We start from the raw sequence: 144,179 nt of genomic DNA, 5'->3' as shown, positions 1-144,179 counted from the left end.
CATTCCTAAATGGATGAAAAAGTGACACATGTTCCATAATCAACTCACACATATTCAAATTACATTTCAAGGTACCTCTACTTCAAATCACATTATAATAGAATTTAATGAAGCAACCATCAACTGCTTGTGTAAATTACAATGAAAAGCATTTTACGCTAAGTTTTCGGCATTTACAGCTGCCCCATTGCTGTTGATTATTGTATATTCACTCCAATGAGAAAACTGTTTAGTTATCAACAAAGCACATCTTAACATGACATTTTATGGTAGATTCATCCAAAATCACCTCATAATAGGATTTGTGGATTTTCAGGAGGGAACTGAGTTTTCTGGTCAGATACAGATTGGGGTCCAGTCCTAAATGGATGAAAAAGGGACAGATGTTCCATAATCAACTCAAAACATATTCAAATTACATTTCCAGGTACCTCTACTTGAAATCACATTATAATAGGATTTACTGAAGCAACCATCAACTACAATGAAAAGCATTTTACGCTTGGTTTTCGGTATTTACTGCTGCTTTCATTGCTGTTTATCATTGTATATTCACTCCAATGAGAAAACTGTTTAGTTATCAGCAGAGCACATCTCAACATGACATTTTATGGCAGATTCATTCAAAATCACCTTAAAATAGGATTTGTGGATTTTCAGGAGGGAACTGAGTTTTCTGGTCAAATACAGATTGGGGTCCAGTACTAAATGGATGAAAAAGTGACACATGTTCCATAATCAACTCACACATGTTCAAATTACATTTCAAGGTACCTCTACTTCAAATCACATTATAATAGAATTTAATGAAGCAACCATCAACTGCTTGTGTAAATTACAATGAAAAGCATTTTACGCTAGGTTTTTGGCATTTACAGTTGCCCCATTGCTGTTGATTATTGTATATTCACTCCAATGAGAAAACTGTTTAGTAATTAACAAAGCACATTTTAACATGACATTTTATGGTAGATTCATTCAAAATCACCTTATAATAGGATTTGTGGATTTTCAGGAGGGAACTGAGTTTTCTGGACGGATACAGATTGGGTCCAGTCCTAAATGGATAAAAAAGTGACAGATGTTCAATAATCAACTCAAAACATATTGAAATTACATTTCCAGGTACCTCTACTTGAAATCACATTATAAAAGGATTTACTGAAGCAACCATCAACTACAATGAAGAGCATTTTGTGCTTGGTTTTCAGCATTTACAGCTGCTTTCATTGCTGTTGATTATTGTATATTCACTCCAATGTGAAAACTGTTTAGTTATCAGCAGAGCACATCTACACATGACATTTTATGGCAGATTCATTCAAAATCACCTTATAATAGGATTTGTGGATTTTCAGGAGGGAACTGAGTTTTCTGGTGAGATACAGATTGGGGTCCAGTCCTAAATGGATGAAAAAGTGACAGATGTTCCATAATCAACTTACACATATTCAAATTACATTTCAAGGTACCTCTACTTCAAATCTCATTATAATAGAATTTAATGAAGCAACCATCAACTGCTTGTGTAAATATACAATGAAAAGCATTTTATGCTAGATTTTCGGCATTTACAGTTGCCCCATTGCTGTTGATTATTGTATATTCACTCCAATAAGAAAACTGTTTAGTTATTAACAAAGCACATCTTAACATGACATTTTATGGTAGATTCATTCAGAATCACCTTATAATAGGATTTGTGGATTTTCAGCAGGGAACTGAGTTTTCTGGACGGATAAAGATTGGGGTCCAGTCCTAAATGGATGAAAAAGGGACAGATGTTCCATAATCGACTCAAAACATATTCAAATTACATTTCCAGGTACCTCTACTTGAAATCACATTATAATAGGATTTACTGAAGCAACCATCAACTACAATGAAAAGCATTTTACGCTTGGTTTTCGGCATTTACAGCTGCTTTCATTGCTGTTGATTATTGTATATTCACTCCAATGAGAAACTGTTCAGTTATCAGCAGAGCACATCTTCACATGACATTTTATGGTAGATTCATTCAAAATCACCTTATAATAGGATTTGTGGATTTTCAGGAGGGAACTGAGTTTAATGGTCAAATACAGATTGGGGTCCAGTCCTAAATGGATGAAAAAGTGACACATGTTCCATAATCAACTCACACATATTCAAATTACATTTCAAGGTACCTCTACTTCAGATCACATTATAATAGAATTTACTGAAGCAACCATCAACTACAATGAAAAGCATTTTACGCTTGGTTTTCAGCATTTACTGCTGCTTTCATTGCTGTTTATCATTGTATATTCACTCCAATGAGAAACTGTTCAGTTATCAGCAGAGCACATCTTCACATGACATTTTATGGTAGATTCATTCAAAATCACCTTATAATAGGATTTGTGGATTTTCAGGAGGGAACTGAGTTTAATGGTCAAATACAGATTGGGGTCCAGTCCTAAATGGATGAAAAAGTGACAGATGTTCCATAATCAACTCAAAACATATTCAAATTACATTTCAAGGTACCTCTACTTGAAATCACATTATAATAAGATTGAATGAAGCAACCATCAACTGCTTGTGTAAATTACAATGAAAAGCATTTTACGCTAGGTTTTTGGCATTTACAGTTGCCCCATTGCTGTTGATTATTGTAAACTCACTCCAATGAGAAAACTGTTTAGTTATTAACAAAGCACATCTTAACATGACATTTTATGGTAGATTCATTCAAAATCACCTTATAATAGGATTTGTGGATTTTCAGGAGGGAACTGAGTTTTCTGGTCAGATACAGATTGGGGTCCAGTCCTAAATGGATGAAAAAGGGACAGATGTTCCATAATCAACTCAAAACATATTCAAATTACATTTCCAGGTTCCTCTACTTGAAATCACATTAAAATAGGATTTACTGAAGCAACCATCAACTACAATGAAAAGCACTTTACGCTTGGTTTTCGGTATTTACTGCTGCTTTCATTGCTGTTTATCATTGTATATTCACTCCAATGAGAAAACTGTTCAGTTATCAGCAGAGCACATCTCAACATGACATTTTATGGCAGATTCATTCAAAATCACCTTAAAATAGGATTTGTGGATTTTCAGGAGGGAACTGAGTTTTCTGGTCAAATACAGATTGGGGTCCAGTCCTAAATGGATGAAAAAGTGACAGATGTTCCATAATCAACTCAAAACATATTCAAATTACATTTCAAGGTACCTCTACTTGAAATCACATTATGATAGGATTGAATGAAGCAACCATCAACTGCTTGTGTAAATTACAATGAAAAGCATTTTACGCTAGGTTTTTGGCATTTACAGTTGCCCCATTGCTGTTGATTATTGTAAACTCACTCCAATGAGAAAACTGTTTAGTTATCAACAAAGCACATCTTAACATGACATTTTATGGTAGATTCATTCAAAATCACCTTATAATACGATTTGTGGATTTTCAGGAGGGAACTGAGTTTTCTGGTCAGATACAGATTGGGGTCCAGTCCTAAATGGATGAAAAAGGGACAGATGTTCCATAATCAACTCAAAACATATTCAAATTACATTTCCAGGTACCTCTACTTGAAATCACATTATAATAGGATTTACTGAAGCAACAATCAACTACAATGAAAAGCATTTTACGGCTGGTTTTAGGGATTTACAGCTGCTTTCATTGCTGCTTATCATTGTATATTCACTCCAATGAGAAAACTGTTTAGTTATCAGTAGGGCACATCTCAACATGACATTTTATGGCAGATTCATTCAAAATCACCTTATAATAGGATTTGTGGATTTTCAGGCGGGAACTGAGTTTTCTGGTCAAATACAGATTGGGGTCCAGTCCTAAATGGATGAAAAAGTGACACATGTTCCATAATCAACTCACACATATTCAAATTACATTTCAAGGTACCTCTACTTCAAATCACATTATAATAGGATTTCATGAAGCAACCATCAACTACAATGAAAAGCATTTTACGCTTGGTTTTTGGCATTTACTGCTGCTTTCATTGCAGTTTATCATTGTATATTCACTCCAATGAGAAAACTGTTTAGTTATCAACAAAGCACATCTTAACATGACATTTTATGGCAGATTCATTCAAAATCACCTTATAATAGGATTTGTGGATTTTCGGGAGGGAACTGAGTTTTCTGGTGAGATACAGATTGGGGTCCATTCCTAAATGGATGAAAAAGTGACACATGTTCCATAATCAACTCACACATATTCAAATTAAATTTCAAGGTACCTCTACTTCAAATCACATTATAATAGAATTTAATGAAGCAACCATCAACTGCTTGTGTAAATTACAATGAAAAGCATTTTACGCTAAGTTTTCGGCATTTACAGCTGCCCCATTGCTGTTGATTATTGTATATTCACTCCAATGAGAAAACTGTTTAGTTATCAACAAAGCACATCTTAACATGACATTTTATGGTAGATTCATCCAAAATCACCTCATAATAGGATTTGTGGATTTTCAGGAGGGAACTGAGTTTTCTGGTCAGATACAGATTGGGGTCCAGTCCTAAATGGATGAAAAAGGGACAGATGTTCCATAATCAACTCAAAACATATTCAAATTACATTTCCAGGTACCTCTACTTGAAATCACATTATAATAGGATTTACTGAAGCAACCATCAACTACAATGAAAAGCATTTTACGCTTGGTTTTCGGTATTTACAGCTGCTTTCATTGCTGTTTATCATTGTATATTCACTCCAATGAGAAAACTGTTTAGTTATCAGCAGAGCACATCTCAACATGACATTTTATGGCAGATTCATTCAAAATCACCTTAAAATAGGATTTGTGGATTTTCAGGAGGGAACTGAGTTTTCTGGTCAAATACAGATTGGGGTCCAGTACTAAATGGATGAAAAAGTGACACATGTTCCATAATCAACTCACACATGTTCAAATTACATTTCAAGGTACCTCTACTTCAAATCACATTATAATAGAATTTAATGAAGCAACCATCAACTGCTTGTGTAAATTACAATGAAAAGCATTTTACGCTAGGTTTTTGGCATTTACAGTTGCCCCATTGCTGTTGATTATTGTATATTCACTCCAATGAGAAAACTGTTTAGTAATTAACAAAGCACATTTTAACATGACATTTTATGGTAGATTCATTCAAAATCACCTTATCATAGGATTTGTGGATTTCAGGAGGGAACTGAGTTTTCTGGTCAAATACAGATTGGGGTCCAGTCCTAAATGGATGAAAAGGTGACAGATGTTCAATAATCAACTCAAAACATATTGAAATTACATTTCAAGGTACCTCTACTTGAAATCACATTATAATAGGATTTACTGAAGCAACCATCAACTACAATGAAAAGCATTTTGTGCTTGGTTTTCAGCATTTACAGCTGCTTTCATTGCTGTTGATTATTGTATATTCACTCCAATGAGAAAACTGTTTAGTTATCAACAAAGCACATCTTAACATGACATTTTATGGCAGATTCATTCAAAATCACCTTATAATAGGATTTGTGGATTTTCAGGAGGGAACTGAGTTTTCTGGTGAGATACAGATTGGGGTCCAGTCCTAAATGGAAAAAAAAGTGACAGATATTCCATAATCAACTTACACATATTCAAATTACATTTCAAGGTACCTCTACTTCAAATCTCATTATAATAGAATTTAATGAAGCAACCATCAACTGCTTGTGTAAATATACAATGAAAAGCATTTTATGCTAGGTTTTCGGCATTTACAGTTGCCCCATTGCTGTTGATTATTGTATATTCACTCCAATGAGAAAACAATTTAGTTATTAACAAAGCACATCTTAACATGACATTTTATGGTAGATTCATTCAAAATCACCTTATAATAGGATTTGTGGATTTTCAGGAGGGAACTGAGTTTTCTGGTCAAATACAGATTGGGGTCCAGTCCTAAATGGATGAAAAAGGGACAGATGTTCCATAATCGACTCAAAACATATTCAAATTACATTTCCAGGTACCTCTACTTGAAATCACATTATAATAGGATTTACTGAAGCAACCATCAACTACAATGAAAAGCATTTTACGCTTGGTTTTCGGCATTTACAGCTGCTTTCATTGCTGTTGATTATTGTATATTCACTCCAATGAGAAACTGTTCAGTTATCAGCATAGCACATCTTCACATGACATTTTATGGTAGATTCATTCAAAATCACCTTATAATAGGATTTGTGGATTTTCAGGAGGGAACTGAGTTTTCTGGTCAAATACAGATTGGGGTCCAGTCCTAAATGGATGAAAAAGTGACACATGTTCCATAATCAACTCACACATATTCAAATTACATTTCAAGGTACCTCTACTTCAGATCACATTATAATAGAATTTACTGAAGCAACCATCAACTACAATGAAAAGCATTTTTCGCTTGGTTTTCGGCATTTACTGCTGCTTTCATTGCTGTTTATCATTGTATATTCACTCCAATGAGAAAACTGTTTAGTTATCAGCAGAGCACATCTTCACATGACATTTTATGGTAGATTCATTCAAAATCACCTCATAATAGGATTTGTGGATTTCAGGAGGGAACTGAGTTTTCTGGTCAAATACAGATTGGGGTCCAGTCCTAAATGGATGAAAAAGTGCCACATGTTCCATAATCAACTCAAAACATATTCAAATAACATTTCAAGGTACCTCTACTTGAAATCACATTATAATAGGATTGAATGAAGCAACCATCAACTGCTTGTGTAAATTACAATGAAAAGCATTTTATGCGAGGTTTTCGGCATTTACAGTTGCCCCATTGCTGTTGATTATTGTATATTCACTCCAATGAGAAAACTGTTTAGTTATCAACAAAGCACATCTTAACATGACATTTTATGGTAGATTCATCCAAAATCACCTTATAATAGGATTTGTGGATTTTCAGGAGGGAACTGAGTTTTCTGGTCCGATACAGATTGGGGTCCAGTCCTAAATGGATGAAAAAGTGACAGATGTTCCATAATCAACTCAAAACATATTCAAATTACATTTCAAGGTACCTCTACTTGAAATCACATTATAATAGGATTTACTGAAGCAACCATCAACTACAATGAAAAGCATTCTACGCTTGGTTTTCGGCATTTACTGCTGCTTTCATTGCTGTTTATCATTGTATATTCACTCCAATGAGAAAACTGTTTAGTTATCAGCAGAGCACATCTTCACATGACATTTTATGGTAGATTCATTCAAAATCACCTTATAATAGGATTTGTGGATTTCAGGAGGGAACTGAGTTTTCTGGTCAAATACAGATTGGGGTCCAGTCCTAAATGGATGAAAAAGTGACAGATGTTCCATAATCAACTCAAAACATATTCAAATTACATTTCCAGGTACCTCTACTTGAAATCACATTATAATAGGATTTACTGAAGCAACCATCAACTACAATGAAAAGCATTTTACGCTTGGTTTTCAGCATTTACTGCTGCTTTCATTGCTGTTTATCATTGTATATTCACTCCAATGAGAAAACTGTTCAGTTATCAGCAGAGCACATCTTCACATGACATTTTATGGTAGATTCATTCAAAATCACCTTATAATAGGATTTGTGGATTTCAGGAGGGAACTGAGTTTTCTGGTCAAATACAGATTGGGGTCCAGTCCTAAATGGGTGAAAAAGTGACAGATATTCCATAATCAACTCAAAATATATTCAAATTACATTTCAAAGTACATCTACTTCAAATCTCATTATAATAGAATTTAATGAAGCAACCATCAACTGCTTGTGTAAATATACAATGAAAAGCATTTTATGCTAGGTTTTCGGCATTTACAGTTGCCCCATTGCTGTTGATTATTGTATATTCACTCCAATGAGAAAACTGTTTAGTTATTAACAAAGCACATCTTAACATGACATTTTATGGTAGATTCATTCAAAATCACCTTATAATAGGATTTGTGGATTTTCAGGAGGGAACTGAGTTTTCTGGTCAAATACAGATTGGGGTCCAGTCCTAAATGGATGAAAAAGTGACAGATGTTCCATAATCAACTCAAAACATATTGAAATTACATTTCCAGGTACCTCTACTTGAAATCAAATTATAATAGGATTTACTGAAGCAACCATCAACTACAATGAAAAGCATTTTACGCTTGGTTTTCCGCATTTACAGCTGCTTTCAATGCTGTTTATCATTGTATATTCACTCCAATGAGAAAACTGTGCAGTTATCAACAAAGCACATCTTTGCATGACATTTTATGGTAGATTCATTCATAATCACCTCATAAAAGGATTTGTGGATTTTCAGGAGGCTATGACGGACACAGATTGGGGTCCAGTCCTGAATGGATGAAAAAGTGACACATGTTCCATAATCAACTCAAAACATAATCAAATTACATTTCAAGGTACCTCTACTCGAAATCACATTATAATTGGATTTACTGAAGCAACCATCAACTACAATGAAAAGCATTTTACGATAGGTTTTTAGCATTTACAGCTGCCCCATTGCTGTTGATTATTGTATATTCACTCCAACGAGAAAACTGTTAAGATATCAACAAAGCACATCTTAACATGACATTTTATGGTAGATTCATTCAAAATCACCTTATAATAGCATTTGTGGATTTTCAGGAGGGAACTGAGTTTTCTGGTCAAATACAGATTGGGGTCCAGTCCTAAATGGATGAAAAAGTGACAGATGTTCCATAATCAACACAAAACATATTCAAATTACATTTCCAGGTACCTCTACTTGAAATCACATTATAATAGGATTTACTGAAGCAACCATCAACTACAATGAAAAGCATTTTACGCTTGGTTTTCGGCATTTACAGCTGCTTTCATTGCTGTTTATCATTGTATATTCACTCCAATGAGAAAACTGTTTAGTTATCAGCAGAGCATATCTTCACATGACATTTTATGGTAGATTCATTCAAAATCACCTTATAATAGCATTTGTGGATTTTCAGGAGGGAACTGAGTTTTCTGGTCAAATACAGATTGGGGTCCAGTCCTAAATGGATGAAAAAGTGACAGATGTTCCATAATCAACACAAAACATATTCAAATTACATTTCCAGGTACCTCTACTTGAAATCACATTATAATAGGATTTACTGAAGCAACCATCAACTACAATGAAAAGCATTTTACGCTTGGTTTTCGGCATTTACAGCTGCTTTCATTGCTGTTTATCATTGTATATTCACTCCAATGAGAAAACTGTTTAGTTATCAGCAGAGCATATCTTCACATGACATTTTATGGTAGATTCATTCAAAATCACCTTATATTAGGATTTGTGGATTTTCAGGAGGGAACTGAGTTTTCTGGTCAGATACAGATTGGGGTCCAGTCCTAAATGGATGAAAAAGTGACAGATGTTCAATAATCAACTCAAAACATATTCAAATTACATTTCAAGGTACCTCTACTTGAAATCACATTATAATAGGATTTACTGAAGCAACCATCAACTACAATGAAAAGCATTTTAAGCTAGGTTGTCGGCATTTACAGTTGCCGCATTGCTGTTGATTATTGTATATTCACTCCAATGAGAAAACTGTTTAGTTATCAACAAAGCACATCTTAACATGACCTTTTATGGTAGATTCATTCAAAATCACCTTATAATAGGATTGGTGGATTTTCAGGAGGGAACTGAGTTTTCTGGTCAGATACAGATTGGGGTCCAGTCCTAAATGGATGAAAAAGTGACAGATGTTCCATAATCAACTCAAAACATATTCAAATTACATTTCAAGGTACCTCTACTTGAAATCGCATTATGATAGGATTGAATGAAGCAACCATCAACTGCTTGTGTAAATTACAATGAAAAGCATTTTACGCTAGGTTTTTGGCATTTACAGTTGCCCCATTGCTGTTGATTATTGTAAACTCACTCCAATGAGAAAACTGTTTAGTTATCAACAAAGCACATCTTAACATGACATTTTATGGTAGATTCATTCAAAATCACCTTATAATACGATTTGTGGATTTTCAGGAGGGAACTGAGTTTTCTGGTCAGATACAGATTGGGGTCCAGTCCTAAATGGATGAAAAAGGGACAGATGTTCCATAATCAACTCAAAACATATTCAAATTACATTTCCAGGTACCTCTACTTGAAATCACATTATAATAGGATTTACTGAAGCAACAATCAACTACAATGAAAAGCATTTTACGGCTGGTTTTAGGGATTTACAGCTGCTTTCATTGCTGCTTATCATTGTATATTCACTCCAATGAGAAAACTGTTTAGTTATCAGTAGGGCACATCTCAACATGACATTTTATGGCAGATTCATTCAAAATCACCTTATAATAGGATTTGTGGATTTTCAGGCGGGAACTGAGTTTTCTGGTCAAATACAGATTGGGGTCCAGTCCTAAATGGATGAAAAAGTGACACATGTTCCATAATCAACTCACACATATTCAAATTACATTTCAAGGTACCTCTACTTCAAATCACATTATAATAGGATTTCATGAAGCAACCATCAACTACAATGAAAAGCATTTTACGCTTGGTTTTTGGCATTTACTGCTGCTTTCATTGCAGTTTATCATTGTATATTCACTCCAATGAGAAAACTGTTTAGTTATCAACAAAGCACATCTTAACATGACATTTTATGGCAGATTCATTCAAAATCACCTTATAATAGGATTTGTGGATTTTCGGGAGGGAACTGAGTTTTCTGGTGAGATACAGATTGGGGTCCATTCCTAAATGGATGAAAAAGTGACACATGTTCCATAATCAACTCACACATATTCAAATTAAATTTCAAGGTACCTCTACTTCAAATCACATTATAATAGAATTTAATGAAGCAACCATCAACTGCTTGTGTAAATTACAATGAAAAGCATTTTACGCTAAGTTTTCGGCATTTACAGCTGCCCCATTGCTGTTGATTATTGTATATTCACTCCAATGAGAAAACTGTTTAGTTATCAACAAAGCACATCTTAACATGACATTTTATGGTAGATTCATCCAAAATCACCTCATAATAGGATTTGTGGATTTTCAGGAGGGAACTGAGTTTTCTGGTCAGATACAGATTGGGGTCCAGTCCTAAATGGATGAAAAAGGGACAGATGTTCCATAATCAACTCAAAACATATTCAAATTACATTTCCAGGTACCTCTACTTGAAATCACATTATAATAGGATTTACTGAAGCAACCATCAACTACAATGAAAAGCATTTTACGCTTGGTTTTCGGTATTTACTGCTGCTTTCATTGCTGTTTATCATTGTATATTCACTCCAATGAGAAAACTGTTTAGTTATCAGCAGAGCACATCTCAACATGACATTTTATGGCAGATTCATTCAAAATCACCTTAAAATAGGATTTGTGGATTTTCAGGAGGGAACTGAGTTTTCTGGTCAAATACAGATTGGGGTCCAGTACTAAATGGATGAAAAAGTGACACATGTTCCATAATCAACTCACACATGTTCAAATTACATTTCAAGGTACCTCTACTTCAAATCACATTATAATAGAATTTAATGAAGCAACCATCAACTGCTTGTGTAAATTACAATGAAAAGCATTTTACGCTAGGTTTTTGGCATTTACAGTTGCCCCATTGCTGTTGATTATTGTATATTCACTCCAATGAGAAAACTGTTTAGTAATTAACAAAGCACATTTTAACATGACATTTTATGGTAGATTCATTCAAAATCACCTTATCATAGGATTTGTGGATTTCAGGAGGGAACTGAGTTTTCTGGTCAAATACAGATTGGGGTCCAGTCCTAAATGGATGAAAAGGTGACAGATGTTCAATAATCAACTCAAAACATATTGAAATTACATTTCAAGGTACCTCTACTTGAAATCACATTATAATAGGATTTACTGAAGCAACCATCAACTACAATGAAAAGCATTTTGTGCTTGGTTTTCAGCATTTACAGCTGCTTTCATTGCTGTTGATTATTGTATATTCACTCCAATGAGAAAACTGTTTAGTTATCAACAAAGCACATCTTAACATGACATTTTATGGCAGATTCATTCAAAATCACCTTATAATAGGATTTGTGGATTTTCAGGAGGGAACTGAGTTTTCTGGTGAGATACAGATTGGGGTCCAGTCCTAAATGGAAAAAAAAGTGACAGATATTCCATAATCAACTTACACATATTCAAATTACATTTCAAGGTACCTCTACTTCAAATCTCATTATAATAGAATTTAATGAAGCAACCATCAACTGCTTGTGTAAATATACAATGAAAAGCATTTTATGCTAGGTTTTCGGCATTTACAGTTGCCCCATTGCTGTTGATTATTGTATATTCACTCCAATGAGAAAACAATTTAGTTATTAACAAAGCACATCTTAACATGACATTTTATGGTAGATTCATTCAAAATCACCTTATAATAGGATTTGTGGATTTTCAGGAGGGAACTGAGTTTTCTGGTCAAATACAGATTGGGGTCCAGTCCTAAATGGATGAAAAAGGGACAGATGTTCCATAATCGACTCAAAACATATTCAAATTACATTTCCAGGTACCTCTACTTGAAATCACATTATAATAGGATTTACTGAAGCAACCATCAACTACAATGAAAAGCATTTTACGCTTGGTTTTCGGCATTTACAGCTGCTTTCATTGCTGTTGATTATTGTATATTCACTCCAATGAGAAACTGTTCAGTTATCAGCATAGCACATCTTCACATGACATTTTATGGTAGATTCATTCAAAATCACCTTATAATAGGATTTGTGGATTTTCAGGAGGGAACTGAGTTTTCTGGTCAAATACAGATTGGGGTCCAGTCCTAAATGGATGAAAAAGTGACACATGTTCCATAATCAACTCACACATATTCAAATTACATTTCAAGGTACCTCTACTTCAGATCACATTATAATAGAATTTACTGAAGCAACCATCAACTACAATGAAAAGCATTTTTCGCTTGGTTTTCGGCATTTACTGCTGCTTTCATTGCTGTTTATCATTGTATATTCACTCCAATGAGAAAACTGTTTAGTTATCAGCAGAGCACATCTTCACATGACATTTTATGGTAGATTCATTCAAAATCACCTCATAATAGGATTTGTGGATTTCAGGAGGGAACTGAGTTTTCTGGTCAAATACAGATTGGGGTCCAGTCCTAAATGGATGAAAAAGTGCCACATGTTCCATAATCAACTCAAAACATATTCAAATAACATTTCAAGGTACCTCTACTTGAAATCACATTATAATAGGATTGAATGAAGCAACCATCAACTGCTTGTGTAAATTACAATGAAAAGCATTTTATGCGAGGTTTTCGGCATTTACAGTTGCCCCATTGCTGTTGATTATTGTATATTCACTCCAATGAGAAAACTGTTTAGTTATCAACAAAGCACATCTTAACATGACATTTTATGGTAGATTCATCCAAAATCACCTTATAATAGGATTTGTGGATTTTCAGGAGGGAACTGAGTTTTCTGGTCCGATACAGATTGGGGTCCAGTCCTAAATGGATGAAACAGTGACAGATGTTCCATAATCAACTCAAAACATATTCAAATTACATTTCAAGGTACCTCTACTTGAAATCACATTATAATAGGATTTACTGAAGCAACCATCAACTACAATGAAAAGCATTCTACGCTTGGTTTTCGGCATTTACTGCTGCTTTCATTGCTGTTTATCATTGTATATTCACTCCAATGAGAAAACTGTTTAGTTATCAGCAGAGCACATCTTCACATGACATTTTATGGTAGATTCATTCAAAATCACCTTATAATAGGATTTGTGGATTTCAGGAGGGAACTGAGTTTTCTGGTCAAATACAGATTGGGGTCCAGTCCTAAATGGATGAAAAAGTGACAGATGTTCCATAATCAACTCAAAACATATTCAAATTACATTTCCAGGTACCTCTACTTGAAATCACATTATAATAGGATTTACTGAAGCAACCATCAACTACAATGAAAAGCATTTTACGCTTGGTTTTCAGCATTTACTGCTGCTTTCATTGCTGTTTATCATTGTATATTCACTCCAATGAGAAAACTGTTCAGTTATCAGCAGAGCACATCTTCACATGACATTTTATGGTAGATTCATTCAAAATCACCTTATAATAGGATTTGTGGATTTCAGGAGGGAACTGAGTTTTCTGGTCAAATACAGATTGGGGTCCAGTCCTAAATGGGTGAAAAAGTGACAGATATTCCATAATCAACTCAAAATATATTCAAATTACATTTCAAAGTACATCTACTTCAAATCTCATTATAATAGAATTTAATGAAGCAACCATCAACTGCTTGTGTAAATATACAATGAAAAGCATTTTATGCTAGGTTTTCGGCATTTACAGTTGCCCCATTGCTGTTGATTATTGTATATTCACTCCAATGAGAAAACTGTTTAGTTATTAACAAAGCACATCTTAACATGACATTTTATGGTAGATTCATTCAAAATCACCTTATAATAGGATTTGTGGATTTTCAGGAGGGAACTGAGTTTTCTGGTCAAATACAGATTGGGGTCCAGTCCTAAATGGATGAAAAAGTGACAGATGTTCCATAATCAACTCAAAACATATTGAAATTACATTTCCAGGTACCTCTACTTGAAATCAAATTATAATAGGATTTACTGAAGCAACCATCAACTACAATGAAAAGCATTTTACGCTTGGTTTTCGGCATTTACAGCTGCTTTCAATGCTGTTTATCATTGTATATTCACTCCAATGAGAAAACTGTGCAGTTATCAACAAAGCACATCTTTGCATGACATTTTATGGTAGATTCATTCATAATCACCTCATAAAAGGATTTGTGGATTTTCAGGAGGCTATGACGGACACAGATTGGGGTCCAGTCCTGAATGGATGAAAAAGTGACACATGTTCCATAATCAACTCAAAACATAATCAAATTACATTTCAAGGTACCTCTACTCGAAATCACATTATAATTGGATTTACTGAAGCAACCATCAACTACAATGAAAAGCATTTTACGATAGGTTTTTAGCATTTACAGCTGCCCCATTGCTGTTGATTATTGTATATTCACTCCAACGAGAAAACTGTTAAGATATCAACAAAGCACATCTTAACATGACATTTTATGGTAGATTCATTCAAAATCACCTTATAATAGCATTTGTGGATTTTCAGGAGGGAACTGAGTTTTCTGGTCAAATACAGATTGGGGTCCAGTCCTAAATGGATGAAAAAGTGACAGATGTTCCATAATCAACACAAAACATATTCAAATTACATTTCCAGGTACCTCTACTTGAAATCACATTATAATAGGATTTACTGAAGCAACCATCAACTACAATGAAAAGCATTTTACGCTTGGTTTTCGGCATTTACAGCTGCTTTCATTGCTGTTTATCATTGTATATTCACTCCAATGAGAAAACTGTTTAGTTATCAGCAGAGCATATCTTCACATGACATTTTATGGTAGATTCATTCAAAATCACCTTATAATAGCATTTGTGGATTTTCAGGAGGGAACTGAGTTTTCTGGTCAAATACAGATTGGGGTCCAGTCCTAAATGGATGAAAAAGTGACAGATGTTCCATAATCAACACAAAACATATTCAAATTACATTTCCAGGTACCTCTACTTGAAATCACATTATAATAGGATTTACTGAAGCAACCATCAACTACAATGAAAAGCATTTTACGCTTGGTTTTCGGCATTTACAGCTGCTTTCATTGCTGTTTATCATTGTATATTCACTCCAATGAGAAAACTGTTAAGTTATCAGCAGAGCATATCTTCACATGACATTTTATGGTAGATTCATTCAAAATCACCTTATATTAGGATTTGTGGATTTTCAGGAGGGAACTGAGTTTTCTGGTCAGATACAGATTGGGGTCCAGTCCTAAATGGATGAAAAAGTGACAGATGTTCAATAATCAACTCAAAACATATTCAAATTACATTTCAAGGTACCTCTACTTGAAATCACATTATAATAGGATTTACTGAAGCAACCATCAACTACAATGAAAAGCATTTTAAGCTAGGTTGTCGGCATTTACAGTTGCCGCATTGCTGTTGATTATTGTATATTCACTCCAATGAGAAAACTGTTTAGTTATCAACAAAGCACATCTTAACATGACCTTTTATGGTAGATTCATTCAAAATCACCTTATAATAGGATTGGTGGATTTTCAGGAGGGAACTGAGTTTTCTGGTCAGATACAGATTGGGGTCCAGTCCTAAATGGATGAAAAAGTGACAGATGTTCCATAATCAACACAAAACATATTCAAATTACATTTCCAGGTACCTCTACTTGAAATTACATTATAATAGGATTTACTGAAGCAACCATCAACTACAATGAAAAGCATTTTACGCTTGGTTTTCGGCATTTACAGCTGCTTTCATTGCTGTTTATCATTGTATATTCACTCCAATGAGAAAACTGTTTAGTTATCAGCAGAGCATATCTTCACATGACATTTTATGGTAGATTCATTCAAAATCACCTTATATTAGGATTTTTGGATTTTCAGGAGGGAACTGAGTTTTCTGGTCAGATACAGATTGGGGTCCAGTCCTAAATGGATGAAAAAGTGACAGATGTTCAATAATCAACTCAAAACATATTCAAATTACATTTCAAGGTACCTCTACTTGAAATCACATTATAATAGGATTTACTGAAGCAACCATCAACTACAATGAAAAGCATTTTAAGCTAGGTTGTCGGCATTTACAGTTGCCGCATTGCTGTTGATTATTGTATATTCACTCCAATGAGAAAACTGTTTAGTTATCAACAAAGCACATCTTAACATGACATTTTATGGTAGATTCATTCAAAATCATTTTATAATAGGATTGGTGGATTTTCAGGAGGGAACTGAGTTTTCTGGTCAGATACAGATTGGGTTCCAGTCCTAAATGGATGAAAAAGTGACAGATGTTCCATTATCAACACCAAACATATTCAAGTTACATTTCCAGGTACCTCTACTTGAAATCACATTATAATAGGATTTAATGAAGCAACCATCAACTACAATGAAAAGCATTTTACACTTGGTTTTCGGCATTTACAGCTGCTTTCATTGCTGTTTATCATTGTATATTCACTCCAATGAGAAAACTGTTTAGTTATCAGCAGAGCACATCTTCACATGTCATTTTATGGTAGATTCATTCAAAATCACCTTATAATAGGATTGGTGGATTTTCAGGAGGGAACTGAGTTTTCTGGTCAGATACAGATTGGGGTCCAGTCCTAAATGGATGAAAAAGTGACAGATGTTCAATAATCAACTCAAAACATATTCAAATTACATTTCAAGGTACCTCTACTTGAAATCACATTATAATAGGATTTAATGAAGCAACCATCAACTGCTTGTGTAAATTACAATGAAAAGCATATTACGCTAGGTTTTGGCATTTACAGTTGCCCCATTGCTGTTGATTATTGTATATTCACTCCAATGAGAAAACTGTTTAGTTATCAACAAAGCACATCTTAACATGACATTTTATGGTAGATTCATTCAAAATCACCTTATAATAGGATTGGTGGATTTTCAGGAGGGAACTGAGTTTTCTGGTCGGATACAGATTGGGGTCCAGTCCTAAATGGATGAAAAAGTGACAGATGTTCAATAAAAAGTGACAGATGTTCAATAATCAAGTCAAAACATATTCAAATTACATTTCAAGGTACCTCTACTTGAAATCACATTATAATAGGATTTAATGAAGCAACCATCAACTACAATGAAAAGCATTTTACGCTAGGTTTTCGGCATTTACAGCTGCTTTCATTGCTGTTTATCATTGTATATTCACTCCAATGAGAAAACGGTTTAGTTATCAGCAGAGCACATCTTCACATGACATTTTATGGTAGATTCATTCAAAATCACCTTATAATAGGATTTGTGGATTTTCAGGAGGGAACTGAGTTTTCTGGTCCGATACAGATAGGGGTCCAGTCCTAAATGGATGAAAAAGTGACAGATGTTCAATAATCAACTCAAAACATATTCAAATTACATTTCCAGGTACCTCTACTTGAAATCACATTATAACAGGATTTAATGAAGCAACCATCAACTGCTTGTGTAAATTACAATGAAAAGCATTTTACGCTAGGTTTTCATCATTTACAGCTGCCCCATTGCTGTTGATTATTGTATATTCACTCCAATGATAAAACTGTTTAGTTATCAACAAAGCACATCTTAACATGACATTTTATGGTAGATTCATTCAAAATCACCTTATAATAGGATTGGTGGATTTTCAGGAGGCAACTGAGTTTTCTGGTCGGATACAGATTGGGGTCCAGTCCTAAATGGATGAAAAAGTGACAGATGTTCCATAATCAACACAACATATTCAAATTACATTTCCAGGTACCTCTACTTGAAATCACATTATAATAGGATTTACTGAAGCAACCATCAACTACAATGAAAAGCATTTTAAGCTAGGTTGTCGGCATTTACAGTTGCCGCATTGCTGTTGATTATTGTATATTCACTCCAATGAGAAAACTGTTTAGTTATCAACAAAGCACATCTTAACATGACCTTTTATGGTAGATTCATTCAAAATCACCTTATAATAGGATTGGTGGATTTTCAGGAGGGAACTGAGTTTTCTGGTCAGATACAGATTGGGGTCCAGTCCTAAATGGATGAAAAAGTGACAGATGTTCCATAATCAACACAAAACATATTCAAATTACATTTCCAGGTACCTCTACTTGAAATCACATTATAATAGGATTTACTGAAGCAACCATCAACTACAATGAAAAGCATTTTACGCTTGGTTTTCGGCATTTACAGCTGCTTTCATTGCTGTTTATCATTGTATATTCACTCCAATGAGAAAACTGTTTAGTTATCAGCAGAGCATATCTTCACATGACATTTTATGGTAGATTCATTCAAAATCACCTTATATTAGGATTTTTGGATTTTCAGGAGGGAACTGAGTTTTCTGGTCAGATACAGATTGGGGTCCAGTCCTAAATGGATGAAAAAGTGACAGATGTTCAATAATCAACTCAAAACATATTCAAATTACATTTCAAGGTACCTCTACTTGAAATCACATTATAATAGGATTTACTGAAGCAACCATCAACTACAATGAAAAGCATTTTAAGCTAGGTTGTCGGCATTTACAGTTGCCGCATTGCTGTTGATTATTGTATATTCACTCCAATGAGAAAACTGTTTAGTTATCAACAAAGCACATCTTAACATGACATTTTATGGTAGATTCATTCAAAATCACTTTATAATAGGATTGGTGGATTTTCAGGAGGGAACTGAGTTTTCTGGTCAGATACAGATTGGGTTCCAGTCCTAAATGGATGAAAAAGTGACAGATGTTCCATTATCAACACCAAACATATTCAAGTTACATTTCCAGGTACCTCTACTTGAAATCACATTATAATAGGATTTAATGAAGCAACCATCAACTACAATGAAAAGCATTTTACACTTGGTTTTCGGCATTTACAGCTGCTTTCATTGCTGTTTATCATTGTATATTCACTCCAATGAGAAAACTGTTTAGTTATCAGCAGAGCACATCTTCACATGTCATTTTATGGTAGATTCATTCAAAATCACCTTATAATAGGATTGGTGGATTTTCAGGAGGGAACTGAGTTTTCTGGTCAGATACAGATTGGGGTCCAGTCCTAAATGGATGAAAAAGTGACAGATGTTCAATAATCAACTCAAAACATATTCAAATTACATTTCAAGGTACCTCTACTTGAAATCACATTATAATAGGATTTAATGAAGCAACCATCAACTGCTTGTGTAAATTACAATGAAAAGCATATTACGCTAGGTTTTGGCATTTACAGTTGCCCCATTGCTGTTGATTATTGTATATTCACTCCAATGAGAAAACTGTTTAGTTATCAACAAAGCACATCTTAACATGACATTTTATGGTAGATTCATTCAAAATCACCTTATAATAGGATTGGTGGATTTTCAGGAGGGAACTGAGTTTTCTGGTCGGATACAGATTGGGGTCCAGTCCTAAATGGATGAAAAAGTGACAGATGTTCAATAAAAAGTGACAGATGTTCAATAATCAAGTCAAAACATATTCAAATTACATTTCAAGGTACCTCTACTTGAAATCACATTATAATAGGATTTAATGAAGCAACCATCAACTACAATGAAAAGCATTTTACGCTAGGTTTTCGGCATTTACAGCTGCTTTCATTGCTGTTTATCATTGTATATTCACTCCAATGAGAAAACGGTTTAGTTATCAGCAGAGCACATCTTCACATGACATTTTATGGTAGATTCATTCAAAATCACCTTATAATAGGATTTGTGGATTTTCAGGAGGGAACTGAGTTTTCTGGTCAGATACAGATAGGGGTCCAGTCCTAAATGGATGAAAAAGTGACAGATGTTCAATAATCAACTCAAAACATATTCAAATTACATTTCCAGGTACCTCTACTTGAAATCACATTATAACAGGATTTAATGAAGCAACCATCAACTGCTTGTGTAAATTACAATGAAAAGCATTTTACGCTAGGTTTTCATCATTTACAGCTGCCCCATTGCTGTTGATTATTGTATATTCACTCCAATGATAAAACTGTTTAGTTATCAACAAAGCACATCTTAACATGACATTTTATGGTAGATTCATTCAAAATCACCTTATAATAGGATTGGTGGATTTTCAGGAGGCAACTGAGTTTTCTGGTCGGATACAGATTGGGGTCCAGTCCTAAATGGATGAAAAAGTGACAGATGTTCCATAATCAACACAACATATTCAAATTACATTTCCAGGTACCTCTACTTGAAATCACATTATAATAGGATTTACTGAAGCAACCATCAACTACAATGAAAAGCATTTTACGCTTGGTTTTCGGCATTTACAGCTGCCCCATTGCTGTTGATTATTGTATATTCACTCCAATGAGAAAACTGTTTAGTTATCAGCAGAGCATATCTTCACATGACATTTTATGGTAGATTCATTCAAAATCACCTTATAATAGGATTGGTGGATTTTCAGGAGGCAACTGAGTTTTCTGGTCGGATACAGATTGGGGTCCAGTCCTAAATGGATGAAAAAGTGACAGATGTTCCATAATCAACACAACGTATTCAAATTACATTTCCAGGTACCTCTACTTGAAATCACATTATAATAGGATTTACTGAAGCAACCATCAACTACAATGAAAAGCATTTTACGCTTGGTTGTCGGCATTTACAGCTGCCCCATTGCTGTTGATTATTGTATATTCACTCCAATGAGAAAACTGTTTAGTTATCAGCAGAGCATATCTTCACATGACATTTTATGGTAGATTCATTCAAAATCACCTTATATTAGGATTTGTGGATTTTCAGGAGGGAAATGAGTTTTCTGGTCAGATACAGATTGGGGTCCAGTCCTAAATGGATGAAAAAGTGACAGATGTTCAATAATCAACTCAAAACATATTCAAATTACATTTCAAGGTACCTCTACTTGAAATCACATTATAACAGGATTTAATGAAGCAACCATCAACTGCTTGTGTAAATTACAATGAAAAGCATTTTACGCTAGGTTTTCGGCATTTACAGCTGCTTTCATTGCTGTTTATCATTGTATATTCACTCCAATGAGAAAACGGTTTAGTTATCAGCAGAGCACATCTTCACATGACATTTTATGGTAGATTCATTCAAAATCACCTTATAATAGGATTTGTGGATTTTCAGGAGGGAACTGAGTTTTCTGGTCAGATACAGATTGGGGTCCAGTCCTAAATGGATGAAAAAGTGACAGATGTTCAATAATCAACTCAAAACATATTCAAATTACATTTCCAGGTACCTCTACTTGAAATCACATTATAACAGGATTTAATGAAGCAACCATCAACTGCTTGTGTAAATTACAATGAAAAGCATTTTACGCTAGGTTTTCATCATTTACAGCTGCCCCATTGCTGTTGATTATTGTATATTCACTCCAATGATAAAACTGTTTAGTTATCAACAAAGCACATCTTAACATGACATTTTATGGTAGATTCATTCAAAATCACCTTATAATAGGATTGGTGGATTTTCAGGAGGCAACTGAGTTTTCTGGTCGGATACAGATTGGGGTCCAGTCCTAAATGGATGAAAAAGTGACAGATGTTCCATAATCAACACAACATATTCAAATTACATTTCCAGGTACCTCTACTTGAAATCACATTATAATAGGATTTACTGAAGCAACCATCAACTACAATGAAAAGCATTTTACGCTTGGTTTTCGGCATTTACAGCTGTCCCATTGCTGTTGATTATTGTATATTCACTCCAATGAGAAAGTGTTTAGATATCAACAAAGCACATCTTCATTTTATGGTAGATTCATTCAAAATCACCTTATAATAGGATTTGTGGATTTTCAGGAAGGGAACTGAGCTTTCTGGTCGGATACAGATTTGGGTCGAGTCCTAAATGGATGAAAAAGTGACACATGTTTTATAATCATCTCATGTGTGTGTTTGTGTGTGTGTGTGTGTGTGTGTGTGTGTGTGTGTGTGTGTGTGTGTGTGTGTGTGCGCGTACCTACCTGTCCCATTCTGTTCGCTGCTCGAAGAGGCGGGGCTGTTGCAATCTGTCTGCAGTAAGGATGTACGTGCAAACACGATGATGTCGGCACACTTGCAGCTGCTAAACAGGGTGGACGGAGTGCAAAAGCCATAACTTAGCTGTCTGTGATGAGGCCATCTTCTTCTTTCCATATGCGCCGCTGTAAATACGAATGCATTACCGAAGACAGAAGCGATACTGTTAAACTGCCTTACCGATGAGCCAACTTAAGGAAAACCATACTTCTCTTGATGACATCCAGTTCAAAATGGTTCTCCAGTCGACCATCCAATCACGTAAGTTCTGTGAGGGGGGGGGGGGAGGAGTATGTGCGAAACATGTACTACTACTACGTGTAAATAGCGAATAAAAAATTGTTATTTGTAGATATAACGACTACAAGGTAAATGTTAATTGTTAAGCCAGTTTTCAGCATTTTTGAATCGCATTACTATGTAATTACTATGCAAGCTATTTCGAGTCTTAATGGGCTCGACCAAATTCCTCATTTGGTATAGCCCGACCTGGTCACACCATTTGTTGCCGTGTTGTCCATTTGCAGCCATTTTACCGTCTGACTGTGTGCACCATTGGATTGTTTTTTGTGGTACGTGTGATTGAGGATTATCAGATTCAAGGGCCTGTTCATCAGGTAAGATGCAATGTTGGCTATCTAGTATGATAGTGTGACTACATAATGCTTGATGTGAAGTGTATATGCGAGTGAGTGTCTATCTATGGGAAGATTTAAAATGCTTGAAGGGTTTTAACTGCAAAACCCGCGAAATGTGTGAATATGCTGAGAAAAACCCTGAAAGATGAAGCCTGTGTGTGCTTTATGTATGTGTATGTGAAGTAATGTGAGTGTGAGTGTCTGTGCTGTCTGTTGCCTGCAAGATTTAAAATGCTTGAAGTGTTTTAACTGCAAAAACCTATGAAATGGGTGAAAATTATGAAAAAAACCCAGAAAGATCAAAGCCTGTCTGTGTGTGCGTGTACGTGAAGTAATGTGAGTGTGAGTGTCTGTGCTGTCTGTTGCCTGAAAGATTTGAATTGCTTTAAGTGACTCAAAGATTCTGCTGTAAAACCATAAAAGTGTTTAAATGCTTGAAATGCTTAACAAAAACCCCTGAAAGAATGGAGCATGTAGGTCTGACAATGTGTGAATGATTTCTGTCCCTAAATGAGATAAACTCGCAAGCAGTTTGATTGACAGCTCAAGTCCTTTGAAGCTGTGACAAAAGGACAACAGTTGTCCAGAAAAAAAACAAAGAAAGATCAAAGCCTGTGTTCAAGGGTGTGTGTGTGCAGGAGAGGCAGGATAACCCTTGAATGGATTCTCTGTCTCTGTCTGAAAGTAGGAAGAAGTTAGAAGGCACATGAAGTGCCTGAAGAAAATGAAAAAAGATTTGAATGGGTTTTAATGAAAAATTTTCAGCTGGAAAATAATGAATATTTCAGAAAATATCAGAGAAATATCAGCCTTTCCAAATCCCACCACACCATTGCAGGTGATTTTATATACAGATGAAATATATTGATGGTTAATAATACTTTAGGAAACATAGACCCCAAGTTTAGGTTAAAGCTTGCTGCAATCAGACTTTTTGCTTTAGTAAAAGCTAAGGATATTGATGAGTGTGGTGTTGATGTTGTGTTACAAACAATTGATTGTGACTTACAGTTGCTGTATAATGGTGTCCAAATCCAAACAAAGAATGGTGAAATTAATTTATTTGGTGCTGTAGTTTCAGTATGGAGTGACACAACATAAGCTTGCTGTATTCAAGGAAGGTGTTGTTTTTTACAGTTACATTGTGAATGTAATATGTCACTGAAAGGACAATGGAAAAATACACGAGACAGCGAGAAAGGGCCAGCACAGACTTCTTGAAATCTGTCCTCAAAACCACATATGGAATTTATAAAAGAAGCAGGTTGGTTGATTATCCAGACTTTGAGGGCTTGCACCCATGGAAATTAAACACCTTGTCCTCTGATGGAGTTAGATAGTTCAATTCAGTTTTGTTGAGCAGTATAGAGAAAAATATATATGTTCAGTTTGTTTTGTTTTGGACTGTTTTGGATTGAGATAGTTCAAACACGTTTTGATCCTGATTTATCTGTGGAATGTGTAGTAAGACTGCAAAAAATGATTGAAAAGCATTCAAGCTACTCTTTCCTGAGAATAATGTAATTGCTAAGCAACATTGCTTAGCAATGAGCTGCATCTCCCTGCTCAAATCCTTTCTCTGTGCCCTTTGGTAAGGCATATGTGCATGAGATTTGAGTCAGAGCATAGGTCATCAAAATTGAACTTCAAAAATGTCAGTAAGTCACTGTTTGGACCAACTTTTTGAATGTTGTCAAAATGAAGTGGGCACTGAGCATCCCATTTTTACCCATGAGAAGAAATTGGGTCCTGTCCCTGAAGTTCCTTTATCTACCTTTGTTGAACGCACTTATTGTAAGTCGCTTTGGATAAAAGCGTCTGCTAAATGACCGTAATGTAATGTAATGTAAGTGATAAATATGGAGTACATTACAGCAAAGATAATGTGTTTGGGGGGGATTGATGCATACAACATGTAATGACAGTAAAGTGGCTTATTCTAGCAAGATGTGTTATGTACTTTGCAGGATGCTTAAATTGCTTAAAAGCTGAATTCATCATTTGAACTGACTGACACAGAGGCTGCTGTGTATAAGCAGGTCAAAGAAAACTGGTGGATGTGAATGTAACCGACTAACTAGTTTCCTTTCTCGGGGGTGGGGGGGGAGGACTCTGTATTCCGACTTAGAAAGTGGATCATTGCTCCACTTTCATCCATCTTTGACAACCACGAAGTGAAGAAGGGGGAGGAGCTCATCCTGGACATGGCCAGGTTTGTCCCCAGCCTAAAACTGTGTAAAGATGTGTGAGTTTTCTAAAGGGGATTCTAAGTGAAGTTTTTGTTGTTGTAACCTGCCAGGTTTGTCTTTTTCCACGCTTTCTTCAATACCAATACTAAAAAAAGCCACTACCGACATCCCAGAGACAGGAAGGAAACTTTGTTTACTACTGGATAATCAAACCAGAACTGTCCTCGTCAGTTCTTCCTTTGGGTAAGAGCTCTGATCTAACCTGCTTCTTATTATTAATGCAGCGTGTGAACGATGACATTGAAAGGCCATGCTAGTAGACACGTCCTAGTCTTCACTCTGAACACTGAATAATAGATGCATATTAAGATGCATATTAATTCCAACCATATGTACAGTTTAATCACAGTCTGGGCACTAACATAGGCCTGAAAACCTTTCTTTTTAAACAAGGATTTTTTTAACACACTGTGTCATAGTTCGCTTGTTTTAAAACCTGTCGCTTGTTTTAAAACCTGTTTTAATTTTGCTGTACTCTGTAGCACTTTGGGATTGTTTTTAACTATGAAAAGTGCTCTTCAAATCAAATGTATTATTATTATTATTATTATTAATGTGAGTTTGTGCTGTGACTCATTGATTTGTGCCTCTTGCAGACTCCTCCTATCCATGCACCACATGCCACTTACACAGGACTCTGCTGAATCTGAGGCCTAATGGCCAAAGACTGGTGCTGGGTGTGACAGCTGACAGTACAATGTGGATCTACCACAAGGTCCAGTATGCTCAACTCTTTGCTTAGCCAGTCGAAGCATGTCCAGAGCACTCAACCCTTCGGCCTAGAGCAGAGACTAGGATGGGAAAGGTAGGTAAACACACACACACACACACACACACACACACACACAGAGCTGAACAGAGTCACCAATGTTAATCATCGTACATCTGTGTCACTCCTCTCAGCATGCTGGAATCGGTGGCAAGTCTAAAGAAGAAGACAAAGAAAGGCCCGGCTGCAGAGAGCAGCACTTTGCAAGCAGCTCTTCCTGTTGGAATGTTAATTCATCTCTCTAAGGTGGAGCATGTTCTGCTCTTCAGCAGCACTTCACACAAAGTGATGCTCATTTGATGAGTTTATAGTGATGGAGCTGGCATAACACCGGAACCATGTGTTCTTGTATATAATGTACATTGAAGTTCCTACCACTGCTATGAGAACCAGATCAATCAGCAGAGTCCTGGTTGGAATGAACAACAACAACTCACTAAACCAGGCATGTTTGGGATGAAGGCCCCTGAAGAGCTGGTGGACATCGAGAAGGACCTCAAAACCTCTGTGGATAAAGCGCAGGAGAAGAAGGCCAAGAAGAAAAAGAAGAAACAAGGTGAAACTGCACTTATTTAAGAGTTTGGACCAAATATTCACGGGAACCCAAAGTAAATATACGAAAATACAGATACAGAACTTAAAGTTAAATGAGTAGTGCAAGGATATATGAAATGCAAGTTTTTACAGTATATAAAGTACAAGGTTTTTTTACAGTATGTGCAGTAAAACAAAGATAAACAAAGTGAAAAGTGCATTCATCAGTGCAGTGGTGAGTTCATTCCGGGAGGGGTTGGGTGTGTGCAAGGGGGTGGGGGATGGGGTCTGGCGAGTATGTGTGAATGTTTGTGAAGGAGAGTGGGGTGACGGAGGGCAGAGTTCAGCAGGGAGACTGCTGTGGGGAAGAAACTGTTCCTGAACCTGGTGGTTCTTGTACAGAGACTCCTGTAGTGCCTCCTAGAGGGCAGGAGGGCAAACAGTCTGTTTGCCGGATAGCAGGAGTCTTTCTTTATTTTGGTAGCTCTCCTGAGACAACGCTTCCTGAAGGTGGTCTGAAGAGCAGGAAGGAAGTGAGGCGCCAGCCATGCGTTGGGTGGTTTTCACCACTTTCTGCAGCGCCTTCCGGTCAGCTACAGAGCAGTTCCCGTACCAAACTGTAATGCAGTTGGTCAGGATGCTCTCAACGGTGCAGCAGTAGAAGTTCACCAGGATCTCTGAAGATAGGCCGTTGCTGTGATGCCGATCTGCAAGTTTGGTGATCAGCTCAGAGGGGATGGCAGTGTCAAATGCTGAACTGAAGTCTATGAACAGCATTCTTGCATATGTGTCCTGATTGTCCAGATGGCACTCTGTTAGGACCTGTTCACTCCGTCCTAACAGAGTGCAGCGCTATGGAGACTGCATCTTCTGTGCTCCTGTTCTCGCAATAAGCAAATTGTTGGGGGTCCAGGTTGGGGGGAAGACAGGATTGGAGATGTGCCAGAACCAGCTGCTCCAAGCACTTGGTGATGGTGGGGGTGAGTGCTACCGGGCGGTAGTCATTCAGACAGGTAGGGGAGGATTTTTGGGGAGCAGGTACAATGGAGGTGGACTTAAAGCAGGTTGGAACAACAGCATGGGCCAAGGACAGGTTGAATAAGTCCGACAGCTCCCCAGCACATGCTCTGAGTACACGTCCAGGGGTGCCATCGGGGCCTGCAGCTTTGTGCGCTGCTCTGACATCCGTGAGGCAGAGTGATAGGGGTTGGTAGTCAGTGGTCAGCTCTGCTTGGTTGCAGGCTGTAGGTTGTCCCTCTCAAAACAAGCGTAGAAGTTGTTCAACTCGTTGAGAAAGGAGATATCAGAGGAGGGGGGCGCTGATCCCTGGATGCCTTGCCACACAAGGGGGTTGGAGTTTGAGAAGTACTCCTCAACCTTCAGCTTGCAGCAGGGCTTGGCTTCCTTGACGCCCCGCTTCAGGTCAGGCCTGGCTGTACTGTAGGCTCGTGTATCTCCCGATCTGAAGGCGATGTTGCGGGCCTTCAGCAGGAGACAGACATTCCTGTTCATCCAGGGCTGTTAGGGCACATGGTGATCCACTTCTGGGTGGTAAACATATGGTATATATGGTGGTGGATATGTGGTCCAGTACAGAGCTCTCAATATCAGTGTGGGAGTGACAGGTTGCCTGGGTGGAAAACATATTCCAGTGTGTGTGCCTGAACCGGTACTGCAACACATCTGTCCCCTCAGGCCACACTTTTATTGTCTTTACTGTGGGTTTCACACATTGGATGAGTGGTGAATACTTGGGGGAGAGAAAAGTAGCAAGGTGGTCTGTTTGTCCTATGTGGGGGAGGGGTTTAGCCTTGTAGGCTCCAACCAAATTGGTGTAAACATGGTCCAGTGTCTTGTTTACTCTAGTGTGGCAGGAAACATGTTGATGAAATCTGGGGAGGACTGCACTACCACACAACCTTGTTTTTCACTAGACTTCTTAGGAAATTCCCAATGTTTACTATTGTTGTACATGAAGAAGACTTTGTTGAAGAGGAACCACTTGTTTTTCCCGTTTCTGATCCGTTGAACAAAGTTGCGTGTCAATGTTAGAACTTTAGAAAAAAGAAAATAGAAATGGAAAATATGAAGGCATGTTGTTTTTATCTAGAGGTTTGTGGTACGAGTTTGCCACCTGGTGGTTGGACATGGCATTACATGAATGCGGTTTTATTTTTCAAAATCCGTTGGAATGATTAAAGTCCCCTGCTTACAAGCTGACATCAAAAGCAGGAAACATGTTGATGAAATCTGGGGAGGACTGCACAACCACACAACCTTGTTTTTCACTGGACTTCTTAGGAAATTCCTAATGTTTACTATTGTTGTACATGAAGAAGACTTTGTTTGAAGAGGAACCACTTGTTTTTCCCGTTTCTGATCCGTTGAACAAAGTTGCGTGTCAATGTAAGAACTTTAAAAAAAAAAGAAAATAGAAATGGAAAATATGAAGGCATGTTGTTTTTATGTAGAGGCTTTTCTGGTACGAGTTTGCCACCTGGTGGTTGGACATGGCATTACATGAATGCGGTTTTATTTTTCAAAATCCGTTGGAATGATTAAAGTCCCCTGCATACAAGCCGACATCGAAAGCTTTTCATCCTAATTTACTCAAGCAGGTACAGGTTACTTCGGACAGGAGGTGATTTCAAGGAGGTCTTCCAAAAAATGTCATTTAATTTGTTCTGAATTGATAATGGAACATTTTTTCCTTTTTACAATCATTTAGGACTGTCCAGTCCAGACTTCCCAATCTGTGTCTGCTCAAAGAGCTCAGTTCGAGTCCACATGATGATGTGGACAGCAACTGACTGGCATTCCCTCCTGAAAATCCACAAATCATACTATGAGGTGATTTTGAATGAATCTACCATAAAATGTTATTTTAAGATGTACTTTGTTGATAACATAACGGTTTAAACATGTAGCTGTACATATATTGAGAAACAGCGATTACAGCAGCTGGAAACGTCAAATACGGCTGTAACATGCTTTGTATTGTTATTTACACAAACAGTGACGTGGTTGTTTCATGGAAATGGAAATGGCAAAAAGGCATGTTGTTTGTATCTAGAGGTTTCTGGTACAAGTTTGCCACCTGGTGGTTGGACATGGCATTACATGAATGCGGTTTTATTTTTCAAAAACGTCACCAAATAAACAAAGTGGGTTTGGCATGGCGTGGTTGTTTCAGTAAGTCATATTATAATGTGATTTCTAGCATGGCTATCTTGAAATGTAGTTTGAAAATGTTTTGAGTTGATAATCGATCAGTTTTCACTTTTTCATTCATTCAGGGCTGGAGAACAACACTACTCAATCTGTGCCTGCCTAAACTGCTGTACTCCTGGCCAAGTAAACAAAGTTGCTTTATTCCCTCCTGTAGGTCAACAAATCCTATAATAAGGTGATTTTGAATGAATCTACCATAAAATGTCATGTTAAGATGTGCTTTGTTGATAACTGAACAGTTTTCTTATGTGAGTGAATATACAATAATAAACAGCAATGACAGAAGCTGGAAATGCTGACCACCTGGCGTTAAATGCTTTTTATTGTAATTTACAGAAGCAGTTGATGGTTGCTTTAGTAAATCCTATTATAATGTGATTTCAAGTGGAGATACCTTGAAATGTGACGTGTTTTGAATTGATTATGGAACATGTGTCTCTTTTTCATCCATTTAGGATTGACCCCAATCTGTGTCTGCAATAGCCTCCTGAAAATCCACAAATCCACCTCAAAATTATGAGGTGATTTTGAATGAATCTGCATTACATTACATTACATTACAGTCATTTAGCAGACGCTTTCATCCAAAGCGACTTGCAATAAGTGCGTTCAACAAAGATAGATAAAAGCACTTCAGGTCACAAGAAATCGTGAGCGTATTTCCTTCCAAAACCAACAGCTAAGAGCAACATAAGAACAACATAACTAGAGCTGGAGTAAAAGTGCAATAAATTAGGTACCATGATGAATGAGAAAAAAGGACAAATTAGAAAGGACAGATTAGAAAACAAAGTGAATCAGAAGAGCTAGGACAGAATAGGTGATGTCCTAGACCCTAACTCTAACAGGGCGGATCCGGGTAGTGTTTCCTGAAGAGATGAGTTTTCAGCCTGCGGCGAAAGATGGACAGCGACACCGCTGTCCTGACATCAGTCGGGAGATCATTCCACCACTGAGGTGCCAGAACAGTGAAAAGCCGTGACCGCGTCGATCGCAAGCAGGGGCCGCTGAGCGCCGGGGCAGCCAGCCGCCTGGAGGCAGAAGAGCGAAGTGGTCGGCCGGCGGTGTAGGGCTTGACCGTAGCCTGGAGGTATGAAGGAGCTGTTCCTTTCACTGCCCTGTAGGCTAGCACCAGAGTCTTAAACTGGATGCGAGCAGCTACAGGGAGAAAGGGAAAGTGGAAACAGATCGATTATCAACTCAAAACATCTTCAAACTACATTTGAAGATAGCTGCTTGCTTGAAATCACATTATAATATGACTTACTTAAACAGCTACGCCACTGTTTGTGTAAATAACAATGAAAAGCATGTTTACAGTCGTTTTTGACGTTTCTAGCTGCTACAATCGCTTTTCTCAATGTAAGTACAGCTACTGTTATGTTATCAACAAAGTACATCTTTAAACGATATTTTATGGTAGATTCATTCAAAATCAACTTATAATAGGATTTGTGGACCTACAGGAGTGAATAGAGCCACTTTGTTTTTTTGGCCAGGAGCACAGCAGTTAAAGAAGGCACATATCAAGTAGTGTTGCTGTTCAGCCTTGAATGAATGAAAAAGTGAAAACTGATCGATTATCAACTCAAAACATTTTCAAACTTCATTGCAAGATAGCCCTGCTTGAAATCACATTATAATATGACTTACTTAAACAGCCACGCCACTGTTTGTGTAAATAACAATGAAAAGCATGTTTACAGTCGTTTTTGAGGTTTCTAGCTGCGACAATCGCTTTTTCATAAAGTATGTACAGCTACTGTTATGTTATCAATAAATAACATCCTAAACGACATTTTATGGTAGATTCATTCAAAATCAACTTATAATAAGATTTGTGGACCTACAGGAGTGAATAAAACCACTTTGTTTATTTGGCCAAGAGCACAGCAGTTTAAGCAGGCACAGATTGAGTAGTGTTGCTGTTCGATCCTGAATGAATGAAAAAGTGAAAACTGATCGATTATCAACTCAAAACATTTTCAAACTACATTTGAAGATAGCCCTGCTTGAAATCACATTATAACATGACTAACTGAAACAACCACGCCACTGTTTGTGTAAATAACAATGAAAAGCATGTTACAGTCGTTTTTGACGTTTTCAGATGCTGCACTCGCTGTTTCTCAATGTATGTACAGCTACTTTTAAGTTATCAACAAAGTACATCTTTAAACGATATTTTATGGTAGATTCATTCAAAATCACCTTAGATAGGATTTGTGGACCTACAGGAGTGAATAAAGCCACTTTGTTTTTTTGGCCAGGAGCACAGCAGTTTAGGCAGGCACAGATTGAGTAGTGTTGTGCTCCAGCCCTGAATGAATAAAAAAATGAAAACTGATCGATTATCAACTCAAAACATGTTCAAACTTCATTGCAAGATAGCCCTGCTTGAAATCACATTATAATATGACTTACTTAAACAGCTACGCCACTGTTTGTGTAAATAACAATGAAAAGCATGTTTACATTCGTTTTTGACGTTTCTAGCTGCTACACTCGCTTTTCTCAATGTAAGTACAGCTACTGTTATGTTATCAATAAATAACATCCTAAACGACATTTTATGGTAGATTCATTCAAAATCAACTTATAATAAGATTTGTGGACCTACAGGAGTGAATAAAACCACTTTGTTTATTTGGCCAAGAGCACAGCAGTTTAAGCAGGCACAGATTGAGTAGTGTTGCTGTTCAGCCCTGAATGAATGAAAAAGTGAAAACTGATCGATTGTCAACTCAAAACATTTTCAAACTTCATTGCAAGATAGCCCTGCTTGAAATCACATTATAATATGACTTACTTAAACAGCTACGCCACTGTTTGTGTAAATAACAATGAAAAGCATGTTTACATTCGTTTTTGACGTTTCTAGCTGCTACACTCGCTTTTCTCAATGTAAGTACAGCTACTGTTATGTTATCAATAAAGTACATCCTAAACGACATTTTATGGTAGATTCATTCAAAATCAACTTATAATAGTATTTGTGGACCTACAGGAGTGAATAGAGCCACTTTGTTTTTTTGGCCAGGAGCACAGCAGTTAAAGAAGGCACAGATCAAGTAGTGTTGCTGTTCAGCCTTGAATGAATGAAAAAGTAAAAAAAAACTGATCGATTATCAACTCAAAACATTTTCAAACTTCATTGCAAGATAGCCCTGCTTGAAATCACATTATAATATGACTTACTTAAACAGCCACGCCACTGTTTGTGTAAATAACAATGAAAAGCATGTTTACAGTCGTTTTTGACGTTTCTAGCTGCGACAATCGCTTTTTCATAATGTATGTACAGCTACTGTTATGTTATCAATAAATAACATCCTAAACGACATTTTATGGTAGATTCATTCAAAATCAACTTATAATAAGATTTGTGGACCTACAGGAGTGAATAAAACCACTTTGTTTATTTGGCCAAGAGCACAGCAGTTTAAGCAGGCACAGATTGAGTAGTGTTGCTGTTCAGCCCTGAATGAATGAAAAAGTGAAAACTGATCGATTATCAACTCAAAACATTTTCAAACTTCATTGCAAGATAGCCCTGCTTGAAATCACATTATAATATGACTTACTTAAACAGCCACGCCACTGTTTGTGTAAATAACAATGAAAAACATGTTAACAGTCGTTTTTGACGTTTCTAGCTGCTACAATCGCTTTTTCATAATGTATGTACAGCTACTGTTATGTTATCAATAAAGTACATCCTAAACGACATTTTATGGTAGATTCATTCAAAAACAACTTATAATAGGAATCGTGGACCTACAGGAGTGAATAAAGCCACTTTGTCTATTTGGCCAGCAGCACAGCAGTCCAAGCAGGCACAGATTGAGTAGTGTTGCTGTTCAGCCCTGAATGAATGAAAAAGTGAAAACTGATCGATTATCAACTCAAAACATTTTCAAACTACATTTCAAGATAGCCCTGCTTGAAATCACATTATAATAAGACTTACTTAAACAGCCACGCCACTGTTTGTGTAAATAACAATGAAAAGCATGTTACAGTCGTTTTTGACGTTTTCAGATGCTGCAATCGCTGTTTCTCAATGTATGTACAGCTACTGTTAAGTTATCAACAAAGTACATCTTTAAACGATATTTTATGGTAGATTCATTCAAAATCACCTTAGATAGGATTTGTGGACCTACAGGAGTGAATAAAGCCACTTTGTTTATTTGGCCAGGAGCACAGCAGTTTAGGCAGGCACAGATTGAGTAGTGTTGTGCTCCAGCCCTGAATGAATGAAAAAGTGAAAACTGATCGATTATCAACTCAAAACATTTTCAAACTTCATTGCAAGATAGCCCTGCTTGAAATCACATTATAATATGACTTACTTAAACAGCTACGCCACTGTTTGTGTAAATAACAATGAAAAGCATGTTTACATTCGTTTTTGACGTTTCTAGCTGCTACACTCGCTTTTCTCAATGTAAGTACAGCTACTGTTATGTTATCAATAAAGTACATCCTAAACGACATTTTATGGTAGATTCATTCAAAATGAACTTATAATAGGATTTGTGGACCTACAGGTGTGAATAGAGCCACTTTGTTTTTTTGGCCAGGAGCACAGCAGTTTAAGCAGGCACAGATTGAGTAGTGTTGCTGTTCAGCCCTGAATGAATGAAAAAGTGAAAACTGATCGATTATCAACTCAAAACATTTTCAAACTTCATTGCAAGATAGCCCTGCTTGAAATCACATTATAATATGACTTACTTAAACAGCCACGCCACTGTTTGTGTAAATAACAATGAAAAGCATGTTTACAGTCGTTTTTGACGTTTCTAGCTGCTACAATCGCTTTTTCATAATGTATGTACAGCTACTGTTATGTTATCAATAAATAACATCCTAAACGACATTTTATGGTAGATTCATTCAAAATCAACTTATAATAAGATTTGTGGACCTACAGGAGTGCATAAAGCCACTTTGTATTTTTGGCCAGGAGCACAGCAGTTTAAGAAGGCACAGATTGAGTAGTGTTGCTGTTCAGTCCTGAATGAATGAAAAAGTGAAAACTGATCGATTATCAACTCTTAACATCTTCAAACTACATTTGAAGATAGCCCTGCTTGAAATCACATTATAATATGACTAACTGAAACAACCACGCCACTGTTTGTGTAAATAACAATGAAAAGCATGTTACAGTCGTTTTTGACGTTTTCAGATGCTGCAATCGCTGTTTCTCAATGTATGTACAGCTACTGTTAAGTTATCAACAAAGTACATCTTTAAACGATATTTTATGGTAGATTCATTCAAAATCAACTTATAATAAGATTTGTGGACCTACAGGAGTGAATAAAACCACTTTGTTTATTTGGCGAAGAGCACAGCAGTTAAGCAGGCACAGATTGAGTAGTGTTGCTGTTCAGCCCTGAATGAATGAAAAAGTGAAAACTGATCGATTGTCAACTCAAAACATTTTCAAACTTCATTGCAAGATAGCCCTGCTTGAAATCACATTATAATATGACTTACTTAAACAGCCACGCCACTGTTTGTGTAAATAACAATGAAAAACATGTTTACAGTTGTTTTTGACGTTTCTAGCTGCTACAATCGCTTTTCTCAATGTAAGTACAGCTACTGTTATGTTATCAATAAAGTACATCCTAAACGACATTTTATGGTAGATTCATTCAAAAACAACTTATAATAGGAATCGTGGACCTACAGGAGTGAATAAAGCCACTTTGTCTATTTGGCCAGCAGCACAGCAGTCCAAGCAGGCACAGATTGAGTAGTGTTGCTGTTCAGCCCTGAATGAATGAAAAAGTGAAAACTGATCGATTATCAACTCAAAACATTTTCAAACTACATTTCAAGATAGCCCTGCTTGAAATCACATTATAATATGACTTACTTAAACAGCCACGCCACTGTTTGTGTAAATAACAATGAAAAGCATGTTACAGTCGTTTTTGACGTTTTCAGATGCTGCAATCGCTGTTTCTCAATGTATGTACAGCTACTGTTAAGTTATCAACAAAGTACATCTTTAAACGATATTTTATGGTAGATTCATTCAAAATCACCTTAGATAGGATTTGTGGACCTACAGGAGTGAATAAAGCCACTTTGTTTTTTTGGCCAGGAGCACAGCAGTTTAGGCAGGCACAGATTGAGTAGTGTTGTGCTCCAGCCCTGAATGAATGAAAAAGTGAAATCTGATCGATTATCAACTCAAAACATTTTCAAACTTCATTGCAAGATAGCCCTGCTTGAAATCACATTATAATATGACTTACTTAAACAGCTACGCCACTGTTTGTGTAAATAACAATGAAAAGCATGTTTACAGTCGTTTTTGACGTTTCTAGCTGCTACAATCGCTTTTTCATAATGTATGTACAGCTACTGTTATGTTATCAATAAAGTACATCCTGAACGACATTTTATGGTAGATTCATTTAAAATCACCTTAGATAGGATTTGTGGACCTACAGGAGGGAATAAAGCCACTTTGTTTACTTGGCCAGGAGCACAGCAGTTTAAGCAGGCACAGTTTGAGTAGTGTTGCTGTTCAGCCCTGAATGAATGAAAAAGTGAAAACTGATCGATTATCAACTCAAAACATTTTCAAACTTCATTGCAAGATAGCCCTGCTTGAAATCACATTATAATATGACTTACTTAAACAGCTACGCCACTGTTTGTGTAAATAACAATGAAAAGCATGTTTACATTCGTTTTTGACGTTTCTAGCTGCTACACTCGCTTTTCTCAATGTATGTACAGCTACTGTTATGTTATCAATAAAGTACATCCTAAACGACATTTTATGGTAGATTCATTCAAAATCAACTTATAATAGGATTTGTGGACCTACAGGTGTGAATAGAGCCACTTTGTTTTTTTGGCCAGGAGCACAGCAGTTAAAGAAGGCACAGATTGAGTAGTGTTGCTGTTCAGCCCTGAATGAATGAAAAAGTGAAAACTGATCGATTATCAACTCAAAACATTTTCAAACTACATTTCAAGATAGCCCTGCTTGAAATCACATTATAATATGACTTACTTAAACAGCCACGCCACTGTTTGTGTAAATAACAATGAAAAGCATGTTACAGTCGTTTTTGACGTTTTCAGATGCTGCAATCGCTGTTTCTCAATGTATGTACAGCTACTGTTAAGTTATCAACAAAGTACATCTTTAAACGATATTTTATGGTAGATTCATTCAAAATCACCTTAAAATAGGATTTGTGGACCTACAGGAGTGAATAAAGCCACTTTGTTTATTTGGCCAGCAGCACAGCAGCACAGCAGTCCAAGCAGGCACAGATTGAGTAGTGTTGCTCTCCAGCCCTGAATGAATGAAAAAGTGAAAACTGATCGATTATCAACTCAAAACATTTTCAAACTTCATTGCAAGATAGCCCTGCTTGAAATCACATTATAATATGACTTACTTAAACAGCCACGCCACTGTTTGTGTAAATAACAATGAAAGCATGTTTACAGTCGTTTTTGACGTTTCTAGCTGCTACAATCGCTTTTTCATAATGTATGTACAGCTACTGTTATGTTATCAATAAAGTACATCCTAAACGACATTTTATGGTAGATTCATTTAAAATCACCTTAGATAGGATTTGTGGACCTACAGGAGGGAATAAAGCCACTTTGTTTACTTGGCCAGGAGCACAGCAGTTTAAGCAGGCACAGTTTGAGTAGTGTTGCTGTTCAGCCCTGAATGAATGAAAAAGTGAAAACTGATCGATTATCAACTCAAAACATTTTCAAACTTCATTGCAAGATAGCCCTGCTTGAAATCACATTATAATATGACTTACTTAAACAGCTACGCCACTGTTTGTGTAAATAACAATGAAAAGCATGTTTACATTCGTTTTTGACGTTTCTAGCTGCTACACTCGCTTTTCTCAATGTAAGTACAGCTACTGTTATGTTATCAATAAAGTACATCCTAAACGACATTTTATGGTAGATTAATTCAAAATCAACTTATAATAGGATTTGTGGACCTACAGGAGTGAATAAAGCCACTTTGTTTATTTGGCCAGCAGCACAGCAGCACAGCAGTTTAAGCAGGCACAGATTGAGTAGTGTTGTTCTCCAGCCCTGAATGAATGAAAAAGTGAAAACTGATCGATTATCAACTCAAAACATTTTCAAACTACATTTCAAGATAGCCCTGCTTGAAATCACATTATAATATGACTTACTTTAACAGCCACGCCACTGTTTGTGTAAATAACAATGAAAAGCATGTTACAGTCGTTTTTGACGTTTTCAGATGCTGCAATCGCTGTTTCTCAATGCATGTATGTTTAATGTTTAAACTGTTAAGTTATCAACAAAGTACATCTTTAAACGACATTTATTGTAGATTAATTCAAAATCACCTTATAATAGGATTTGTGGACCTACAGGAGTGAATAAAGCAACTTTGTTTATTTGGCCAGCAGCACAGCAGTCCAAGCAGGCACAGATTGAGTAGTGTTGCTGTTCAGCCCTGAATGAATGAAAAAGTGAAAACTGATCGATTATCAACTCAAAACATTTTCAAACTACATTTCAAGATAGCCCTGCTTGAAATCACATTATAATATGACTAACTGAAACCACCACGCCACTGTTTGTGTAAATAACAATGAATAGCATGTTTACAGTCGTTTTTGACGTTTCTAGCTGCTACAATCGCTTTTCTCAATGTATGTACAGCTACTGTTATGTTATCAATAAAGTACATCCTAAACGACATTTTATGGTAGATTAATTCAAAATCACCTTAGATAGGATTTGTGGACCTACAGGAGTGAATAAAGCCACTTTGTTTATTTGGCCAGGAGCACACAGCAGTTTAAGCAGGCACAGATTGAGTAGTGTTGCTGTTCAGCCCTGAATGAATGAAAAAGTGAAAACTGATCGATTATCAACTCAAAACATTTTCAAACTACATTTCAAGATAGCCCTGCTTGAAATCACATTATAATATGACTTACTTAAACAGCCACGCCACTGTTTGTGTAAATAACAATGAAAGCATGTTTACGGTCGTTTTTGACGTTTCTAGCTGCTACAATCGCTTTTTCTTAATGTATGTACAGCTACTGTTAAGTTATCAACAAAGTATATCCTTAACGACATTTTATGGTAGATTCATTCAAAATCACCTTAAAATAGGATTTGTGGACCTACAGGAGTGAATAAAGCCACTTTGTTTATTTGGCCAGCAGCACAGCAGCACAGCAGTCCAAGCAGGCACAGATTGAGTAGTGTTGCTCTCCAGCCCTGAATGAATGAAAAAGTGAAAACTGATCGATTATCAACTCAAAACATTTTCAAACTACATTTCAAGATAGCCCTGCTTGAAATCACATTATAATATGACTTACTTAAACAGCCACGCCACTGTTTGTGTAAATAACAATGAAAGCATGTTTACAGTCGTTTTTGACGTTTTCAGATGCTGCAATCGCTGTTTCTCAATGCATGTATGTTTAATGTTTAAACTGTTAAGTTATCAACAAAGTACATCTTTAAACGACATTTATTGTAGATTAATTCAAAATCACCTTATAATAGGATTTGTGGACCTACAGGAGTGAATAAAGCAACTTTGTTTATTTGGCCAGCAGCACAGCAGTCCAAGCAGGCACAGATTGAGTAGTGTTGCTGTTCAGCCCTGAATGAATGAAAAAGTGAAAACTGATCGATTATCAACTCAAAACATTTTCAAACTACATTTCAAGATAGCCCTGCTTGAAATCACATTATAATATGACTAACTGAAACCACCACGCCACTGTTTGTGTAAATAACAATGAATAGCATGTTTACAGTCGTTTTTGACGTTTCTAGCTGCTACAATCGCTTTTCTCAATGTATGTACAGCTACTGTTATGTTATCAATAAAGTACATCCTAAACGACATTTTATGGTAGATTAATTCAAAATCACCTTAGATAGGATTTGTGGACCTACAGGAGTGAATAAAGCCACTTTGTTTATTTGGCCAGGAGCACACAGCAGTTTAAGCAGGCACAGATTGAGTAGTGTTGCTGTTCAGCCCTGAATGAATGAAAAAGTGAAAACTGATCGATTATCAACTCAAAACATTTTCAAACTTCATTGCAAGATAGCCCTGCTTGAAATCACATTATAATATGACTTACTTAAACAGCCACGCCACTGTTTGTCTAAATAACAATGAAAAGCATGTTTACAGTCGTTTTTGACGTTTCTAGCTGCTACAATCGCTTTTTCATAATGTATGTACAGCTACTGTTATGTTATCAATAAATAACATCCTAAACGACATTTTATGGTAGATTCATTCAAAATCAACTTATAATAAGATTTGTGGACCTACAGGAGTGCATAAAGCCACTTTGTATTTTTGGCCAGGAGCACAGCAGTCCAAGCAGGCACAGATTGAGTAGTGTTGCTCTCCAGCCCTGAATGAATGAAAAAGTGAAAACTGATCGATTATCAACTCAAAACATTTTCAAACTTCATTGCAAGATAGCCCTGCTTGAAATCACATTATAATATGACTTACTTAAACAGCCACGCCACTGTTTGTGTAAATAACAATGAAAAGCATGTTACAGTCGTTTTTGACGTTTTCAGATGCTACAATCGCTTTTTCATAATGTATGTACAGCTACTGTTATGTTATCAATAAAGTACATCCTAAACGACATTTTATGGTAGATTCATTTAAAATCACCTTAGATAGGATTTGTGGACCTACAGGAGGGAATAAAGCCACTTTGTTTACTTGGCCAGGAGCACAGCAGTTTAAGCAGGCACAGTTTGAGTAGTGTTGCTGTTCAGCCCTGAATGAATGAAAAAGTGAAAACTGATCGATTATCAACTCAAAACATTTTCAAACTACATTTCAAGATAGCCCTGCTTGAAATCACATTATAATATGACTAACTTAAACAGCCACGCCACTGTTTGTGTAAATAACAATGAAAAGCATGTTACAGTCGTTTTTGACGTTTTCAGATGCTGCAATCGCTGTTTTTCAATGCATGTATGTTTAATGTTTAAACTGTTAAGTTATCAACAAAGTACATCTTTAAACGACATTTATGGTAGATTCATTCAAAATCACCTTAGATAGGATTTGTGGACCTACAGGAGGGAATAAAGCCACTTTGTTTATTTGGCCAGGAGCACACAGCAGTTTAAGCAGGCACAGATTGAGTAGTGTTGCTGTTCAGCCCTGAATGAATGAAAAAGTGAAAACTGATCGATTATCAAGTTAAAACATTTTCAAACTACATTTCAAGATAGCCCTGCTTGAAAACACATTATAATATGACTAACTGAAACAACCACGCCATGCCAAACCCACTTTGTTTATTTGGTGACGTTTTTGAAAAATAAAACCGCATTCATGTAATGCCATGTCCAACCACCAGGTGGCAAACTCGTACCAGAAACCTCTAGATACAAACAACATGCCTTTTTCCATTTCCATTTCCATGAAACAACCACGCCACTGTTTGTGTAAATAACAATAAAAAGCATGTTACAGCCGTATTTGACGTTTCCAGCTGCTGCAATCGCTGTTTCTCAATGTATGTACAGCTACATGTTTAAACTGTTAAGTTATCAACAAAGTACATCTTAAAATAACATTTTATGGTAGATTCATTCAAAATCACCTCATAGTATGATTTGTGGATTTTCAGGAGGGAATGCCAGTCAGTTGCTGTCCACATCATCATGTGGACTCGAACGGAGCTCTTTGAGCAGACACAGATTGGGAAGTCTGGACTGGGCAGTCCTAAATGATTGTGAAAAGGAAAACATGTTCCATAATCAATTCAAAACAAATTCAATGACGTTTTTTGGAAGACCTCCCTGAAATCACCTCCTGTCCGAAGCAACCTGTACCTGCTTGAGTAAATTAGGATGAAAAGCTTTCAATGTCGGCTTGTAAGCAGGGGACTTCAATCATTCCAACGGATTTTGAAAAATAAAACCGCATTCATGTAATGCCATGTCCAACCACCAGGTGGCCAACTCGTACCAGAAACAACATGCCTTCATATTTTCCATTTCTATTGTCTTTTTTTTTAAAGTTCTACTATTGACACGCAACTTTGTTTAACGGATCAGAAACGGGAAAAACAAGTGGTTCCTCTTCAAACAAAGTCTTCTTCATGTACAACAATAGTAAACATTAGGAATTTCCTAAGAAGTCCAGTGAAAAACAAGGTTGTGTGGTAGTTGAGTCCTCACCAGATTTCATCAACATGTTTCCTGCTTTCGATGTCGGCTTGTAAGCAGGGGACTTTAATCATTCCAACGGATTTTTGAAAAATAAAACCGCATTCATGTAATGCCATGTCCAACCACCAGGTGGCAAACTCGTACCAGAAACCTCTAGATAAAAACAACATGCCTTCATATTTTCCATTTCTATTTTCTATTCAACAATAGTAAACATTGGGAATTTCTTAAGAAGTCCAGTGAAAAACAAGGTTGTGCAGTCCTCCCCAGATTTCATCAACATGTTTCCTGCCACACTAGAGTAAACAAGACACTTGACCATGTTTACACCAATTTGGTTGGAGCCTACAAGGCTAAACCCCTCCCCCACATAGGACAAACAGACCACCTTGCTCTTTTTCTCTCCCCCAAGTATTCACCACTCATCCAATGTGTGAAACCCACAGTAAAGACAATAAAAGTGTGGCCTGAGGGGACAGATGTGTTGCAGTACCGGTTCAGGCACACAGACTGGAATATGTTTTCAACCCAGGCAACCTTGTCACTCCCACACTGATATTGAGAGTTCTGTACTGGACCACATACCATATGTTTACCACCCAGAAGCAGATCACCATGTGCCCTAACAGCCCTGGATGAACAGGAATGTCTGTCTCCTGCTGAAGGCCCGCAGCATTGCCTTCAGATCGGGAGATACACGAGCCTACAGTACAGCCAGGCCTGACCTGAAGCGGGGCGTCAAGGAAGCCAAGCACTGCTGCAAGCTGAAGGTTGAGGAGTACTTCTCAAACTCCAACCCCCATGTGTGGCAAGGCATCCAGGGATCAGCGCCCCCCTCCTCTGATATCTCCTTTCTCAACGAGTTGAACAACTTCTACGCTTGTTTTGAGAGGGACAACCTACAGCCTGCAACCAAAGCAGAGCTGACCGCTGACTACCAACCCCTATCACTCTGCCCCACGGATGTCAGAGCAGTGTTGAGCAAAATCAACGCGCACAAAGCTGCAGGCCCCGATTGCACCCCTGGACGTGTACTTAGAGCATGTGCTGGGGAGCTGTCGGACTTATTCAACCTGTCCTTGGCCCATGCTGTTGTTCCAACCTGCTTTAAGTCCACCTCCATCGTACCTGCTCCCCAAAAATCCTCCCCTACCTGTCTGAATGACTACCGCCCGGTAGCACTCACCCCCACCATCACCAAGTGCTTAAAGCAGCTGGTTCTGGCACATCTCCAATCCTGTCTTCCCCCCAACCTGGACCCCCAACAATTTGCTTATTGCAAGAACAGGAGCACAGAAGATGCAGTCTCCATAGCGCTGCACTCTGTTAGGACGGAGTGAACAGGTCCTAACAGAGTGCCATCTGGACAATCAGGACACATATGCAAGAATGCTGTTCATAGACTTCAGTTCATCATTTGACACTGCCATCCCCTCTGAGCTGATCACCAAACTTGCAGATCGGCATCACAGCAACGGCCTATCTTCAGAGATCCTGGTGAACTTCTACCGCTGCACTGTTGAGAGCATCCTGACCAACTGCATTACAGTTTGGTACGGGAACTGCTCTGTAGCTGACCGGAAGGCGCTGCAGAAAGTGGTGAAAACCACCCAACGCATGGCTGGCGCCTCACTTCCTTCCTGCTCTTCAGACCACCTTCAGGAAGTGTTGTCTCAGGAGAGCTACCAAAATAAAGAAAGACTCCTGCCATCCGGCAAACAGACTGTTTGCCCTCCTGCCCTCTAGGAGGCACTACAGGAGTCTCTGTACAAGAACCACCAGGTTCAGGAACAGTTTCTTCCCCACAGCAGTCTCCCTGCTGAACTCTGCCCTCCGTCACCCCACTCTCCTTCACAAACATTCACACATACTCGCCAGACCCCATCCCCCACCCCCTCGCACACACACTGGCCAACCCCTCCCGGAATGAACTCACCACTGCACTGATGAATGCACTTTCACTGGTCACTTTGTTTATCTTTGTTTTACTGCACATACTGTGAAAAAACCTTGTACTTTATATACTGTAAAAACTTGCATTTCATATATCCTTGCACTACTCATTTAACTTTAAGTTCTGTATCTGTATTTTCGTATATTTACTTTGGGTTCCCGTGAATATTTGGTCCAAACTCTTAAATAAGTGCAGTTTCACCTTGTTTCTTCTCTTTCTTCTTGGCCTTCTTCTCCTGCGCTTTATCCACAGAGGTTTTGAGGTCCTTCTCGATGTCCACCAGCTCTTCAGGGGCCTTCATCACAAACATGCCTGGTTTAGTGAGTTGTTGTTGCTCATTCCAACCAGGACTCTGCTGATTGATCTGGTTCTCATAGCAGTGGTAGGAACTTCAATGTACATTATATACAAGAACACATGGTTCCGGTGTTATGCCAGCTCCATCACTATAAACTCATCAAATGAGCATCACTTTGTGTGAAGTGCTGCTGAAGAGCAGAACATGCTCCACCTTAGAGAGATGAATTAACATTCCAACGGGAAGAGCTGCTTGCAAAGTGCTGCTCTCTGCAGCCGGGCCTTTCTTTGTCTTCTTCTTTAGACTTGCCACCGATTCCAGCATGCTGAGAGGAGTGACACAGATGTACGATGATTAACATTGGTGACTCTGTTCAGCTGTGTGTGTGTGTGTGTGTGTGTTTACCTACCTTTCCCATCCTAGTCTCTGCTCTAGGCCGAAGGGTTGAGTGCTCTGGACATGCTTCGACTGGCTAAGCAAAGAGTTGAGCATACTGGACCTTGTGGTAGATCCACATTGTACTGTCAGCTGTCACACCCAGCACCAGTCTTTGGCCATTAGGCCTCAGATTCAGCAGAGTCCTGTGTAAGTGGCATGTGGTGCATGGATAGGAGGAGTCTGCAAGAGGCACAAATCAATGAGTCACAGCACAAACTCACATTAATAATAATAATAATAATAATACATTTGATTTGAAGAGCACTTTTCATAGTTAAAAACAATCCCAAAGTGCTACAGAGTACAGCAAAATTAAAACAGGTTTTAAAACAAGAGAACTATGACACAGTGTGTTAAAAAAATCCTTGTTTAAAAAGAAAGGTTTTCAGGCCTATGTTAGTGCCCAGACTGTGATTAAACTGTACATATGGTTGGAATTAATATGCATCTTAATATGCATCTATTATTCAGTGTTCAGAGTGAAGACTAGGACGTGTCTACTAGCATGGCCTTTCAATGTCATCGTTCACACGCTGCATTAATAATAAGAAGCAGGTTAGATCAGAGCTCTTACCCAAAGGAAGAACTGACGAGGACAGTTCTGGTTTGATTATCCAGTAGTAAACAAAGTTTCCTTCCTGTCTCTGGGATGTCGGTAGTGTCTTTTTTTAGTATTGGTATTGAAGAAAGCGTGGAAAAAGACAAACCTGGCAGGTTACAACAACAAAAACTTCACTTAGAATCCCCTTTAGAAAACTCACACATCTTTACACAGTTTTAGGCTGGGGACAAACCTGGCCATGTCCAGGATGAGCTCCTCCCCCTTCTTCACTTCGTGGTTGTCAAAGATGGATGAAAGTGGAGCAATGATCCACTTTCTAAGTCGGAATACAGAGTCCTCCCCCCCCACCCCCAAGAAAGGAAACTAGTTAGTCGGTTACATTCACATCCACCAGTTTTCTTTGACCTGCTTATACACAGCAGCCTCTGTGTCAGTCAGTTCAAATGATGAATTCAGCTTTTAAGCAATTTAAGCATCCTGCAAAGTACATAACACATCTTGCTAGAATAAGCCACTTTACTGTCATTACATGTTGTATGCATCAATCCCCCCCAAACACATTATCTTTGCTGTAATGTACTCCATATTTATCACTTACATTACATTACATTACGGTCATTTAGCAGACGCTTTTATCCAAAGCGACTTACAATAAGTGCGTTCAACAAAGGTAGATAAAGGAACTTCAGGGACAGGACCCAATTTCTTCTCATGGGTAAAAATGGGATGCTCAGTGCCCACTTCATTTTGACAACATTCAAAAAGTTGGTCCAAACAGTGACTTACTGACATTTTTGAAGTTCAATTTTGATGACCTATGCTCTGACTCAAATCTCATGCACATATGCCTTACCAAAGGGCACAGAGAAAGGATTTGAGCAGGGAGATGCAGCTCATTGCTAAGCAATTCTCAGGAAAGAGTAGCTTGAATGCTTTTCAATCATTTTTTGCAGTCTTACTACACATTCCACAGATAAATCAGGATCAAAACGTGTTTGAACTATCTCAATCCAAAACAGTCCAAAACAAAACAAACTGAACATATATATTTTTCTCTATACTGCTCAACAAAACTGAATTGAACTATCTAACTCCATCAGAGGACAAGGTGTTTAATTTCCATGGGTGCAAGCCCTCAAAGTCTGGATAATCAACCAACCTGCTTCTTTTATAAATTCCATATGTGGTTTTGAGGACAGATTTCAAGAAGTCTGTGCTGGCCCTTTCTCGCTGTCTCGTGTATTTTTCCATTGTCCTTTCAGTGACATATTACATTCACAATGTAACTGTAAAAAACAACACCTTCCTTGAATACAGCAAGCTTATGTTGTGTCACTCCATACTGAAACTACAGCACCAAATAAATTAATTTCACCATTCTTTGTTTGGATTTGGACACCATTATACAGCAACTGTAAGTCACAATCAATTGTTTGTAACACAACATCAACACCACACTCATCAATATCCTTAGCTTTTACTAAAGCAAAAAGTCTGATTGCAGCAAGCTTTAACCTAAACTTGGGGTCTATGTTTCCTAAAGTATTATTAACCATCAATATATTTCATCTGTATATAAAATCACCTGCAATGGTGTGGTGGGATTTGGAAAGGCTGATATTTCTCTGATATTTTCTGAAATATTCATTATTTTCCAGCTGAAAATTTTTCATTAAAACCCATTCAAATCTTTTTTCATTTTCTTCAGGCACTTCATGTGCCTTCTAACTTCTTCCTACTTTCAGACAGAGACAGAGAATCCATTCAAGGGTTATCCTGCCTCTCCTGCACACACACACCCTTGAACACAGGCTTTGATCTTTCTTTGTTTTTTTTCTGGACAACTGTTGTCCTTTTGTCACAGCTTCAAAGGACTTGAGCTGTCAATCAAACTGCTTGCGAGTTTATCTCATTTAGGGACAGAAATCATTCACACATTGTCAGACCTACATGCTCCATTCTTTCAGGGGTTTTTGTTAAGCATTTCAAGCATTTAAACACTTTTATGGTTTTACAGCAGAATCTTTGAGTCACTTAAAGCAATTCAAATCTTTCAGGCAACAGACAGCACAGACACTCACACTCACATTACTTCACGTACACGCACACACAGACAGGCTTTGATCTTTCTGGGTTTTTTTCATAATTTTCACCCATTTCATAGGTTTTTGCAGTTAAAACACTTCAAGCATTTTAAATCTTGCAGGCAACAGACAGCACAGACACTCACACTCACATTACTTCACATACACATACATAAAGCACACACAGGCTTCATCTTTCAGGGTTTTTCTCAGCATATTCACACATTTCGCGGGTTTTGCAGTTAAAACCCTTCAAGCATTTTAAATCTTCCCATAGATAGACACTCACTCGCATATACACTTCACATCAAGCATTATGTAGTCACACTATCATACTAGATAGCCAACATTGCATCTTACCTGATGAACAGGCCCTTGAATCTGATAATCCTCAATCACACGTACCACAAAAAACAATCCAATGGTGCACACAGTCAGACGGTAAAATGGCTGCAAATGGACAACACGGCAACAAATGGTGTGACCAGGTCGGGCTATACCAAATGAGGAATTTGGTCGAGCCCATTAAGACTCGAAATAGCTTGCATAGTAATTACATAGTAATGCGATTCAAAAATGCTGAAAACTGGCTTAACAATTAACATTTACCTTGTAGTCGTTATATCTACAAATAACAATTTTTTATTCGCTATTTACACGTAGTAGTAGTACATGTTTCGCACATACTCCTCCCCCCCCCCCCCCTCACAGAACTTACGTGATTGGATGGTCGACTGGAGAACCATTTTGAACTGGATGTCATCAAGAGAAGTATGGTTTTCCTTAAGTTGGCTCATCGGTAAGGCAGTTTAACAGTATCGCTTCTGTCTTCGGTAATGCATTCGTATTTACAGCGGCGCATATGGAAAGAAGAAGATGGCCTCATCACAGACAGCTAAGTTATGGCTTTTGCACTCCGTCCACCCTGTTTAGCAGCTGCAAGTGTGCCGACATCATCGTGTTTGCACGTACATCCTTACTGCAGACAGATTGCAACAGCCCCGCCTCTTCGAGCAGCGAACAGAATGGGACAGGTAGGTACGCGCACACACACACACACACACACACACACACACACACAAACACACACATGAGATGATTATAAAACATGTCACTTTTTCATCCATTTAGGACTCGACCCAAATCTGTATCCGACCAGAAAGTTCAGTTCCCTCCTGAAAATCCACAAATCCTATTATAAGGTGATTTTGAATGAATCTACCATAAAATGAAGATGTGCTTTGTTGATATCTAAACACTTTCTCATTGGAGTGAATATACAATCATCAACAGCAATGGGACAGCTGTAAATGCTGAAAACCTAGCGTAAAATGCTTTTCATTGTAATTTACACAAGCAGTTGATGGTTGCTTCATTAAATCCTATTATAATGTGATTTCAAGTAGAGGTACCTTGAAATGTAATTTGAATATGTTTTGAGTTGATTATTGAACATCTGTCACTTTTTCATCCATTTAGGACTGGACCCCAATCTGTATCTGACCAGAAAACTCATTTCCCTCCTGAAAATCCACAAATCCTAATATAAGGTGATTTTGAATGAATCTACCATAAAATGTCATGTGAAGATATGCTCTGCTGATAACTAAACAGTTTTCTCATTGGAGTGAATATACAATAATCAACAGCAATGGGGCAGCTGTAAATGCCGAAAACCAAGCGTAAAATGCTTTTCATTGTAGTTGATGGTTGCTTCAGTAAATCCTATTATAATGTGATTTCAAGTAGAGGTACCTGGAAATGTAATTTGAATATGTTGTGTTGATTATGGAACATCTGTCACTTTTTCATCCATTTAGGACTGGACCCCAATCTGTATCCGACCAGAAAACTCAGTTGCCTCCTGAAAATCCACCAATCCTATTATAAGGTGATTTTGAATGAATCTACCATAAAATGTCATGTTAAGATGTGCTTTGTTGATAACTAAACAGTTTTATCATTGGAGTGAATATACAATAATCAACAGCAATGGGGCAGCTGTAAATGATGAAAACCTAGCGTCAAATGCTTTTCATTGTAATTTACACAAGCAGTTGATGGTTGCTTCATTAAATCCTGTTATAATGTGATTTCAAGTAGAGGTACCTGGAAATGTAATTTGAATATGTTTTGAGTTGATTATTGAACATCTGTCACTTTTTCATCCATTTAGGACTGGACCCCAATCTGTATCTGACCAGAAAACTCAGTTCCCTCCTGAAAATCCACAAATCCTATTATAAGGTGATTTTGAATGAATCTACCATAAAATGTCATGTAAAGATGTGCTCTGCTGATAACTAAACCGTTTTCTCATTGGAGTGAATATACAATGATAAACAGCAATGAAAGCAGCTGTAAATGCCGAAAACCTAGCGTAAAATGCTTTTCATTGTAGTTGATGGTTGCTTCATTAAATCCTATTATAATGTGATTTCAAGTAGAGGTACCTTGAAATGTAATTTGAATATGTTTTGACTTGATTATTGAACATCTGTCACTTTTTATTGAACATCTGTCACTTTTTCATCCATTTAGGACTGGACCCCAATCTGTATCCGACCAGAAAACTCAGTTCCCTCCTGAAAATCCACCAATCCTATTATAAGGTGATTTTGAATGAATCTACCATAAAATGTCATGTTAAGATTTGTTGATAACTAAACAGTTTTCTCATTGGAGTGAATATACAATAATCAACAGCAATGGGGCAACTGTAAATGCCAAAACCTAGCGTAATATGCTTTTCATTGTAATTAACACAAGCAGTTGATGGTTGCTTCATTAAATCCTATTATAATGTGATTTCAAGTAGAGGTACCTTGAAATGTAATTTGAATATGTTTTGAGTTGATTATTGAACATCTGTCACTTTTTCATCCATTTAGGACTGGACCCCAATCTGTATCTGACCAGAAAACTCAGTTCCCTCCTGAAAATCCACCAATCCTATTATAAGGTGATTTTGAATGAATCTACCATAAAATGTCATGTGAAGATGTGCTCTGCTGATAACTAAACAGTTTTCTCATTGGAGTGAATATACAATGATAAACAGCAATGAAAGCAGCTGTAAATGCCGAAAACCAAGTGTAAAATGCTTTTCATTGTAGTTGATGGTTGCTTCATTAAATCCTATTATAATGTGATTTCAAGTAGAGGTACCTGGAAATGTAACTTGAATATGTTTGGTGTTGATAATGGAACATCTGTCACTTTTTCATCCATTTAGGACTGGAACCCAATCTGTATCTGACCAGAAAACTCAGTTCCCTCCTGAAAATCCACCAATCCTATTATAAAGTGATTTTGAATGAATCTACCATAAAATGTCATGTTAAGATGTGCTTTGTTGATAACTAAACAGTTTTCTCATTGGAGTGAATATACAATAATCAACAGCAATGCGGCAACTGTAAATGCCGACAACCTAGCTTAAAATGCTTTTCATTGTAGTTGATGGTTGCTTCAGTAAATCCTATTATAATGTGATTTCAAGTAGAGGTACCTTGAAATGTAATTTGAATATGTTTTGAGTTGATTATTGAACATCTGTCACTTTTTCATCCATTTAGGACTGGACCCCAATCTGTATCTGACCAGAAAACTCAGTTCCCTCCTGAAAATCCAAAAATCCTAATATAAGGTGATTTTGAATGAATCTACCATAAAATGTCATGTGAAGATATGCTCTGCTGATAACTAAACAGTTTTCTCATTGGAGTGAATATACAATGATAAACAGCAATGAAAGCAGCTGTAAATGCCGAAAACCAAGCGTAAAATGCTTTTCATTGTAGTTGATGGTTGCTTCAGTAAATCCTATTATAATGTAATTTCAAGTAGAGGTACCTGGAAATGTAATTTGAATATGTTTTGTGTTGATTATGGAACATCTGTCACTTTTTCATCCATTTAGGACTGGACCCCAATCTGTATCTGACCAGAAAACTCAGTTCCCTCCTGAAAATCCACCAATCCTATTATAAGGTGATTTTGAATGAATCTACCATAAAAGGTCATGTTAAGATGTGCTTTGTTGATAACTAAACAGTTTTCTCATTGGAGTGAATATACAATAATCAACAGCAATGCGGCAATTGTAAATGCCGACAACCTAGCTTAAAATGCTTTTCATTGTAGTTGATGGTTGCTTCAGTAAATCCTATTATAATGTGATTTCAAGTAGAGGTACCTTGAAATGTAATTTGAATATGTTTTGAGTTGATTATTGAACATCTGTCACTTTTTCATCCATTTAGGACTGGACCCCAATCTGTATCTGACCAGAAAACTCAGTTCCCTCCTGAAAATCCACAAATCCTAATATAAGGTGATTTTGAATGAATCTACCATAAAATGTCATGTGAAGATATGCTCTGCTGATAACTAAACAGTTTTCTCATTGGAGTGAATATACAATGATAAACAGCAATGAAAGCAGCTGTAAATGCCGAAAACCAAGCGTAAAATGCTTTTCATTGTAGTTGATGGTTGCTTCAGTAAATCCTATTATAATGTGATTTCAAGTAGAGGTACCTGGAAATGTAATTTGAATATGTTTTGTGTTGATTATGGAACATCTGTCACTTTTTCATCCATTTAGGACTGGACCCCAATCTGTATTTGACCAGAAAACTCAGTTCCCTCCTGAAAATCCACAAATGCTATTATAAGGTGATTTTGAATGAATCTACCATAAAATGTCATGTTAAGATGTGCTTTGTTGATATCTTAACAGTTTTCTCGTTGGAGTGAATATACAATAATCAACAGCAATGGGGCAGCTGTAAATGCTAAAAACCTATCGTAAAATGCTTTTCATTGTAGTTGATGGTTGCTTCAGTAAATCCAATTATAATGTGATTTCGAGTAGAGGTACCTTGAAATGTAATTTGATTATGTTTTGAGTTGATTATGGAACATGTGTCACTTTTTCATCCATTCAGGACTGGACCCCAATCTGTGTCCGTCATAGCCTCCTGAAAATCCACAAATCCTTTTATGAGGTGATTATGAATGAATCTACCATAAAATGTCATGCAAAGATGTGCTTTGTTGATAACTGCACAGTTTTCTCATTGGAGTGAATATACAATGATAAACAGCATTGAAAGCAGCTGTAAATGCCGAAAACCAAGCGTAAAATGCTTTTCATTGTAGTTGATGGTTGCTTCAGTAAATCCTATTATAATTTGATTTCAAGTAGAGGTACCTGGAAATGTAATTTCAATATGTTTTGAGTTGATTATGGAACATCTGTCACTTTTTTATCCATTTAGGACTGGACCCCAATCTGTATCTGACCAGAAAACTCAGTTCCCTCCTGAAAATCCACCAATCCTATTATAAGGTGATTTGAATGAATCTACCATAAAATGTCATGTTAAGATGTGCTTTGTTGATAACTAAACAGCTTTCTCATTGGAGTTAATATACAATAATCAACAGCAATGGGGCAACTGTAAATGCCGAAAACCTAGCGTAATATGCTTTTCATTGTAATTTACACAAGCAGTTGATGGTTGCTTCATTAAATCCTATTATAATGTGATTTCAAGTAGAGGTACCTTGAAATGTAATTTGAATATGTTTTGAGTTGATTATGGAACATGTGTCACTTTTTCATCCATTTAGGACTGGACCCCAATCTGTATCTGACCAGAAAACTCAGTTGCCTCCTGAAAATCCACCAATCCTATTATGAGGTGATTTTGAATGAATCTACCATAAAATGTCATGTAAAGATGTGCTCTGCTGATAACTTAACAGTTTTCTCATTGGAGTGAATATACAATGATAAACAGCAATGAAAGCAGCTGTAAATGCCGAAAACCAAGCGTAAAATGCTTTTCATTGTAGTTGATGGTTGCTTCATTAAATCCTATTATAATGTGATTTCAAGTAGAGGTACCTGGAAATGTAATTTGAATATGTTTGTGTTGATTATGGAACATCTGTCACTTTTTCATCCATTTAGGACTGGACCCCAATCTGTATCCAACCAGAAAACTCAGTTCCCTCCTGAAAATCCACCAATCCTATTATAAGGTGATTTGAATGAATCTACCATAAAATGTCATGTTAAGATGTGGTTTGTTGATGACTAAACAGCTTTCTCATTGGAGTGAATATACAATAATCAACAGCAATGGGGCAACTGTAAATGCTGAAAACCTAGCGTAATATGCTTTTCATTGTAATTTACACAAGCAGTTGATGGTTGCTTCATTAAATCCTATTATAATGTGATTTCAAGTAGAGGTACCTTGAAATGTAATTTGAATATGTTTTGAGTTGATTATTGAACATCTGTCACTTTTTATTGAACATCTGTCACTTTTTCATCCATTTAGGACTGGACCCCAATCTGTATGCGACCAGAAAACTCAGTTCCCTCCTGAAAATCCACCAATCCTATTATAAGGTGATTTTGAATGAATCTACCATAAAATGTCATGTTAAGATGTGCTTTGTTGATAACTAAACAGTTTTCTCATTGGAGTGAATATACAATAATCAACAGCAATGGGGCAGCTGTAAATGCCAACAACCTAGCGTAATGCTTTTTATTGTAATTTACACAAGCAGTTGATGGTTGCTTCATTAAATCCTATTATAATGTGATTTCAAGTAGTGGTACCTTGAAATGTAATTTGAATATGTTTTGAGTTGATTATGGAACATCTGTCACTTTTTCATCCATTTAGGACTGGACCCCAATCTGTGCCTGTCATAGCGTCCTGAAAATCCACAAATCCTATTATGAGGTGATTATGAACGAATCTACCATAAAATGTCATGCAAAGATGTGCTTTGTTGATAACTAAACAGTTTTCTCATTGGAGTGAATATACAATAATCAACAGCAATGGGGCAGCTGTAAATGCCGAAAACCTAGCGTAAAATGCTTTCATTGTAATTTACACAAGCAGTTGATGGTTGCTTCATTAAATCCTATTATAATGTGATTTCAAGTAACGGTACCTTGAAATGTAATTTGAATATGTTTTGAGTTGATTATTGAACATCTGTCACTTTTTCATCCATTTAGGACTGGACCCCAATCTGTATCTGACCAGAAATCTCAGTTCCCTCCTGAAAATCCACAAATCCTATTATAAGGTGATTTTGAATGAATCTACCATAAAATGTCATGTGAAGATATGCTCTGCTGATAACTAAACAGTTTTCTCATTGGAGTGAATATACAATGATAAACAGCAATGAAAGCAGCTGTAAATGCCGAAAACCAAGCGTAAAATGCTTTTCATTGTAGTTGATGGTTGCTTCAGTAAATCCTATTATAATGTAATTTCAAGTAGAGGTACCTGGAAATGTAATTTGAATATGTTTTGTGTTGATTATGGAACATCTGTCACTTTTTCATCCATTTAGGACTGGACCCCAATCTGTATTTGACCAGAAAACTCAGTTCCCTCCTGAAAATCCACAAATGCTATTATAAGGTGATTTTGAATGAATCTACCATAAAATGTCATGTTAGGATGTGCTTTGTTGATATCTTAACAGTTTTCTCGTTGGAGTGAATAAACAATAATCAACAGCAATGGGGCAGCTGTAAATGCTAAAAACCTATCGTAAAATGCTTTTCATTGTAGTTGATGGTTGCTTCAGTAAATCCAATTATTATGTGATTTCGAGTAGAGGTACCTTGAAATGTAATTTGATTATGTTTTGAGTTGATTATGGAACATGTGTCACTTTTTCATCCATTTAGGACTGGACCCCAATCTGTGTCCGTCATAGCCTCCTGAAAATCCACAAATCCTTTTATGAGGTGATGATGAATGAATCTACCATAAAATGTCATGCAAAGATGTGCTTTGTTGATAACTGCACAGTTTTCTCATTGGAGTGAATATACAATGATAAACAGCATTGAAAGCAGCTGTAAATGCCGAAAACCAAGCGTAAAATGCTTTTCATTGTAGTTGATGGTTGCTTCAGTAAATCCTATTATAATGTGATTTCAAGTAGAGGTACCTGGAAATGTAATTTGAATATGTTTTGAGTTGATTATGGAACATCTGTCACTTTTACATCCATTTAGGACTGGACCCCAATCTGTATCTGACCAGAAAACTCAGTTCCCTCCTGAAAATCCACCAATCCTATTATAAGGTGATTTGAATGAATCTACCATAAAATGTCATGTTAAGATGTGCTTTGTTGATAACTAAACAGCTTTCTCATTGGAGTTAATATACAATAATCAACAGCAATGGGGCAACTGTAAATGCCGAAAACCTAGCGTAATATGCTTTTCATTGTAATTTACACAAGCAGTTGATGGTTGCTTCATTAAATCCTATTATAATGTGATTTCAAGTAGAGGTACCTTGAAATGTGATTTGAATATGTTTTGAGTTGATTATTGAACATCTGTCACTTTTTCATCCATTTAGGACTGGACCCCAATCTGTATCTGACCAGAAAACTCAGTTGCCTCCTGAAAATCCACCAATCCTATTATAAGGTGATTTTGAATGAATCTACCATAAAATGTCATGTAAAGATGTGCTCTGCTGATAACTTAACAGTTTTCTCATTGGAGTGAATATACAATGATAAACAGCAATGAAAGCAGCTGTAAATGCCGAAAACCAAGCGTAAAATGCTTTTCATTGTAGTTGATGGTTGCTTCAGTAAATCCTATTATAATGTGATTTCAAGTAGAGGTACCTGGAAATGTAATTTGAATATGTTTGCGTTGATTATGGAACATCTGTCACTTTTTCATCCATTTAGGACTGGACCCCAATCTGTATCCAACCAGAAAACTCAGTTCCCTCCTGAAAATCCACCAATCCTATTATAAGGTGATTTGAATGAATCTACCATAAAATGTCATGTTAAGATGTGCTTTGTTGATAACTAAACAGCTTTCTCATTGCAGTGAATATACAATAATCAACAGCAATGGGGCAACTGTAAATGCTGAAAACCGAGCGTAATATGCTTTTCATTGTAATTTACACAAGCAGTTGATGGTTGCTTCATTAAATCCTATTATAATGTGATTTCAAGTAGAGGTACATTGAAATGTAATTTGAATATGTTTTGACTTGATTATTGAACATCTGTCACTTTTGATTGAACATCTGTCACTTTTTCATCCATTTAGGACTGGACCCCAATCTGTATCCGACCAGAAAACTCAGTTCCCTCCTGAAAATCCACCAATCCTATTATAAGGTGATTTTGAATGAATCTACCATAAAATGTCATGTTAAGATGTGCTTTGTTGATATCTAAACAGTTTTCTCATTGGAGTGAATATACAATAATCAACAGCAATGGGGCAACTGTAAATGCCGAAAACCTAGCGTAAAATGCTTTTCATTGTAATTTACACAAGCAGTTGATGGTTGCTTCATTAAATCATATTATAATGTGATTTCAAGCAGAGGTACCTTGAAATGTAATATGAATATGTTTTGAGTTGATTATTGAACATCTGTCACTTTTTCATCCATTTAGGACTGGACCCCAATCTGTATGCGACCAGAAAACTCAGTTCCCTCCTGAAAAACCACCAATCCTATTATGAGGTGATTTTGAATGAATCTACCATAAAATGTCATGTTAAGATGTGGTTTGTTGATAACTAAACAGCTTTCTCATTGGAGTGAATATACAATAATCAACAGCAATGGGGCAACTGTAAATGCTGAAAACCTAGCGTAATATGCTTTTCATTGTAATTTACACAAGCAGTTGATGGTTGCTTCATTAAATCCTATTATAATGTGATTTCAAGTAGAGGTACCTTGAAATGTAATTTGAATATGTTTTGACTTGATTATTGAACATCTGTCACTTTTTATTGAACATCTGTCACTTTTTCATCCATTTAGGACTGGACCCCAATCTGTATCCGACCAGAAAACTCAGTTCCCTCCTGAAAATCCACCAATCCTATTATAAGGTGATTTTGAATGAATCTACCATAAAATGTCATGTTAAGATGTGCTTTGTTGATAACTAAACAGTTTTCTCATTGGAGTGAATATACAATAATCAACAGCAATGGGGCAGCTGTAAATGCCAACAACCTAGCGTAATGCTTTTTATTGTAATTTACACAAGCAGTTGATGGTTGCTTCATTAAATCCTATTATAATGTGATTTCAAGTAGTGGTACCTTGAAATGTAATTTGAATATGTTTTGAGTTGATTATGGAACATCTGTCACTTTTTCATCCATTTAGGACTGGACCCCAATCTGTGCCTGTCATAGCTTCCTGAAAATCCACAAATCCCATTATGAGGTGATTATGAACGAATCTACCATAAAATGTCATGCAAAGATGTGCTTTGTTGATAACTAAACAGTTTTCTCATTGGAGTGAATATACAATAATCAACAGCAATGGGGCAGCTGTAAATGCCGAAAACCTAGCGTAAAATGCTTTCATTGTAATTTACACAAGCAGTTGATGGTTGCTTCATTAAATCCTATTATAATGTGATTTCAAGTAGAGGTACGTTGAAATGTGATTTGAATATGTTTTGAGTTGATTATGGAACATCTTTCACTTTTTCATCCATTTAGGACTAGACTCCAATCTGTATCCGACCAAAAAACTCAGTTCCCTCCTGAAAATCCACCAATCCTATTATAAGGTGATTTTGAATGAATCTACCATAAAATGTCATGTGAAGATATGCTCTGCTGATAACTAAACAGTTTTCTCATTGGAGTGAATATACACTGATAAACAGCAATGAAAGCAGCTGTAAATGCCGAAAACCAAGCGTAAAATGCTTTTCATTGTAATTTACACAAGCAGTTGATGGTTGCTTCATTAAATCCTATTATAATGTGATTTCAAGTAGAGGTACCTTGAAATGTAATTTGAATATGTTTTGTGTTGATTATGGAACATCCGTCACTTTTTCATCCATTTAGGACTGGACCCCAATCTGTGTCTGTCATAGCCTCCTGAAAATCCACCAATCCTATTATGAGTCGATTATGAACGAATCTACCATAAAATGTCATGCAAAGGTGTGCTTTGTGCATAACTTAACAGTTTTCTCATTGGAGTGAATATACAATAATCAACAGCAATGGGGCAGCTGTAAATGCCAACAACCTAGCGTAATGCTTTTTATTGTAATTTACACAAGCAGTTGATGGTTGCTTCATTAAATCCTTTTATAATGTGATTTCAAGTAGTGGTACCTTGAAATGTAATTTGAATATGTTTTGAGTTGATTATGGAACATCTGTCACTTTTTCATCCATTTAGGACTGGACCCCAATCTGTGCCTGTCATAGCCTCCTGAAAATCCACAAATCCTATTATGAGGTGATTATGAACGAATCTACCATAAAATCTCATGCAAAGATTTGCTTTGTTGATATCTAAACAGTTTTCTCATTGGAGTGAATATACAATAATCAACAGCAATGGGGCAGCTGTAAATGCCGAAAACCTAGCGTAAAATGCTTTCATTGTAATTTACACAAGCAGTTGATGGTTGCTTCATTAAATCCTATTATAATGTGATTTCAAGTAGAGGTACCTTGAAATGTAATTTGAATATGTTTCGAGTTGATTATTGAACATCTGTCACTTTTTCATCCATTTAGGACTGGACCCCAATCTGTATCCGACCAGAAAACTCAGTTCCCTCCTGACAATCCAGAAATCCTATTATAAGGTGATTTTGAATGAATCTACCATAAAATGTCATGTAAAGGTGTGCTCTGCTGATAACTAAACAGTTTTCTCATTGGAGTGAATATGCAATGATAAACAGCAATGAAAGCAGCTGTAAATGCCGAAAACCAAGCGTAAAATGCTTTTCATTGTAGTTGATGGTTGCTTCATTAAATCCTATTATAATTTAATTTCAAGTAGAGGTACCTGGAAATGTAATTTGAATATGTTTTGTGTTGATTATGGAACATCTGTCACTTTTTCATCCATTTAGGACTGGACCCCAATCTGTATTTGACCAGAAAACTCAGTTCCCTCCTGAAAATCCACAAATCCTATTATAAGGTGATTTTGAATGAATCTACCATAAAATGTCATGTGAAGATGTGCTCTGCTGATAACTAAACAGTCTTCTCATTGGAGTGAATATACAATAATCAACAGCAATGGGGCAGCTGTAAATGCCGAGAAACCTAGCTTAAAATGCTTTTCATTGTAGTTGATGATTGCTTCAGTAAATCCAATTATAATGTGATTTCGAGTAGAGGTACCTTGAAATGTAATTTGATTATGTTTTGAGTTGATTATGGAACATGTGTCACTTTTTCATCCATTTAGGACTGGACCCCAATCTGTGTCCGTCATAGCCTCCTGAAAATCCACAAATCCTTTTATGAGGTGATTATGAATAAATCTACCATAAAATGTCATGCAAAGATGTGCTTTGTTGATAACTTAACAGTTTTCTCATTGGAGTGAATATACAATGATAAACAGCATTGAAAGCAGCTGTAAATGCCGAAAACCAAGCGTAAAATGCTTTTCATTGTAGTTGATGGTTGCTTCAGTAAATCCTATTATAATGTGATTTCAAGTAGAGGTACCTGGAAATGTAATTTGAATATGTTTTGAGTTGATTATGGAACATCTGTCACTTTTTCATCCATTTAGGACTGGACCCCAATCTGTATCTGACCAGAAAACTCAGTTCCCTCCTGAAAATCCACCAATCCTATTATAAGGTGATTTGAATGAATCTACCATAAAATGTCATGTTAAGATGTGCTTTGTTGATAACTAAACAGCTTTCTCATTGGAGTTATTATACAATAATCAACAGCAATGGGGCAACTGTAAATGCTGAAAACCTAGCGTGATATGCTTTTCATTGTAATTTACACAAGCAGTTGATGGTTGCTTCATTAAATCCTATTATAATGTGATTTCAAGTAGAGGTACCTTGAAATGTAATTTGAATATGTTTTGACTTGATTATTGAACATCTGTCACTTTTTATTGAACATCTGTCACTTTTTCATCCATTTAGGACTGGACCCCAATCTGTATCCGACCAGAAAACTCAGTTCCCTCCTGAAAATCCACCAATCCTATTATAAGGTGATTTTTAATGAATCTACCATAAAATGTCATGTTAAGATGTGCTTTGTTGATATCTAAACAGTTTTCTGATTGGAGTGAAAATACAATAATCAACAGCAATGGGGCAACTGTAAATGCCGAAAACCTAGCGTAATATGCTTTTCATTGTAATTTACACAAGCAGTTGATGGTTGCTTCATTAAATCATATTATAATGTGATTTCAAGCAGAGGTACCTTGAAATGTAATTTGAATATGTTTTAAGTTTATAATTGAACATCTGTCACTTTTTCATCCATTTAGGACTGGACCCCAATGTGTATCTGACCAGAAAACTCAGTTCCCTCCTGAAAATCCACCAATCCTATTATGAGGTGATTTTGAATGAATCTACCATAAAATGTCATGTTAAGATGTGCTTTGTTGATAACTAAACAGTTTTCTCATTGGAGTGAATATACAATAATCAACAGCAATGGGGCAACTGTAAATGCCGAAAACCTAGCGTAATATGCTTTTCATTGTAATTTACACAAGCAGTTGATGGTTGCTTCATTAAATCCTATTATAATGTGATTTCAAGTAGAGGTACCTTGAAATGTAATTTGAATATGTTTTGTGTTGATTATGGAACATGTGTCACTTTTTCATCCATTTAGGACTGGACCCCAATCTGTGTCTGTCATAGCCTCCTGAAAATCCACAAATCCTATTATGAGGTGATTATGAACGAATCTACCATAAAATGTCATGCAAAGGTGTGCTTTGTGCTAGCTTAACAGTTTTCTCATTGGAGTGAATATACAATAATCAACAGCAATGGGGCATCTGTAAATGCCAACAACCTAGCGTAATGCTTTTTATTGTAATTTACACAAGCAGTTGATGGTTGCTTCATTAAATCCTATTATAATGTGATTTCAAGTAGTGGTACCTTGAAATGTAATTTGAATATGTTTTGAGTTGATTATGGAACATCTGTCACTTTTTCATCCATTTAGGACTGGACCCCAATCTGTGCCTGTCATAGCCTCCTGAAAATCCACAAATCCTATTATGAGGTGATTATGAACGAATCTACCATAAAATGTCATGCAAAGATGTGCCTTGTTGATAACTGAACAGTTTTCTCATTGGAGTGAATATACAATAATCAACAGCAATGGGGCAGCTGTAAATGCCGAAAACCTAGCGTAAAATGCTTTCATGGTAATTTACACAAGCAGTTGATGGTTGCTTCATTAAATCCTATTATAATGTGATTTCAAGTAGAGGTACCTTGAAATGTAATTTGAATATGTTTTGAGTTGATTATTGAACATCTGTCACTTTTTCATCCATTTAGGACTGGACCCCAATCTGTATCCGACCAGAAATCTCAGTTCCCTCCTGAAAATCCACAAATCCTATTATAAGGTGATTTTGAATGAATCTACCATAAAATGTCATGTGAAGATGTGCTTTGCTGATAACTTAACAGTTTTCTCATTGGAGTGAATATACAATAATCAACAGCAATGGGGAAACTATAAATGCCGAAAACCTAGCGTAATATGCTTTTCATTGTAATTTACACAAGCAGTTGATGGTTGCTTCATTAAATCCTATTATAATGTGATTTCAAGTAGAGGTACCTTGAAATGTTATTTGAATATGTTTTGAGTTGATTATGGAACATCTGTCACTTTTTCATCCATTTAGGACTGGACCCCAATCTGTATCCGACCAGAAAACTCAGTCCCCTCCTGAAAATCCACAAATCCTATTATAAGGTGATTTTGAATGAATCTACCATAAAATGTCATGTTAAGATGTGCTTTGTTGATATCTAAACAGTTTTCTCATTGGAGTGAATATACAATAATCAACAGCAATGGGGCAACTGTAAATGCCGAAAACCTAGCGTAATATGCTTTTCATTGTAATTTACACAAGCAGTTGATGGTTGCTTCATTAAATCCTATTATAATGTGATTCCATGTAGAGGTACCTTGAAATGTAATTTGAATATGTTTTGAGTTGATTATTGAACATCTGTCACTTTTTCATCCATTTAGGACTGGACCCCAATCTGTATCTGACCAGAAAACTCAGTTCCCTCCTGACAATCCACAAATCCTATTATAAAGTGATTTTGAATGAATCTACCATAAAATGTCATGTGAAGATGTGCTTTGCTGATAACTTAACAGTTTTCTCATTGGAGTGAATATACAATAATCAACAGCAATGGGGAAACTATAAATGCCGAAAACCTAGCGTAATATGCTTTTCATTGTAATTTACACAAGCAGTTGATGGTTGCTTCATTAAATCCTATTATAATGTGATTTCAAGTAGAGGTACCTTGAAATGTAATTTGAATATGTTTTGAGTTGATTATGGAACATCTGTCACTTTTTCATCCATTTAGGACTGGACCCCAATCTGTATCTGACCAGAAAACTCAGTTCCCTCCTGAAAATCCACCAATCCTATTATAAGGTGATTTTGAATGAATCTACCATAAAATGTCATGTTAAGATGTGCTTTGTTGATAACTAAACAGTTTTCTCATTGGAGTGAATATACAATAATCAACAGCAATGGGGCAACTGTAAATGCCGAAAACCTAGCGTATTATGCTTTTCATTGTAATTTACACAAGCAGTTGATGGTTGCTTCATTAAATCCTATTAAAATGTGATTCCAAGTAGAGGTACCTTGAAATGTAATTTGAATATGTTTTGAGTTGATTATTGAACATGTGTCACTTTTTCATCCATTTAGGACTGGACCCCAATCTGTATCTGACCAGAAAACTCAGTTCCCTCCTGACAATCCACAAATCCTATTATAAGGTGATTTTGAATGAATCTACCATAAAATGTCATGTGAAGATGTGCTCTGCTGATAACTTAACAGTTTTCTCATTGGAGTGAATATACAATAATCAACAGCAATGGGGCAACTATAAATGCCGAAAACCTAGCGTAATATGCTTTTCATTGTAATTTACACAAGTGGTTGATGGTTGCTTCATTAAATCCTATTATAATGTGATTTCAAGTAGAGGTACCTTGAAATGTTATTTGAATATGTTTTGAGTTGATTATGGAACATCTGTCACTTTTTCATCCATTTAGGACTGGACCCCAATCTGTATCCGACCAGAAAACTCAGTCCCCTCCTGAAAATCCACAAATCCTATTATAAGGTGATTTTGAATGAATCTACCATAAAATGTCATGTTAAGATGTGCTTTGTTGATATATAAACAGTTTTCTCATTGGAGTGAATATACAATAATCAACAGCAATGGGGCAACTGTAAATGCCGAAAACCTAGCGTAATATGCTTTTCATTGTAATTTACACAAGCAGTTGATGGTTGCTTCATTAAATCCTATTATAATGTGATTCCATGTAGAGGTACCTTGAAATGTAATTTGAATATGTTTTGAGTTGATTATTGAACATCTGTCACTTTTTCATCCATTTAGGACTGGACCCCAATCTGTATCTGACCAGAAAACTCAGTTCCCTCCTGACAATCCACAAATCCTATTATAAAGTGATTTTGAATGAATCTACCATAAAATGTCATGTGAAGATGTGCTTTGCTGATCACTTAACAGTTTTCTCATTGGAGTGAATATACAATAATCAACAGCAATGGGGAAACTATAAATGCCGAAAACCTAGCGTAATATGCTTTTCATTGTAATTTACACAAGCAGTTGATGGTTGCTTCATTAAATCCTATTATAATGTGATTTCAAGTAGAGGTACCTTGAAATGTAATTTGAATATGTTTTGAGTTGATTATGGAACATCTGTCACTTTTTCATCCATTTAGGACTGGACCCCAATCTGTATCTGACCAGAAAACTCAGTTCCCTCCTGAAAATCCACCAATCCTATTATAAGGTGATTTTGAATGAATCTACCATAAAATGTCATGTTAAGATATGCTTTGTTGATAACTAAACCGTTTTCTCATTGGAGTGAATATACAATGATAAACAGCAATGAAAGCAGCTGTAAATGCCGAAAACCAAGCGTGAATTGCTTTTCATTGTAGTTGATGGTTGCTTCAGTAAATCCTATTATAATGTGATTCCAAGTAGAGGTACCTTGAAATGTAATTTGATTATGTTTGGAGTTGACTATGGAACATGTGTCAATTTTTTTTATCCATTTAGGACTGGACCCCAATCTGTGTCCGTCATAGCCTCCTGAAAATCCAAAAATCTTATTTTGAGGTGATTATGACTGAATCTACCATAAAATGTCATGCAGAATGTGCTTTGTTGATAACTAAACCGTTTTCTCATTGGAGTGAATATACAATGATCAACAGCAATGAAAGCAGCTGTAAATGCCGAAAACCAAGCGTAAAATGCTTTTCATTGTAGTTGATGGTTGCTTCAGTAAATCCTATTATAATGTGATTTCGAGTAGAGGTATCTGGAAATGTAATTTGATTATGTTTTGAGTTTATTATGGAACATCTGTCACTTTTTCATCCATTAAGGACTGGACCCCAATCTGTGTCTGTCATAGCCCCTAAAAATCCACAAATCCTATTATGAAGTGATAATGAATGACTCTACCATTAAATGTCATTTAAAGATGTGCTTTGTTGATAACTAAACAGTTTTCTCATTGGAGTGAATATACAATAATCAACAGCAATGGGGCAGCTGTAAATGCCGAAAACCTAGCTTAAAATGCTTTTCATTGTAATTTACACAAGCAGTTGATGGTTGCTTCATTAAATCCTATTATAATGTGATTTCAAGTAGAGGTACCTTGAAATGTAATTTGAATATGTTTTGAGTTTATTATTGAACATCTGTCACTTTTTCATCCATTTAGGACTGGACCCCAATCTGTATCTGACCAGAAAACTCAGTTCCCTCCTGACAATCCACAAATCCTATTATAAAGTGATTTTGAATGAATCTACCATAAAATGTCATGTGAAGATGTGCTCTGCTGATAACTAAACAGTTTTCTCATTGGAGTGAATATACAATAATCAACAGCAATGGGGCAACTATAAATGCCGAAAACCTAGCGTAATATGCTTTTCATTGTAATTTACACAAGCGGTTGATGGTTGCTTCATTAAATCCTATTATAATGTGATTTCAAGTAGAGGTACCTTGAAATGTAATTTGAATATGTTTTGAGTTGATTATGGAACATCTGTCACTTTTTACATCCATTTAGGACTGGACCCCAATCTGTATCCGACCAGAAAACTCAGTTCCCTCCTGAAAATCCACCAATCCTATTATAAGGTGATTTTGAATGAATCTACCATAAAATGTCATGTTAAGATGTGCTTTGTTGATAACTAAACAGTTTTCTCATTGGAGTGAATATACAATAATCAACAGCAATGGGGCAACCGTAAATGCCGAAAACCTAGCGTAATATGCTTTTCATTGTAATTTACACAAGCAGTTGATGGTTGCTTCATTAAATCCTATTATAATGTCATTTCAAGTAGAGGTACCTTGAAATGTAATTTGAATATGTTTTGAGTTGATTATTGAACATCTGTTACTTTTTCATCCATTTAGGACTGGACCCCAATCTGTATCTGACCAGAAAACTCAGTTGCCTCCTGAAAATCCACAAATCCTATTATAAGGTGATTTTGAATGAATCTACCATAAAATGTCATGTAAAGATGTGCTCTGCTGATAACTCAACCGTTTTCTCATTGGAGTGAATATACAATGATAAACAGCAATGAAAGCAGCTGTAAATGCCGAAAACCAAGCGTGAATTGCTTTTCATTGTAGTTGATGGTTGCTTCAGTAAATCCTATTATAATGTGATTTCAAGAAGAGGTACCTGGAAATGTAATTTGAATATGTTTTGTGTTGACTATGGAACATCCGTCACTTTTTCATCCATTTAGGACTGGACCCCAATCTGTATCCGACCAGAAAACTCAGTTCCCTCCTGAAAATCCACCAATCCTATTATAAGGTGATTTTGAATGAATCTACCATAAAATGTCATGTTAAGATGTGCTTTGTTGATAACTAAACAGTTTTCTCATTGGAGTGAATATACAATAATCAACAGCAATGGGGCAACTGTAAATGCCGAAAACCTAGCGTAATATGCTTTTCATTGTAATTTACACAAGCAGTTGATGGTTGCTTCATTAAATCCTATTATAATGTGATTCCAAGTAGAGGTACCTTGAAATGTAATTTGAATATGTTTTGAGTTGATTATTGAACATCTGTCACTTTTTCATCCATTTAGGACTGGACCCCAATCTGTATCTGACCAGAAAACTCAGTTCCCTCCTGACAATCCACAAATCCTATTATAAAGTGATTTTGAATGAATCTACCATAAAATGTCATGTGAAGATGTGCTCTGCTGATAACTAAACAGTTTTCTCATTGGAGTGAATATACAATAATCAACAGCAATGGGGCAACTGTAAATGCCGAAAACCTAGCGTAATATGCTTTTCATTGTAATTTACACAAGCAGTTGATGGTTGCTTCATTAAATCCTATTATAATGTGATTTCAAGTAGAGGTACCTTGAAATGTAATTTGATTATGTTGGAGTTGACTATGGAACATGTGTCAATTTTTTTTTATCCATTTAGGACTGGACCCCAATCTGTGTCCGTCATAGCCTCCTGAAAATCCAAAAATCTTATTTTGAGGTGATTATGACTGAATCTACCATAAAATGTCATGCAGAATGTGCTTTGTTGATAACTAAACCGTTTTCTCATTGGAGTGAATATACAATGATCAACAGCAATGAAAGCAGCTGTAAATGCCGAAAACCAAGCGTGAAATGCTTTTCATTGTAGTTGATGGTTGCTTCAGTAAATCCAATTATAATGTGATTTCGAGTAGAGGTATCTGGAAATGAAATTTGATTATGTTTTGAGTTTATTATGGAACATCTGTCACTTTTTCATCCATTAAGGACTGGACCCCAATCTGTGTCTGTCATAGCCCCTAAAAATCCACAAATCCTATTATGAAGTGATAATGAATGACTCTACCATTAAATGTCATTTAAAGATGTGCTTTGTTGATAACTAAACAGTGGTCTCATTGGAGTGAATATACAATAATCAACAGCAATGGGGCAGCTGTAAATGCCGAAAACCTAGCTTAAAATGCTTTTCATTGTAATTTACACAAGCAGTTGATGGTTGCTTCATTTATTCCTATTATAATGTGATTTCAAGTAGAGGTACCTTGAAATGTAATTTGAATATGTTTTGAGTTTATTATTGAACATCTGTCACTTTTTCATCCATTAAGGACTGGACCCCAATCTGTATTTGACAAGAAAACTCAGTTCCCTCCTGACAATCCAGAAATCCTATTATAAGGTGATTTTGAATGAATCTACCATAAAATGTCATGTAAAGGTGTGCTCTGCTGATAACTAAACAGTTTTCTCATTGGAGTGAATATACAATGATAAACAGCAATGAAAGCAGCTGTAAATGCCGAAAACCAAGCATAAAATGCTTTTCATTGTAGTTTATGGTTGCTTCATTAAATCCTATGATAATTTAATTTCAAGCAGAGGTACCTGGAAATGTAATTTGAATATGGTTTGTGTTGATTATGGAACATCTGTCACTTTTTCATCCATTTAGGACTGGACCCCAATCTGTATCCGACCAGAAAACTCAGTTCCCTCCTGAAAATCCACAAATCCTATTATAAGGTGATTTTGAATGAATCTACCATAAAATGTCATGTGAAGATGTGCTCTGCTGATTACTAAACAGTCTTCTCATTGGAGTGAATATACAATAATCAACAGCAATGGGGCAGCTGTAAATGCCGAAAACCTAGCTTAAAATGCTTTTCATTGTAATTTACACAAGCAGTTGATGGTTGCTTCATTAAATCCTATTACAATGTGATTTCAAGTAGAGGTACTTTGAAATGTAATTTGAATATGTTTTCAGTTTATTATTGAACATCTGTCACTTTTTCATCCATTTAGGACTGGACCCCAATCTGTATCCGACCAGAAAACTCAGTTCCCTCCTGAAAATCCACCAATCCTATTATAAGGTGATTTTGAATGAATCTACCATAAAATGTCATGTGAAGATGTGCTCTGCTGATAACTAAACAGCCTTCTCATTGGAGTGAATATACAATGATAAACAGCAATGAAAGCAGCTGTAAATGCCGAAAACCAAGCGTAAAATGCTTTTCATTGTAGTTGATGGTTGCTTCATTAAATCCTACTATAATGTGATTTCAAGTAGAGGTACCTGGAAATATAATTTGAATATGTTTTGTGTTGATTATGGAACATCTGTCACTTTTTCATCCATTTAGGACTGGACCCCAATCTGTATCCGACCAGAAAACTCAGCTCCCTCCTTAAAATCCACAAATCCTATTATAAGGTGATTTTGAATGAATCTACCATAAAATGTCATGTAAAGAGGTGCTCTGCTGATAACTAAACCGTTTTCTCATTGGAGTGAATATACAATGATAAACAGCAATGAAAGCAGCTGTAAATGCCGAAAACCAAGCGTAAAATGCTTTTCATTGTAATTTACACAAGCAGTTGATGGTTGCTTCATTAAATCCTATTATAATGTGATTTCAAGTAGAGGTACCTGGAAATGTAATTTGAATATGTTTTGAGTTGATTATTGAACATCTGTTACTTTTTCATCCATTTAGGACTGGACCCCAATCTGTATCTGACCAGAAAACTCAGTTGCCTCCTGAAAATCCACAAATCCTATTATAAGGTGATTTTGAATGAATCTACCATAAAATGTCATTTCAAGATGTGCTCTGCTGATAACTAAACCGTTTTCTCATTGGAGTGAATATACAATGATAAACAGCAATGAAAGCAGCTGTAAATGCCGAAAACCAAGCGTAAAATGCTTTTCATTGTAGTTGATGGTTGCTTCAGTAAATCCTATTATAATGTGATTTCAAGTAGAGGTACCTGGAAATGTAATTTGAATATGTTTTGTGTTGATTATGGAACATCTGTCACTTTTTCATCCATTTAGGACTGGACCCCAATCTGTATCTGACCAGAAAACTCAGTTCCCTCCTGAAAATCCACCAATTTTATTATAAGGTGATTTTGAATGAATCTACCATAAAATGTCATGTGAAGATGTGCTCTGCTGATAACTAAACAGTTTTCTCATTGGAGTGAATATACAATAATCAACAGCAATGGGGCAACTATAAATGCCGAATACCTAGCGTAATATGCTTTTCATTGTAATTTACACAAGCAGTTGATGGTTGCTTCATTAAATCCTATTATAATGTGATTTCAAGTAGAGGTACCTTGAAATGTAATTTGAATATGTTTTGAGTTGATTATGGAACATCTGTCACTTTTTCATCCATTTAGGACTGGACCCCAATCTGTATCCGACCAGAAAACTCAGTTCCCTCCTGACAATCCACAAATCCTATTATAAAGTGATTTTGAATGAATCTACCATAAAATGTCATGTGAAGATGTGCTCTGCTGATAACTAAACAGTTTTCTCATTGGAGTGAATATACAATAATCAACAGCAATGGGGCAACTATAAATGCCGAAAACCTAGCGTAATATGCTTTTCATTGTAATTTACACAAGCGGTTGATGGTTGCTTCATTAAATCCTATTATAATGTGATTTCAAGTAGAGGTACCTTGAAATGTAATTTGAATATGTTTTGAGTTGATTATGGAACATCTGTCACTTTTTCATCCATTTAGGACTGGACCCCAATCTGTATCCGACCAGAAAACTCAGTTCCCTCCTTAAAATCCACCAATCCTATTATAAGGTGATTTTGAATGAATCTACCATAAAATGTCATGTTAAGATGTGCTTGGTTGATAACTAGACAGTTTTCTCATTGGAGTGAATATACAATAATCAACAGCAATGGGGCAACTGTAAATGCCGAAAACCTAGCGTAATATGCTTTTCATTGTAATTTACACAAGCAGTTGATGGTTGCTTCATTAAATCCTATTATAATTTGATTTCAAGTAGAGGTACCTTGAAATGTAATTTGAATATGTTTTGAGTTGATTATTGAACATCTGTTACTTTTTCATCCATTTAGGACTGGACCCCAATCTGTATCTGACCAGAAAACTCAGTTGCCTCCTGAAAATCCACAAATCCTCTTATAAGGTGATTTTGAATGAATCTACCATAAAATGTCATGTAAAGATGTGCTCTGCTGATGACTAAACCGTTTTCTCATTGGAGTGAATATACAATGATAAACAGCAATGAAAGCAGCTGTAAATGCCGAAAACCAAGCGTGAATTGCTTTTCATTGTAGTTGATGGTTGCTTCAGTAAATCCTATTATAATGTGATTTCAAGAAGAGGTACCTGGAAATGTAATTTGAATATGTTTTGTGTTGATTATGGAACATCCGTCACTTTTTCATCCATTTAGGACTGGACCCCAATCTGTATCCGATCAGAAAACTCAGTTCCCTCCTGAAAATCCACCAATCCTATTAAAAGGTGATTTTGAATGAATCTACCATAAAATGTCATGTTTAGATGTGCTTTGTTGATAACTAAACAGTTTTCTCATTGGAGTGAATATACAATAATCAACAGCAATGGGGCAACTGTAAATGCCGAAAACCTAGCGTAATATGCTTTTCATTGTAATTAACACAAGCAGTTGATGGTTGCTTCATTAAATCCTATTATAATGTGATTCCAAGTAGAGGTACCTTGAAATGTAATTTAAATATGTTTTGAGTTGATTATTGAACATCTGTCACTTTTTCATCCATTTAGGACTGGACCCCAATCTGTATCTGACCAGAAAACTCAGTTCCCTCCTGACAATCCACAAATCCTATTATAAGGTGATTTTGAATGAATCTACCATAAAATGTCATGTGAAGATGTGCTCTGCTGATAACTAAACAGTTTTCTCATTGGAGTGAATATACAATAATCAACAGCAATGGGGCAACTGTAAATGCCGAAAACCTAGCGTAATATGCTTTTCATTGTAATTTACACAAGCAGTTGATGGTTGCTTCATTAAATCCTATTATAATGTGATTTCAAGTAGAGGTACCTTGAAATGTAATTTGAATATGTTTTGAGTTGATTATGGAACATCTGTCACTTTTTCACCCATTTAGGACTAGACCCCAATCTGTGTCTGTCATAGCTTCCTGAAAATCCACAAATCCTATTATGAGGTGATTATGAACGAATCTACCATAAAATGTCATGCAAAGATGTGCTTTGTTGATAACTAAACAGTTTTCTCATTGGAGTGAATTTACAATAATCAACAGCAATGGGGCAGCTGTAAATGCCGAAAACCTAGCGTAATATGCTTTTTATTGTAATTTACACAAGCAGTTGATGGTTTCTTCATTAAATCCTATTATAATGTGATTCCAAGTAGAGGTACCTTGAAATGTAATTTGAATATGTTTTGAGTTGATTATTGAACATCTGTCACTTTTTCATCCATTTAGGACTGGACCCCAATCTGTATCTGACCAGAAAACTCAGTTCCCTCCTGACAATCCACAAATCCTATTATAAAGTGATTTTGAATGAATCTACCATAAAATGTCATGTGAAGATGTGCTCTGCTGATAACTAAACAGTTTTTCTCATTGGAGTGAATATACAATGATAAACAGCAATGAAAGCAGCTGTAAATGCCGAAAACCAAGCATAAATGCTTTTCATTGTAGTTGATGGTTGCTTCAGTAAATCCTATTATAATGTGATTTCAAGTAGAGGTACCTGGAAATGTAATTTGAATATGTTTTGTGTTGATTATGGAACATCTGTCACTTTTTCATCCATTTAGGACTGGACCCCAATCTGTATCCGACCAGAAAACTCACTTCCCTCCTGAAAATCCACCAATCCTATTATAAGGTGATTTTGAATGAATCTACCATAAAATGTCATGTTAAGATGTGCTTTGTTGATAACTAGACAGTTTTCTCATTGGAGTGAATATACAATAATCAACAGCAATGGGGCAACTGTAAATGCCGAAAACCTAGTGTAATATGCTTTTCATTGTAATTTACACAAGCAGTTGATGGTTGCTTCATTAAATCCTATTATAATGTGATTTCAAGTAGAGGTACCTTGAAATGTAATTTGAATATGTTATGAGTTGATTATTGAACATCTGTCACTTTTTCATCCATTAAGGTCTGGACCCCAATCTGTATCCGACCAGAAAACTCAGTTCCCTCCTGACAATCCACAAATCCTATTATAAAGTGATTTTGAATGAATCTACCATAAAATGTCATGTGAAGATGTGCTCTGCTGATATCTAAACAGTTTTCTCATTGGAGTGAATATACAATGATAAACAGCAATGAAAGCAGTTGTAAATGCCGAAAACCAAGCGTAAAATGCTTTTCATTGTAGTTGATGGTTGCTTCATTAGATCCTATTATAATGTAATTTCAAGTAGAGGTACCTGGAAATGTAATTTGAATATGTTTTGTGTTGATTATGGAACATCTGTCACTTTTTCATCCATTTAGGACTGGACCCCAATCTGTATCCGACTAGAAAACTCAGTTCCCTCCTGAAAATCCACCAATCCTATTATAAGGTGATTTTGAATGAATCTTCCATAAAATGTCATGTTAAGATGTGCTGTGTTGATAACTAAACCGTTTTCTCATTGGAGTGAATATACAATAATCAACAGCAATGGGGCAACTGTAAATGCCGAAAACCTAGCGTAATATGCTTTTCATTGTAATTTACACAAGCAGTTGATGGTTGCTTCATTAAATCCTATTATAATGTGATTTCAAGTAGAGGTACCTTGAAATGTAATTTGAATATGTTTTGAGTTGATTATGGAACATGTGTCACTTTTTCACCCATTTAGGACTAGTCCCCAATATGTGTCTGTCATAGCCTCCTGAAAATCCACAAATCCTATTATGAGGTGATTATGAACGAATCTACCATAAAATGTCATGCAAAGATGTGCTTTGTTGATAACTAAACAGTTTTCTCATTGGAGTGAATATACAATAATCAACAGCAATGGGCCAGCTGTAAATGCCGAAAACCTAGCGTAATATGCTTTTTATTGTAATTTACACAAGCAGTTGATGGTTTCTTCATTAAATCCTATTATAATGTGATTCCAAGTAGAGGTACCTTGAAATGTAATTTGAATATGTTTTGAGTTGATTATTGAACATCTGTCACTTTTTCATCCATTTAGGACTGGACCCCAATCTGTATCTGACCAGAAAACTCAGTTCCCTCCTGACAATCCACAAATCCTATTATAAAGTGATTTTGAATGAATCTACCATAAAATGTCATGTGAAGATGTGCTCTGCTGATAACTTAACAGTTTTCTCATTGGAGTGAATATAAAATGATAAACAGCAATGAAAGCAGCTGTAAATGCCGAAAACCAAGCGTAAAATGCTTTTCATTGTAGTTGATGGTTGCTTCAGTAAATCCTATTATAATGTGATTTCAAGTAGAGGTACCTGGAAATGTTATTTGAATATGTTTTGTGTTGATTATGGAACATCTGTCACTTTTTCATCCATTTAGGACTGGACCCCAATCTGTATCCGACCAGAAAACTCAGTTCCCTCCTGAAAATCCACCAATCCTATTATAAGGTGATTTTGAATGAATCTACCATAAAATGTCATGTTAAGATGTGCTTTGTTGATAACTAGACAGTTTTCTCATTGGAGTGAATATACAATAATCAACAGCAATGGGGCAACTGTAAATGCCGAAAACCTAGTGTAATATGCTTTTCATTGTAATTTACACAAGCAGTTGATGGTTGCTTCATTAAATCCTATTATAATGTGATTTCAAGTAGAGGTACCTTGAAATGTAATTTGAATATGTTATGAGTTGATTATTGAACATCTGTCACTTTTTCATCCATTAAGGTCTGGACCCCAATCTGTATCTGACCAGAAAACTCAGTTCCCTCCTGACAATCCACAAATCCTATTATAAGGTGATTTTGAATGAATCTACCATAAAATGTCATGTAAAGATGTGCTCTGCTGATAACTAAACAGTTTTCTCATTGGAGTGAATATACAATGATAAACAGCAATGAAAGCAGCTGTAAATGCCGAAAACCAAGCGTAAAATGCTTTTCATTGTATTTGATGGTTGCTTCAGTAAATCCTATTATAATGTGATTTCAAGTAGAGGTACCTGGAAATGTAATTTGAATATGTTATGAGTTGATTATTGAACATCTGTCACTTTTTCATCCATTAAGGTCTGGACCCCAATCTGTATCTGACCAGAAAACTCAGTTCCCTCCTGACAATCCACAAATCCTATTATAAAGTGATTTTGAATGAATCTACCATAAAATGTCATGTGAAGATGTGCTCTGCTGATAACTAAACAGTTTTCTCATTGGAGTGAATATACAATGATAAAGAGCAATGAAAGCAGCTGTAAATGCTGAAAACCAAGCGTAAAATGCTTTTCATTGTAGTTGATGGTTGCTTCGTTTAATCCTATTATAATGTAATTTCAAGTAGAGGTACCTGGAAATGTAATTTGAATATGTTTTGTGTTGATTATGGAACATCTGTCACTTTTTCATCCATTTAGGACTGGACCCCAATCTGTATCCGACCAGAAAACTCAGTTCCCTCCTGAAAATCCACAAATCCTATTTTAAGGTGATTTTGAATGAATGTTCCATAAAATGTCATGTTAAGATGTGCTTTGTTGATAACTAAACAGTTTTCTCATTGGAGTGAATATACAATAATCAACAGCAATGGGGCAACTGTAAATGCCGAAAACCTAGTGTAATATGCTTTTCATTGTAATTTACACAAGCGGTTGATGGTTGCTTCATTAAATCCTATTATAATGTGATTTCAAGTAGAGGTACCTTGAAATGTAATTTGAATATGTTTTGAGTTGATTATGGAACATGTGTCACTTTTTCATCCATTTAGGACTGGACCCCAATCTGTGTCTGTCATAGCCTCCTGAAAATCCACAAATCCTATTATGAGGTGATTTTGAATGAGTCTACCATAAAATGTAATTTAAAGATGTGCTTTGTTGATAACTGAACAGTTTTGTTATTTGAGTGAATATACAATAATAAACAGCAATGACAGAAGCTGGAAATGCCGACCACCTGGCGTTAAATGCTTTTTATTGTAATTTACAGAAGCAGTTGATGGTTGCTTTAGTAAATCCTATTATAATGTATTTTAAAGTGGAGGCACTTGAAATGCAACGTGTTTTGAATTGATTATGGAACATGTGTCTCTTTTTCATCCATTTAGGATGGACCCCAATCTGTGTCTGTCATAGCCTCCTGAAAATCCACAAATCCACCTCAAATTATGAGGTGATTTTGAATGAATCTACATTACATTACATTACATTACAGTCGGCCAGGGGTGTAGGGCTTGACCGTAGCCTGGAGGTATGAAGGAGCTGTTCCTTTCACTGCCCTGTAGGCTAGCACCAGAGTCTTAAACTGGATGCGAGCAGCTACAGGGAGCCAGTGAGAGAGAACGGAGAAGGCAAGTTGTGTGGGACAACTTGGGGAGGTTGAACACCACACGAGCTGCAGCTTTCTTGGACGAGCTCTAGAGGTCTGATGGCGGAAGCCGGGGCGCCAGCAAGGAGGGAGTTGCACTAGTCCAGGCGGGAGATGACAAGAGCCTGGATCAGCACCTGCGCTGCCTTGTTGGCTAGGAAGGGACCAATCCTCCGGATGTTGTAGAGGAGGAATCTGCAGGAACGCGTCAAAGCCACTTTGTTTATTTGGCCAGGGGCACAGCAATTTAAGCAGGCACAGATCGAGTAGTGTTGTTATCCAGCCCTGAATGAATGAAAAAGTGGAAACTTATCGATTATCAACTCAAAACATCTTCAAACTACATTTCAAAATAGCCCTGCTTGAAATCACAGTATAATATGACTTACTGAAACAACCACGCCACTGTCTGTGTAAATGACAATGAAAAGCATGTTTCGGTCGTTTTTGACGTTTCTAGCTGTACAATAACTGTTTCTCAACGTATGTACAGCTACTGTTTAGTTATCAACAAAGCACATCTTCATATGACATTTTATGGTAGATTCATTCAAAATCACCTTATAATAGGATTTGTGGATTTTCAGGAGGCTTTGACAGACACAGATTGGGGTCCAGTCCTAATTGGATGAAAAAGTGACACATGTTCCATAATCAATTCAAAAAATATTCAAATTACATTTCAAGGTACCTCTACTTGAAATCACATTATAATAGGATTTGACGAAGGAACCATCAACTGCTTGTGAAAATTACAATGAAAAGCATTTTACGCTAGGTTTTCGGCATTTACAGCTGCCCCATTGCTGTTGATTATTGTATATTCACTCCAATGAAAAAAACTGTTAAATTATCAACAAAGCACATCTTTGCATGACATTTTATGGTAGATTCATTCAAAATCACCTCATAATAGGATTTGTGGATTTTCAGGAGGGAACTCAGTTTTCTGGTCGGATACAGATTGGGGTCCAGTCCTAAATGGATGAAAAAGTGACAGATGTTCCATAATCAACTCAAAACATATTCAAATTACATTTCAAGGTACCTCTACTTGAAATCACATTATAATAGGATTTACTGAAGCAACCATCAACTACAATGAAAAGCATTTTACGCTTGGTTTTTGGCATTTACAGATGCTTTCATTGCTGTTTATCATTGTATATTCACTCCAATGAGAAAACTGTTTAGTTATCAGCAGAGCACATCTTTGCATGACATTTTATGGTAGATTCATTAATAATCACCTCATAATAGGATTTGTGGATTTTCAGGAGGCTATGACAGACACAGATTGGGGTCCAGTCCTAAATGGATGAAAAAGTGACAGATGTTCCATAATCAACTCAAAACATATTCAAATTACATTTCAAGGTACCTCTACTTGAAATCACATTATAATAGGATTTAATGAAGCAACCATCCACTGCTTGTGTAAATTACAATGAAAAGCATTTTACGCTAGGTTTTCAGCATTTACAGCTGCCCTATTACTGTTGATTATTGTATATTCACTCCAATGAGAAATCTGTTTAGTTATCAACAAAGCACATCTTAACATGACATTTTATGGTAGATTCATTCAAAATCACCTTATAATAGGATTTGTGGATTTTCAGGAGGGAACTGAGTTTTCTGGTCAGATACAGATTGGGGTCCAGTCCTAAATGGATGAAAAAGTGACAGATGTTCCATAATCAACTCAAAACATATTCAAATTACATTTCCAGGTACCTCTACTTGAAATCACATTATAATAGGATTTAATGAAGCAACCATCAACTGCTTGTGTAAATTACAATGAAAAGCATTTTACACTAGGTTTTCGGCATTTACAGCTGCCCCATTGCTGTTCATTATTGTATATTCACTCCAATGAGAAAACTGTTTAGTTATCAACAAAGCACATCTTTGCATGACATTTGATGGTAGATTCATTCATAATCACCTCAAAATAGGATTTGTGGATTTTCAGGAGGCTATGACAGACACAGATTGGGTCCAGTCCTAAATGGATGAAAAAGTGACAGATGTTCCATAATCAACTCAAAACATATTCAAATTACATTTCAAGGTACCTCTACTTGAAATCACATTATAATAGGATTTAATGAAGCAACCATCAACTACAATGAAAAGCATTTTACGCTTGGTTTTCAGCATTTACAGCTGCCCCATTGCTGTTGATTATTGTATATTTACTCCAACGAGAAAACTGTTAAGATATCAACAAAGCACATATTAACATGACATTTTATGGTAGATTCATTCAAAATCACCTTATAATAGGATTTGTGGATTTTCAGAAGCGAAATGAGTTTTCTGGTCAAATACAGATTAAGGTCCAGTCCTAAATGGATGAAAAAGTGACAGATGTTCCATAATCAACTCAAAACATATTCAAATTATATTTCAAGGTACCTCTACTTGAAATCACATTATAATAGGATTTAATGAAGCAACCTCCAACTGCTTGTGTAAATTACAATGAAAAACATTTTACGCTAGGTTTTCAGCATTTACAGCTGCCCCATTGCTGTTGATTATTGTATATTCACTCCAATGAGAAAACTGTTTAGTTATCAACAAAGCACATCTTTACATGACATTTTATGGCAGATTCATTCAAAATCACCTTATAATAGGATTTGTGGATTTTCAGGAGGGAACTGAGTTTTCTGGTCGGATACAGATTGGGGTCCAGTCCTAAATGGATGAAAAAGTGACAGATGTTCCATAATCAACTCAAAACATATTCAAATTACATTTCCAGGTACCTCTACTTGAAATCACATTATAATAGGATTTACTGAAGCAACCATCAACTACATTGAAAAGCATTTTACGCCTGGTTTTGGGGATTTACAGCTGCTTTCATTGCAGTTTATCATTGTATATTCACTCCAATGAGAAAACTGTTATGTTATCAGCAGAGCACATCTTCACATGACATTTTATGGCAGATTCATTCAAAATCACCTTATAAAAGGATTTGTGGATTTTCAGGAGGGAACTGAGTTTTCTGGTCAAATACAGATTGGGGTCCAGTCCTAAATGGATGAAAAAGTGACAGATGTTCCATAATCAACTCAAAACATATTCAAATTACATTTCCAGGTACCTCTACTTGAAATCACATTATAATAGGATTTAATGAAGCAACCATCAACTGCTTGTGTAAATTACAATGAAAAGCATTTTACACTAGGTTTTCGGCATTTAGAGCTGCCCGATTGCTGTTCGATATAGTATATTCACTCCAATGAGAAAACTGTTTAGTTATCAACAAAGCACATCTTTGCATGACATTTTATGGTAGATTCATTCATAATCACCTCATAATAGGATTTGTGGATTTTCAGGAGGCTATGACAGACACAGATTGGGGTCCAGTCCTAAATGGATGAAAAAGTGACACATGTTCCATAATCAACTCAAAACATATTCAAATTACATTTCCAGGTACCTCTACTTGAAATCACATTATAATAGGATTTAATGAAGCAACCATCAACTGCTTGTGTAAATTACAATGAAAAGCGTTTTACGCTAGGTTTTCAGCATTTACAGCTGCCCCATTGCTGTTGATTATTGTATATTCACTCCAATGAGAAAACTGTTTAGTTATCAACAAAGCACATCTTTACATGACATTTTATGGCAGATTCATTCAAAATCACCTTATAATAGGATTTGTGGATTTGCAGGAGGGAACTGAGTTTTCTGGTCGGATACAGATTGGGGTCCAGTCCTAAATGGATGAAAAAGTGACAGATGTTCCATAATCAACTCAAAACATATTCAAATTACATTTCAAGGTACCTCTACTTGAAATCACATTATAATAGGATTTAATGAAGCAACCATCAACTACAATGAAAAGCATTTTACGCTTGGTTTTTGGCATTTACAGATGCTTTCATTGCTGTTTATCATTGTATATTCACTCCAATGAGAAAACTGTTTAGTTATCAGCAGAGCACATCTTTGCATGACATTTTATGGTAGATTCATTAATAATCACCTCATAATAGGATTTGTGGATTTTCAGGAGGCTATGACAGACACAGATTGGGGTCCAGTCCTAAATGGATGAAAAAGTGACAGATGTTCCATAATCAACTCAAAACATATTCAAATTACATTTCAAGGTACCTCTACTTGAAATCACATTATAATAGGATTTAATGAAGCAACCATCCACTGCTTGTGTAAATTACAATGAAAAGCATTTTACGCTAGGTTTTCAGCATTTACAGCTGCCCTATTACTGTTGATTATTGTATATTCACTCCAATGAGAAATCTGTTTAGTTATCAACAAAGCACATCTTAACATGACATTTTATGGTAGATTCATTCAAAATCACCTTATAATAGGATTTGTGGATTTTCAGGAGGGAACTGAGTTTTCTGGTCAGATACAGATTGGGGTCCAGTCCTAAATGGATGAAAAAGTGACAGATGTTCCATAATCAACTCAAAACATATTCAAATTACATTTCCAGGTACCTCTACTTGAAATCACATTATAATAGGATTTAATGAAGCAACCATCAACTGCTTGTGTAAATTACAATGAAAAGCATTTTACGCTAGGTTTTCGGCATTTACAGCTGCCCCATTGCTGTTCATTATTGTATATTCACTCCAATGAGAAAACTGTTTAGTTATCAACAAAGCACATCTTTGCATGACATTTGATGGTAGATTCATTCATAATCACCTCAAAATAGGATTTGTGGATTTTCAGGAGGCTATGACAGACACAGATTGGGGTCCAGTCCTAAATGGATGAAAAAGTGACAGATGTTCCATAATCAACTCAAAACATATTCAAATTACATTTCAAGGTACCTCTACTTGAAATCACATTATAATAGGATTTACTGAAGCAACCATCAACTACAATGAAAAGCATTTTACGCTTGGTTTTCAGCATTTACAGCTGCCCCATTGCTGTTGATTATTGTATATTCACTCCAACGAGAAAACTGTTAAGATATCAACAAAGCACATATTAACATGACATTTTATGGTAGATTCATTCAAAATCACCTTATAATAGGATTTGTGGATTTTCAGAAGGGAACTGAGTTTTCTGGTCAAATACAGATTAAGGTCCAGTCCTAAATGGATGAAAAAGTGACAGATGTTCCATAATCAACTCAAAACATATTCAAATTACATTTCAAGGTACCTCTACTTGAAATCACATTATAATAGGATTTAATGAAGCAACCTTCAACTGCTTGTGTAAATTACAATGAAAAACATTTTACGCTAGGTTTTCAGCATTTACAGCTGCCCCATTGCTGTTGATTATTGTATATTCACTCCAATGAGAAAACTGTTAAGTTATCAACAAAGCACATCTTTACATGACATTTTATGGCAGATTCATTCAAAATCACCTTATAATAGGATTTGTGGATTTTCAGGAGGGAACTGAGTTTTCTGGTCGGATACAGATTGGGGTCCAGTCCTAAATGGATGAAAAAGTGACAGATGTTCCATAATCAACTCAAAACATATTCAAATTACATTTCCAGGTACCTCTACTTGAAATCACATTATAATAGGATTAAATGAAGCAACCATCAACTACAATGAAAAGCATTTCACGCCTGGTTTTGGGGATTTACAGCTGCTTTCATTGCAGTTTATCATTGTATATCCACTCCAATAAGAAAACTGTTTAGTTATCAGCAGAGCACATCTTCACATGACATTTTATGGCAGATTCATTCAAAATCACCTTATAATAGGATTTGTGGATTTTCAGGAGGGAACTGAGTTTTCTGGTGAGATACAGATTGGGGTCCAGTCCTAAATGGATGAAAAAGTGGCACATGTTCCATAATCAACTCAAAACATATTCAAATTACATTTCAAGGTACCTCTACTTGAAATGACATTATAATAGCATTTAATGAAGCAACCATCAACTGCTTGTGTAAATTACAATGAAAAGCATTTTACGTTAGGTTTTCGGCATTTACAGTTTCCCCATTGCTGTTGATTATTGTATATTCACTCCAATGAGAAAACTGTTTAGTTATCAACAAGGCATATCTTAACATGACATTTTATGGTAGATTCATTCAAAATCACCTTATAATAGGATTTGTGGATTTTCAGGAGGGAAATGAGTTTTCTGGTCAAATACAGATTGGGGTCCAGTCCTAAATGGATGAAGAAGTGACACATGTTCCATAATCAACTCAAAACATATTCAAATAACATTTCAAGGTACCTCTACTTGAAATCACATTATAATAGGATTTAATGAAGCAACCATCAACTGCTTGTGTAAATTACAATGAAAAGCGTTTTACGCTAGGTTTTCAGCATTTACAGTTTTCAGCATTTACAGGTGCCCCATTGCTATTGATTATTGTATATTCACTCCAATGAGAAAACTGTTTAGTTATCAACAAAGCACATCTTAACATGACATTTTATGGTAGATTCATTCAAAATCACCTTATAATAGGATTTGTGGATTTTCAGGAGGGAACTGAGTTTTCTGGTCAAAAACAGATTGGGGTCCAGTCCTAAATGGATGAAAAAGTGACAGATGTTCCATAATCAACTCAAAACATATTCAAATTACATTTCCAGGTACCTCTACTTGAAATCACATTATAATAGGATTTACTGAAGCAACCATCAACTACAATGAAATGCATTTTACGCTTGGTTTTCGGCATTTACAGCTGCTTTCATTGCTGTTTATCATTGTATATTCACTCCAATGAGAACACTGTTTAGTTATCAGCAGAGCACATCTTCACATGACATTTTATGGTAGATTCATTCAAAATCACCTTATAATAGGATTTGTGGATTTTCAGGAGGGAACTGAGTTTTCTGGTCAGATACAGATTGGGGTCCAGTCCTAAATGGATGAAAAAGTGACAGATGTTCCATAATCAACTCAAAACATATTCACATTACATTTCAAGGTACCTCTACTTGAAATCACATTATAATAGGATTTAATGAAGCAACCATCAACTGCTTGTGTAAATTACAATGAAAAGCATTTTACACTAGGTTTTCGGCATTTATAGCTGCCCGATTGCTGTTCATTATTGTATATTCACTCCAATGAGAAAACTGTTTAGTTATCAACAAAGCACATCTTTGCATGACATTTGATGGTAGATTCATTCATAATCACCTCATAATAGGATTTGTGGATTTTCAGGAGGCTATGACAGACACAGATTGGGGTCCAGTCCTAAATGGATGAAAAAGTGACAGATGTTCCATAATCAACTCAAAACATATTCAAATTACATTTCAAGGTACCTCTACTTGAAATCACATTATAATAGGATTTACTGAAGCAACCATCAACTACAATGAAAAGCATTTTACGCTTGGTTTTCGGCATTTACAGCTTATTTCATTGCTGTTTATCATTGTATATCCACTCCAATGAGAAAACTGTTTAGTTATCAGCAGAGCACATCTTCACATGACATTTTATGGTAGATTCATTCAAAATCACCTTATAATAGGATTTGTGGATTTTCAGGAGGGAACTGAGTTTTCTGGTCAAATACAGATTGGGGTCCAGTCCTAAATGGATGAAAAAGTGACAGATGTTCCATAATCAACTCAAAACATATTCAAATTACATTTCAAGGTACCTCTACTTGAAATCACATTATAATAGGATTTACTGAAGCAACCATCAACTACAATGAAAAGCATTTTACGCCTGGTTTTGGGGATTTACAGCTGCTTTCATCGCAGTTTATCATTGTATATTCACTCCAATGAGAAAACTGTTTAGTTATCAGCAGAGCACATCTTCACATGACATATTATGGCAGATTCATTCAAAATCACCTTATAAAAGGATTTGTGGATTTTCAGGAGGGAACTGAGTTTTCTGGTCAAATACAGATTGGGGTCCAGTCCTAAATGGATGAAAAAGTGACAGATGTTCCATAATCAACTCAAAACATATTCAAATTACATTTCCAGGTACCTCTACTTGAAATCACATTATAATAGGATTTAATGAAGCAACCATCAACTGCTTCTGTAAATTACAATGAAAAGCATTTTACACTAGGTTTTCGGCATTTAGAGCTGCCCGATTGCTGTTCGATATAGTATATTCACTCCAATGAGAAAACTGTTTAGTTATCAACAAAGCACATCTTTGCATGACATTTTATGGTAGATTCATTCATAATCACCTCATAATAGGATTTGTGGATTTTCAGGAGGCTATGACAGACACAGATTGGGGTCCAGTCCTAAATGGATGAAAAAGTGACAGATGTTCCATAATCAACTCAAAACATATTCAAATTACATTTCAAGGTACCTCTACTTGAAATCACATTATAATAGGATTTAATGAAGCAACCATCAACTACAATGAAAAGCATTTTACGCTTGGTTTTCGGCATTTACAGATGCTTTCATTGCTGTTTATCATTGTATATTCACTCCAATGAGAAAACTGTTTAGTTATCAGCAGAGCACATCTTTGCATGACATTTTATGGTAGATTCATTAATAATCACCTCATAATAGGATTTGTGGATTTTCAGGAGGCTATGACAGACACAGATTGGGGTCCAGTCCTAAATGGATGAAAAAGTGACAGATGTTCCATAATCAACTCAAAACATATTCAAATTACATTTCAAGGTACCTCTACTTGAAATCACATTATAATAGGATTTAATGAAGCAACCATCCACTGCTTGTGTAAATTACAATGAAAAGCATTTTACGCTAGGTTTTCAGCATTTACAGCTGCCCTATTACTGTTGATTATTGTATATTCACTCCAATGAGAAAACTGTTTAGTTATCAACAAAGCACATCTTAACATGACATTTTATGGTAGATTCATTCAAAATCACCTTATAATAGGATTTGTGGATTTTCAGGAGGGAACTGAGTTTTCTGGTCAGATACAGATTGGGGTCCAGTCCTAAATGGATGAAAAAGTGACAGATGTTCCATAATCAACTCAAAACATATACAAATTACATTTCCAGGTACCTCTACTTGAAATCACATTATAATAGGATTTAATGAAGCAACCATCAACCGCTTGTGTAAATTACAATGAAAAGCATTTTACACTAGGTTTTCGGCATTTACAGCTGCCCCATTGCTGTTCATTATTGTATATTCACTCCAATGAGAAAACTGTTTAGTTATCAACAAAGCACATCTTTGCATGACATTTGATGGTAGATTCATTCATAATCACCTCAAAATAGGATTTGTGGATTTTCAGGAGGCTATGACAGACACAGATTGGGGTCCAGTCCTAAATGGATGAAAAAGTGACAGATGTTCCATAATCAACTCAAAACATATTCAAATTACATTTCAAGGTACCTCTACTTGAAATCACATTATAATAGGATTTACTGAAGCAACCATCAACTACAATGAAAAGCATTTTACGCTTGGTTTTCAGCATTTACAGCTGCCCCATTGCTGTTGATTATTGTATATTCACTCCAACGAGAAAACTGTTAAGATATCAACAAAGCACATATTAACATGACATTTTATGGTAGATTCATTCAGAACACCTTATAATAGGATTTGTGGATTTTCAGAAGGGAACTGAGTTTTCTGGTCAAATACAGATTAAGGTCCAGTCCTAAATGGATGAAAAAGTGACAGATGTTCCATAATCAACTCAAAACATATTCAAATTACATTTCAAGGTACCTCTACTTGAAATCACATTATAATAGGATTTAATGAAGCAACCTTCAACTGCTTGTGTAAATTACAATGAAAAACATTTTACGCTAGGTTTTCAGCATTTACAGCTGCCCCATTGCTGTTGATTATTGTATATTCACTCCAATGAGAAAACTGTTTAGTTATCAACAAAGCACATCTTTACATGACATTTTATGGCAGATTCATTCAAAATCACCTTATAATAGGATTTGTGGATTTTCAGGAGGGAACTGAGTTTTCTGGTCGGATACAGATTGGGGTCCCTTCCTAAATGGATGAAAAAGTGACAGATGTTCCATAATCAACTCAAAACATATTCAAATTACATTTCCAGGTACCTCTACTTGAAATCACATTATAATAGGATTAAATGAAGCAACCATCAACTACAATGAAAAGCATTTCACGCCTGGTTTTGGGGATTTACAGCTGCTTTCATTGCAGTTTATCATTGTATATCCACTCCAATAAGAAAACTGTTTAGTTATCAGCAGAGCACATCTTCACATGACATTTAATGGCAGATTCATTCAAAATCACCTTATAATAGGATTTGTGGATTTTCAGGAGGGAACTGAGTTTTCTGGTGAGATACAGATTGGGGTCCAGTCCTAAATGGATGAAAAAGTGGCACATGTTCCATAATCAACTCAAAACATATTCAAATTACATTTCAAGGTACCTCTACTTGAAATGACATTATAATAGGATTTAATGAAGCAACCATCAACTGCTTGTGTAAATTACAATGAAAAGCATTTTACGTTAGGTTTTCGGCATTTACAGTTTCCCCATTGCTGTTGATTATTGTATATTCACTCCAATGGGAAAACTGTTTAGTTATCAACAAGGCATATCTTAACATGACATTTTATGGTAGATTCATTCAAAATCACCTTATAATAGGATTTGTGGATTTTCAGGAGGGAAATGAGTTTTCTGGTCAAATACAGATTGGGGTCCAGTCCTAAATGGATGAAGAAGTGACACATGTTCCATAATCAACTCAAAACATATTCAAATAACATTTCAAGGTACCTCTACTTGAAATCACATTATAATAGGATTTAATGAAGCAACCATCAACTGCTTGTGTAAATTACAATGAAAAGCGTTTTACGCTAGGTTTTCAGCATTTACAGTTTTCAGCATTTACAGGTGCCCCATTGCTATTGATTATTGTATATTCACTCCAATGAGAAAACTGTTTAGTTATCAACAAAGCACATCTTAACATGACATTTTATGGTAGATTCATTCAAAATCACCTTATAATAGGATTTGTGGATTTTCAGGAGGGAACTGAGTTTTCTGGTCAAAAACAGATTGGGGTCCAGTCCTAAATGGATGAAAAAGTGACAGATGTTCCATAATCAACTCAAAACATATTCAAATTACATTTCCAGGTACCTCTACTTGAAATCACATTATAATAGGATTTACTGAAGCAACCATCAACTACAATGAAATGCATTTTACGCTTGGTTTTCGGCATTTACAGCTGCTTTCATTGCTGTTTATCATTGTATATTCACTCCAATGAGAACACTGTTTAGTTATCAGCAGAGCACATCTTCACATGACATTTTATGGTAGATTCATTCAAAATCACCTTATAATAGGATTTGTGGATTTTCAGGAGGGAACTGAGTTTTCTGGTCAGATACAGATTGGGGTCCAGTCCTAAATGGATGAAAAAGTGACAGATGTTCCATAATCAACTCAAAACATATTCACATTACATTTCAAGGTACCTCTACTTGAAATCACATTATAATAGGATTTAATGAAGCAACCATCAACTGCTTGTGTAAATTACAATGAAAAGCATTTTACACTAGGTTTTCGGCATTTATAGCTGCCCGATTGCTGTTCCTTATTTTATATTCACTCCAATGAGAAAACTGTTTAGTTATCAACAAAGCACATCTTTGCATGACATTTGATGGTAGATTCATTCAAAATCACCTTATAATAGGATTTGTGGATTTTCAGGAGGGAACTGAGTTTTCTGGTGAGATACAGATTGGGGTCCAGTCCTAAATGGATGAAAAAGTGGCACATGTTCCATAATCAACTCAAAACATATTCAAATTACATTTCAAGGTACCTCTACTTGAAATCACATTATAATAGGATTTAATGAAGCAACCATCAACTACAATGAAAAGCATTTTACGCTTGGTTTTCGGCATTTACAGCTTATTTCATTGCTGTTTATCATTGTATATCCACTCCAATGAGAAAACTGTTTAGTTATCAGCAGAGCACATCTTCACATGACATTTTATGGTAGATTCATTCAAAATCACCTTATAATAGGATTTGTGGATTTTCAGGAGGGAACTGAGTTTTCTGGTCAGATACAGATTGGGGTCCAGTCCTAAATGGATGAAAAAGTGACAGATGTTCCATAATCAACTCAAAACATATTCAAATTACATTTCAAGGTACCTCTACTTGAAATCACATTATAATAGGATTTACTGAAGCAACCATCAACTACAATGAAAAGCATTTTACGCCTGGTTTTGGGGATTTACAGCTGCTTTCATCGCAGTTTATCATTGTATATTCACTCCAATGAGAAAACTGTTTAGTTATCAGCAGAGCACATCTTCACATGACATTTTATGGCAGATTCATTCAAAATCACCTTATAAAAGGATTTGTGGATTTTCAGGAGGGAACTGAGTTTTCTGGTCAAATACAGATTGGGGTCCAGTCCTAAATGGATGAAAAAGTGACAGATGTTCCATAATCAACTCAAAACATATTCAAATTACATTTCCAGGTACCTCTACTTGAAATCACATTATAATAGGATTTAATGAAGCAACCATCAACTGCTTGTGTAAATTACAATGAAAAGCATTTTACACTAGGTTTTCGGCATTTACAGCTGCCCGATTGCTGTTCGATATAGTATATTCACTCCAATGAGAAAACTGTTTAGTTATCAACAAAGCACATCTTTGCATGACATTTTATGGTAGATTCATTCATAATCACCTCATAATAGGATTTGTGGATTTTCAGGAGGCTATGACAGACACAGATTGGGGTCCAGTCCTAAATGGATGAAAAAGTGACAGATGTTCCATAATCAACTCAAAACATATTCAAATTACATTTCAAGGTACCTCTACTTGAAATCACATTATAATAGGATTTAATGAAGCAACCATCCACTGCTTGTGTAAATTACAATGAAAAGCATTTTACGCTAGGTTTTCAGCATTTACAGCTGCCCTATTACTGTTGATTATTGTATATTCACTCCAATGAGAAAACTGTTTAGTTATCAACAAAGCACATCTTAACATGACATTTTATGGTAGATTCATTCAAAATCACCTTATAATAGGATTTGTGGATTTTCAGGAGGGAAATGAGTTTTCTGGTCAAATACAGATTGGGGTCCAGTCCTAAATGGATGAAGAAGTGACACATGTTCCATAATCAACTCAAAACATATTCAAATAACATTTCAAGGTACCTCTACTTGAAATCACATTATAATAGGATTTAATGAAGCAACCATCAACTGCTTGTGTAAATTACAATGAAAAGCGTTTTACGCTAGGTTTTCAGCATTTACAGTTTTCAGCATTTACAGGTGCCCCATTGCTATTGATTATTGTATATTCACTCCAATGAGAAAACTGTTTAGTTATCAACAAAGCACATCTTTGCATGACATTTGATGGTAGATTCATTCATAATCACCTCATAATAGGATTTGTGGATTTTCAGGAGGCTATGACAGACACAGATTGGGGTCCAGTCCTAAATGGATGAAAAAGTGACAGATGTTCCATAATCAACTCAAAACATATTCAAATTACATTTCAAGGTACCTCTACTTGAAATCACATTATAATAGGATTTAATGAAGCAACCATCAACTACAATGAAAAGCATTTTACGCTTGGTTTTCGGCATTTACAGCTTATTTCATTGCTGTTTATCATTGTATATCCACTCCAATGAGAAAACTGTTTAGTTATCAGCAGAGCACATCTTCACATGACATTTTATGGTAGATTCATTCAAAATCACCTTATAATAGGATTTGTGGATTTTCAGGATGGAACTGAGTTTTCTGGTCAAATACAGATTGGGGTCCAGTCCTAAATGGATGAAAAAGTGACAGATGTTCCATAATCAACTCAAAACATATTCAAATTACATTTCAAGGTACCTCTACTTGAAATCACATTATAATAGGATTTACTGAAGCAACCATCAACTACAATGAAAAGCATTTTACGCCTGGTTTTGGGGATTTACAGCTGCTTTCATCGCAGTTTATCATTGTATATTCACTCCAATGAGAAAACTGTTTAGTTATCAGCAGAGCACATCTTCACATGACATTTTATGGCAGATTCATTCAAAATCACCTTATAAAAGGATTTGTGGATTTTCAGGAGGGAACTGAGTTTTCTGGTCAAATACAGATTGGGGTCCAGTCCTAAATGGATGAAAAAGTGAGAGATGTTCCATAATCAACTCAAAACATATTCAAATTACATTTCCAGGTACCTCTACTTGAAATCACATTATAATAGGATTTAATGAAGCAACCATCAACTGCTTGTGTAAATTACAATGAAAAGCATTTTACACTTGGTTTTCGGCATTTACAGCTGCCCGATTGCTGTTCGATATAGTATATTCACTCCAATGAGAAAACTGTTTAGTTATCAACAAAGCACATCTTTGCATGACATTTTATGGTAGATTCATTCATAATCACCTCATAATAGGATTTGTGGATTTTCAGGAGGCTATGACAGACACAGATTGGGGTCCAGTCCTAAATGGATGAAAAAGTGACAGATGTTCCATAATCAACTCAAAACATATTCAAATTACATTTCAAGGTACCTCTACTTGAAATCACATTATAATAGGATTTAATGAAGCAACCATCCACTGCTTGTGTAAATTACAATGAAAAGCATTTTACGCTAGGTTTTCAGCATTTACAGCTGCCCTATTACTGTTGATTATTGTATATTCACTCCAATGAGAAAACTGTTTAGTTATCAACAAAGCACATCTTAACATGACATTTTATGGTAGATTCATTCAAAATCACCTTATAATAGGATTTGTGGATTTTCAGGAGGGAACTGAGTTTTCTGGTCAGATACAGATTGGGGTCCAGTCCTAAATGGATGAAAAAGTGACAGATGTTCCATAATCAACTCAAGACATATTCAAATTACATTTCCAGGTACCTCTACTTGAAATCACATTATAATAGGATTTAATGAAGCAACCATCAACTGCTTGTGTAAATTACAATGAAAAGCATTTTACACTAGGTTTTCAGCATTTACAGCTGCCCCATTGCTGTTCATTATTGTATATTCACTCCAATGAGAAAACTGTTTAGTTATCAACAAAGCACATCTTTGCATGACATTTGATGGTAGATTCATTCATAATTACCTCATAATAGGATTTGTGGATTTTCAGGAGGCTATGACAGACACAGATTGGGGTCCAGTCCTAAATGGATGAAAAAGTGACAGATGTTCCATAATCAACTCAAAACATATTCAAATTACATTTCAAGGTACCTCTATTTGAAATCACATTATAATAGGATTTAATGAAGCAACCTTCAACTGCTTGTGTAAATTACAATGAAAAGCATTTTACGCTAGGTTTTCAGCATTTACAGCTGCCCCATTGCTGTTGATTATTGTATATTCACTCCAATGAGAAAACTGTTTAGTTATCAACAAAGCACATCTTTACATGACATTTTATGGCAGATTCATTCAAAATCACCTTATAATAGGATTTGTGGATTTGCAGGAGGGCACTGAGTTTTCTGGTCGGATACAGATTGGGGTCCAGTCCTAAATGGATGAAAAAGTGACAGATGTTCCATAATCAACTCAAAACATATTCAAATTACATTTCAAGGTACCTCTACTTGAAATCACATTACAATAGGATTTAATGAAGCAACCATCAACTACAATGAAAAGCATTTTACGCTTGGTTTTTGGCATTTACAGATGCTTTCATTGCTGTTTATCATTGTATATTCACTCCAATGAGAAAACTGTTTAGTTATCAGCAGAGCACATCTTTGCATGACATTTTATGGTAGATTCATTAATAATCACCTCATAATAGGATTTGTGGATTTTCAGGAGGCTATGACAGACACAGATTGGGGTCCAGTCCTAAATGGATGAAAAAGTGACAGATGTTCCATAATCAACTCAAAACATATTCAAATTACATTTCAAGGTACCTCTACTTGAAATCACATTATAATAGGATTTAATGAAGCAACCATCCACTGCTTGTGTAAATTACAATGAAAAGCATTTTACGCTAGGTTTTCAGCATTTACAGCTGCCCTATTACTGTTGATTACTGTATATTCACTCCAATGAGAAAACTGTTTAGTTATCAACAAAGCACATCTTAACATGACATTTTATGGTAGATTCATTCAAAATCACCTTATAATAGGATTTGTGGATTTTCAGGAGGGAACTGAGTTGTCTGGTCAGATACAGATTGGGGTCCAGTCCTAAATGGATGAAAAAGTGACAGATGTTCCATAATCAACTCAAAACATATTCAAATTACATTTCCAGGTACCTCTACTTGAAATCACATTATAATAGGATTTAATGAAGCAATCATCAACCGCTTGTGTAAATTACAATGAAAAGCATTTTACACTAGGTTTTCGGCATTTACAGCTGCCGATTGCTGTTCATTATTGTATATTCACTCCAATGAGAAAACTGTTTAGTTATCAACAAAGCACATCTTTGCATGACATTTGATGGTAGATTCATTCATAATCACCTCATAATAGGATTTGTGGATTTCCAGGAGGCTATGACAGACACAGATTGGGGTCCAGTCCTAAATGGATGAAAAAGTGACAGATGTTCCATAATCAACTCAAAACATATTCAAATTACATTTCAAGGTACCTCTACTTGAAATCACATTATAATAGGATTTACTGAAGCAACCATCAACTACAATGAAAAGCATTTTACGCTTGGTTTTCGGCATTTACAGCTTATTTCATTGCTGTTTATCATTGTATATCCACTCCAATGAGAAAACTGTTTAGTTATCAGCAGAGCACATCTTCACATGACATTTTATGGTAGATTCATTCAAAATCACCTTATAATAGGATTTGTGGATTTTCAGGAGGGAACTGAGTTTTCTGGTGAAATACAGATTGGGGTCCAGTCCTAAATGGATGAAAAAGTGACAGATGTTCCATAATCAACTCAAAACATATTCAAATTACATTTCCAGGTACCTCTACTTGAAATCACATTATAATAGGATTTAATGAAGCAACCATCAACTGCTTGTGTAAATTACAATGAAAAGCATTTTACACTAGGTTTTCGGCATTTACAGCTGCCCGATTGCTGTTCGATATAGTATATTCACTCCAATGAGAAAACTGTTTAGTTATCAACAAAGCACATCTTTGCATGACATTTTATGGTAGATTCATTCAAAATCACCTCATAATAGGATTTGTGGATTTTCAGGAGGCTATGACAGACACAGATTGGGGTCCAGTCCTAAATGGATGAAAAAGTGACAGATGTTCCATAATCAACTCAAAACATATTCAAATTACATTTCAAGGTACCTCTATTTGAAATCACATTATAATAGGATTTAATGAAGCAACCTTCAACTGCTTGTGTAAATTACAATGAAAAGCATTTTACGCTAGGTTTTCAGCATTTACAGCTGCCCCATTGCTGTTGATTATTGTATATTCACTCCAATGAGAAAACTGTTTAGTTATCAACAAAGCACATCTTTACATGACATTTTATGGCAGATTCATTCAAAATCACCTTATAATAGGATTTGTGGATTTGCAGGAGGGCACTGAGTTTTCTGGTCGGATACAGATTGGGGTCCAGTCCTAAATGGATGAAAAAGTGACAGATGTTCCATAATCAACTCAAAACATATTCAAATTACATTTCAAGGTACCTCTACTTGAAATCACATTATAATAGGATTTAATGAAGCAACCATCAACTACAATGAAAAGCATTTTACGCTTGGTTTTTGGCATTTACAGATGCTTTCATTGCTGTTTATCATTGTATATTCACTCCAATGAGAAAACTGTTTAGTTATCAGCAGAGCACATCTTTGCATGACATTTTATGGTAGATTCATTAATAATCACCTCATAATAGGATTTGTGGATTTTCAGGAGGCTATGACAGACACAGATTGGGGTCCAGTCCTAAATGGATGAAAAAGTGACAGATGTTCCATAATCAACTCAAAACATATTCAAATTACATTTCAAGGTACCTCTACTTGAAATCACATTATAATAGGATTTAATGAAGCAACCATCCACTGCTTGTGTAAATTACAATGAAAAGCATTTTACGCTAGGTTTTCAGCATTTACAGCTGCCCTATTACTGTTGATTACTGTATATTCACTCCAATGAGAAAACTGTTTAGTTATCAACAAAGCACATCTTTGCATGACATTTGATGGTAGATTCATTCATAATCACCTCATAATAGGATTTGTGGATTTTCAGGAGGGAACTGAGTTGTCTGGTCAGATACAGATTGGGGTCCAGTCCTAAATGGATGAAAAAGTGACAGATGTTCCATAATCAACTCAAAACATATTCAAATTACATTTCCAGGTACCTCTACTTGAAATCACATTATAATAGGATTTAATGAAGCAATCATCAACCGCTTGTGTAAATTACAATGAAAAGCATTTTACACTAGGTTTTCGGCATTTACAGCTGCCGATTGCTGTTCATTATTGTATATTCACTCCAATGAGAAAACTGTTTAGTTATCAACAAAGCACATCTTTGCATGACATTTGATGGTAGATTCATTCATAATCACCTCATAATAGGATTTGTGGATTTCCAGGAGGCTATGACAGACACAGATTGGGGTCCAGTCCTAAATGGATGAAAAAGTGACAGATGTTCCATAATCAACTCAAAACATATTCAAATTACATTTCAAGGTACCTCTACTTGAAATCACATTATAATAGGATTTACTGAAGCAACCATCAACTACAATGAAAAGCATTTTACGCTTGGTTTTCGGCATTTACAGCTTATTTCATTGCTGTTTATCATTGTATATCCACTCCAATGAGAAAACTGTTTAGTTATCAGCAGAGCACATCTTCACATGACATTTTATGGTAGATTCATTCAAAATCACCTTATAATAGGATTTGTGGATTTTCAGGAGGGAACTGAGTCATCTGGTCAGATACAGATTGGGGTCCAGTCCTAAATGGATGAAAAAGTGACAGATGTTCCATAATCAACTCAAAACATATTCAAATTACATTTCCAGGTACCTCTACTTGAAATCACATTATAATAGGATTTACTGAAGCAACCATCAACTACAATGAAAAGCATTGTACGCTTAGTTTTCAGCATTTACAGCTGCTTTCATTGCTGTTCATCATTGTATATTCACTCCAATGAGAAACTGTTAAGTTATCAGCAGAGCACATCTTCACGTGACATTTTATGGTAGATTCATTCAAAATCACCTTATAATAGGATTTGTGGATTTTCAGGAGGGAACTGAGTTTTCTCGTCAGAAACAGATTGGGGTCCAGTCCTAAATGGATGAAAAAGTGACAGATGTTCCATAATCAACTCAAGACATATTCAAATTACATTTCCAGGTACCTCTACTTGAAATCACATTATAATAGGATTTAATGAAGCAACCATCAACTTCTTGTGTAAATTACAATGAAAAGCATTTTACACTAGGTTTTCGGCATTTACAGCTGCCCGATTGCTGTTCATTATTGTATATTCACTCCAATGAGAAAACTGTTTAGTTATCAACAAAGCACATCTTTGCATGACATTTGATGGTAGATTCATTCATAATCACCTCATAATAGGATTTGTGGATTTTCAGGAGGCTATGACAGACACAGATTGGGGTCCAGTCCTAAATGGATGAAAAAGTGACAAATGTTCCATAATCAACTCAAAACATATTCAAATTGCATTTCAAGGTACCTCTACTTGAAATCACATTATAATAGGATTTACTGAAGCAACCATCAACTACAATGAAAAGCATTTTACGCTTGGTTTTCGGCATTTACAGCTTATTTCATTGCTGTTTATCATTGTATATCCACTCCAATGAGAAAACTGTTTAGTTATCAGCAGAGCACATCTTCACATGAAATTTTATGGTAGATTCATTCAAAATCACCTTATAATAGGATTTGTGGATTTTCAGGAGGGAACTGAGTTTTCTGGTGAAATACAGATTGGGGTCCAGTCCTAAATGGACGAAAAAGTGACAGATGTTCCATAATCAACTCAAAACATATTTAAATTACATTTCAAGGTACCTCTACTTGAAATCACATTATAATAGGATTTACTGAAGCAACCATCAACGACAATGAAAAGCATTTTACGCCTGGTTTTGGGGATTTACAGCTGCTTTCATCGCAGTTTATCATTGTATATTCACTCCAATGAGAAAACTGTTTAGTTATCAGCAGAGCACATCTTCACATGACATTTTATGGCAGATTCATTCAAAATCACCTTATAAAATGATTTGTGGATTTTCAGGAGGGAACTGAGTTTTCTGGTCAAATACAGATTGGGGTCCAGTCCTAAATGGATGAAAAAGTGACAGATGTTCCATAATCAACTCAAAACATATTCAAATTACATTTCAAGGTACCTCTACTTGAAATCACATTATAATAGGATTTAATGAAGCAACCTTCAACTGCTTGTGTAAATTACAATGAAAAGCATTTTACGCTAGGTTTTCAGCATTTACAGCTGCCCCATTGCTGTTGATTATTGTATATTCACTCCAATGAGAAAACTGTTTAGTTATCAACAAAGCACATCTTTACATGACATTTTATGGCAGATTCATTCAAAATCACCTTATAATAGGATTTGTGGATTTTCAGGATGGAACTGAGTTTTCTGGTCGGATACAGATTGGGGTCCAGTCCTAAATGGATGAAAAAGTGACAGATGTTCCATAATCAACTCAAAACATATTCAAATTACATTTCAAGGTACCTCTACTTGAAATCACATTATAATAGGATTTAATGAAGCAACCATCAACTACAATGAAAAGCATTTTACGCTTGGTTTTTGGCATTTACAGATGCTTTCATTGCTGTTTATCATTGTATATTCACTCCAATGAGAAAACTGTTTAGTTATCAGCAGAGCACATCTTTGCATGACATTTTATGGTAGATTCATTCATAATCACCTCATAATAGGATTTGTGGATTTTCAGGAGGCTATGACAGACACAGATTGGGGTCCAGTCCTAAATGGATGAAAAAGTGACAGATGTTCCATAATCAACTCAAAACATATTCAAATTACATTTCAAGGTACCTCTACTTGAAATCACATTATAATAGGATTTAATGAAGCAACCATCCACTGCTTGTGTAAATTACAATGAAAAGCATTTTACGCTAGGTTTTCAGCATTTACAGCTGCCCTATTACTGTTGATTATTGTATATTCACTCCAATGAGAAAACTGTTTAGTTATCAACAAAGCACATCTTAACATGACATTTTATGGTAGATTCATTCAAAATCACCTTATAATAGGATTTGTGGATTTTCAGGAGGGAACTGAGTTTTCTGGTCAGATACAGATTGGGGTCCAGTCCTAAATGGATGAAAAAGTGACAGATGTTCCATAATCAACTCAAAACATATTCAAATTACATTTCCAGGTACCTCTACTTGAAATGACATTATAATAGGATTTAATGAAGCAACCATCAACCGCTTGTGTAAATTACAATGAAAAGCATTTTACACTAGGTTTTCGGCATTTACAGCTGCCCCATTGCTGTTCATTATTGTATATTCACTCCAATGAGAAAACTGTTTAGTTATCAACAAAGCACATCTTTGCATGACATTTGATGGTAGATTCATTCATAATCACCTCAAAATAGGATTTGTGGATTTTCAGGAGGCTATGACAGACACAGATTGGGGTCCAGTCCTAAATGGATGAAAAAGTGACAGATGTTCCATAATCAACTCAAAACATATTCAAATTACATTTCAAGGTACCTCTACTTGAAATCACATTATAATAGGATTTACTGAAGCAACCATCAACTACAATGAAAAGCATTTTACGCTTGGTTTTCAGCATTTACAGCTGCCCCATTGCTGTTGATTATTGTATATTCACTCCAACGAGAAAACTGTTAAGATATCAACAAAGCACATATTAACATGACATTTTATGGTAGATTCATTCAAAATCACCTTATAATAGGATTTGTGGATTTTCAGAAGGGAACTGAGTTTTCTGGTCAAATACAGATTAAGGTCCAGTCCTAAATGGATGAAAAAGTGACAGATGTTCCATAATCAACTCAAAACATATTCAAATTACATTTCAAGGTACCTCTACTTGAAATCACATTATAATAGGATTTAATGAAGCAACCTTCAACTGCTTGTGTAAATTACAATGAAAAACATTTTACGCTAGGTTTTCAGCATTTACAGCTGCCCCATTGCTGTTGATTATTGTATATTCACTCCAATGAGAAAACTGTTTAGTTATCAACAAAGCACATCTTTACATGACATTTTATGGCAGATTCATTCAAAATCACCTTATAATAGGATTTGTGGATTTTCAGGAGGGAACTGAGTTTTCTGGTCGGATACAGATTGGGGTCCCTTCCTAAATGGATGAAAAAGTGACAGATGTTCCATAATCAACTCAAAACATATTCAAATTACATTTCCAGGTACCTCTACTTGAAATCACATTATAATAGGATTAAATGAAGCAACCATCAACTACAATGAAAAGCATTTCACGCCTGGTTTTGGGGATTTACAGCTGCTTTCATTGCAGTTTATCATTGTATATCCACTCCAATAAGAAAACTGTTTAGTTATCAGCAGAGCACATCTTCACATGACATTTTATGGCAGATTCATTCAAAATCACCTTATAATAGGATTTGTGGATTTTCAGGAGGGAACTGAGTTTTCTGGTGAGATACAGATTGGGGTCCAGTCCTAAATGGATGAAAAAGTGGCACATGTTCCATAATCAACTCAAAACATATTCAAATTACATTTCAAGGTACCTCTACTTGAAATGACATTATAATAGGATTTAATGAAGCAACCATCAACTGCTTGTGTAAATTACAATGAAAAGCATTTTACTTTAGGTTTTCGGCATTTACAGTTTCCCCATTGCTGTTGATTATTGTATATTCACTCCAATGGGAAAACTGTTTAGTTATCAACAAGGCATATCTTAACATGACATTTTATGGTAGATTCATTCAAAATCACCTTATAATAGGATTTGTGGATTTTCAGGAGGGAAATGAGTTTTCTGGTCAAATACAGATTGGGGTCCAGTCCTAAATGGATGAAGAAGTGACACATGTTCCATAATCAACTCAAAACATATTCAAATAACATTTCAAGGTACCTCTACTTGAAATCACATTATAATAGGATTTAATGAAGCAACCATCAACTGCTTGTGTAAATTACAATGAAAAGCGTTTTACGCTAGGTTTTCAGCATTTACAGTTTTCAGCATTTACAGGTGCCCCATTGCTATTGATTATTGTATATTCACTCCAATGAGAAAACTGTTTAGTTATCAACAAAGCACATCTTAACATGACATTTTATGGTAGATTCATTCAAAATCACCTTATAATAGGATTTGTGGATTTTCAGGAGGGAACTGAGTTTTCTGGTCAAAAACAGATTGGGGTCCAGTCCTAAATGGATGAAAAAGTGACAGATGTTCCATAATCAACTCAAAACATATTCAAATTACATTTCCAGGTACCTCTACTTGAAATCACATTATAATAGGATTTACTGAAGCAACCATCAACTACAATGAAATGCATTTTACGCTTGGTTTTCGGCATTTACAGCTGCTTTCATTGCTGTTTATCATTGTATATTCACTCCAATGAGAACACTGTTTAGTTATCAGCAGAGCACATCTTCACATGACATTTTATGGTAGATTCATTCAAAATCACCTTATAATAGGATTTGTGGATTTTCAGGAGGGAACTGAGTTTTCTGGTCAGATACAGATTGGGGTCCAGTCCTAAATGGATGAAAAAGTGACAGATGTTCCATAATCAACTCAAAACATATTCACATTACATTTCAAGGTACCTCTACTTGAAATCACATTATAATAGGATTTAATGAAGCAACCATCAACTGCTTGTGTAAATTACAATGAAAAGCATTTTACACTAGGTTTTCGGCATTTATAGCTGCCCGATTGCTGTTCATTATTTTATATTCACTCCAATGAGAAAACTGTTTAGTTATCAACAAAGCACATCTTTGCATGACATTTGATGGTAGATTCATTCATAATCACCTCATAATAGGATTTGTGGATTTTCAGGAGGCTATGACAGACACAGATTGGGGTCCAGTCCTAAATGGATGAAAAAGTGACAGATGTTCCATAATCAACTCAAAACATATTCAAATTACATTTCAAGGTACCTCTACTTGAAATCACATTATAATAGGATTTAATGAAGCAACCATCAACTACAATGAAAAGCATTTTACGCTTGGTTTTCGGCATTTACAGCTTATTTCATTGCTGTTTATCATTGTATATCCACTCCAATGAGAAAACTGTTTAGTTATCAGCAGAGCACATCTTCACATGACATTTTATGGTAGATTCATTCAAAATCACCTTATAATAGGATTTGTGGATTTTCAGGAGGGAACTGAGTTTTCTGGTCAGATACAGATTGGGGTCCAGTCTTAAATGGATGAAAAAGTGACAGATGTTCCATAATCAACTCAAAACATATTCAAATTACATTTCAAGGTACCTCTACTTGAAATCACATTATAATAGGATTTACTGAAGCAACCATCAACTACAATGAAAAGCATTTTACGCCTGGTTTTGGGGATTTACAGCTGCTTTCATCGCAGTTTATCATTGTATATTCACTCCAATGAGAAAACTGTTTAGTTATCAGCAGAGCACATCTTCACATGACATTTTATGGCAGATTCATTCAAAATCACCTTATAAAAGGATTTGTGGATTTTCAGGAGGGAACTGAGTTTTCTGGTCAAATACAGATTGGGGTCCAGTCCTAAATGGATGAAAAAGTGACAGATGTTCCATAATCAACTCAAAACATATTCAAATTACATTTCCAGGTACCTCTACTTGAAATCACATTATAATAGGATTTAATGAAGCAACCATCAACTGCTTGTGTAAATTACAATGAAAAGCATTTTACACTAGGTTTTCGGCATTTACAGCTGCCCGATTGCTGTTCGATATAGTATATTCACTCCAATGAGAAAACTGTTTAGTTATCAACAAAGCACATCTTTGCATGACATTTTATGGTAGATTCATTCATAATCACCTCATAATAGGATTTGTGGATTTTCAGGAGGCTATGACAGACACAGATTGGGGTCCAGTCCTAAATGGATGAAAAAGTGACAGATGTTCCATAATCAACTCAAAACATATTCAAATTACATTTCAAGGTACCTCTACTTGAAATCACATTATAATAGGATTTAATGAAGCAACCATCCACTGCTTGTGTAAATTACAATGAAAAGCATTTTACGCTAGGTTTTCAGCATTTACAGCTGCCCTATTACTGTTGATTATTGTATATTCACTCCAATGAGAAAACTGTTTAGTTATCAACAAAGCACATCTTAACATGACATTTTATGGTAGATTCATTCAAAATCACCTTATAATAGGATTTGTGGATTTTCAGGAGGGAAATGAGTTTTCTGGTCAAATACAGATTGGGGTCCAGTCCTAAATGGATGAAGAAGTGACACATGTTCCATAATCAACTCAAAACATATTCAAATAACATTTCAAGGTACCTCTACTTGAAATCACATTATAATAGGATTTAATGAAGCAACCATCAACTGCTTGTGTAAATTACAATGAAAAGCGTTTTACGCTAGGTTTTCAGCATTTACAGTTTTCAGCATTTACAGGTGCCCCATTGCTATTGATTATTGTATATTCACTCCAATGAGAAAACTGTTTAGTTATCAACAAAGCACATCTTTGCATGACATTTGATGGTAGATTCATTCATAATCACCTCATAATAGGATTTGTGGATTTTCAGGAGGCTATGACAGACACAGATTGGGGTCCAGTCCTAAATGGATGAAAAAGTGACAGATGTTCCATAATCAACTCAAAACATATTCAAATTACATTTCAAGGTACCTCTACTTGAAATCACATTATAATAGGATTTAATGAAGCAACCATCAACTACAATGAAAAGCATTTTACGCTTGGTTTTCGGCATTTACAGCTTATTTCATTGCTGTTTATCATTGTATATCCACTCCAATGAGAAAACTGTTTAGTTATCAGCAGAGCACATCTTCACATGACATTTTATGGTAGATTCATTCAAAATCACCTTATAATAGGATTTGTGGATTTTCAGGATGGAACTGAGTTTTCTGGTCAAATACAGATTGGGGTCCAGTCCTAAATGGATGAAAAAGTGACAGATGTTCCATAATCAACTCAAAACATATTCAAATTACATTTCAAGGTACCTCTACTTGAAATCACATTATAATAGGATTTACTGAAGCAACCATCAACTACAATGAAAAGCATTTTACGCCTGGTTTTGGGGATTTACAGCTGCTTTCATCGCAGTTTATCATTGTATATTCACTCCAATGAGAAAACTGTTTAGTTATCAGCAGAGCACATCTTCACATGACATTTTATGGCAGATTCATTCAAAATCACCTTATAAAAGGATTTGTGGATTTTCAGGAGGGAACTGAGTTTTCTGGTCAAATACAGATTGGGGTCCAGTCCTAAATGGATGAAAAAGTGACAGATGTTCCATAATCAACTCAAAACATATTCAAATTACATTTCCAGGTACCTCTACTTGAAATCACATTATAATAGGATTTAATGAAGCAACCATCAACTGCTTGTGTAAATTACAATGAAAAGCATTTTACACTTGGTTTTCGGCATTTACAGCTGCCCGATTGCTGTTCGATATAGTATATTCACTCCAATGAGAAAACTGTTTAGTTATCAACAAAGCACATCTTTGCATGACATTTTATGGTAGATTCATTCATAATCACCTCATAATAGGATTTGTGGATTTTCAGGAGGCTATGACAGGCACAGATTGGGGTCCAGTCCTAAATGGATGAAAAAGTGACAGATGTTCCATAATCAACTCAAAACATATTCAAATTACATTTCAAGGTACCTCTACTTGAAATCACATTATAATAGGATTTAATGAAGCAACCATCCACTGCTTGTGTAAATTACAATGAAAAGCATTTTACGCTAGGTTTTCAGCATTTACAGCTGCCCTATTACTGTTGATTATTGTATATTCACTCCAATGAGAAAACTGTTTAGTTATCAACAAAGCACATCTTAACATGACATTTTATGGTAGATTCATTCAAAATCACCTTATAATAGGATTTGTGGATTTTCAGGAGGGAACTGAGTTTTCTGGTCAGATACAGATTGGGGTCCAGTCCTAAATGGATGAAAAAGTGACAGATGTTCCATAATCAACTCAAGACATATTCAAATTACATTTCCAGGTACCTCTACTTGAAATCACATTATAATAGGATTTAATGAAGCAACCATCAACTGCTTGTGTAAATTACAATGAAAAGCATTTTACACTAGGTTTTCAGCATTTACAGCTGCCCCATTGCTGTTCATTATTGTATATTCACTCCAATGAGAAAACTGTTTAGTTATCAACAAAGCACATCTTTGCATGACATTTGATGGTAGTTTCATTCATAATTACCTCATAATAGGATTTGTGGATTTTCAGGAGGCTATGACAGACACAGATTGGGGTCCAGTCCTAAATGGATGAAAAAGTGACAGATGTTCCATAATCAACTCAAAACATATTCAAATTACATTTCAAGGTACCTCTATTTGAAATCACATTATAATAGGATTTAATGAAGCAACCTTCAACTGCTTGTGTAAATTACAATGAAAAGCATTTTACGCTAGGTTTTCAGCATTTACAGCTGCCCCATTGCTGTTGATTATTGTATATTCACTCCAATGAGAAAACTGTTTAGTTATCAACAAAGCACATCTTTACATGACATTTTATGGCAGATTCATTCAAAATCACCTTATAATAGGATTTGTGGATTTGCAGGAGGGCACTGAGTTTTCTGGTCGGATACAGATTGGGGTCCAGTCCTAAATGGATGAAAAAGTGACAGATGTTCCATAATCAACTCAAAACATATTCAAATTACATTTCAAGGTACCTCTACTTGAAATCACATTATAATAGGATTTAATGAAGCAACCATCAACTACAATGAAAAGCATTTTACGCTTGGTTTTTGGCATTTACAGATGCTTTCATTGCTGTTTATCATTGTATATTCACTCCAATGAGAAAACTGTTTAGTTATCAGCAGAGCACATCTTTGCATGACATTTTATGGTAGATTCATTAATAATCACCTCATAATAGGATTTGTGGATTTTCAGGAGGCTATGACAGACACAGATTGGGGTCCAGTCCTAAATGGATGAAAAAGTGACAGATGTTCCATAATCAACTCAAAACATATTCAAATTACATTTCAAGGTACCTCTACTTGAAATCACATTATAATAGGATTTAATGAAGCAACCATCCACTGCTTGTGTAAATTACAATGAAAAGCATTTTACGCTAGGTTTTCAGCATTTACAGCTGCCCTATTACTGTTGATTACTGTATATTCACTCCAATGAGAAAACTGTTTAGTTATCAACAAAGCACATCTTAACATGACATTTTATGGTAGATTCATTCAAAATCACCTTATAATAGGATTTGTGGATTTTCAGGAGGGAACTGAGTTTTCTGGTCAGATACAGATTGGGGTCCAGTCCTAAATGGATGAAAAAGTGACAGATGTTCCATAATCAACTCAAAACATATTCAAATTACATTTCCAGGTACCTCTACTTGAAATCACATTATAATAGGATTTAATGAAGCAATCATCAACCGCTTGTGTAAATTACAATGAAAAGCATTTTACACTAGGTTTTCGGCATTTACAGCTGCCGATTGCTGTTCATTATTGTATATTCACTCCAATGAGAAAACTGTTTAGTTATCAACAAAGCACATCTTTGCATGACATTTGATGGTAGATTCATTCATAATCACCTCATAATAGGATTTGTGGATTTCCAGGAGGCTATGACAGACACAGATTGGGGTCCAGTCCTAAATGGATGAAAAAGTGACAGATGTTCCATAATCAACTCAAAACATATTCAAATTACATTTCAAGGTACCTCTACTTGAAATCACATTATAATAGGATTTACTGAAGCAACCATCAACTACAATGAAAAGCATTTTACGCTTGGTTTTCGGCATTTACAGCTTATTTCATTGCTGTTTATCATTGTATATCCACTCCAATGAGAAAACTGTTTAGTTATCAGCAGAGCACATCTTCACATGACATTTTATGGTAGATTCATTCAAAATCACCTTATAATAGGATTTGTGGATTTTCAGGAGGGAACTGAGTTTTCTGGTGAAATACAGATTGGGGTCCAGTCCTAAATGGATGAAAAAGTGACAGATGTTCCATAATCAACTCAAAACATATTCAAATTACATTTCCAGGTACCTCTACTTGAAATCACATTATAATAGGATTTAATGAAGCAACCATCAACTGCTTGTGTAAATTACAATGAAAAGCATTTTACACTAGGTTTTCGGCATTTACAGCTGCCCGATTGCTGTTCGATATAGTATATTCACTCCAATGAGAAAACTGTTTAGTTATCAACAAAGCACATCTTTGCATGACATTTTATGGTAGATTCATTCAAAATCACCTCATAATAGGATTTGTGGATTTTCAGGAGGCTATGACAGACACAGATTGGGGTCCAGTCCTACATGGATGAAAAAGTGACAGATGTTCCATAATCAACTCAAAACATATTCAAATTACATTTCAAGGTACCTCTATTTGAAATCACATTATAATAGGATTTAATGAAGCAACCTTCAACTGCTTGTGTAAATTACAATGAAAAGCATTTTACGCTAGGTTTTCAGCATTTACAGCTGCCCCATTGCTGTTGATTATTGTATATTCACTCCAATGAGAAAACTGTTTAGTTATCAACAAAGCACATCTTTACATGACATTTTATGGCAGATTCATTCAAAATCACCTTATAATAGGATTTGTGGATTTGCAGGAGGGCACTGAGTTTTCTGGTCGGATACAGATTGGGGTCCAGTCCTAAATGGATGAAAAAGTGACAGATGTTCCATAATCAACTCAGAACATATTCAAATTACATTTCAAGGTACCTCTACTTGAAATCACATTATAATAGGATTTAATGAAGCAACCATCAACTACAATGAAAAGCATTTTACGCTTGGTTTTTGGCATTTACAGATGCTTTCATTGCTGTTTATCATTGTATATTCACTCCAATGAGAAAACTGTTTAGTTATCAGCAGAGCACATCTTTGCATGACATTTTATGGTAGATTCATTAATAATCACCTCATAATAGGATTTGTGGATTTTCAGGAGGCTATGACAGACACAGATTGGGGTCCAGTCCTAAATGGATGAAAAAGTGACAGATGTTCCATAATCAACTCAAAACATATTCAAATTACATTTCAAGGTACCTCTACTTGAAATCACATTATAATAGGATTTAATGAAGCAACCATCAACTGCTTGTGTAAATTACAATGAAAAGCGTTTTACGCTAGGTTTTCAGCATTTACAGCTGCCCTATTACTGTTGATTACTGTATATTCACTCCAATGAGAAAACTGTTTAGTTATCAACAAAGCACATCTTAACATGACATTTTATGGTAGATTCATTCAAAATCACCTTATAATAGGATTTGTGGATTTTCAGGAGGGAACTGAGTTGTCTGGTCAGATACAGATTGGGGTCCAGTCCTAAATGGATGAAAAAGTGACAGATGTTCCATAATCAACTCAAAACATATTCAAATTACATTTCCAGGTACCTCTACTTGAAATCACATTATAATAGGATTTAATGAAGCAATCATCAACCGCTTGTGTAAATTACAATGAAAAGCATTTTACACTAGGTTTTCGGCATTTACAGCTGCCGATTGCTGTTCATTATTGTATATTCACTCCAATGAGAAAACTGTTTAGTTATCAACAAAGCACATCTTTGCATGACATTTGATGGTAGATTCATTCATAATCACCTCATAATAGGATTTGTGGATTTCCAGGAGGCTATGACAGACACAGATTGGGGTCCAGTCCTAAATGGATGAAAAAGTGACAGATGTTCCATAATCAACTCAAAACATATTCAAATTACATTTCAAGGTACCTCTACTTGAAATCACATTATAATAGGATTTACTGAAGCAACCATCAACTACAATGAAAAGCATTTTACGCTTGGTTTTCGGCATTTACAGCTTATTTCATTGCTGTTTATCATTGTATATCCACTCCAATGAGAAAACTGTTTAGTTATCAGCAGAGCACATCTTCACATGACATTTTATGGTAGATTCATTCAAAATCACCTTATAATAGGATTTGTGGATTTTCAGGAGGGAACTGAGTTTTCTGGTGAAATACAGATTGGGGTCCAGTCCTAAATGGATGAAAAAGTGACAGATGTTCCATAATCAACTCAAAACATATTCAAATTACATTTCCAGGTACCTCTACTTGAAATCACATTATAATAGGATTTAATGAAGCAACCATCAACTGCTTGTGTAAATTACAATGAAAAGCATTTTACACTAGGTTTTCGGCATTTACAGCTGCCCGATTGCTGTTCGATATAGTATATTCACTCCAATGAGAAAACTGTTTAGTTATCAACAAAGCACATCTTTGCATGACATTTTATGGTAGATTCATTCAAAATCACCTCATAATAGGATTTGTGGATTTTCAGGAGGCTATGACAGACACAGATTGGGGTCCAGTCCTAAATGGATGAAAAAGTGACAGATGTTCCATAATCAACTCAAAACATATTCAAATAACATTTCAAGGTACCTCTACTTGAAATCACATTATAATAGGATTTAATGAAGCAACCATCAACTGCTTGTGTAAATTACAATGAAAAGCGTTTTACGCTAGGTTTTCAGCATTTACAGTTTTCAGCATTTACAGTTGCCCCATTGCTATTGATTATTGTATATTCACTCCAATGAGAAAACTGTTTAGTTATCAACAAAGCACATCTTCACATGACATTTTATGGTAGATTCATTCAAAATCACCTTATAATAGGATTTGTGGATTTTCAGGAGGGAACTGAGTTTTCTGGTCAGATACAGATTGGGGTCTAGTCCTAAATGGATGAAAAAGTGACAGATGTTCCATTATCAACTCAAAACATATTCACATTACATTTCAAGGTACCTCTACTTGAAATCACATTATAATAGGATTTAATGAAGCAACCATCAACTGCTTGTGTAAATTACAATGAAAAGCGTTTTACGCTTGGTTTTCAGCATTTACAGCTGCTTTCATTGTTGTTTATCATTGTATATTCACTCCAATGAGAAACTGTTTAGTTATCAGCAGAGCACACCGTCACATGACATTTTATGGTAGATTCATTCAAAATCACCTTCTAATAGGATTTGTGGATTTTCAGGAGGGAACTGAGTCATCTGGTCAGATACAGATTGGGGTCCAGTCCTAAATGGATGAAAAAGTGACACATGTTCCATAATCAACTCAAAACATATTCAAATTACATTTCCAGGTACCTCTACTTGAAAGCACATTATAATAGGATTTACTGAAGCAACCATCAACTACAATGAAAAGCATTGTACGCTTAGTTTTCAGCATTTACAGCTGCTTTCATTGCTGTTCATCATTGTATATTCACTCCAATGAGAAACTGTTAAGTTATCAGCAGAGCACATCTTCACGTGACATTTTATGGTAGATTCATTCAAAATCACCTTATTATAGGATTTGTGGATTTTCAGGAGGGAACTGAGTTTTCTCGTCAGAAACAGATTGGGGTCCAGTCCTAAATGGATGAAAAAGTGACAGATGTTCCATAATCAACTCAAAACATATTCAAATTACATTTCCAGGTACCTCTACTTGAAATCACATTATAATAGGATTTAATGAAGCAACCATCAACTGCTTGTGTAAATTACAATGAAAAGCATTTTACACTAGGTTTTCGGCATTTACAGCTGCCCGATTGCTGTTCATTATTGTATATTCACTCCAATGAGAAAACTGTTTAGTTATCAACAAAGCACATCTTTGCATGACATTTGATGGTAGATTCATTCATAATCACCTCATAATAGGATTTGTGGATTTTCAGGAGGCTATGACAGACACAGATTGGGGTCCAGTCCTAAATGGATGAAAAAGTGACAAATGTTCCATAATCAACTCAAAACATATTCAAATTGCATTTCAAGGTACCTCTACTTGAAATCACATTATAATAGGATTTACTGAAGCAACCATCAACTACAATGAAAAGCATTTTACGCTTGGTTTTCGGCATTTACAGCTTATTTCATTGCTGTTTATCATTGTATATCCACTCCAATGAGAAAACTGTTTAGTTATCAGCAGAGCACATCTTCACATGACATTTTATGGTAGATTCATTCAAAATCACCTTATAATAGGATTTGTGGATTTTCAGGAGGGAACTGAGTTTTCTGGTGAAATACAGATTGGGGTCCAGTCCTAAATGGACGAAAAAGTGACAGATGTTCCATAATCAACTCAAAACATATTTAAATTACATTTCAAGGTACCTCTACTTGAAATCACATTATAATAGGATTTACTGAAGCAACCATCAACGACAATGAAAAGCATTTTACGCCTGGTTTTGGGGATTTACAGCTGCTTTCATCGCAGTTTATCATTGTATATTCACTCCAATGAGAAAACTGTTTAGTTATCAGCAGAGCACATCTTCACATGACATTTTATGGCAGATTCATTCAAAATCACCTTATAAAATGATTTGTGGATTTTCAGGAGGGAACTGAGTTTTCTGGTCAAATACAGATTGGGGTCCAGTCCTAAATGGATGAAAAAGTGACAGATGTTCCATAATCAACTCAAAACATATTCAAATTACATTTCAAGGTACCTCTACTTGAAATCACATTATAATAGGATTTAATGAAGCAACCTTCAACTGCTTGTGTAAATTACAATGAAAAGCATTTTACGCTAGGTTTTCAGCATTTACAGCTGCCCCATTGCTGTTGATTATTGTATATTCACTCCAATGAGAAAACTGTTTAGTTATCAACAAAGCACATCTTTACATGACATTTTATGGCAGATTCATTCAAAATCACCTTATAATAGGATTTGTGGATTTTCAGGATGGAACTGAGTTTTCTGGTCGGATACAGATTGGGGTCCAGTCCTAAATGGATGAAAAAGTGACAGATGTTCCATAATCAACTCAAAACATATTCAAATTACATTTCAAGGTACCTCTACTTGAAATCACATTATAATAGGATTTAATGAAGCAACCATCAACTACAATGAAAAGCATTTTACGCTTGGTTTTTGGCATTTACAGATGCTTTCATTGCTGTTTATCATTGTATATTCACTCCAATGAGAAAACTGTTTAGTTATCAGCAGAGCACATCTTTGCATGACATTTTATGGTAGATTCATTCATAATCACCTCATAATAGGATTTGTGGATTTTCAGGAGGCTATGACAGACACAGATTGGGGTCCAGTCCTAAATGGATGAAAAAGTGACAGATGTTCCATAATCAACTCAAAACATATTCAAATTACATTTCAAGGTACCTCTACTTGAAATCACATTATAATAGGATTTAATGAAGCAACCATCCACTGCTTGTGTAAATTACAATGAAAAGCATTTTACGCTAGGTTTTCAGCATTTACAGCTGCCCTATTACTGTTGATTACTGTATATTCACTCCAATGAGAAAACTGTTTAGTTATCAACAAAGCACATCTTAACATGACATTTTATGGTAGATTCATTCAAAATCACCTTATAATAGGATTTGTGGATTTTCAGGAGGGAACTGAGTTTTCTGGTCAGATACAGATTGGGGTCCAGTCCTAAATGGATGAAAAAGTGACAGATGTTCCATAATCAACTCAAAACATATTCAAATTACATTTCCAGGTACCTCTACTTGAAATCACATTATAATAGGATTTAATGAAGCAACCATCAACCGCTTGTGTAAATTACAATGAAAAGCATTTTACACTAGGTTTTCGGCATTTACAGCTGCCGATTGCTGTTCATTATTGTATATTCACTCCAATGAGAAAACTGTTTAGTTATCAACAAAGCACATCTTTGCATGACATTTGATGGTAGATTCATTCATAATCACCTCATAATAGGATTTGTGGATTTCCAGGAGGCTATGACAGACACAGATTGGGGTCCAGTCCTAAATGGATGAAAAAGTGACAGATGTTCCATAATCAACTCAAAACATATTCAAATTACATTTCAAGGTACCTCTACTTGAAATCACATTATAATAGGATTTACTGAAGCAACCATCAACTACAATGAAAAGCATTTTACGCTTGGTTTTCGGCATTTACAGCTTATTTCATTGCTGTTTATCATTGTATATCCACTCCAATGAGAAAACTGTTTAGTTATCAGCAGAGCACATCTTCACATGACATTTTATGGTAGATTCATTCAAAATCACCTTATAATAGGATTGGTGGATTTTCAGGAGGGAACTGAGTTTTCTGGTGAAATACAGATTGGGGTCCAGTCCTAAATGGATGAAAAAGTGACAGATGTTCCATAATCAACTCAAAACATATTCAAATTACATTTCCAGGTACCTCGACTTGAAATCACATTATAATAGGATTTAATGAAGCAACCATCAACTGCTTGTGTAAATTACAATGAAAAGCATTTTACACTAGGTTTTCGGCATTTACAGCTGCCCGATTGCTGTTCGATATAGTATATTCACTCCAATGAGAAAACTGTTTAGTTATCAACAAAGCACATCTTTGCATGACATTTTATGGTAGATTCATTCAAAATCACCTCATAATAGGATTTGTGGATTTTCAGGAGGCTATGACAGACACAGATTGGGGTCCAGTCCTAAATGGATGAAAAAGTGACAGATGTTCCATAATCAACTCAAAACATATTCAAATTACATTTCAAGGTACCTCTACTTGAAATCACATTATAATAGGATTTAATGAAGCAACCATCCACTGCTTGTGTAAATTACAATGAAAAGCATTTTACGCTAGGTTTTCAGCATTTACAGCTGCCCTATTACTGTTGATTACTGTATATTCACTCCAATGAGAAAACTGTTTAGTTATCAACAAAGCACATCTTAACATGACATTTTATGGTAGATTCATTCAAAATCACCTTATAATAGGATTTGTGGATTTTCAGGAGGGAACTGAGTTTTCTGGTCAGATACAGATTGGGGTCCAGTCCTAAATGGATGAAAAAGTGACAGATGTTCCATAATCAACTCAAAACATATTCAAATTACATTTCCAGGTACCTCTACTTGAAATCACATTATAATAGGATTTAATGAAGCAACCATCAACCGCTTGTGTAAATTACAATGAAAAGCATTTTACACTAGGTTTTCGGCATTTACAGCTGCCGATTGCTGTTCATTATTGTATATTCACTCCAATGAGAAAACTGTTTAGTTATCAACAAAGCACATCTTTGCATGACATTTGATGGTAGATTCATTCATAATCACCTCATAATAGGATTTGTGGATTTCCAGGAGGCTATGACAGACACAGATTGGGGTCCAGTCCTAAATGGATGAAAAAGTGACAGATGTTCCATAATCAACTCAAAACATATTCAAATTACATTTCAAGGTACCTCTACTTGAAATCACATTATAATAGGATTTACTGAAGCAACCATCAACTACAATGAAAAGCATTTTACGCTTGGTTTTCGGCATTTACAGCTTATTTCATTGCTGTTTATCATTGTATATCCACTCCAATGAGAAAACTGTTTAGTTATCAGCAGAGCACATCTTCACATGACATTTTATGGTAGATTCATTCAAAATCACCTTATAATAGGATTTGTGGATTTTCAGGAGGGAACTGAGTTTTCTGGTGAAATACAGATTGGGGTCCAGTCCTAAATGGATGAAAAAGTGACAGATGTTCCATAATCAACTCAAAACATATTCAAATTACATTTCCAGGTACCTCTACTTGAAATCACATTATAATAGGATTTAATGAAGCAACCATCAACTGCTTGTGTAAATTACAATGAAAAGCATTTTACACTAGGTTTTCGGCATTTACAGCTGCCCGATTGCTGTTCGATATAGTATATTCACTCCAATGAGAAAACTGTTTAGTTATCAACAAAGCACATCTTTGCATGACATTTTATGGTAGATTCATTCAAAATCACCTCATAATAGGATTTGTGGATTTTCAGGAGGCTATGACAGACACAGATTGGGGTCCAGTCCTAAATGGATGAAAAAGTGACAGATGTTCCATAATCAACTCAAAACATATTCAAATTACATTTCAAGGTACCTCTACTTGAAATCACATTATAATAGGATTTAATGAAGCAACCATCAACTACAATGAAAAGCATTTTACGCCTGGTTTTGGGGATTAACAGCTGCTTTCATCGCAGTTTATCATTGTATATTCACTCCAATGAGAAAACTGTTTAGTTATCAACAAAGCACATCTTCACATGACATTTTATGGTAGATTCATTCAAAATCACCTTATAATAGGATTTGTGGATTTTCAGGAAGGAAATGAGTTTTCTGGTCAAATACAGATTGGGGTCCAGTCCTAAATGGTTGAAGAAGTGACACATGTTCCATAATCAACTCAAAACATATTCAAATAACATTTCAAGGTACCTCTACTTGAAATCACATTATAATAGGATTTAATGAAGCAACCATCAACTGCTTGTGTAAATTACAATGAAAAGCGTTTTACGCTAGGTTTTCAGCATTTACAGTTTTCAGCATTTACAGTTGCCCCATTGCTATTGATTATTGTATATTCACTCCAATGAGAAAACTGTTTAGTTATCAACAAAGCACATCTTCACATGACATTTTATGGTAGATTCATTCAAAATCACCTTATAATAGGATTTGTGGATTTTCAGGAGGGAACTGAGTTTTCTGGTCAGATACAGATTGGGGTCTAGTCCTAAATGGATGAAAAAGTGACAGATGTTCCATTATCAACTCAAAACATATTCACATTACATTTCAAGGTACCTCTACTTGAAATCACATTATAATAGGATTTAATGAAGCAACCATCAACTGCTTGTGTAAATTACAATGAAAAGCGTTTTACGCTTGGTTTTCAGCATTTACAGCTGCTTTCATTGCTGTTTATCATTGTATATTCACTCCAATGAGAAACTGTTTAGTTATCAGCAGAGCACACCGTCACATGACATTTTATGGTAGATTCATTCAAAATCACCTTCTAATAGGATTTGTGGATTTTCAGGAGGGAACTGAGTCATCTGGTCAGATACAGATTGGGGTCCAGTCCTAAATGGATGAAAAAGTGACACATGTTCCATAATCAACTCAAAACATATTCAAATTACATTTCCAGGTACCTCTACTTGAAAGCACATTATAATAGGATTTACTGAAGCAACCATCAACTACAATGAAAAGCATTGTACGCTTAGTTTTCGGCATTTACAGCTGCTTTCATTGCTGTTCATCATTGTATATTCACTCCAATGAGAAACTGTTTAGTTATCAGCAGAGCACATCTTCACCTGACATTTTATGGTAGATTCATTCAAAATCACCTTATAATAGGATTTGTGGATTTTCAGGAGGGAACTGAGTTTTCTCGTCAGAAACAGATTGGGGTCCAGTCCTAAATGGATGAAAAAGTGACAGATGTTCCATAATCAACTCAAAACATATTCAAATTACATTTCCAGGTACCTCTACTTGAAATCACATTATAATAGGATTTAATGAAGCAACCATCAACTGCTTGTGTAAATTACAATGAAAAGCATTTTACACTAGGTTTTCGGCATTTACAGCTGCCGATTGCTGTTCATTATTGTATATTCACTCCAATGAGAAAACTGTTTAGTTATCAACAAAGCACATCTTTGCATGACATTTGATGGTAGATTCATTCATAATCACCTCATAATAGGATTTGTGGATTTTCAGGAGGCTATGACAGACACAGATTGGGGTCCAGTCCTAAATGGATGAAAAAGTGACAGATGTTCCATAATCAACTCAAAACATATTCAAATTACATTTCGAGGTACCTCTACTTGAAATCACATTATAATAGGATTTACTGAAGCAACCATCAACTACAATGAAAAGCATTTTACGCTTGGTTTTCGGCATTTACAGCTTATTTCATTGCTGTTTATCATTGTATATCCACTCCAATGAGAAAACTGTTTAGTTATCAGCAGAGCACATCTTCACATGAAATTTTATGGTAGATTCATTCAAAATCACCTTATAATAGGATTTGTGGATTTTCAGGAGGGAACTGAGTTTTCTGGTGAAATACAGATTGGGGTCCAGTCCTAAATGGATGAAAAAGTGACAGATGTTCCATAATCAACTCAAAACATATTCAAATTACATTTCAAGGTACCTCTACTTGAAATCACATTATAATAGGATTTACTGAAGCAACCATCAACGACAATGAAAAGCATTTTACGCCTGGTTTTGGGGATTTACAGCTGCTTTCATCGCAGTTTATCATTGTATATTCACTCCAATGAGAAAACTGTTTAGTTATCAGCAGAGCACATCTTCACATGACATTTTATGGCAGATTCATTCAAAATCACCTTATAAAAGGATTTGTGGATTTTCAGGAGGGAACTGAGTTTTCTGGTCAAATACAGATTGGGGTCCAGTCCTAAATGGATGAAAAAGTGACAGATGTTCCATAATGAACTCAAAACATATTCAAATTACATTTCAAGGTACCTCTACTTGAAATCACATTATAATAGGATTTAATGAAGCAACCATCAACTGCTTGTGTAAATTACAATGAAAAGCATTTTACGCTAGGTTTTCAGCATTTACAGCTGCCCCATTGCTGTTGATTATTGTATATTCACTCCAATGAGAAAACTGTTTAGTTATCAACAAAGCACATCTTTACATGACATTTTATGGCAGATTCATTCAAAATCACCTTATAATAGGATTTGTGGATTTTCAGGATGGAACTGAGTTTTCTGGTCGGATACAGATTGGGGTCCAGTCCTAAATGGATGAAAAAGTGACAGATGTTCCATAATCAACTCAAAACATATTCAAATTACATTTCAAGGTACCTCTACTTGAAATCACATTATAATAGGATTTAATGAAGCAACCATCAACTACAATGAAAAGCATTTTACGCTTGGTTTTTGGCATTTACAGATGCTTTCATTGCTGTTTATCATTGTATATTCACTCCAATGAGAAAACTGTTTAGTTATCAGCAGAGCACATCTTTGCATGACATTTTATGGTAGATTCATTCATAATCACCTCATAATAGGATTTCTGGATTTTCAGGAGGCTATGACAGACACAGATTGGGGTCCAGTCCTAAATGGATGAAAAAGTGACAGATGTTCCATAATCAACTCAAAACATATTCAAATTACATTTCAAGGTACCTCTACTTGAAATCACATTATAATAGGATTTAATGAAGCAACCATCAACTACAATGAAAAGCATTTTACGCTTGGTTTTCAGCATTTACAGATGCTTTCATTGCTGTTTATCATTGTATATTCACTCCAATGAGAAAACTGTTTAGTTATCAGCAGAGCACATCTTTGCATGACATTTTATGGTAGATTCATTCATAATCACCTCATAATAGGATTTGTGGATTTTCAGGAGGCTATGACAGACACAGATTGGGGTCCAGTCCTAAATGGATGAAAAAGTGACAGATGTTCCATAATCAACTCAAAACATATTCAAATTACATTTCAAGGTACCTCTACTTGAAATCACATTATAATAGGATTTAATGAAGCAACCATCCACTGCTTGTGTAAATTACAATGAAAAGCATTTTACGCTAGGTTTTCAGCATTTACAGCTGCCCTATTACTGTTGATTATTGTATATTCACTCCAATGAGAAAACTGTTTAGTTATCAACAAAGCACATCTTAACATGACATTTTATGGTAGATTCATTCAAAATCACCTTATAATAGGATTTGTGGATTTTCAGGAGGGAACTGAGTTTTCTGGTCAGATACAGATTGGGGTCCAGTCCTAAATGGATGAAAAAGTGACAGATGTTCCATAATCAACTCAAAACATATTCAAATTACATTTCAAGGTACCTCTACTTGAAATCACATTATAATAGGATTTAATGAAGCAACCTTCAACTGCTTGTGTAAATTACAATGAAAAGCATTTTACGCTAGGTTTTCAGCATTTACAGCTGCCCCATTGCTGTTGATTATTGTAATTCACTCCAATGAGAAAACTGTTTAGTTATCAACAAAGCACATCTTTACATGACATTTTATGGCAGATTCATTCAAAATCACCTTATAATAGGATTTGTGGATTTTCAGGAGGGAACTGAGTTTTCTGGTCGGATACAGATTGGGGTCCAGTCCTAAATGGATGAAAAAGTGACAGATGTTCCATAATCAACTCAAAACATATTCAAATTACATTTCAAGGTACCTCTACTTGAAATCACATTATAATAGGATTTAATGAAGCAACCATCAACTACAATGAAAAGCATTTTACGCTTGGTTTTTGGCATTTACAGATGCTTTCATTGCTGTTTATCATTGTATATTCACTCCAATGAGAAAACTGTTTAGTTATCAGCAGAGCACATCTTTGCATGACATTTTATGGTAGATTCATTCATAATCACCTCATAATAGGATTTGTGGATTTTCAGGAGGCTATGACAGACACAGATTGGGGTCCAGTCCTAAATGGATGAAAAAGTGACAGATGTTCCATAATCAACTCAAAACATATTCAAATTACATTTCAAGGTACCTCTACTTGAAATCACATTATAATAGGATTTAATGAAGCAACCATCAACTACAATGAAAAGCATTTTACGCTTGGTTTTCAGCATTTACAGATGCTTTCATTGCTGTTTATCATTGTATATTCACTCCAATGAGAAAACTGTTTAGTTATCAGCAGAGCACATCTTTGCATGGCATTTGATGGTAGATTCATTCATAATCACCTCATAATAGGATTTGTGGATTTTCAGGAGGCTATGACGGACACAGATTGGGGTCCAGTCCTAAATGGATGAAAAAGTGACAGATGTTCCATAATCAACTCAAAACATATTCAAATTACATTTCCAGGTACCTCTTCTTGAAATCACATTATAATAGGATTTAATGAAGCAACCATCAACTGCTTGTGTAAATTACAATGAAAAGCATTTTACGCTAGGTTTTCAGCATTTACAGCTGCCCTATTACTGTTGATTATTGTATATTCACTCCAATGAGAAAACTGTTTAGTTATCAACAAAGCACATCTTAACATGACATTTTATGGTAGATTCATTCAAAATCACCTTATAATAGGATTTGTGGATTTTCAGGAGGGAACTGAGTTTTCTGGTCAGATACAGATTGGGGTCCAGTCCTAAATGGATGAAAAAGTGACAGCTGTTCCATAATCAACTCAAAACATATTCAAATTACATTTCCAGGTACCTCTACTTGAAATCACATTATAATAGGATTTAATGAAGCAACCATCAACTGCTTGTGTAAATTACAATGAAAAGCATTTTACACTAGGTTTTCAGCATTTACAGCTGCCCGATTGCTGTTCATTATTGTATATTCACTCCAATGAGAAAACTGTTTAGTTATCAACAAAGCACATCCTTGCATGACATTTGATGGTAGATTCATTCATAATCACCTCATAATAGGATTTGTGGATTTTCAGGAGGCTATGACAGACACAGATTGGGGTCCAGTCCTAAATGGATGAAAAAGTGACAGATGTTCCATAATCAACTCAAAACATATTCAAATTACATTTCCAGGTACCTCTTCTTGAAATCACATTATAATAGGATTTACTGAAGCAACCATCAACTACAATGAAGAGCATCTTACGCTAGGTTTTCAGCATTTACAGCTGCCCCATTGCTGTTGATTATTGTATATTCACTCCAATGAGAAAACTGTTTAGTTATCAACAAAGCACATCTTAACATGACATTTGATGGTAGATCCATTCATAATCACCTCATAATAGGATTTGTGGATTTTCAGGAGGGAACTGAGTTTTCTGGTCGGATACAGATTGGGGTCCAGTCCTAAATGGATGAAAAAGTGACACATGTTCCATAATCAACTCAAAACATATTCACATTACATTTCAAGGTACCTCTAGTTGAAATCACATTATAACAGGATTTAATGAAGCAACCATCAACTGCTTGTGTAAATTACAATGAAAAGCATTTTACGCTAGGTTTTCAGCATTTACAGCTGCTTTCATTGCTGTTTATCATTGTATATTCACTCCAATGAGAAAACTGTTTAGTTATCAGCAGAGCACATCTTTGCATGACATTTTATGGTAGATTCATTCATAATCACCTCATAATAGGATTTGTGGATTTTCAGGAGGCTATGACAGACACAGATTGGGGTCCAGTCCTAAATGGATGAAAAAGTGACAGATGTTCCATAATCAACTCAAAACATATTCAAATTACATTTCAAGGTACCTCTACTTGAAATCACATTATAATAGGATTTAATGAAGCAACCATCAACTACAATGAAAAGCATTTTACGCTTGGTTTTCAGCATTTACAGATGCTTTCATTGCTGTTTATCATTGTATATTCACTCCAATGAGAAAACTGTTTAGTTATCAGCAGAGCACATCTTTGCATGGCATTTGATGGTAGATTCATTCATAATCACCTCATAATAGGATTTGTGGATTTTCAGGAGGCTATGACGGACACAGATTGGGGTCCAGTCCTAAATGGATGAAAAAGTGACAGATGTTCCATAATCAACTCAAAACATATTCAAATTACATTTCCAGGTACCTCTTCTTGAAATCACATTATAATAGGATTTAATGAAGCAACCATCAACTGCTTGTGTAAATTACAATGAAAAGCATTTTACGCTAGGTTTTCAGCATTTACAGCTGCCCTATTACTGTTGATTATTGTATATTCACTCCAATGAGAAAACTGTTTAGTTATCAACAAAGCACATCTTAACATGACATTTTATGGTAGATTCATTCAAAATCACCTTATAATAGGATTTGTGGATTTTCAGGAGGGAACTGAGTTTTCTGGTCAGATACAGATTGGGGTCCAGTCCTAAATGGATGAAAAAGTGACAGCTGTTCCATAATCAACTCAAAACATATTCAAATTACATTTCCAGGTACCTCTACTTGAAATCACATTATAATAGGATTTAATGAAGCAACCATCAACTGCTTGTGTAAATTACAATGAAAAGCATTTTACACTAGGTTTTCAGCATTTACAGCTGCCCGATTGCTGTTCATTATTGTATATTCACTCCAATGAGAAAACTGTTTAGTTATCAACAAAGCACATCCTTGCATGACATTTGATGGTAGATTCATTCATAATCACCTCATAATAGGATTTGTGGATTTTCAGGAGGCTATGACAGACACAGATTGGGGTCCAGTCCTAAATGGATGAAAAAGTGACAGATGTTCCATAATCAACTCAAAACATATTCAAATTACATTTCCAGGTACCTCTTCTTGAAATCACATTATAATAGGATTTACTGAAGCAACCATCAACTACAATGAAGAGCATCTTACGCTAGGTTTTCAGCATTTACAGCTGCCCCATTGCTGTTGATTATTGTATATTCACTCCAATGAGAAAACTGTTTAGTTATCAACAAAGCACATCTTAACATGACATTTGATGGTAGATCCATTCATAATCACCTCATAATAGGATTTGTGGATTTTCAGGAGGGAACTGAGTTTTCTGGTCGGATACAGATTGGGGTCCAGTCCTAAATGGATGAAAAAGTGACACATGTTCCATAATCAACTCAAAACATATTCACATTACATTTCAAGGTACCTCTAGTTGAAATCACATTATAACAGGATTTAATGAAGCAACCATCAACTGCTTGTGTAAATTACAATGAAAAGCATTTTACGCTAGGTTTTCAGCATTTACAGCTGCTTTCATTGCTGTTTATCATTGTATATTCACTCCAATGAGAAAACTGTTTAGTTATCAGCAGAGCACATCTTTGCATGACATTTTATGGTAGATTCATTAATAATCACCTCATAATAGGATTTGTGGATTTTCAGGAGGCTATGACAGACACAGATTGGGGTCCAGTCCTAAATGGATGAAAAAGTGACAGATGTTCCATAATCAACTCAAAACATATTCAAATTACATTTCCAGGTACCTCTTCTTGAAATCACATTATAATAGGATTTAATGAAGCAACCATCCACTGCTTGTGTAAATTACAATGAAAAGCATTTTACGCTAGGTTTTCAGCATTTACAGCTGCTTTCATTGCTGTTTATCATTGTATATTCACTCCAATGAGAAAACTGTTTAGTTATCAACAAAGCCTATCTTAACATGACATTTTATGGTAGATTCATTCAAAATCACCTTATAATAGGATTTGAGGATTTTCAGGAGGGAACTGAGTTTTCTGGTCAGATACAGATTGGGGTCCAGTCCTAAATGGATGAAAGAGTGACACGTTTTATAATCAACTCATGTGTGTGTGTGTGTGTGTGTGTGTGTGTGTGTGTGTGTGTGCGCACCTACCTGTCCCATTCTGTTCGCTGCTCGAAGAGGCGGGGCTGTTGCAATCTGTCTGCAGTAAGGATGTACGTGCAAACACGATGATGTCGGCACACTTGCAGCTGCTAAACAGGGTGGACGGAGTGCAAAAGCCATAACTTAGCTGTCTGTGATGGGGCCATCTTCCTCTTTCCATATGCGCCGCTGTAAATACGAATGCATTACCGAAGACAGAAGCTATACTGTTAAACTACCTTACCGATGAGCCAACTTAAGGAAAACCATACTTCTCTTGATGACATCCAGTTCAAAATGGTTCTCCAGTCGACCATCCAATCACGTAAGTTCTGTGAGGGGGGGGGAGGAGTATGTGCGAAACATGTCAGACTACGTGTAAATAGCGAATAAAAAATAGTTATTTGTAGATATAACGACTACAAGGTAAATGTTAATTGTTCAGCCAGTTTTCAGCATTTTTGAATTTCATTACTATGTAATTACTATGCAAGCTATTTCGAGTCTTAATGGGCTCGACCAAATTCCTCATTTGGTATAGCCCGACCTGGTCACACCATTTGTTGCCGTGTTGTCCATTTGCAGCCATTTTACCGTCTGACTGTGTGCACCATTGGACTGTTTTTTTGTGGTACGTGTGAATGAGGATTATCAGATTCAAGGGCCTGTTCATCAGGTAAGATGCAATGTTGGCTATCTAGTGTGATAGTGTGACTACATAATGCTTGATGTGAAGTGTATATGCGAGTGAGTGTGTCTATCTATGGGAAGATTTAAAATGCTTGAAGGGTTTTAACTGCAAAACCCGCGAAATGTGTGAATATGCTGAGAAAAACCCTGAAAAATGAAGCCTGTGTGTGCTTTATGTATGTGTATGTGAAGTAATGTGAGTGTGAGTGTCTGTGCTGTCTGTTGCCTGCAAGATTTAAAATGCTTGAAGTGTTTTGACTGCAAAAACCTATGAAATGGGTGAAAATTATGAAAAAAAACCCAGAAAGATCAAAGCCTGTCTGTGTGTGCGTGTGTACTTGAAGTAATGTGAGTGTGAGTGTCTGTGCTGTCTGTTGCCTGAAAGATTTGAATTGCTTTAAGTGACTCAAAGATTCTGCTGTAAAACCATAAAAGTGTTTAAATGCTTGAAATGCTTAAAAAAAAAACCCTGAAAGAATGGAGCATGTAGGTCTAACAATGTGTGAAAGATTTCTGTCCCTAAATGAGATAAACTCGCAAGCAGTTTGATTGACAGCTCAAGTCCTTTGAAGCTGTGACAAAAGGACAACAGTTGCCCAGAAAAAAAACAAAGAAAGATCAAAGCCTGTGTTCAAGGATGTGTGTGTGCAGGAGAGGCAGGATAACCCTTGAATGGATTCTCTGTCTCTGTCTGAAAGTAGAAGAAGTAAGAAGGCACATGAAGTGCCTGAATAAAATGAAAAAAGATTTGAATGGGTTTTAATGAAAAATTTTCAGCTGGAAAATAATGAATATTTCAGAAAATATCAGAGAAATATCAGCCTTTCCAAATCCCACCACACCATTGCAGGTGATTTTATATACAGATGAAATATATTGATGGTTAATAATACTTTAGGAAACATAGACCCCAAGTTTAGGTTAAGCTTGCTGCAATCAGACTTTTTGCTTTAGTAAAAGCTAAGGATATTGATGAGTGTGGTGTTGATGTTGTGTTACAAACAATTGATTATGACTTACAGTTGCTGTAAAATGGTGTCCAAATCCAAACAAAGAATGGTGAAATTAATTTATTTGGTGCTGTAGTTTCAGTATGGGGTGACACAACATAAGCTTGCTGTATTCAAGGAAGCTTATGTTTTTACAGTTACATTGTGAATGTAATATGTCACTGAAAGGACAATGGAAAAATACACGAGACAGTGAGAAAGGGCCAGCACAGACTTCTTGAAATCTGTCCTCAAAACCACATATGGAATTTATAAAAGAAGCAGGTTGGTTGATTATCCAGACTTTGAGGGCTTGCACCCATGGAAATTAAACACCTTGTCCTCTGATGGAGTTAGATAGTTCAATTCAGTTTTGTTGAGCAGTATAGAGAAAAATATATATGTTCAGTTTGTTTTGTTTTGGACTGTTTTGGATTGGGATAGTTCAAACACGTTTTGATCCTGATTTATCTGTGGAATGTGTAGTAAGACTGCAAAAAATGATTGAAAAGCATTCAAGCTACTCTTTCCTGAGAATAATGTAATTGCTAAGCAACATTGCTTAGCAATGAGCTGCATCTCCCTGCTCAAATCCTTTCTCTGTGCCCTTTGGTAAGGCATATGTGCCTTACCAAATGTGAATGTGAATTGTGTAAGTGATTTGAGTCAGAGCAAAGGTCATCAAAACTGAACTTCAAAAATGTCAGTAAGTCACTGTTTGGACCAACTTTTTGAATGTTGTCAAAATGAAATGGGCACTGAGCATCCCATTTTTACCCATGAGAAGAAATTGGGTCCTGTCCCTGAAGTTCTTTTATCTACCTTTGTTGAACGCACTTATTGTAAGTCGCTTTGGATAAAAGTGTCTGCTAAATGACCGTAATGTAATGTAATGTAAGTGATAAATATGGAGTACATTACAGCAAAGATAAGGTGTTTGGGGGGGATTGATGCATACAACATGTAATGACAGTAAAGTGGCTTATTCTAGCAAGATGTGTTATGTACTTTGCAGGATGCTTAAATTGCTTAAAAGTTGAATTCATCATTTGAACTGACTGACACAGAGGCTGCTGTGTATAAGCAGGTCAAAGAAAACTGGTGGATGTGAATGTAACCGACTAACTAGTTTCCTTTCTCGGGGGGGGGACTCTGTATTCCGACTTAGAAAGTGGATCATTGCTCCACTTTCATCCATCATTGACAACCACCAAGTGAAGAAGGGGGAGGAGCTCATCCTGGACATGGCCAGGTTTGTCCCCAGCCTAAAACTGTGTAAAGATGTGTGAGTTTTCTAAAGGGGATTCTAAGTGAAGTTTTTGTTGTTGCGTGGAAAAAGACAAACCTGCCAGGTTTGTCTTTTTCCACGCTTTCTTCAATACCAATACTAAAAAAAGCCACTACCGACATCCCAGAGACAGGAAGGAAACTTTGTTTACTACTGGATAATCAAACCAGAACTGTCCTCGTCAGTTCTTCCTTTGGGTAAGAGCTCTGATCTAACCTGCTTCTTATTATTAATGCAGCGTGTGAACGATGACATTGAAAGGCCATGCTAGTAGACACGTCCTAGTCTTCACTCTGAACACTGAATAATAGATGCATATTAAGATGCATATTAATTCCAACCATATGTACAGTTTAATCACAGTCTGGGCACTAACATAGGCCTGAAAACCTTTCTTTTTAAACAAGGATTTTTTTAACACACTGTGTCATAGTTCTCTTGTTTTAAAACCTGTTTTAATTTTGCTGTACTCTGTAGCACTTTGGGATTGTTTTTAACTATGAAAAGTGCTCTTCAAATCAAATGTATTATTATTATTATTATTATTAATGTGAGTTTGTGCTGTGACTCATTGATTTGTGCCTCTTGCAGACTCCTCCTATCCATGCACCACATGCCACTTACACAGGACTCTGCTGAATCTGAGGCCTAATGGCCAAAGACTGGTGCTGGGTGTGACAGCTGACAGTACAATGTGGATCTACCACAAGGTCCAGTATGCTCAACTCTTTGCTTAGCCAGTCGAAGCATGTCCAGAGCACTCAACCCTTCGGCCTAGAGCAGAGACTAGGATGGGAAAGGTAGGTAAACACACACACACACACACACACAGCTGAACAGAGTCACCAATGTTAATCATCGTACATCTGTGTCACTCCTCTCAGCATGCTGGAATCGGTGGCAAGTCTAAAGAAGAAGACAAAGAAAGGCCCGGCTGCAGAGAGCAGCACTTTGCAAGCAGCTCTTCCCGTTGGAATGTTAATTCATCTCTCTAAGGTGGAGCATGTTCTGCTCTTCAGCAGCACTTCACACAAAGTGATGCTCATTTGATGAGTTTATAGTGATGGAGCTGGCATAACACCGGAACCATGTGTTCTTGTATATAATGTACATTGAAGTTCCTACCACTGCTATGAGAACCAGATCAATCAGCAGAGTCCTGGTTGGAATGAGCAACAACAACTCACTAAACCAGGCATGTTTGTGATGAAGGCCCCTGAAGAGCTGGTGGACATCGAGAAGGACCTCAAAACCTCTGTGGATAAAGCGCAGGAGAAGAAGGCCAAGAAGAAAGAGAAGAAACAAGGTGAAACTGCACTTATTTAAGAGTTTGGAGCAAATATTCACGGGAACCCAAAGTAAATATACGAAAATACAGATACAGAACTTAAAGTAAAATGAGTAGTGCAAGGATATATGAAATGCAAGTTTTTACAGTATATAAAGTACAAGGTTATTTCACAGTATGTGCAGTAAAACAAAGATAAACAAAGTGACCAGTGAAAGTGCATTCATCAGTGCAGTGGTGAGTTCATTCCGGGAGGGGTTGGCCAGTGTGTGTGCGAGGGGGTGGGGGATGGGGTCTGGCGAGTATGTGTGAATGTTTGTGAAGGAGAGTGGGGTGACGGAGGGCAGAGTTCAGCAGGGAGACTGCTGTGGGGAAGAAACTGTTCCTGAACCTGGTGGTTCTTGTACAGACTCCTGTAGTGCCTCCTAGAGGGCAGGAGGGCAAACAGTCTGTTTGCCGGATGGCAGGAGTCTTTCTTTATTTTGGTAGCTCTCCTGAGACAACGCTTCCTGAAGGTGGTCTGAAGAGCAGGAAGGAAGTGAGGTGCCAGCCATGCGTTGGGTGGTTTTCACCACTTTCTGCAGCGCCTTCCGGTCAGCGACTGAGCAGTTCCCGTACCAAACTGTAATGCAGTTGGTCAGGATGCTCTCAACAGTGCAGCGGTAGAAGTTCACCAGGATCTCTGAAGATAGGCCGTTGCTGTGATGCCGATCTGCAAATTTGGTGATCAGCTCAGAGGGGATGGCAGTGTCAAATGATGAACTGAAGTCTATGAACAGCATTCTTGCATATGTGTCCTGATTGTCCAGATGGCACTCTGTTAGGACCTGTTCACTCCGTCCTAACAGAGTGCAGCGCTATGGAGACTGCATCTTCTGTGCTCCTGTTCTTGCAATAAGCAAATTGTTGGGGGTCCAGGTTGGGGGGAAGACAGGATTGGAGATGTGCCAGAACCAGCTGCTCTAAGGACTTGGTGATGGTGGGGGTGAGTGCTACCGGGCGGTAGTCTGAATAGACAGGTAGGGGAGGATTTTTGGGGAGCAGGTACGATGGAGGTGGACTTAAAGCAGGTTGGAACAACAGCATGGGCCAAGGACAGGTTGAATAAGTCCGACAGCTCCCCAGCACATGCTTTGAGTCCAGGGGTGCCATCGGGGCCTGCAGCTTTGTGCGCGTTGATTTTGCTCAACACTGCTCTGACATCCGTGGGGCAGAGTGATAGGGGTTGGTAGTCAGCGGTCAGCTCTGCTTTGGTTGCAGGCTGTAGGTTGTCCCTCTCAAAACAAGCGTAGAAGTTGTTCAACTCGTTGAGAAAGGAGATATCAGAGGAGGGGGGCGCTGATCCCTGGATGCCTTGCCACACATGGGGGTTGGAGTTTGAGAAGTACTCCTCAACCTTCAGCTTGCAGCAGTGCTTGGCTTCCTTGACGCCCCGCTTCAGGTCAGGCCTGGCTGTACTGTAGGCTCGTGTATCTCCCGATCTGAAGGCGATGCTGTGGGCCTTCAGCAGGAGACAGACGTTCCTGTTCATCCAGGGCTGTTAGGGCACATGGTGATCTGCTTCTGGGTGGTAAACATATGGTATATATGGTGGTGGATATGTGGTTCAGTACAGAGCTCTCAATATCAGTGTGGGAGTGACAGGTCGCCTGGGTGGAAAACACATTCCAGTCTGTGTGCCTGAACCGGAACTGCAACACATCTGTCCCCTCAGGCCACACTTTTATTGTCTTTACTGTGGGTTTCACACATTGGATGAGTGGTGAATACTTGAGGAAGAGAAAAAGAGCAAGGTGGTCTGTTTGTCCTATGTGGGGGAGGGGTTTAGCCTTGTAGGCTCCAACCAAATTGGTGTAAACATGGTCCAGTGTCTTGTTTACTCTAGTGTGGCAGGAAACATGTTGATGAAATCTGGGGAGGACTGCACTACCACACAACCTTGTTTTTCACTGGACTTCTTAGGAAATTCCTAATGTTTACTATTGTTGAATAGAAAATAGAAATGGAAAATATGAAGGCATGTTGTTTTTATCTAGAGGTTTCTAGTACGAGTTTGCCACCTGGTGGTTGGACATGGCATTACATGAATGCGGTTTTATTTTTCAAAAATCCGTTGGAATGATTAAAGTCCCCTGCTTACAAGCCGACATCGAAAGCAGGAAACATGTTGATGAAATCTGGTGAGGACTGCACTACCACACAACCTTGTTTTTCACTGGACTTCTTAGGAAATTCCTAATGTTTACTATTGTTGTACATGAAGAAGACTTTGTTTGAAGAGGAACCACTTGTTTTTCCCGTTTCTGATCCGTTAACCAAAGTTGCGTGTCAATGTTAGAACTTTAAAAAAAAAGAAAATAGAAATGGAAAATATGAAGGCATGTTGTTTCTGGTACGAGTTGGCCACCTGGTGGTTGGACAAGGCATTACATGAATGCGGTTTTATTTTTCAAAATCCGTTGGAATGATTGAAGTCCCCTGCTTTACAAGCCGACATCGAAAGCTTTTCATCCTAATTTACTCAAGCAGGTACAGTTGCTTTGGACAGGAGGTGATTTCAAGGAGGTCTTCCAAAAAAGTCATTGAATTTGTTTTGAATTGATTATGGAACATTTTTTCCTTTTCACAATCATTTAGGACTGCCCAGTCCAGATTTCCCAATCTGTGTCTGCTCAAAGAGCTCCGTTCGAGTCCACATGATGATGTGGACAGCAACTGACTGGCATTCCCTCCTGAAAATCCACAAATCATACTATGAGGTGATTTTGAATGAATCTACCATAAAATGTTATTTTAAAATGTACTTTGTTGATAACTTAACAGTTTAAACATGTAGCTGTACATACATTGAGAAACAGCGATTGCAGCAGCTGGAAACGTCAAATACGGCTGTAACATGCTTTTTATTGTTATTTACACAAACAGTGGCGTGGTTGTTTCATGGAAATGGAAATGGAAAAAGGCATGTTGTTTGTATCTTGAGGTTTCTTGTACGAGTTTGCCACCTGGTGGTTGGACATGGCATTACATGAATGCGGTTTTATTTTTCAAAAACGTCACCAAATAAACAAAGTGGGTCTGGCATGGCGTGGTTGTTTCAGTAAGTCATATTATAATGTGATTTCAAGCAGGGCTATCTTGAAATGTAGTTTGAAAATGTTTTGAGTTGATAATCGATTAGTTTTCACTTTTTCATTCATTCAGGGCCGAACAGCAACATTACTCAATCTGTGCCTGCTTGGACTGCTGTGCTGCTGGCCAAGTAAACAAAGTTGCTTTATTCCCTCCTGTAGGTCCACAAATCCTATTATAAGGTAATTGTGAATGAATCTACCATAAAATGTCGTTTAGGATGTACTTTATTGATAACATAACAGTAGCTGTACATACATTGAGAAAAGCGATTGTAGCAGCTAGAGACGTCAAAAACGAATGTAAACATGCTTTTCATTGTTATTTACACAAACAGTGGCGTGGTTGTTTCATGGAAATGGAAATGGAAAAAGGCATGTTGTTTATATCTTGAGGTTTCTGGTACGAGTTTGCCACCTGGTGGTTGGACATGGCATTACATGAATGCGGTTTTATTTTTCAAAAACGTCACCAAATAAACAAAGTGGGTTTGGCATGGCGTGGTTGTTTCAGTAAGTCATATTATAATGTGATTTCAAGCAGGGCTATCTTGAAATGTAGTTTGAAAATGTTTTGAGTTGATAATCGATCAGTCTTCACTTTTTCATTCATTCAGGGCTGAACAGCAACACTACTCAATCTGTGCCTGCTTAAACTGCTGTGCTCCTGGCCAAGTAAACAAAGTGGCTTTATTCCCTCCTGTAGGTCCACAAATCCTATCTAAGGTGATTTTAAATGAATCTACCATAAAATGTCGTTTAGGATGTACTTTATTGATAACATAACAGTAGCTGTACATACATTATGAAAAAGCGATTGTAGCAGCTAGAAACGTCAAAAACGACTGTAAACATGCTTTTCATTGTTATTTACACAAACAGTGGCGTGGCTGTTTAAGTAAGTCATATTATAATGTGATTTCAAGCAGGGCTATCTTGCAATGAAGTTTGAAAAAGTTTTGAGTTGATAATCGATCAGTTTTCACTTTTTCATTCATTCAGGGCTGAACAGCAACACTACTTGATCTGTGCCTGCTTGGACTGCTGTGCTGCTGGCCAAATAAACAAAGTTGCTTTATTCACTCCTGTAGGTCCACAAATCCTATTATAAGGTGATTTTGAATTAATCTACAATAAATGTCGTTTAAAGATGTACTTTGTTGATAACTTAACAGTTTAAACATTAAACATACATACATTGAGAAACAGCGATTGCAGCATCTAGAAACGTCAAAAACGACTGTAACATGCTTTTCATTGTTATTTACACAAACAGTGGCGTGGCTGTTAAAGTTAGTGATATTATAATGTGATTTCAAGCAGGGCTATCTTGAAATGTAGTTTGAAAATGTTTTGGGTTGATAATCGATCAGTTTTCACTTTTTCATTCATTCAGGGCTGAACAGCAACACTTCTCAATCTGTGCCTGCTTAAACTGCTGTGCTCCTGGCCAAATAAACAAAGTGGCTTTATTCCCTCCTGTAGGTCCACAATTCCTATCTAAGGTGATTTTAAATGAATCTACCATAAAATGTCATTTACGATGTACTTTATTGATAACATAACAGTAGCTGTACATACATTATGAAAAAGCGATTGTAGCAGCTAGAAACGTCAAAAACGACTGTAAACATGCTTTTCATTGTTATTTACACAAACAGTGGCGTGGCTGTTTCAGTTAGTCATATTATAATGTGATTTCAAGCAGGGCTATCTTGCAATGAAGTTTGGAAAAAGTTTTGAATTGATAATCGATCAGTTTTCACTTTTTCATTCATTCAGGGCTGAACAGCAACACTACTTGATCTGTGCCTGCTTGGGCTGCTGTGCTGCTGGCCAAATAAACAGAGTTGCTTGATTCCCTCCTGTAGGTCCACAAATCCTATTATAAGGTAATTGTGAATGAATCTACCATAAAATGTCGTTTAGGATGTACTTTATTGATAACATAACAGTAGCTGTACATACATTGAGAAAAGCGATTGTAGCAGCTAGAGACGTCAAAAACGACTGTAAACATGCTTTTCATTGTTATTTACACAAACAGTGGCGTGGCTGTTTAAGTAAGTCATATTATAATGTGATTTCAAGCAGGGCTATCTTGCAATGAAGTTTGAAAAAGTTTTGAGTTGATAATCGATCAGTTTTCACTTTTTCATTCATTCAGGGCTGAACAGCAACACTACTTGATCTGTGCCTGCTTGGACTGCTGTGCTGCTGGCCAAATAAACAAAGTTGCTTTATTCACTCCTGTAGGTCCTCAAATCCTATTATAAGGTGATTTTGAATTAATCTACAATAAATGTCGTCTAAAGATGTACTTTGTTGATAACTTAACAGTTTAAACATTAAACATACATACATTGAGAAACAGCGATTGCAGCATCTGAAAACGTCAAAAACGACTGTAACATGCTTTTCATTGTTATTTACACAAACAGTGGCGTGGCTGTTAAAGTTAGTGATATTATAATGTGATTTCAAGCAGGGCTATCTTGCAATGAAGTTTGAAAAAGTTTTGAGTTGATAATCGATCAGTTTTCACTTTTTCATTCATTCAGGGCTGAACAGCAACACTACTTGATCTGTGCCTGCTTGGACTGCTGTGCTGCTGGCCAAATAAACAGAGTTGCTTGATTCCCTCCTGTAGGTCCACAAATCCTATTATAAGGTAATTGTGAATGAATCTACCATAAAATGTCGTTTAGGATGTACTTTATTGATAACATAACAGTAGCTGTACATACATTGAGAAAAGCGATTGTAGCAGCTAGAGACGTCAAAAACGACTGTAAACATGCTTTTCATTGTTATTTACACAAACAGTGGCGTGGTTGTTTCAGTTAGTCATATTATAATGTGATTTCAAGCAGGGCTATCTTGAAATGTAGTTTGAAAATGTTTTGAGTTGATAATCGATCAGTCTTCACTTTTTCATTCATTCAGGGCTGAACAGCAACACTACTCAAACTGTGCCTGCTTAAACTGCTGTGCTCCTGGCCAAGTAAACAAAGTGGCTTTATTCCCTCCTGTAGGTCCACAAATCCTATCTAAGGTGATTTTAAATGAATCTACCATAAAATGTCGTTTAGGATGTACTTTATTGATAACATAACAGTAGCTGTACATACATTATGAAAAAGCGATTGTAGCAGCTAGAAACGTCAAAAACGACTGTAAACATGCTTTTCATTGTTATTTACACAAACAGTGGCATGGCTGTTTAAGTAAGTCATAATATAATGTGATTTCAAGCAGGGCTATCTTGCAATGAAGTTTGGAAAAAGTTTTGAATTGATAATCGATCAGTTTTCACTTTTTCATTCATTCAGGGCTGAACAGCAACACTACTTGATCTGTGCCTGCTTGGACTGCTGTGCTGCTGGCCAAATAAACAGAGTTGCTTGATTCCCTCCTGTAGGTCCACAAATCCTATTATAAGGTAATTGTGAATGAATACCATAAAATGTCGTTTAGGATGTACTTTATTGATAACATAACAGTAGCTGTACATACATTGAGAAAAGCGATTGTAGCAGCTAGAGACGTCAAAAACGACTGTAAACATGCTTTTCATTGTTATTTACACAAACAGTGGCGTGGTTGTTTCAGTTAGTCATATTATAATGTGATTTCAAGCAGGGCTATCTTGAAATGTAGTTTGAAAATGTTTTGAGTTGATAATCGATCAGTCTTCACTTTTTCATTCATTCAGGGCTGAACAGCAACACTACTCAAACTGTGCCTGCTTAAACTGCTGTGCTCCTGGCCAAGTAAACAAAGTGGCTTTATTCCCTCCTGTAGGTCCACAAATCCTATCTAAGGTGATTTTAAATGAATCTACCATAAAATGTCGTTTAGGATGTACTTTATTGATAACATAACAGTAGCTGTACATACATTATGAAAAAGCGATTGTAGCAGCTAGAAACGTCAAAAACGACTGTAAACATGCTTTTCATTGTTATTTACACAAACAGTGGCGTGGCTGTTTAAGTAAGTCATATTATAATGTGATTTCAAGCAGGGCTATCTTGCAATGAAGTTTGAAAAAGTTTTGAGTTGATAATCGATCAGTTTTCACTTTTTCATTCATTCAGGGCTGAACAGCAACACTACTTGATATGTGCCTGCTTGGACTGCTGTGCTGCTGGCCAAATAAACAGAGTTGCTTGATTCCCTCCTGTAGGTCCACAAATCCTATTATAAGGTAATTGTGAATGAATCTACCATAAAATGTCGTTTAGGATGTACTTTATTGATAACATAACAGTAGCTGTACATACATTGAGAAAAGCGATTGTAGCAGCTAGAGACGTCAAAAACGACTGTAAACATGCTTTTCATTGTTATTTACACAAACAGTGGCGTGGCTGTTTAAGTAAGTCATATTATAATGTGATTTCAAGCAGGGCTATCTTGCAATGAAGTTTGAAAAAGTTTTGAGTTGATAATCGATCAGTTTTCACTTTTTCATTCATTCAGGGCTGAACAGCAACACTACTTGATCTGTGCCTGCTTGGACTGCTGTGCTGCTGGCCAAATAAACAAAGTTGCTTTATTCACTCCTGTAGGTCCTCAAATCCTATTATAAGGTGATTTTGAATTAATCTACAATAAATGTCGTCTAAAGATGTACTTTGTTGATAACTTAACAGTTTAAACATTAAACATACATACATTGAGAAACAGCGATTGCAGCATCTGAAAACGTCAAAAACGACTGTAACATGCTTTTCATTGTTATTTACACAAACAGTGGCGTGGCTGTTAAAGTTAGTGATATTATAATGTGATTTCAAGCAGGGCTATCTTGCAATGAAGTTTGAAAAAGTTTTGAGTTGATAATCGATCAGTTTTCACTTTTTCATTCATTCAGGGCTGAACAGCAACACTACTTGATCTGTGCCTGCTTGGACTGCTGTGCTGCTGGCCAAATAAACAGAGTTGCTTGATTCCCTCCTGTAGGTCCACAAATCCTATTATAAGGTAATTGTGAATGAATCTACCATAAAATGTCGTTTAGGATGTACTTTATTGATAACATAACAGTAGCTGTACATACATTGAGAAAAGCGATTGTAGCAGCTAGAGACGTCAAAAACGACTGTAAACATGCTTTTCATTGTTATTTACACAAACAGTGGCGTGGTTGTTTCAGTTAGTCATATTATAATGTGATTTCAAGCAGGGCTATCTTGAAATGTAGTTTGAAAATGTTTTGAGTTGATAATCGATCAGTCTTCACTTTTTCATTCATTCAGGGCTGAACAGCAACACTACTCAAACTGTGCCTGCTTAAACTGCTGTGCTCCTGGCCAAGTAAACAAAGTGGCTTTATTCCCTCCTGTAGGTCCACAAATCCTATCTAAGGTGATTTTAAATGAATCTACCATAAAATGTCGTTTAGGATGTACTTTATTGATAACATAACAGTAGCTGTACATACATTATGAAAAAGCGATTGTAGCAGCTAGAAACGTCAAAAACGACTGTAAACATGCTTTTCATTGTTATTTACACAAACAGTGGCATGGCTGTTTAAGTAAGTCATAATATAATGTGATTTCAAGCAGGGCTATCTTGCAATGAAGTTTGGAAAAAGTTTTGAATTGATAATCGATCAGTTTTCACTTTTTCATTCATTCAGGGCTGAACAGCAACACTACTTGATCTGTGCCTGCTTGGACTGCTGTGCTGCTGGCCAAATAAACAGAGTTGCTTGATTCCCTCCTGTAGGTCCACAAATCCTATTATAAGGTAATTGTGAATGAATACCATAAAATGTCGTTTAGGATGTACTTTATTGATAACATAACAGTAGCTGTACATACATTGAGAAAAGCGATTGTAGCAGCTAGAGACGTCAAAAACGACTGTAAACATGCTTTTCATTGTTATTTACACAAACAGTGGCGTGGTTGTTTCAGTTAGTCATATTATAATGTGATTTCAAGCAGGGCTATCTTGAAATGTAGTTTGAAAATGTTTTGAGTTGATAATCGATCAGTCTTCACTTTTTCATTCATTCAGGGCTGAACAGCAACACTACTCAAACTGTGCCTGCTTAAACTGCTGTGCTCCTGGCCAAGTAAACAAAGTGGCTTTATTCCCTCCTGTAGGTCCACAAATCCTATCTAAGGTGATTTTAAATGAATCTACCATAAAATGTCGTTTAGGATGTACTTTATTGATAACATAACAGTAGCTGTACATACATTATGAAAAAGCGATTGTAGCAGCTAGAAACGTCAAAAACGACTGTAAACATGCTTTTCATTGTTATTTACACAAACAGTGGCGTGGCTGTTTAAGTAAGTCATATTATAATGTGATTTCAAGCAGGGCTATCTTGCAATGAAGTTTGAAAAAGTTTTGAGTTGATAATCGATCAGTTTTCACTTTTTCATTCATTCAGGGCTGAACAGCAACACTACTTGATATGTGCCTGCTTGGACTGCTGTGCTGCTGGCCAAATAAACAGAGTTGCTTGATTCCCTCCTGTAGGTCCACAAATCCTATTATAAGGTAATTGTGAATGAATCTACCATAAAATGTCGTTTAGGATGTACTTTATTGATAACATAACAGTAGCTGTACATACATTGAGAAAAGCGATTGTAGCAGCTAGAGACGTCAAAAACGACTGTAAACATGCTTTTCATTGTTATTTACACAAACAGTGGCGTGGTTGTTTCAGTTAGTCATATTATAATGTGATTTCAAGCAGGGCTATCTTGAAATGTAGTTTGAAAATGTTTTGAGTTGATAATCGATCAGTCTTCACTTTTTCATTCATTCAGGGCTGAACAGCAACACTACTCAAACTGTGCCTGCTTAAACTGCTGTGCTCCTGGCCAAGTAAACAAAGTGGCTTTATTCCCTCCTGTAGGTCCACAAATCCTATCTAAGGTGATTTTAAATGAATCTACCATAAAATGTCGTTTAGGATGTACTTTATTGATAACATAACAGTAGCTGTACATACATTATGAAAAAGCGATTATAGCAGCTAGAAACGTCAAAAACGACTGTAAACATGCTTTTCATTGTTATTTACACAAACAGTGGCGTGGCTGTTTAAGTAAGTCATATTATAATGTGATTTCAAGCAGGGCTATCTTGCAATGAAGTTTGAAAAAGTTTTGAGTTGATAATCGATCAGTTTTCACTTTTTCATTCATTCAGGGCTGAACAGCAACACTACTTGATCTGTGCCTGCTTGGACTGCTGTGCTGCTGGCCAAATAAACAAAGTTGCTTTATTCACTCCTGTAGGTCCACAAATCCTATTATAAGGTGATTTTGAATTAATCTACAATAAATGTCGTCTAAAGATGTACTTTGTTGATAACTTAACAGTTTAAACATTAAACATACATACATTGAGAAACAGCGATTGCAGCATCTGAAAACGTCAAAAACGACTGTAACATGCTTTTCATTGTTATTTACACAAACAGTGGCGTGGCTGTTAAAGTTAGTGATATTATAATGTGATTTCAAGCAGGGCTATCTTGAAATGTAGTTTGAAAATGTTTTGAGTTGATAATCGATCAGTTTTCACTTTTTCATTCATTCAGGGCTGAACAGCAACACTTCTCAATCTGTGCCTGCTTAAACTGCTGTGCTCCTGGCCAAATAAACAAAGTGGCTTTATTCCCTCCTGTAGGTCCACAATTCCTATCTAAGGTGATTTTAAATGAATCTACCATAAAATGTCGTTTAGGATGTACTTTATTGATAACATAACAGTAGCTGTACATACATTATGAAAAAGCGATTGTAGCAGCTAGAAACGTCAAAAACGACTGTAAACATGCTTTTCATTGTTATTTACACAAACAGTGGCCTGGCTGTTTAAGTAAGTCATATTATAATGTGATTTCAAGCAGGGCTACCTTGCAATGAAGTTTGAAAATGTTTTGAGTTGATAATCGATCAGTTTTCACTTTTTCATTCACTCAGGGCTGAACAGCAACACTACTCAATCTGTGCCTGCTTGGACTGCTGTGCTGCTGGCCAGATAAACAAAGTGGCTTTATTCACTCCTGTAGGTCACCAAATCCTATTTTAAGGTGATTTTGAATGAATCTACCATAAAATGTCGTTTAGGATATACTTTGTTGATTACTTAACAGTTTAAACATTAAACATACATACATTGAGAAACAGCGATTGCAGCATCTGAAAACGTCAAAAACGACTGTAACATGCTTTTCATTGTTATTTACACAAACAGTGGCGTGGTTGTTTCAGTTAGTCATATTATAATGTGATTTCAAGCAGGGCTATCTTGAAATGTAGTTTGAAAATGTTTTGAGTTGATAATCGATCAGTTTTCACTTTTTCATTCATTCAGGGCTGAACAGCAACACTACTCAATCTGTGCCTGCTTGGACTGCTGTGCTGCTGGCCAAATAAACAAAGTTGCTTTATTCACTCCTGTAGGTCCACAAATCCTATTATAAGGTGATTTTGAATTAATCTACAATAAATGTCGTTTAAAGATGTACTTTGTTGATAACTTAACAGTTTAAACATTAAACATACATGCATTGAGAAACAGCGATTGCAGCATCTGAAAACGTCAAAAACGACTGTTACATGCTTTTCATTGTTATTTACACAAACAGTGGCGTGGCTGTTAAAGTAAGTCATATTATAATGTGATTTCAAGCAGGGCTATCTTGAAATGTAGTTTGAAAATGTTTTGAGTTGATAATCGATCAGTTTTCACTTTTTCATTCATTCAGGGCTGGAGAACAACACTACTCAATCTGTGCCTGCTTAAACTGCTGTGCTGCTGTGCTGCTGGCCAAATAAACAAAGTGGCTTTATTCACTCCTGTAGGTCCACAAATCCTATTTTAAGGTGATTTTGAATGACTCTACCATAAAATGTCGTTTAGGATGTACTTTATTGATAACATAACAGTAGCTGTATATACATTGAGAAACAGCGATTTCAGCATCTGAAAACGTTAAAAACGACTGTAACATGCTTTTCATTGTTATTTACACAAACAGTGGCGTGGCTGTTAAAGTTAGTCATATTATAACGTGATTTCAAGCAGGGCTATCTTGCAATGAAGTTTGAAAATGTTTTGAGTTGATAATCGATCAGTTTTCACTTTTTCATTCACTCAGGGCTGAACAGCAACACTACTCAATCTGTGCCTGCTTGGACTGCTGTGCTGCTGGCCAGATAAACAAAGTGGCTTTATTCACTCCTGTAGGTCACCAAATCCTATTTTAAGGTGATTTTGAATGAATCTACCATAAAATGTCGTTTAGGATATACTTTGTTGATTACTTAACAGTTTAAACATTAAACATACATACATTGAGAAACAGCGATTGCAGCATCTGAAAACGTCAAAAACGACTGTAACATGCTTTTCATTGTTATTTACACAAACAGTGGCGTGGTTGTTTCAGTTAGTCATATTATAATGTGATTTCAAGCAGGGCTATCTTGAAATGTAGTTTGAAAATGTTTTGAGTTGATAATCGATCAGTTTTCACTTTTTCATTCATTCAGGGCTGAACAGCAACACTACTCAATCTGTGCCTGCTTGGACTGCTGTGCTGCTGGCCAAATAAACAAAGTTGCTTTATTCACTCCTGTAGGTCCACAAATCCTATTATAAGGTGATTTTGAATTAATCTACAATAAATGTCGTTTAAAGATGTACTTTGTTGATAACTTAACAGTTTAAACATTAAACATACATGCATTGAGAAACAGCGATTGCAGCATCTGAAAACGTCAAAAACGACTGTTACATGCTTTTCATTGTTATTTACACAAACAGTGGCGTGGCTGTTAAAGTAAGTCATATTATAATGTGATTTCAAGCAGGGCTATCTTGAAATGTAGTTTGAAAATGTTTTGAGTTGATAATCGATCAGTTTTCACTTTTTCATTCATTCAGGGCTGGAGAACAACACTACTCAATCTGTGCCTGCTTAAACTGCTGTGCTGCTGTGCTGCTGGCCAAATAAACAAAGTGGCTTTATTCACTCCTGTAGGTCCACAAATCCTATTTTAAGGTGATTTTGAATGACTCTACCATAAAATGTCGTTTAGGATGTACTTTATTGATAACATAACAGTAGCTGTATATACATTGAGAAACAGCGATTTCAGCATCTGAAAACGTTAAAAACGACTGTAACATGCTTTTCATTGTTATTTACACAAACAGTGGCGTGGCTGTTAAAGTTAGTCATATTATAACGTGATTTCAAGCAGGGCTATCTTGAAATGTAGTTTGAAATTGTTTTGAGTTGATAATCGATCAGTTTTCACTTTTTCATTCACTCAGGGCTGAACAGCAACACTACTCAATCTGTGCCTGCTTGGACTGCTGTGCTGCTGGCCAAATAAACAAAGTGGCTTTATTCACTCCTGTAGGTCCACAAATCCTATTATAAGTTGATTTTGAATGACTCTACCATAAAATGTCGTTTAGGATATACTTTGTTGATAACCTAACAGTAGCTGTACATACATTAAGAAAAAGCGATTGTAGCAGCTAGAAACGTCAAAAACGACTGTAAACATGCTTTTCATTGTTATTTACACAAACAGTGGCGTGGCTGTTAAAGTTAGTCATATTATAATGTGATTTCAAGCAGGGCTACCTTGCAATGAAGTTTGAAAATGTTTTGAGTTGATAATCGATCAGTTTTCACTTTTTCATTCATTCAGGGCTGAACAGCAACACTACTCAATCTGTGCCTGCTTGGACTGCTGTCAAATAAACAAAGTGGCTTTATTCACTCCTGTAGTTCCACAAATCCTATTATAAGTTGATTTTGAATGAATCTACAATAAATGTCGTTTAAAGATGTACTTTGTTGATAACTTAACAGTTTAAACATTAAACATACATACATTGAGAAACAGCGATTGTAGCATCTGAAAACGTCAAAAACGACTGTAACATGCTTTTCATTGTTATTTACACAAACAGTGGCCTGGCTGTTAAAGTAAGTCATATTATAATGTGATTTCAAGCAGGGCTATCTTGAAATGTAGTTTGAAGATGTTTTGAGTTGATAATCGATCAGTTTTCACTTTTTCATTCATTCAGGGCTGAACAGCAACACTACTCAATCTGTGCCTGCTTGGACTGCTGTGCTGCTGGCCAAATAAACAAAGTGGCTTTATTCACTCCTGTAGGTCCACAAATCCTATTATAAGTTGATTTTGAATGACTCTACCATAGAATGTCGTTTAGGATATACTTTGTTGATAACTTAACAGTAGCTGTACATACATTAAGAAAAAGCGATTGTAGCAGCTAGAAACGTCAAAAACGACTGTAAACATGCTTTTCATTGTTATTTACACAAACAGTGGCGTGGCTGTTAAAGTAAGTCATATTATAATGTGATTTCAAGCAGGGCTATCTTGAAATGTAGTTTGAAAATGTTTTGAGTTGATAATCGATCAGTTTTCACTTTTTCATTCATTCAGGGCTGAACAGCAACACTACTCAATCTGTGCCTGCTTGGACTGCTGTGCTGCTGGCCAAATAAACAAAGTGGCTTTATTCACTCCTGTAGGTCCACAAATCCTATTTTAAGGTGATTTTGAATGAATCTACCATAAAATGTCGTTAAGGATATACTTTGTTGATAACATAACAGTAGCTGTACATACATTTAGAAAAAGCGATTGTAGCAGCTAGAAACGTCAAAAACGACTGTAAACATGCTTTTCATTGTTATTTACACAAACAGTGGCGTGGCTGTTTAAGTAAGTCATATTATAATGTGATTTCAAGCAGGGCTATCTTGCAATGAATTTTGAAAATGTTTTGAGTTGATAATCGATCAGTTTTCACTTTTACATTCATTCAGGGCGAAACAGCAACACTACTCAATCTGTGCCTGCTTGGACTGCTGTGCTGCTGGCCAAATAAACAAAGTGGCTTTATTCACTCCTGTAGGTCCACAAGTCCTATTTTAAGTTGATTTTGAATGAATCTACCATAAAATGTCGTTTAGGATATACTTTGTTGATAACTTAACAGTAGCTGTACATACATTAAGAAAAAGCGATTGTAGCAGCTAGAAACAAGCAGGGCTATCTTGAAATGTAGTTTGAAGATGCTTTGAGTTGATAATCGATCAGTTTCCACTTTCCCTTTCTCCCTGTAGCTGCTCGCATCCAGTTTAAGACTCTGGTGCTAGCCTACAGGGCAGTGGAAGGAACAGCTCCTTCATACCTTCAGGCTTCGGTCAAGTCCTACACCCCCGGCCGACCACTTCGCTCTGCTGCCTCCAGGCGGCTGGCTGCCCCGGCGCTCAGCGGCCCCTGCTTGCGATCGACGCGGTCACGGCTTTTCACTGTTCTGGCACTTTAGTGGTGGAATGATCTCCCGACTGATGTCCGGACAGCGGAGTCGCTGTCCATCGTTCGCCGCAGGCTGAAAACCCATCCCATCAAGAAACACTACCCGGATCTGCCCTGTTAGAGTTAGGGTCTAGGACATCACCTATTCTGTCCTAGCTCTTCTGATTCACTTTGTTTTCTAATATGTCCTTTCTAATTTGTCCTTTTTTCTCATTCATCATGGTACCTAATTTATTGCACTTTTACTCCAGCTCTAGTTATGTTGTTCTTATGTTGCTCTTAGCTGTTGGTTTTGGAAGGAAATACGCTCACGATTTCTTGTGACCTGAAGTGCTTTTATCTATCTTTGTTGAACGCACTTATTGCAAGTCGCTTTGGATGAAAGCGTCTGCTAAATGACTGTAATGTAATGTAATGTAATGCAGATTCATTCAAAATCACCTCATAATTTGAGGTGGATTTGTGGATTTTCAGGAGGCTATGGCAGACACAGATCGGGGTCAATCCTAAATGGATGAAAAAGAGACACATGTTCCATAATCAATTCAAAACACGTCGCATTTCAAGGTATCTCCACTTGAAATCACATTATAATAGGATTTACTAAAGCAACCATCAACTGCTTCTGTAAATTACAATAAAAAGCATTAAACGCCAGGTGGTCGGCATTTCCAGCTTCTGTCATTGCTGTTTATTATTGTATATTCACTCACATAAGACAACTGTTCAGTTATCAACAAAGCACATCTTCATATGACATTTTATGGTAGATTCATTCATAATCACCTTATAATAGGATTTGTGGATTTTCAAAAGGCTATGACAGACACAGATTGGGGTCCAGTCCTAAATGGATGAAAAAGTGACACATGTTCCATAATCAACTCAAAACATATTCAAATTACATTTCAAGGTACCACTACTTGAAATCACATTATAATAGGATTTAATGAAGCAACCATCAACTGCTTGTGAAAATTACAATGAAAAGCATTACGCTAGGTTTTCGGCATTTACAGCTGCCCCATTGCTATTGATTATTGTATATTCACTCCAAAGAGAAAACTGTTTAGTTATCAACAAAGCACATCTTAACATGACATTTTATGGTAGATTCATTCAAAATCACCTTATTATAGGATTTGTTGACCTACAGGAGGGAATAAAGCAACTTTGTTTACTTGGCCAGGAGTACAGCAGTTTAGGCAGGCACAGATTGAGTAGTGTTGTTCTCCAGCCCTGAATGAATGAAAAAGTGAAAACTGATCGATTATCAACTCAAAACATTTTCCAACTATATTTCAAGATAGCCATGCTAGAAATCACATTATAATATGACTTACTGAAACAACCACGCCATGCCAAACCCACTTTGTTTATTTGGTGACGTTTTTGAAAAATAAAACCGCATTCATGTAATGACATGTACAACCACCAGGTGGCAAACTCGTACCAGAAACCTCTAGATACAAACAACATGCCTTTTTGCCATTTCCATTTCCATGAAACAACCACGTCACTGTTTGTGTAAATAACAATAAAAAGCATGTTACAGCCGTATTTGACGTTTCCAGCTGCTGCAATCGCTGTTTCTCAATATATGTACAGCTACATGTTTAAACCGTTATGTTATCAACAAAGTACATCTTAAAATAACATTTTATGGTAGATTCATTCAAAATCACCTCATAGTATGATTTGTGGATTTTCAGGAGGGAATGCCAGTCAGTTGCTGTCCACATCATCATGTGGACTCGAACTGAGCTCTTTGAGCAGACACAGATTGGGAAGTCTGGACTGGACAGTCCTAAATGATTGTAAAAAGGAAAAAATGTTCCATTATCAATTCAAAACAAATGAAATGACATTTTTTGGAAGACCTCCTTGAAATCACCTCCTGTCCGAAGTAACCTGTACCTGCTTGAGTTAATTAGGATGAAAAGCTTTCGATGTCGGCTTGTATGCAGGGGACTTTAATCATTCCAACGGATTTTGAAAAATAAAACCGCATTCATGTAATGCCATGTCCAACCACCAGGTGG

The sequence above is a fragment of the Genypterus blacodes genome, unplaced genomic scaffold (assembly GCF_046128005.1).
Source record: "Genypterus blacodes isolate CSIRO-AG114 ecotype Tasmania unplaced genomic scaffold, CSIRO-AGI_Gbla_v1 ptg000019l_1, whole genome shotgun sequence".
Lineage (NCBI taxonomy): Eukaryota > Metazoa > Chordata > Actinopteri > Ophidiiformes > Ophidiidae > Genypterus > Genypterus blacodes.
This window is presented reverse-complemented; position numbering follows the sequence as displayed.